The sequence below is a fragment of the Arachis hypogaea genome, chromosome 6, assembly GCF_003086295.3.
Source record: "Arachis hypogaea cultivar Tifrunner chromosome 6, arahy.Tifrunner.gnm2.J5K5, whole genome shotgun sequence".
Lineage (NCBI taxonomy): Eukaryota > Viridiplantae > Streptophyta > Magnoliopsida > Fabales > Fabaceae > Arachis > Arachis hypogaea.
The window spans coordinates 12,570,560-12,713,580 of NC_092041.1; the positions used below are offsets into that span (position 1 = coordinate 12,570,560).

The 143,021-nt window shown below is 33.6% G+C and overlaps 19 protein-coding genes and 1 pseudogene across 20 annotated transcripts in view; 16 read left to right on the forward strand and 4 right to left on the reverse strand.

Moving 5' to 3' along the window:
- Nucleotides 1–14,271: 14,271 nt before the first annotated feature.
- On the forward strand, nucleotides 14,272–18,649 carry LOC112696078 (transcription factor bHLH130). 2 transcript variants are annotated; one of them, XR_003150658.3, is made up of 6 exons: nucleotides 14,272–14,909; nucleotides 15,498–15,757; nucleotides 16,032–16,218; nucleotides 16,903–16,968; nucleotides 17,102–17,170; nucleotides 18,381–18,649. XR_003150658.3 is itself a non-coding variant. In XM_025748675.3 (6 exons), the coding sequence occupies exons 1-6, from the start codon at nucleotides 14,546–14,548 to the stop codon at nucleotides 18,450–18,452; spliced, it is 1,014 nt and encodes a 337-aa protein (XP_025604460.1). In that variant the 5' UTR covers nucleotides 14,272–14,545; the 3' UTR covers nucleotides 18,453–18,649. The 2 variants fall into 2 exon arrangements, 1 of the variants encoding a protein (XP_025604460.1); XM_025748675.3 differs by having other exon boundaries at nucleotides 16,032–16,214.
- Nucleotides 18,650–29,143: 10,494 nt separating this feature from the next.
- Nucleotides 29,144–30,884, forward strand: LOC112696079 (ras-related protein RABA4d). Its single transcript, XM_025748676.2, has 2 exons — nucleotides 29,144–29,610; nucleotides 30,358–30,884. The coding sequence occupies exons 1-2, from the start codon at nucleotides 29,408–29,410 to the stop codon at nucleotides 30,782–30,784; spliced, it is 630 nt and encodes a 209-aa protein (XP_025604461.1). The 5' UTR covers nucleotides 29,144–29,407; the 3' UTR covers nucleotides 30,785–30,884.
- A 1,368-nt stretch (nucleotides 30,885–32,252) lies between these two features.
- LOC112696080 (protein POLYCHOME) lies at nucleotides 32,253–34,345 on the forward strand. The gene is made up of 3 exons (XM_025748677.3): nucleotides 32,253–32,371; nucleotides 32,460–32,824; nucleotides 33,533–34,345. Exons 2-3 carry the CDS (start codon nucleotides 32,462–32,464, stop codon nucleotides 33,902–33,904), a joined length of 735 nt encoding a protein of 244 aa, XP_025604462.1. The 5' UTR covers nucleotides 32,253–32,371; nucleotides 32,460–32,461; the 3' UTR covers nucleotides 33,905–34,345.
- A 4,838-nt stretch (nucleotides 34,346–39,183) lies between these two features.
- On the forward strand, nucleotides 39,184–43,366 carry LOC112696081 (3,9-dihydroxypterocarpan 6A-monooxygenase-like). Its single transcript, XM_072196730.1, has 3 exons — nucleotides 39,184–40,117; nucleotides 42,015–42,421; nucleotides 43,064–43,366. The coding sequence occupies exons 1-3, from the start codon at nucleotides 39,197–39,199 to the stop codon at nucleotides 43,272–43,274; spliced, it is 1,539 nt and encodes a 512-aa protein (XP_072052831.1). The 5' UTR covers nucleotides 39,184–39,196; the 3' UTR covers nucleotides 43,275–43,366.
- A 1,439-nt stretch (nucleotides 43,367–44,805) lies between these two features.
- Nucleotides 44,806–46,155, forward strand: LOC140173600 (uncharacterized). The gene is made up of 2 exons (XM_072198086.1): nucleotides 44,806–45,598; nucleotides 45,845–46,155. The coding sequence occupies exons 1-2, from the start codon at nucleotides 44,806–44,808 to the stop codon at nucleotides 46,153–46,155; spliced, it is 1,104 nt and encodes a 367-aa protein (XP_072054187.1).
- A 253-nt stretch (nucleotides 46,156–46,408) lies between these two features.
- LOC112805327 (uncharacterized) lies at nucleotides 46,409–47,680 on the reverse strand. Its single transcript, XM_025847720.1, has 2 exons — nucleotides 47,545–47,680; nucleotides 46,409–47,253 (listed from the first exon to the last, which is right to left on the reverse strand). Exons 1-2 carry the CDS (start codon nucleotides 47,678–47,680, stop codon nucleotides 46,409–46,411), a joined length of 981 nt encoding a protein of 326 aa, XP_025703505.1.
- A 12,583-nt stretch (nucleotides 47,681–60,263) lies between these two features.
- LOC112696082 (3,9-dihydroxypterocarpan 6A-monooxygenase) lies at nucleotides 60,264–63,789 on the forward strand. Its single transcript, XM_025748679.3, has 2 exons — nucleotides 60,264–61,264; nucleotides 62,891–63,789. The coding sequence occupies exons 1-2, from the start codon at nucleotides 60,338–60,340 to the stop codon at nucleotides 63,548–63,550; spliced, it is 1,587 nt and encodes a 528-aa protein (XP_025604464.1). The 5' UTR covers nucleotides 60,264–60,337; the 3' UTR covers nucleotides 63,551–63,789.
- LOC112696084 (cytochrome P450 93A2) lies at nucleotides 63,708–66,155 on the forward strand. The gene is made up of 2 exons (XM_025748680.3): nucleotides 63,708–65,210; nucleotides 65,299–66,155. Exons 1-2 carry the CDS (start codon nucleotides 64,245–64,247, stop codon nucleotides 65,935–65,937), a joined length of 1,605 nt encoding a protein of 534 aa, XP_025604465.1. The 5' UTR covers nucleotides 63,708–64,244; the 3' UTR covers nucleotides 65,938–66,155.
- Nucleotides 66,156–66,252: 97 nt separating this feature from the next.
- On the forward strand, nucleotides 66,253–69,326 carry LOC112696085 (cytochrome P450 93A3). The gene is made up of 2 exons (XM_025748681.3): nucleotides 66,253–68,054; nucleotides 68,491–69,326. The coding sequence occupies exons 1-2, from the start codon at nucleotides 67,140–67,142 to the stop codon at nucleotides 69,121–69,123; spliced, it is 1,548 nt and encodes a 515-aa protein (XP_025604466.1). The 5' UTR covers nucleotides 66,253–67,139; the 3' UTR covers nucleotides 69,124–69,326.
- A 6,597-nt stretch (nucleotides 69,327–75,923) lies between these two features.
- On the reverse strand, nucleotides 75,924–77,953 carry LOC140173601 (uncharacterized). Its single transcript, XM_072198087.1, has 5 exons — nucleotides 77,107–77,953; nucleotides 76,700–77,035; nucleotides 76,401–76,605; nucleotides 76,159–76,298; nucleotides 75,924–76,075 (listed from the first exon to the last, which is right to left on the reverse strand). Exons 1-5 carry the CDS (start codon nucleotides 77,951–77,953, stop codon nucleotides 75,924–75,926), a joined length of 1,680 nt encoding a protein of 559 aa, XP_072054188.1.
- A 3,289-nt stretch (nucleotides 77,954–81,242) lies between these two features.
- On the forward strand, nucleotides 81,243–86,147 carry LOC140173602 (uncharacterized). The gene is made up of 10 exons (XM_072198088.1): nucleotides 81,243–81,396; nucleotides 81,506–81,608; nucleotides 81,700–81,872; nucleotides 81,983–82,178; nucleotides 82,265–82,957; nucleotides 83,000–83,142; nucleotides 83,272–84,162; nucleotides 84,863–85,164; nucleotides 85,620–85,746; nucleotides 85,843–86,147. The coding sequence occupies exons 1-10, from the start codon at nucleotides 81,243–81,245 to the stop codon at nucleotides 86,145–86,147; spliced, it is 3,087 nt and encodes a 1,028-aa protein (XP_072054189.1).
- A 2,032-nt stretch (nucleotides 86,148–88,179) lies between these two features.
- LOC112700657 (small nucleolar RNA U3) lies at nucleotides 88,180–88,389 on the forward strand (annotated as a pseudogene).
- Nucleotides 88,390–89,391: 1,002 nt separating this feature from the next.
- Nucleotides 89,392–89,914, forward strand: LOC140173603 (cytochrome P450 93A3-like). Its single transcript, XM_072198089.1, has 2 exons — nucleotides 89,392–89,594; nucleotides 89,626–89,914. Exons 1-2 carry the CDS (start codon nucleotides 89,392–89,394, stop codon nucleotides 89,912–89,914), a joined length of 492 nt encoding a protein of 163 aa, XP_072054190.1.
- A 629-nt stretch (nucleotides 89,915–90,543) lies between these two features.
- On the forward strand, nucleotides 90,544–92,641 carry LOC112696086 (cytochrome P450 93A3). The gene is made up of 3 exons (XM_025748682.3): nucleotides 90,544–90,715; nucleotides 90,814–91,748; nucleotides 91,874–92,641. The coding sequence occupies exons 1-3, from the start codon at nucleotides 90,694–90,696 to the stop codon at nucleotides 92,516–92,518; spliced, it is 1,602 nt and encodes a 533-aa protein (XP_025604467.1). The 5' UTR covers nucleotides 90,544–90,693; the 3' UTR covers nucleotides 92,519–92,641.
- A 1,386-nt stretch (nucleotides 92,642–94,027) lies between these two features.
- Nucleotides 94,028–97,081, forward strand: LOC140172905 (uncharacterized). Its single transcript, XM_025748684.3, has 5 exons — nucleotides 94,028–94,825; nucleotides 95,523–95,607; nucleotides 95,692–95,861; nucleotides 96,135–96,409; nucleotides 96,645–97,081. The coding sequence occupies exons 1-5, from the start codon at nucleotides 94,450–94,452 to the stop codon at nucleotides 96,816–96,818; spliced, it is 1,080 nt and encodes a 359-aa protein (XP_025604469.1). The 5' UTR covers nucleotides 94,028–94,449; the 3' UTR covers nucleotides 96,819–97,081.
- A 152-nt stretch (nucleotides 97,082–97,233) lies between these two features.
- On the forward strand, nucleotides 97,234–102,149 carry LOC112696087 (uncharacterized). Its single transcript, XM_072196736.1, has 6 exons — nucleotides 97,234–97,893; nucleotides 98,022–98,883; nucleotides 98,979–100,041; nucleotides 100,140–101,033; nucleotides 101,129–101,314; nucleotides 101,391–102,149. Exons 2-3 carry the CDS (start codon nucleotides 98,022–98,024, stop codon nucleotides 99,698–99,700), a joined length of 1,584 nt encoding a protein of 527 aa, XP_072052837.1. The 5' UTR covers nucleotides 97,234–97,893; the 3' UTR covers nucleotides 99,701–100,041; nucleotides 100,140–101,033; nucleotides 101,129–101,314; nucleotides 101,391–102,149.
- A 4,692-nt stretch (nucleotides 102,150–106,841) lies between these two features.
- LOC112696089 (small ribosomal subunit protein uS10y) lies at nucleotides 106,842–108,347 on the forward strand. Its single transcript, XM_025748686.2, has 3 exons — nucleotides 106,842–107,082; nucleotides 107,210–107,323; nucleotides 107,997–108,347. Exons 1-3 carry the CDS (start codon nucleotides 106,971–106,973, stop codon nucleotides 108,137–108,139), a joined length of 369 nt encoding a protein of 122 aa, XP_025604471.1. The 5' UTR covers nucleotides 106,842–106,970; the 3' UTR covers nucleotides 108,140–108,347.
- Nucleotides 108,262–109,410, reverse strand: LOC112696088 (polygalacturonase inhibitor). The gene has a single exon (XM_025748685.3). It carries the CDS (start codon nucleotides 109,408–109,410, stop codon nucleotides 108,412–108,414), a length of 999 nt encoding a protein of 332 aa, XP_025604470.1. The 3' UTR covers nucleotides 108,262–108,411.
- A 2,719-nt stretch (nucleotides 109,411–112,129) lies between these two features.
- Nucleotides 112,130–113,723, forward strand: LOC112696090 (polygalacturonase inhibitor). Its single transcript, XM_025748687.3, has one exon. It carries the CDS (start codon nucleotides 112,509–112,511, stop codon nucleotides 113,514–113,516), a length of 1,008 nt encoding a protein of 335 aa, XP_025604472.1. The 5' UTR covers nucleotides 112,130–112,508; the 3' UTR covers nucleotides 113,517–113,723.
- Nucleotides 113,724–142,633: 28,910 nt separating this feature from the next.
- The window catches only part of LOC140173604 (uncharacterized), a 2,254-nt gene continuing 1,866 nt past the window's right edge, over nucleotides 142,634–143,021 (reverse strand). Inside the window, exon 3 of the mRNA XM_072198090.1 lies at nucleotides 142,634–143,021. This exon is cut by the window's right edge and continues 125 nt beyond it. Coding sequence (XP_072054191.1) covers nucleotides 142,634–143,021 — 388 coding nt within the window.

Sequence of the window (143,021 nt, forward strand, 5' to 3'; positions counted from 1 at the left end):
TAGTGATGAATATGTCTTTTCATTCCATTTCTTGGACTTGTCCGAATTGATTTTTTAAGTTTTTTTTCACCCATTCCCTCTAATTAAGCACAAAAAAATTTAGAGATTTCACTAGTGTTAAGAAAGTTTATCAAAATTGTAGAGGCCTTTGGACAATTCCTCAAGACATGTATCAGCTCCTCCAGAGTTCCTTGACAATAGTTGCAGTCTCCATTTCCTCCAAAAATTCTCGCCCTCCTCTGGTTTGTTAGCGTCTTCCCATGCATTTCAATCCATAAAAAGGTTTTTACTCTTTGGGGATCCTTCCAGTCCCACAGATGCATCCACAGGTTCTTGGTTGACTTAGTCTAATTGTTCAGCGCCTTATATATTGATGCCACTAAAAAATCACCATCTACAGTGTGTTTCCAACTTCCTCTATCATCTTCTTTGTCCTGAGCATGAGGTAGTATAGTTGTGATTTTCTGAACAGTGCTCTTTGGGAAGTTTCTTTTGAGTTTATCAGTGTTTCATCCTCCTCTATTATTTGTCCACTCCCAAACAAGGCTATTAATATCTATATCTGGCTCTAGAGCTAACTGGCGCAACACTCCTTCCCTTTCCACCCAGTTATCATTTCAAAAATTTGTTGTCAATCCATTACCAATATGTTGTATTGTGTTCGCTCCTTCCACAAATCAGAATCCCCCTTTTTAGCCTGTATAATATCTATATGACTTCCTTCGCAATATTTGTTCAGCAGTACTTTAAAAGATTACACGTTATTCTCTAAAATTAAATTTAAAATTTAGAAGATTTATATCCAAGCTAACTATATGATTTTCAGTTTTTGACCGCACTAACATAAGAAAAGGCGTAGCAACTGCATCCTTTCAGAAAAGTACAAAAGTATTTATTATTTTTTATTCGAGTAATTACCTAAATCAGTCCTCAAAAATTTTTAAATTGGACACTTCCAAGAAAAATTAATACACAGATCAATCTCTAAGGTTTTACTCCGGCAAACAAATCAGTTCCCAGTTCATTTTTTGGTAGAGTAATTACCTAGATCAGTCCCTAAAGATTTTAAAAACGGACATTTTAGTCCCTCAAAAAAAATTAATGTACAAATCAATCCCTAACATTTTTTCTATTAGACATAATAGTCATTCGTCCAAAAATAAAATAAAATAAAATAATTATTATTAATTGCACAATAATATTGTACTATATTCTTTGTATTTTCTGGACACTCAATAATAATAATAATAATAATAATAATAATAATAATAATAATAATAATAATAATTTTATAAGAAATTCAAGGTTAAAACTATTTGATATTTTTGTATTTAATATAATCAAAAGATGTCCTATGTAAAAATCAAAATATATGTTTGTATTAAAAATTATGTATTAAAAGAAAAGATTTTAATTTGGATTTATATTAAATACAGTTTTTTAATACAAACATATTATTTTAAAATAGTACATTTTTTATTATATTAAATACAAAAATATCAAATGATTTTAATCTTAAATTTTTTGTGAAATAATCTTTAATAATTTTATTGATTATTATTATTATTATTATTATTATTATTATTATTATTATTATTATTATTATTATTATTATTATTATTATTATTATTATTATTAATTACATAATAATATTGTACCATAATTTTTCTTGTATTTTTTAGATAAAAATAATGATAAATTTATTCATTAAATTCGTGTATATATATACACTCAATAATAATAATAATCATATAATAATAATCAATAAAATTATTAGAGATTCTTTTACAATAAATTCAAGGTTAAAATTATTTAATATTTTGTATTTAATATAATCAAAAGATGTACTATTTTTAAAAATATGTTTGTATTAAAAAATATGTATTTAATATAAATTTAAATTAAAATATTTTTTTAATACATATTTTTTAATACAAACATTTTTTTTTACATAGCACATCTTTTAATTATATTAAAATACAAAAATATCAAATAGTTTTAACCTTAAATTTTTTGTAGAATAATCTCTAATAATTTTATTATTATTATTATTATTATTATTATTATTATTATTATTATTATTATTGGACAGAAGACTGTTATATCTAACAGAGAGAAACGTTGGTAATTAATTTGTATATTAATTTTTTTGGAGACTCAAATATCTATTTTTAAAATCTTTGGAGACTAATTTGGATAATTATTTTGCCGTAAGGGTCTGATTTATCTGTCAGAATAAAATCTTAGGAATTGATTTATGTATTAATTTTTTTTAGAGATTAAAATATTTAATTTTAAAATCTTTGGAGTGATTTGGTAATTACTCTTTTTATTCGTTTGGACTTGGGAACATTTTTTGTAGCTCAACTTAGTTATAAATAGTTAAATACTAAAGGCTTTGTTTTTTGTCTTGAAAATACTAAAGGCTTAATTATTGGAATTTTTTACTGTTAAAGATTCATCACGTGACCGATGTAAGTTGGCACAGATGGATGAGAGGATGAGAGTCTGTGTCTCTTAATCATTTTTTTTGAGTTTGATACTTACTAAAAGATGGGAATGGAGTTTACTTGTTTGGAAGGGTATCTATTTTATGTGTCTCTACAGTACTTGAGGGATTAATCATTGGGCTTCTGGCTGATGAATACCCTGTACAAACCAAAAATAAAAAGATCCATCACGTGGAGCCAATCATAACCTAATTTCTCTCTTAATTGGACATTCTGCAATCATATTCAGGCCGGCCCATTTATCTAATTTTATAAGCACCGTTAGACTCCTCCCAATAATTCTTTATTTTAAGTTTTCCTAACTTTTCTAAAACAAAAACCATGGTATTTTACTATTGAAAAACTTTTAAGTATACTAATATATTATTAAAAAATATATGTAATATATATCATTAAAATTTATTAAAATACTAATGTATCGATATACTTGAAAATTTTTTTTTTGTTATTTTCATCCTTCTAAGTTCTAACCAGGTTGTTCTTTGCCACACCCAACAAAAAAAAAAACAGGTTTTTCTACTTTTTATTTTATGTAATATTTAAAGGTATAAAATGTTGTAAAGAATTTATATTATTACTCGTCTTTAGATGGAGTGGATAAGGAATTTCATTAAAATTTAGGAAAGTAACTTATCCTTCTCGATCATTATTGTACACATTCTCCTAATTACAAGATGGAGAAAATGGTGATTATTTCTTAAAATCTTTAAGACAGTAGATATATCTAGATACATCAACTATATAAAAAATTGTAATTTTTTTAAAGAATAATGATAATAATAAAATATTATTTTAATTTTTAATATTTGAATTAAAATTTAATTTCATGCTTAACATTTAAATTTTTTATTTTTGTCTGAAAGATTTTATTTTATCGTATTTTTTATTTTTGGTCAAAATTAATTTTATTTTCAATATATATATATATATATATTATTATTTTCACTACTAAATCATTATGATTACCAACTTGTCATTGCTATGTAGAAAAAATAATTTAAAAAAAAGTAAATTTCGGAAAAATAAATTAAATTTAAAGTATAAAATAAATGATATAACAAAATAAGTTGTTTGACACAAAAATAAAACACTTTAAATATTAAAATTAAAATTAGGATTTAATCAAAGTTTTAAAAATTAAATTAATATTAAAACGAGTGTTTGGAGTCAGAAATTATTTTTAATATAGAATTAGAGATAATATTTTATTTAAATATTAATATTTAAAATGTATTATATTATTGTAAAAATATTTAACATATTTTTTCTACGTATTTCAATACGTCCCTACATATTAGTTGAAATATTATCACGTGTTATAATATCTTTCACTTATATATTAATTTCTCACCTATAAAATTTACTCATCTGTAATTTAATAATCTTTTTTTTAACAAAAATACTAATATTTTCTTTATATAAAAAAAAATTAGTTATTTGGAGATTGGACTTGAGTTCAGAGCGTGGATTGTGACTAGTGGCAAAGTAGTAAATACGATGAAAAAATAAGGGCTAAGATAAGGAGATGATATTTATGGAAAGTAAGGGGGCGGCGTTGTTGGATGGTAAGGACGCAGTAGACTTGTCTTGAAAATAGAAAAATGGAGAATGCAAATATGCCATGCAATTGCAATTTTCATATCCTATGAATCTCAAAAACAAATGACGAAGCAGCTTCATTTAATAAGCTCTCATCAACAAATATCTTTTTGTTAATGTATATGTGTATTTATATGCATAGTTATTGATACAAGGCGGATGTTAATTTTGGGCAAACATTTTTGATAAAAAATATAAAAGATAGTTAATTATCTAACATCTTTCTGTTAAATTCTTCAATATATGAATTTAAGTTTTCTTATATTCCACAAATAAGATATATTTTACTCGTATATAGAAAAGTGTGTGAAATTAAATTTAAAAGATCCATGCACAGTTAAGGTTCTTTTTTCCTACCTAATTCAATTTTGTTTTCAAAATATACGATACATAATATTTCCATCACTCTCTTTCCCTTTTCCGTCACTCTCTTTTTTTTTCCCGACCTTTTTTTTTTCCATTCTCTCTTCTTTTTCTTTTTCACTTTCCTCTTTTCATTCCCTCTGTTCTTCCTTGCCCGGTCTTCTCTCTTGTATTTACTTTTCAATAACTTTTTGTGGTGTTTTTTTGGTGGTGGTCTTATTTTATCTCTTATAAATTATTTGAACATAGTGATTTATTAGATCTGGAAGAAGGATACAGTGAATTAGTTGTCTTTTGTTTGTAAAAATATTTTCAGAGTAGAAAAATGGTCAAATTTATATGAAGAACAACGAGAATATTTTAGAATATTGTAATACTTTTTCAAAACTAAAAAGATTTAGATTTATTTTTGTTTTTACCTGTTAAGATTTTTTGTAAACAAATATTAAACTCACTTTTAATTTACAATTGAAAATAAATAAATAATATCTAATATTTTTTTAAATTTAGATCTACTTTAGTTTGAGGGGGATGCTCCTACTTATAAAGACGTTTACATTTTGTATTATTATTGAACGTATTAATGAATTAGTCATTTTAAATTTCATAACAAATTAAAATAAAATCAATTTTTTATAACAATAACGATAAATCTATTTTTTTAGAGATTTAATTGTATTTTTTAATTTTTAGAGATTTAAATGTCCATAAAATAAAAAATCATGGATATATTTGTCTTTTTATCAAAAAATTTAAAGATATTTAGTTTAGATTGTGTAATTCGATTTGATCAAATCGGGTCTAATAATTATAATGCAAATAATCGGGTTTATTATTATTGCTATAATAAACCGATTTTATTCTGGTTTATTAAAAAATAAATTATTAATCAGTTTAACAAAAATGTCCAATAATAACATAACATATGTAAACGTCTTAAAAAAAAGATATTTTTAATATCTTTATTAAAGTCGTCTCCTTAATTCTATTATCGGTAAGTATTATGTCTATTTTTATGAATGACAATATTTTTTTGAGAAATTCTCTACATACAAGCATTTTTTCATACAAGTTTTTACAAGTCATTTATATTAATGCGTACTGTACGTTTTCACTGCACCTTCTTCTTCTTCTTGCTACACGTTCTTCTTCCTCTTCCTCTTCCTCTTCCTCTTCCTCTTCTTTTTCTTTTCTTTCATTTCTTGCCTTATCTTTCTCCTTCTTCAACCATTACTGCACGTTTTCACTGCACCTTCTTCTTCTTCTTGCTGCACGTTCTTCTTCCTCTTCTTTTTCTTTTTTTCTTTCCTTTCTTGCCTTCTCTTTCTCCTTCTTCATTTACGTGCTTTTCTCTCTATTTTCTTTCTTCGTTATTCTCGATTTTCATTATTTTTTTACATCAAGCTCTGAAATCATTTTTGAAGAAGAAAAAGCAGCAAAAGATGAGAAGGAGAATGAGAAAGAGTTCTGAATTATGTATAAGGTGTACTTCAACGAATTTTGGGTGTATTTCTTAAATCTTTTGGGTGTAGTTTTGTAATCCTTTGAGTGTATTTCTGTAATCCTTTGGGTGAATTTCTATAACCGTTTGGGTGTATTTTTGTAATCGTTTGGGTGTATTTCTGAAAGTTTCATTATCTTCAAATTTGGCAAGAAACTCATTTTCATGAAGGAAGAAGAAGAAGAGGAGTCGTTCATAATGCATGGTGAGTAGCGCGCTTTGGAAACAGGAAGTGATTGAATAACGTGCGTTTATTTACTCTTGAATGTGAGAGTGTAATGCATGTGTTTTGTTGGGTTTGTGTCAACTTGTAAGACTTATAAGCCAAAAAGACTTATATATGTGTAAAAGACCTCTATTTTTTTGGTATAAAAAATTTGTTGATAAACATTAAACAAGAAACGTATAATATGATATTTAATGAATATATTCATGTATAAATGTGATAACTAAATTTTTGTTCATTAAAGCGAATATAAAGCATTTGATGATATCGTTGAATAATGTTCTATCGATAAAACTTTTTTACTGGTTTCTCTTTTTCGTAGAAGATGCTTAATGAAAGTCAAGATTGAGCAAGTTGTGTGAGTTTTTTTAAAAGAGATATATTACTTTCTGGCCCTGCCAATTGCCTTAAGAATACGATACTTAAATGAGTTATTTGCAGAGACTACACGATTTTTTTATCTGTGTCTGCAAGCAGAAAAGGCTTTAACTTATTGGGCGAACGTTAATAACGTATATTGAATACATAGATATATAGTTTGAAACTTTGAATCATATCGTCATTTAAAAAATTTGTGGTGAAAAGAAAATTTGTTTTGCTATGTATTCTAAATAAAAAAGAAACATTTAAATTCTTTAATATATATCTGCATAATAAGGTTTCTTTCCTTAATTTATATCTTTTAATTTAACAATATATATATATATATATATATATATATATATATATATATATATATATATATATATATATATATAGGACACATTTTGAATACGCATCTGACATGTTTGTGTTTAATTATTTTTTAATAAAAAAAATTTAAATACACTTGATATAGACACCTCTAAAAATAAATTTAAAAATAATATATATTATTATTTATTAAAATAAAAAATATTTTAAATATTTTATATAATTAAGATAAAATATTAAAAATAATTAAAAAATAATGTATATTTTAATATCAATAAAATATTAAAATATTATTATGATTTATCTAAAAAATATTTTATATTTTATATATGCTTATGCTTATGTTTTATAAAATTTTAATATTTATGTGTCAACATATCTCGTATCGTATCGTATCTTATATCTGTATCAGTATCCGAAGTATTATTTGTTCTTAAAAGATATACTTGTTACAAAACAAAAAAAATGTCTAGAAAAAATTAAAACATAAAATTAAAGCTTTCCATTCAATACATTTAAAAAAAATAATTTTTAAACCCTTAACGAATACTACTATACTAGTAGATGCATTGTTTTATCGGAAACCCTGTATCTACATATAGATACAATAGGTATAATACATGTTAAAAAATAGAAATTGGAAATAGTACAAAATAAGAGAAAAGGACAAATAGGTCCCTGATCTTTTGTCCCGTGGATATTTTCGTCCCTGATCATTTGAAAATACATTTAAACCCCCGACCTTAGCAAATCTTGGACGGATGAGTCCCTCCGTCGAATTGCCACCGCCGGACCCGTCGGAGAAGTCTGATCTGGCTCCCCTGAGAATGACGTGGCACGCCTGGCTGACAGCTGGACTGCTGAGTGGAAAGGTCCGTTCGAAGAATTGGACATTTAAGTCCCTGCACCACAATGCGATGTCGTTTTGAGTTTCCACCCTAATTCTTAAATTGATTGCTCTTCGTTGTCGAGGCCAGAGGTGAGGAGCTCAACGTTCATCAGCCATGGCTGCGAATGCGAATGGAGCATCAGCAACCTCGAGAAGAAGCCACAGAGGAGTAAGAGAGGAAGATTCTGCCTCAAGCTCAGATCCTTATGTTCTCTACGACGGAGACCTGAAGGACGATATCGCCCGGAGATGCTTCTGTGGAGTTTATGCGATAATGTATATGTCGAGGACGAGTAGGAACCCAAAGAGAGTCTTCATGGGTTGCCCATTCTATAAGGTTAGATAAGAAATCTGTGAATTTTGTTATGTTGGATTGGTTCTGGGTGGTGATTTATTTTTGGGGTTTTGTCAGGGAAATCAACCGCACTGCAAGTTTTTTCTTTGGGTGGATGAACATCTGGCTAGAATTGGAAGCAGTGGTTGCGTGTTGGATAAAACACCTCTGGTTGAGAAAAAGGCAGAGAAGGAGGCAAAAGTTGTTGAAGAGTGTGAGGGATTCCAGCATAGGATTGCTATTCTAGAGGAAAAGGTTACTGTGCTAGAGAAGAAAAGAAACCCCTTAGCTTGTTGTGTTGTTATTGTTGTATGTGCTGTTATGGCTGCATTTTATGTATGTAGTGACTGAGAAATGAATTTTAGAACGTATAGTTGAAAAATGTATTGAACCTGTTTTCTGTTGTGTATTGAAACATGGTCTTTAGGAAAGATTTGTATCCTATTATCTATCTAAATGCAGTTCAGGTTATGATATGAATATGATGTTGAAATGATGTTGTCAATATGTGAAGAAGCCTTGAATGATTGAGAAAAGTAGGCATATAAGTTGTATCATTAACCACAAAACATGTATTGGAAGTTACTCAAAAGGAACAAATCTGCTCAAGTGTATAGTATTATGAAGCTTAACATCACAAAAGTAAGCCTCAAACACGTAACATTAATGCAACAGTTTATAAAAGCCTAAGAGCTTCGTCAAAAAGCCACTATTTCTCCAAAAAAAAAGAAACATTGTTATCACATTCAACTTTCCTAAATGCTATTACAAGGCATAGTGGCCTGCCCAAGATGCCGAAGATGTCACATTTCTTCATTTGTTTGGATTGATGGATGGTGGATTAGGAATGAATTTGAACAGTCTTGTTGTTGCTGTGCTTGCTGCTGCCAGTGTCTCCTTGGAAGCAACTGTACTCGGTCCTGGCCTGACTTGAGTTGGTTGAGGCTGTGGGGGTACAGGCTGAGTTGGAGGCGAGAGTGAAGTTGGGCAAAGTGGGACAGGTGGCCTGAATATCTTCTGTTTAGGCCTGATCTTTGAAGTTTTTGGATGACATGTTTGGTGAGCTGTGGATGGAACTTGGAGTGGAGGCCTAAAAGGTGTACCTCTAGTCACACGACCTGGCTGGGGTTGGTCTGCCACGGGAGATGGTGTTACAGGATTTGGTGTTGCTGGCACAGGACTTGGAACCTGGTTGTGATAAATCAGATAGTATTCATGAGACTTAGGATAAATAACAGTGTAGAGGCTCAACATATCACAATTATATATTATACTTACATCTGGAGCCCGGGTAGATGTAGCTTGGGTAGATGCAGCTTGGGTAGTAGCTGCCTGGCTAGATGGAGCACTTTGGCTGTTAGGGGCATCCTGTAAATTTAAGTTGATAACTGTTATGCATTACTATATGAATACTGAAATATGCAGTAATATACACCAAATATAGCAGATTATTAAGAATAAAAACATTACTAACATCAACCTGTGGTGCTGACTGTGATAGCGGAAGGACAACTAGTGACTGACTTGTCCCACCTTTCTTGGACTTCTTGGTCTTAGGTTTCCAATTGGGGTTAGAAGGAGCACCCTTGCAAGTCTTGTAGTTATGTCCCTCTAACCCACATTTACTACAAGTTACCTTAAACGACCTCCTAAGCTTGGCACCTTGCTGCATCATTGGTTCAGCCAGATCTTTTTGTCTGTTGTGGACCTTTGGTCTCCCGATTGGTCTCTTTATGATTGGAGGATCTGGTCTCGAAAACTCACTCCGTGTCCAAAATTCCTGACTAGGCACTGGCTGAATAGAATATGCATATGTCTTATGGATTGATTCCATGCATAACCATGGGTGCACATATTCTTCTGCTTGATCATGTCTTTTCCTGATAGCTGCCACTGCATGAATACATGGCATACCTATAACAGAGCAACATCATAGTAATTATCTTTAATGAAACCAGAAAATTGAGAACAGTAATTGAAGTAAATCAGACAGTTTTAACAATGCTATTAAAAATTACCAGTCAGCTGCCATTTATTGCAGGAGTATTCAACATCACTTAATCAATGCATTCATAGTAACATCACTTAATCAAAGTAGTATTCAACAATATATTACCTAACACAGCAGCAGTGCATTCAACAATATATTACCTAACACAGCAGCAGTGCATTCATAGTAACTAAAGCAGTAGTGCATTCATAGTAAAAAAGCAGTAGTGCATTCATAGTAACTAAACCAGCACTAACTCTTATTAACTAAAACAGCAGCAACTCATACTTAGATATGCACAAGTACTGCATTCATACTAAATCAGCAGCTACTCATACTTAAATATGCAGCAGTAGTACATTCACACTAAACCAGCACTAAGTCATATAAACTAAATCAGCAGCTACTCATACTTAAATATGCAGCAGTAGTACATTCACACTAAACCAGCACTAAGTCATATAAACTTTATAATGTATTTTTAGTTTACATGTAGAATGAAGTCATTGTTTATGATTTCGGGCTAACAAGTTCTGCTGCATATTATATCAAGTTATCAACTGAACATAAAAACAAATCAAAGATATTATCTATTTTACCATTAAATATTAAATACATATATGTATCCATCACAGATCCCAAAGACACCTTGTGACTTCACTATATGCTAAAATTATATGCTGTTTTTCTTCTCATATTATATTGAAAAAGACTCCCTTACATATTCAAACAATATATAAATACCGTAGTGAAAACTGAAAGCAATTCAATATATATATATATACTTTATCAATGCTTATTATTAATTAATTAATAACTACTTCTAATATGTCTAAAATATTAATTAATTAATAATCAAATGAAAGACTGCATCATCACCCTGCCATCAACTATAATATTTTCACTTCTCATGAGTACACTAGTATCTAATATTATAATGTTATAATAGTTTAAAGAGAAACTCTTGAGTCTATGGCTAATAACTTCATAAACTAACTCATGATACCAGGTAACCAACCAGTCATGATACCATCCTTGTTAATGAAACCAGTCTTCAACAATATATTAAATATAACAGCAGTAGTTGACTCAAAGTAACAGAGCAGTACTGGATTCATAGTAAAAAACAAATAGTGCATTCATAGTAACAGAAACAGAGCTGCATTCGTAGTGTAAAAGTAATAGTGCATTCATAGTAACAGAAACAGAGCTGCATTCATAATAACAGAAACACCAATGCATTCATAGTAACAGAAACAGAGCTGCATCTATAATAACAGAAACAGCAATGCATTCATAGTCAAAAAGGCAGTTGTGCATTCATATTAACACAGCAATAGTGCATTCATATTAACAGCACTAATTCTTGTTAACTAAAACATCATGAACTCATACATAGATATGCAGCAGTACTAGTCTACATACTAATCTCACTAAGTCATTTTAACTGAAACAGCAGCAAGTCATACTTAGAAGTATAGCAGTAGTACATTCATACTAACATCAATAATTCATACTACCTAAAGCTGCATGTGGATAGATGTATTAAGAAATAATATAGTCTAAATCATAACTAATTAATGCATCAAGTTTACCTTTTGTTGGTCCGACATAAAGTTCCATCCATGAGTCTGCACATCCCCCAAATCCTCTTCGAGAAGAGTCAAGAACCACTTCCAGGATTCCTTAGTTTCAGACCTAGCTACTGCATAGGCAACCACGTAAAATTGGTTATTGGCATCCTGGGCAACTGCTGTGAGAAGCTGTCCACCATAGTAAGTCTTCAGAAAACAGCCATCAAGATGTATCAATGGCCTACATCCACTCTTGAACCCCAGTTTGCATGCTTCTAAGCATATGTAAACCTTATCAAAAATAGGGGGGATTGAGGTATAGGAGTGACACACAACTCTGCCCTGGATCCAGGATTGCTTCTTAATATCTCTAACAAATAATCTCTAACATTACTATACTGCTCCCTCTCATTACCCATGATTCGCTCTCTTGCCTCTCTAACTGCTCTGTAAACCATTTTTGGATGTGCAGTGAGTGAGAATTCTTCTCTCAGAAAGTCAATAGCCTCATTTGTCCTCATGTGAGGCTGTGTATTCATTCTCTTCTCAACCTTTAAGCTAATCCAATGTTGATCAGCCGCATTACTTCCCATGTCCCTTGCACATGTATGGTTATTTTTGTAAGTCTTAACCTGGTAGCATTGCAAAGACTTGTTGTATGATAAATGAACCAGCCATGGACACTCATCATCCATGCATCCCACCCTCACTCTCTCTTTGTCATTCTTAATCCACCTAAGCTCCCTGCCCTCAGCAATGAATGAGTCTTTTACAACTTCCTTAAATCTGTCAACGGTGGCAAACCTTGTACCTAACTCAAACCTCCCCTCTCCATGTTGATAATCCTCATCAAACTCAGGGAATTTATGCTTGCTAGATTCATCATCTGATGAAATAGGTGTATGTAAAGTCTCAGATTCATATTCATATACTGGGTCATCATCATCATCTTGCATCAAACTCACATAGAACCTAACATCTTGGTCCATGTTGGGTTGTGGGCCTATGTTGGGCTGCACATTAGGATCAGGCCCAACATTATTTCTGGTCTGCTGCTTATTGGGTCCACTGCTTTGTGCCATCTTCTTCCACGTCTTCCTCTTTCGTTTAGCCCCTGTCCTGTTTGCAGTTGTCTTCTTTGGAGACACAGCTTTCTTCTTTCCCTTCTTTTCTTTCTGCCGTTTACTACCCTCATCATCAGCACTTGTTTCATCATCATCACTGTCACTTTCTAACCCGGGAGGTGGAGGTTTGTAGGGCTCATCCTCCGTGCTCTCATACCCATCATCAGATGACAAACTCTGCTCATCCACCAAAACCTCTCCCTCATCAGAACTTTTTCTTTGCTTTCCAGCATCCTCCACAATCTCAGGTTCATCAACAGGGTGGTCAAAGTATAGGTAAAACTCGTCACTCTCTGTATTCTTCATTTTGTTCTCTCGCATTTCGTTAATCCCAGCATCCCCTGTCAGAATATGCAGCCCAGACTCAATATCAGGACTCATTGGATCATACCAATAAACACTCTTGTATGATTGGTACCCCAACCCCTTGAACAGTGTGATCAAGTCTCCAAAATTAACGAAGTCAAGGTCCATTTCTGGAAACTTCTCCACCTTCCCATTTTTGTAAACCAGACAACCATTACTCTCTCTCACAAAATTACCTCCATGATGGAACACAGGCACTACAAACACATCAACCATCTGAGACAACAAAAATGAAAAACTGTAAACAATGAACAGTAATTACACTTTTCACACATTAAACAGCAAGAACATTCAACCGAAATAAAACGATAAAATTTTTTTGGCCCTAACAGTAATTTAATCTCAGCCGAAAAATCCTAAAACTTTTGTCACAAATTCTATCAACATGCACGATCAACACTTACAAATCAAACTTCAAACTTGCATACATATGTAACCTCACAATCCACTAACTACACTAATGTAAAGACTTCTTACCTTGGCTGACCAAGACAGCAACTCAGACAACAATGGACGCCTCTTCGACAGCCACTACACACGGGTGAACGTCTAAGCCTCTTCGACAGCCACTACACACGGGTGAACGTCTAAGCCTGGGTCGTGATCTTTTTGGAGGGAGAAACAGAGTATGATGATCGTTGCTATTCCTTAGGGTTTTTGGTAATTCAGAAAGGGAGGTATGGGTGTAATGGGTATTGTAACGGACCTTGTAAGGGTGGAAACTCAAAACGACATCGCATTGTGGTGTAGGGACTTAAATGTCCAATTTTTCGAACGGACCTTTCCACTCAGCAGTCCAGCTGTCAGCCAGGCGTGCCACATCATTCTCAGGGGAGCCAGATCAGACTTCTCCGACGGGTCCGGCGGTGGCAATTCGACGGAGGGACTCATCTGTCCAAGATTTGATAAGGTCAGGGGTTTAAATGTATTTTCAAATGCTCAGGGACAAAAATGTCCACGGGACAAAAGGTCAGGGACCTATTTGTCCTTTTCTCACAAAATAATAATAAAAAAAGGTTACTATTTTGGGAATCATGAAGCTATATATATAATCCAAGTGGAAAAATAAAATAAAAGAAAAATTAGTCCCCTGACTTTGGTTGTTGCGTTTTCGTGGTCTTTCATTGGCCGAACATGCTCAGGCCCCAACCATTAACATTCATTGTCATATCTCTCTCTCTCTCTCTCTCTCTCTCTCTCTCTCTCTCTCTCTCTCATGCTTCTTGCTTTCCAACCCAGTCATCTATTACTTATTATTACAAATAATTTGAATTTTGACTTTGTGGAACCAAAAGCCCTTTTTATTTGCTTAAACGTTACTTGCTTCATTCTCATTACAATTAATTAATTAAGCTGAAGAACCCTAGCTAGCTATAATGGATTCCAGTTCCCGTTATCACCAACAGCAGCTAAACTCATCGTCGTCATCAGCATCAGGATTGCTTCGATTTCGCTCTGCTCCTCCTTCAGTCCTCGAACAGTTACAGGTTGTTGAAGGTTCTTGTTCATCTGAACAGGAGAGGTCGTCGTCGTCGTCGTTCTTGAGATTCTTCAGTTCCAACAAAAATAAGCCTTCTTCAACAACAAAACCGCCATCACTTTCTTTGATGAATTCGAATCATCGCTTCACCAGACTGCACAACTCGTCAACTGCACCTTCCGCTTCCACTTCCTCTGGAACGGATCTACCAAGGCAGAGCACTTTTCCAGCTTCGCATTTCTCCTTCCACGATAATAACGGTTCGTCTTCTCTATCTTCTCATTCATTACTCTTTTTTCGCGTCCTTGTTTTATTTTTAATTAGCATATTAATTAAGAATAAGGAATAAAATTAGAAAAAGTAGTGCTGTTGATGAAGGTATTTTTACACACACTTTTTGTTCTTGCTGCTTATGTTATTAGCTTTGGAATCTCATGATTCAAGTTTTCTATGTGTTCTTCTTCATGAGGCTATAATTTCAGGTAACTTTTTTTATATAATAATCTTTAAAAAAAATGAACATATATATACTATAAAAGATTCTTCAGAGACTGAAATTTAATTTACCTACCAATAGTGTGCCGTTTCTAGAAGACACAAGATTGGAAAATTTGGTAATTAACTTCATTTTGAAGGTCTAGAAACTAATTAACTATGTGCAAGTGACATCTTGAAATGATGTATGGGAGTGTCTGATTTATATAAAATATATATTAAAAATAAATTAAACTACGTATATATTTATACATAAATATATGATAATTAATTTTAGTGTATAAATAATATTTTTGTTAAAATATATATATGTATACATGTGTTACGTTGTGATGAATAATTATTTTTTGCAGGGTATGATACTAATGCAAATACTATGACGAAAGGTGTTGGAAACTACAGCGGCAGTGATGAACTTAGTCTATCCACAATGAACAGATTCAATAACCAAATTAGCTTCTCATCATCAAGAAGCCCTTCTTCTTCAGCAACAGCAACTAATAGTAACCGTAATGGTGGATTATTCTTCCCTAATTATGGTTCTTGGAATGAGACATCATACAAGAGGGACGACCGAAATAGGATTCATAAGTTAATTTTTGATGCTAATCAGGTACTACATTTTATTCAAATTTTCTTGTTTTAGTTTCTCCATCAAATCAAAGGGGCACTCTACTATACACATTGAGTGGTATAGAGAGAAAAAATAAATTCCTTTTATAGTTATTTTTGATTATTTTATTGTTATTCAAAGTGTGGGTTCTACCTTTTTCAATCTCTCCTTCATTCCATAAAAAAAAAAATCTGTAAACTTACATCTTTACCATATAATTCACCGAAATCAAATACACAATTTATAATTAATTACATATGCTGATGATCATTAGAATGAAGAGTTTGGGAATAATAAAGTAGTTGATACACTATCGCATCAACTAAGTTTTCCAAAAGCGGAACCGGAGATGTTTGCAATGGAGAATATGATTCACTTCCCATTATCAGATTCTGTTCCATGTAAAATTAGAGCCAAAAGAGGATGTGCTACTCATCCCAGAAGCATTGCCGAAAGGGTATGTACGTACCACTTTTTTCTTTTTTCCAAACTATATATATATTTGACCCAAATTAAGGGTAGTCTTTTCATATATAGTTGCAGTGTAATATAATTCACATTTACTTATTTAAGTAAGAATTAGTACATATACCGTGTGTGAATAGTATAATGAATGATATCAACTATGACATAATTGTACTAAAATTATAGGTCAAATTAGTCATTTGTATATAATATATATTAAAATAAAAAATATATATACATTAAAAATATATAAAATAACATATGTATTATTTATTAAATATATAATAATTAATTTAATAACTGAATTAGTAGTTGATTTTTTATGTATCAAGTATTTTTGTAACGTTATAGTATATATTATAATTTTTTATTTTAAAAGTATCATTTGAAAATACTAAATAAATTAAAAAGTAGAAGAGATTTTCAATATTTTAATTTGGAATTTTAAAAACAGAATATTCATTATTTTCATTTAATTGATAATTGAAAGCATGTATAAAAATATCTTTTAGAATAATTAACTATTTCTCCTGTGGTAGATATATAATACATGATACATATCATTTTGGCAAACAAACTTGACTTAGTTTCCAACAGCTTTCATCAAATTCATGGACCTAAATAATTAATTTGTAAATTAATGATTGTGATGGTGATAATAAGTATGTAGTTATTTTCAGGTGAGAAGGACTCGGATCAGTGAACGAATGAAAAAATTACAAGAGCTTGTTCCGAACATGGACAAGGTAAGATTGTTAATCATGATTATATTCTTCATCAAACATGCATGGAGGAATATATGGAGTGGCGTGGTTTTTGAATTTGCATTGGAAAAGTCAACATATAAATTGACTTGTATGCATGTACATTGTTGAGCAGCAAGCCAGCACAGCAGACATGTTGGACATGGCTGTAGGATACATAAAAGATCTTCAGAAACAATTTAAGGTGCGTAACTGACAATTGTATGACTATAAGGATAGCTAGCTAGATACATTGCAAGTTTAATTTGTTTAATTTGAGAATTATATAATGAAATGTCCTTACTCGTCTCCATACAATTAATCACTAGCTAACTCATATAAAGCTATGTACTATCATTTTTGCACTGTCTATCTGACATATATGTAAAACATGCCCTTTTTATTTTTTAATATTGGAGTTGTAGTAGTATTTCTTAATAATGTGAAAATTTAGTTTTGTTTTTTGTTTGAATAGATACCACAAAATTGAGAATTAGATTTGTGGTTTTTAATTTTTTTTTTATGAACCACAAATCACAAATTTAAAAGTCAGATTTTGTGTTTTTTATTTTTTTAATGCAAATCTAAGGATCATATTTGTATTGTATTATTAAAAAAAATTAAACATACTAATTATTGGATCTTTTAATTTGTTTGAGAACGAAAAAAAATTTACCTCGCCATAAATCTTGTTATTTAAATTAAAAAATAAATTTATATAAAAAATACATCAATTAACTATAGTACTGAATTACGCACCATTTTTATTTCTAAAAAGGTTAGCCGTAAAACATGCATCTAAATTAATAAAAAAAATCAATCACTAGATCATATATATATATATATATATATATATATATATATATATATAGATATTTTTAATATAGTTTTCAATAAACACATAACATAATTATTGTTGAAATTACTGCTTAATTATGAGCCTTCAGGTACTAGCTAGTTTCTTATTTTTTTATAAGGATCCAAATTTGATCCTCAATTGTCTCATGGCATATATATGTATCGTTAATTAATTAAACTCGTGCATTATTGAGGTGGATTTATAACTGTTTGATAATTTCTCACTGTACCATCCATTTGAGTTGTTTTTGGATTTAGATTAGATGTTTTGTTTAATTTTTAATACATGGGTGTAAAATTTTTCTTATCCTAATAAAAACAAAATATAACGCGTTTTTCTCTTTCATATTTTACGAATCTATAAAAATATTCTCTTTAATTAGATTCTTCCAGTCACCAAAAAAAAAAAGACTCTTTTAACTTCACAATAGTAGATTAATTTATCTAAGCTAGTACTTTAATTTATACTATATATATCAGTTTTATTAGTTATTCATCATATCTTTGACATGCCTGCATATACTGATTAACATTTTAAATTACTTTAATTTGTGCAGAATCTAAGTGACAGACGGGCTAAATGCAAGTGTATAAGGATGCAGAAATCAGATTCTTCAAAAAAATTTTGACTTTCTTCCGGCGCTGAAAAGTGATAACTAGTTATCTAGAACGTAAAGCTAATATATCAGAGACCGTTGTATGTTGCATGTCTATTATTGCTTGGATATATCACAGTCATTGAATCAAATATTTCATTTTCTAATTCTGTATAGAAGATTTTCTTATAATATATATTGTATTCATTTTAATGTTATGTTATTTAATTTGGAGTTGTTATAACGAGGATGAAACTATATAGAAGACTACTAGCTACTTACTACTATTCAAGTAGAGCATTTCAATTGCACATTATATTGTTTAGCTACTTTTCCAAACGAATGTAATGATGATAAGGTCTACCTTAAGGACAACTTCATAAAAGAGGCATCAATATTATTGACCTTTTTTAAAAAATAAAAATAATATACAAGCTCTAAAAATGTGTATTATGTTCATATACACCTAACAATTTATTAATCCTAAGAAATTACCATTTAATAGCTATTTATTATTATATGTAAATAATTAAATAGTTGTATAAATATCATTTTAACTTATATATGTCATGAAATTGCTTATTTCTCACATATATTTTAGGTAAGAAATTACTTTTTAGGTTTGCATAAATTTTACATATAAATTTTTTCTTTCGTTCATATTTGTAGTATGTTAAAAAAAGAAATTGGATTAAAAAATTAAATTTTAAATCTTTATATCACAAACAATTGTTTATACAATGTTAAAAAATTATTTATCCTAAAAAAGGTAAACTCATAAAAAGGCAATATGATTATTTCGAGCAACATATATTGGCATATTGCAACTATATATTACATATATTCTAAAATTATCATGACTGACAATGTTTGAAGAATATAATCTATAGTTTCGATCAGATAATTTAATATGTATTTTAAATGTTTGTGATATAAAAAATTTAAATATTATTTAAAGTTATACATTATTTTATATTTTTATAATATTTAATTTAATTTAGTATATTTTTATTTTACTTATTTAATTATTAAATTAAACTTTATATTAGTAGATTAAGAGTTTTAATTATTTAATCTAATAAGAGATTATAAATATTCCTTAAATTATTGTACTCGTAATATAAAGTGATTTAGAAATTTAAAAATTCTTTTGGTTTTATGATGAAAATTATGGTGTGAAAAAATAAAGATGAATGAGTTTTTTCGATTTAATTTTTAAATTATGGTGTAAATAAGTTAAGTTGAGGAGTTACCTTTTTGTTGCATCAACAAAATAAAATTGAATAAAAAGTAGAGTAATTCTCTTTATATTCAATTTCAATCTATCATTTTATTTTTTATTTTATATTTTCAATTTCAATTCATATTTTTCTGTTCAATTTCAGTCCTTGCTTTTTTGTTTATCCTTTGAATTCTTTATCATTTAGTAATAAATTTTAGGTATTAAATTAATCGTTATTAATTTATATTTGTTCTTTTTGTGTCTTTAAAAGAAAGTTTTAATGTCTCGCGTCATTTTTTATATTCTTATTGTCCTTGTCTTTTATGTTTGTATTTTATTGTTGTTTTATAGTTTTTGTTGATTTCATTATTTTAAAAAACATAAAAAAAGCATGTAGTACAAAAAAAAGTTTCTTTTTTATATTTGTCATTTTTATACATTATTTTTTTCACTACAAAATTCGAAGACGAATCTTTTTTAAAGAGGAGGAGAATGATACGTGTTTTAAATATTTGTGATATGAAGAGTTCAAATATTATTTAAAAGTTATTAGTTTATATTTTTAGAATGTTCAATTTAATTTGATATATTATGATTTTGTTTATTTAATTATTAGATTGGGCTTTATATTAGTAGACTTCGATTTTTTTTTTAACCTAATAAGAGGTTATAAATACCTCCTGTTTCTGTGTGGTAGGTCGGGCTTGAAGTATAACTCGTCATGTTCAGGAATTGGGCATGCCTTCGTTTAAAACGGATGAGGTATACATCGGATTTAAGAGAAACGACAACAGCGGATACCTGCAAAGACACTTCGACGTTCAAATAAAAAAAATGTAAGATGGTGAGATATATTGTATTCAGAATAATAGCATATCTTTCACATAAATAGGAGTTTTGTATTTATAAAGTTGTGCTATAGGCAATTATTAGTATTTGCGGAACCGTTGAGGATATTAGTATGATTTTGTGGTAACTGCATCTTGGTGATATTTGACTTTATACAAAAAGTCTATGAGAAAAAGAAACGTTCTTTTCTTTTGACACGTGTTTATGTATTTTATTCAATTTTTTTGATATATAAGTATAATTAGATCGGATTATAGCTAATAGATCACCTCCTAAATTATTATAGACGTAATATAAAATGATTTAGAGGTTTAATAATTTTTTTTTTGTTTTGTGATGAAATTATAGTATGAAATGAAGTTAAGTGAATTTTTTTTCTTTTTTAAATTATATAATAAATTAAGTTGAGGAGTCTTTTTTTATTATATTAATAAATTAAATTAAATAAAAAATAAAATAAAATTTTTTATATTTAATTTTAATTTATTTTTTATTTTTATTTCAATTTAAATATATTTTTTTATTCAATTTCAATTATGAGTTCATATCTATCCTTTTATTTTCCTGATCATAATTGTTATCAAACTAACTCGCATAAACCTGAGGACCGAGGTTATAAACTTATAATACTAATGTAAAAAATATTTCATTCATCAAATAAGAATACTATATATACTTTCAAAACACTTGAGAATTTCTCTTCTTTATTTAATTGAATCCACTGCTATGCAGTTACGAAGTTCTGAGAAGAGACATTTTTTTCCGTGGCAAAAGGAGCTTATGCATCGGATTTAATTTGTTATATGCATAGCGTTCTAAAAATTCCCTACTTTAAGTTAATTACACAATTGCGTGGCCTTAATTAGTTAATTAATTTGATTTCATTTTATTGTAGTTAAAAATAGAATTATTTATATGTTTTTTTATTAATTTAAAATTTTAAAATAATTTTATAATATAATATCAAATTTTTTGTAAAAGAAATATTTAAAATTCGATCATTATTATTAAATCTCAAAAGAAAAAAAATTGTAGTATAAAGCAAAAAAAAAATCTATTATGCCAGATTTTTTTTACGTAAATCAAAAAAATTTTTGGTGAGAAGAATGTTAAGACAATAAAAAATTAATTAAATAGTCTATAAAATTATTTTATTGAATATTTATTAATTATTGTTAGAATATTTATATAATTTTAGATATAATAAATATACAATTATGAATGTTATTTATATAAATTTATAGATATTATATTAAATAAAATAACTTTAAATATTATTTTTTAATATTATTGTAAAAATATAATTATTTATTGTTTTTTATTAATTTAAGTTTTTATAAAAAATATATTATTATCAATTATTTATATAACTATCTTTGGTGTATATTATAAAAATCAATCATTAAATTATTTATTCGTATAAAATATATATTAAAATATAAAATATATAATAAAAATAAGTTAAATATAATATATAGGACAATTTACCTAATTAAATAAATAACATGAAATCTTTATCTATATACACAAAATACAAACTTGTTACGTGTATATGCAATTTATATTATTAGGTAAATCGTGGGAGCCAACTATGGTTTTTACTCTCTACATAAACCGTGACTAGCATAGACGGATTACTCTTGAAAGAGAATTATCATAAACCGTGGCAAGCTACCACAGTTTATTGAGGGACGAAAATGTGCATAAAACCTTGCTACCAGCAACGGTTTATAAAGGACTTAGAATGGCCATGTTTAATTGAATCACTTTGGGGTGTTTGGAAAACACGTTGGAAGAGAAGAAGCAAGTTTAGATTTCTTGAAAGTTTTTTATCTTTGGTTTTGCAAATTTTTTTTCATAAACGCAGAAGTGATTCAACGGGCTTTTAGCTACCAACATTCAATCTTTATTTACATTTTACCAACTTTATTCTTTATGCATGTTATCATTGTATTATTTATGAAATTCTTAGTATTTCTTTTTCTATTATTTATTATTTATATTTTTTGTTAATTATTTGTTTGACATTATACATTTTTATAATGGTGTTTTTTGTATTATTTTTTTATTATCTTTTTATAATATAAATTATTGATCCTATTAGATAAAGTAAATTAAATAAAAAATTAATTGTAAATAATAATAAAAAATTATAACATACTAAAAAAGAGTACTAAGAGTACTAAAAATATACTATATAAAAAATATCATAAAATTTTGTTGATTTATTTCAATCACTACTAAGGTAAATATTTAATTTTTTTATTATTCTTAGTACTATCTAAAATTTATATTTTGTTAGTTTTAATTAAAAATATATTTTGTCAATTTTTATGTTATTTTTATTTTAGTATATAAATATTAATTTTATTATAAAATTAATTAATAAGATCTATTCAAATAGGTGAATTACAATGATAAGATAATATACAAAAATTATTTAAGTTGATGTTTATTTTAGTAATTTTTTATCTAAAAGTGATTTTGAGTAATGTAATCCAAAAATTATGTATTTACACTACTAAAAACGTAAACCGTAAAAAGTAAAGAGGTTATCTTTAAATGCCTCCTCTTCATAAACCGTGATAAGTAACCACGATTTATGGCTATCATTTTCTCTTTAAATTTCATGGAATTCAGCCACGGTTTAAGACTAACTTTTTTTATCAAAACTATGGTTGGGTCCTACAATTTACCTAATAATATAAATTGCACATGCATGTAATAAATTTGTATTTTGTGTATATGAATAAAGGATTCATATGATTTATTTAATTAGGTAAATTGTCCTAATATATATATATATATATATATATATATATATATATATATATATATATATATATATATATATAATGATGAACCGTATGATGGAATGAAAGAGAGTGTTTTACTTAGACTATCAATCAGTTCAAAAATAGTAAGTAGTGGACTAATATAGGAATGAAAAGCAACAGAAAATCCGGGGTGCAAGTAACTAATGATTTTACTGTAGGCCCCTCTTGGATAATGAGTGGTTACCATTACATCAAATTGAAAAAAAAAATAAAAAAAAAAAGAGAGAAGGAAGAAGAAGACTTTATTAGAAGCTGTCGTAGTTAATTATTACGTGTCTGAATATATGCAAGTTGATGGTGAACTGTGAAGCTCGTGCACCTTAAATCAAACAATCCATCTCTCCAACTTTTGGCTGATGATGACATTCTATGACTAATTAAGGATCGGAAATTACATTATTATAGAAAGTGAAAAATAACAAAAACATTTTGTGCATTTGAATCAAGTGGTAATTAATAATAACGTAATTATAAAAAGATGTGTGTATAATTAAGGATATGTACATATATTAGCACCAAAGTTTCATTATTTCATAAAACTTAGCCATAAAGTTTCTTCTGCCTAGGTTTTGTATGTGCTGCTTAAGTAGGTAATATTGGGAAGCTAATTAAATCAGCAAATGACACTAACAAGGCGATACTTGTCTGCATTGCCGGAAACAAATTAATTAATATATCTATATCTAAATGGAGTAATAAGTGATATAACTCATAAAAAAATATTATATCGCTACCAAAGTCTAGCTATTTTTGTGGTAGCTAGTGTATCGAAATTTTTTTAGATTTAATTATTCAGTGAGTTTCTATAATTTTATTAAAATTTTAATTAAATTTTTATATTTTTTTAAATTAAATTTTTATACTATATTAAATTTTGTAACTAAAGTTCTATCATAAAACAATCAAGTGTTAGACATATTCGTTTTATTTAACGAAATATTCTGTTAATTTTAATGTTTTTGTCATAACAATAACTTAATTATAAAATCTAATACGATAGAGAGACTCAATTGAAAAGAAAAAAAGATATAAAAATTTAATAAAACTATAGAGATCAATAGAATAATTAAACATTTTTTTATTATTTTGTACATTTTGAGAGGAAATTAATTAATTAAATTAATTTTATCTAGAATTGACTCAGCACCCCTTGTATAGTTTTGAAATGTAATTAAAGAAATTAACTAATTATACGACATGATATTACTTAACATATGTTTTTGTCTTTTTGTCCCGTGGGTTCCACGAGCCTAGCACACTAGAGTGAATATAAAAACAATAGATTTTGGCCATGTCACTTCTCCAAAGTAGAAACATTGCATTTTGCTGTGTTTGTGAATGGTGTCATAATAGTTAATGGATGATGGGGAACAATTCCAACTATGTCACATTTGGTTTTATTATTATTGGTTACTTCATTACTTGTACTGCATTCTATTATGGCGGCCATTTGCTTTGTACTGCAATTTGCTTGCAATTTGCAATTTTAAAATGACCCATGCAAGTACAATTATTACGAGTGGTTTGCAAATGTGACACGTATTTTTATTACTTGTTAATTAACACTTTTTAATTGCAAAATTTTCCTAATTATAAACGCCCATTGTATTGTGGAAATGACTTGACTTTGGAGGAAGTGACTTGAATAGACAATTTTAACACATGCGCCCATCGAATAACCCAAACCACCCCCCCAAAATAGAAAGTCAGATACGAATAAATATTTAAATCCAACGAAACATGTCCGAACTCTAAAAAGTATTTTAAGTATTTAACTTCATCTGATCAATTCAGCATTTTTTAAGAAAAAATCTTACATGTCTTCGGAGTAATTCATAACTGATCTTGCTTTCATCAGTTAATTGTGATTTATTATTATGTTTAGTTTAAATTTTAAAAATACTAATAAAATAATTTTTACTAAATCTTAAACTTAAAACTCTAAATTCTAAAATCTTAAATTCTAATTAGAATAAAATATTCATTTGCTCTCAAAATATACAAGAAGATTTCATTTTTTAATTAAGTACTTAGTCATGTTACGCAATTATAATACCCAAAGAGGCTGCCTTTAATTTAAAAGGGTGCCATTCTTTTTTAGCTGCAATCATAATTTTCACTTTATAAGTTATATATATTTTTTATAAAACTTTATAAGTTATAATTTGGTTTGGCTATTATTGTCTAGTATAGGTTTTTGTTAAATTTAGTAGCCTTCTATTGATGATCTACATTTTCTTTACATTTTTAACATAACTTTTTATTTTTTTATAATTTTAAATAATAATTCCACGTGGAAATTATTAATTACAAACGATGACATCTAATTGAGTTGATTTGGATTAAAACGAATAACAATTATTGATGAAACTGTTTGCAAATCAATTTCAATGTTAACTCAGAGTCAATTTAAAATGTGGATTTTACATAACGCAAGTGGCATAATATACTTAATATTTTATCCTAGAGAGAAAACCTTAATGATAAGATCTTAGAGTGGATATTTACAACGACCCTGATAGTAGTTTGTTTAGATGATAGGATCCGAAGAAAGAAATTAAGAAAAAGAATAAATCAAGAAAAAAAAGTATATTTTTTTGTCATTACCTCAATAAAGATAAATTAGAGAGATTTTTTTTTGTAGTATTTTTTTTTTCTTGGTTGAAGATAAGTGTGAAAAAATTATATTAAATTCTTGTTAATTTATCTCAAAAAGACTACTTGTATATTTTTTTTTTGAAACAAATGAAAATCGGCACATGAGAGTTGAGCATAAAATAGACAAATACAAAAGTAAATCTAAACATAAGGTTAACAATCTTATGTCATCTTTTGTATTGCCATCAACAACCAATAGGATCAATACCAGTCCACTCCTTGTAACTCAAAAACATCATGTTCTGTATAACATCAACAGTTATCTCTTTATTGTTGAAAATCCTGTTATTGCGTTCCAACTAGACGTTCCAAATAACCGCAAAGAATCCAGTCAGCCACCTCTTCTGCTCCTCTTTTTTATTAGGTGTTCCATTCCAACTCTCAAACAAGCCTTTAATGCTTCCTGCGACAGCCCAATCTCTATGAAAACATCTCAACCAGACGCACCACACCTGCCACGTAAACTCACATAACACAAACAAATGATGAACACATTCAATCTCCTTTTTACACAAGACACAAATACTATCATGCTGGCGAGTTATGCCTAATCTACTCAACCTTTCTTTAGTATTCACTCTACCTACTAAAACAAACCAACCAAACAGTTCAATTCTAGACGAAACCAACCCTTTCCAGATCGAACTTGTGAAGCTGTAACTCGTAATCTCCTCCGAAAGAGTCTCCGATTGCAACACCTATAGAAAAGAGTTAGTAGAAAAAATACCTTTATTATCAAATTTTCAAACAAAATTATCTTCTCTATCAGCTGATAGCTTCACTGGTCTTAACATATCATGAAGTTGGTGAACTAGTTCAAACTCCCATTGAAACAGCTCCCTCCTCTAATGAAAATTCCAAATCCACTCTAACCCATCCCAGAACCCACAATCTCCTATCACAGATCCTTGCTGGTTTGAAACAGAGAAGAGTCTTGGAAAACGCGCTTTCAAAGGACCACCCTGGACCCAATTATCTTTCCAAAACAATGTCCTTCGTCCATCACCAACTTCCATTGTCAGCCCACTAATAACTTTTTCTTTTACCTGTTGTGCTTTTATAGCCAACTGACAGATCTCTTTTCAGGGGCCATCCTTCACTGGTAAAGTCTGACTAGAAAGCATAACCTTGGGATTCAAATTGTTACATGAACAGACAATCTTCTTCCATAATGGACAATCTTCATTAGAAAACCGCCACCACCACTTAAACAGCAATGCTGTGTTCCTGAGCACTGCATCCCCCGACCCCCAACCCCCTAGCCTTTTTAGGTGTCTGAACTACTTTTCACTTCACTAGAGGTATACCATTGTTATCATCCTCCTTACACCACAGGAACCTTCTCTGTAAGGCAATCAACTTATCAGCCACTGCCTTCAACATTTTGTATAGGCTAAGGTAGTATACCGGCAGACTATTCAACACCGATTTAATAAGAACTAGCTTGCCTGCTTTGTTTAGAACATTCGCTTTCCATAAACTGAACTTCTCTTCCACCTTATCTATGACCGGTTTCCAAGTCTTCACCAAACGCGGATTTGCTCATAGAGAAATTCCGAGATACCTGACAGGTAAAACAGCTTGCTTGCACTCTAGGAGGCCACACACATACTCCACCCACTCCTGCTCACAGTTAACTGAGATCATATTCGACTTATCAAAGTTGATACTCAAACCCGACATCAGTTCAAAACAGCGCAACAACCTCTTATAATTCACAATTGTCTTAGTCTCCAGAGGACAAAACAAAATATTAAACTACATATTATGTAAAAATACATGTATTATTTAATTTATTTTTAATATATTATAACTTATATTTTATATTAATAACCTCATATAACGTTATTCACTTTATCGGTTTATCCATATTGCAAAATACCATATAGATAAGAAACTAATACATTAGGAAAAAAAAATTGCTAAAAGGATTTGGTGAGTTTCAGATCCGTTTTCTTCTGTGTTTTATATTTTCTGTTGCTTCACATCAAATTCAAACGATGAAAACTACCAAAATCACCCCCATCCTTTTCTGGTCCTCTTCTTTTTTTCTTTTTTTTTCCTCTCTTTAAACGAGCAAAGAATTAAGGATTTGTTCAGTTTGTAAAAATATTTTGTATTAAAAAAAATATCTTAATGGATTTAAAATTCTTTTTAAAAAAATTATAAAAATAAGATTGAGAATATATTAAAATTAAATTATATTATAAAATATAAAAATTCTTACAAACTAATAAAATTTATTAATAAATTATGTTGGTCTCTAAATTTTGCTAAATTTGTAATTAGATCTTTATAATTTTTTTTTCAATTGAATTCTTATACTATTTTTAATTTTATAATTAAATCATTTTCATGTCAAAAACGTTGAAATAACGGAATATTTCTCCCAAAAAATATATAATTAAAGTTTTAATTAATTTTTTAATTGTGAGTATTTTCAATTTGCGAAAAAATATTTCGTTAATTCTAATATTTTTTACATAGACAAGGATTTAATTTCAAAATTAAAAGTAGTGTAGGAACCGATTAAAAAAGAATAAATATTAAATTTTAATTACGAATTTAGTAAAATTATAGAAATTAACAGCATAATTAAACCACAAACTAATTAAAAAAGTCTAATATTTTTTTTCTTGTCTACGATATTCTCAAGCAGGCCAAGGACTAATCCACTGTAGATTAAAATTCTATTTAAAAATTTGTGGCTAATAATGAGTTAATGGGTAGGATTGAAATTCAACCTCTTAAGCGATTTTTTTTTATTTATTTAAAAAGTGGATTTAATATTATGTGGACAATCTGACATTCTGCCCAATAAGCAGGGCTCCCATGCGGGTTGGTGTATCTTGGGCTTTATAACCTTATGGCCCCAACTGTTGGATACTAGATAGTTGTGGAAATCCATTTCTAACCTTAAGAGGACCCAGGAAAACCAAAAAATTTTGTAACCTTAATATATATATATATATATATATATATATATATATATATTTTAATTTATTTATTATTTATTTTATTGGTTATACATGCATATATGTGATTCACAACAGCATGATATAAAAGTGAATAAAAACTAAAAGCTAAATAAAAAAAATCAACGTAATATTTTAATACGAAATATAGCTATAATAATAAGATAAAAAAAAATCAACGATAGCTTAGCTTGATATGAAAAATTAAAGATAATAATGAATGAGAAATTGAGAGCAATAGGTTAGAAAGAAGGAAATGTTTGGCTTCCTTTATTTTTTGAAATTATTTGTGTAGAGTAATTTGCTTGATCTTCTTCCCTCGCAAGCATCTTTGTTGTTGGTATCATGTGAAGAAAGGTTTAACATTGTGGAATACGTAGGTAGCGGTATAGGTATAGGTATACGTATGAGGCGATGTACGTAGGAATATATATATAGGGTTTGAGGATGACGAAGATTGATTACGTGTTCAAGGTGGTTTTGATCGGTGACTCCTCTGTTGGCAAAACGCAACTTCTTGCGCGTTTCGCCAGGAATGAATTCAGTGCCGATTCTAAAGCAACAATTGGTGTTGAATTTCAGACCAAAACTCTCATCATTGATACCAAGACCATCAAGGCTCAGATATGGGATACCGCTGGCCAAGAAAGGTTTTCATTTTGCTTTCTCTCCTAACATTTTCATTTTTTTATTTACCTTTTTATGTGTTTAGAATTATAACTTGTATCAAATAAGAAGATGTTGAGAAGAGAGGGGGACATATATAGTTTATAGAGAACAATTTGTTTTTGTTTTCATCAAAGCAATGGGATTCTTTGTTAACAAGACTATGCAGCTGCATGAGTGCTATCTAAGTTGGGTTAGAGTCATATAACAAATGGAGGTACTAGTGTTTTGGTATAGAGCATTTTTGTTGTAATTTATTCTATGTTACTTGGTAAGAATGTTGTAGTTTTTAAGAAAAATCATCTCAGATTGAAGAAGTCATTTACAAAAATAGAGATTATGTAATGTTATGGAGTTAAGAGTAGTAGTTTATGTCATTTAGTACGAGTGAGTTTGTTGATGACATCGTAGAAGGTGAATGAAAATGGTGTTATGGAACATTCGATAGATACAAGAGTCTGTAGAATCTAAGATGAGTGCCTAGTCTAGTACATAAATTGATATTCATAAGTAGTTTTATCTTGCTTGATATTTTTATTGCTATGGAAGTTTGTGTTGATTGAGCCTTATTCTACAACTTATTTTTATCAAACCTTTGGGCAAATTTGTTTAGCTATCCAAGAAAACTGTAACGGTAAAGATAATTCAACTAGTGTAGTGTTAAAATACAAGTATCCTAAGAAAAATTCTGGTTGAGAACTCTGTAATTAGCATTCTCGTTGAAATTTCAGGTACCGAGCAGTTACTAGTGCATACTATCGAGGTGCTCTTGGAGCAATGATAGTTTATGACATGGCTAAGAGACAATCGTTCGAACACATGGCTAAGTGGTTACAAGAACTGAGGGACCACGCTGACAAGAACATTGTTGTGATGCTTATTGGAAACAAGTGTGATCTTGCAGGACTCAGAGCGGTTCCAACTGAAGATGCAGAGGATTTTGCACACAGGGAGAACCTCTTCTTCATGGAGACATCAGCTCTTGATTCCACTAATGTTGAAACTTGCTTTATCACCATTCTAACTGAGATATACAAAATTAATGCCAAGAAACCACTTTCTGGTGCTGATGATCTCAATGGTACTAGTCTCAGGGGAACCACCATAATTATTAATAACCATGATGATGATGCTGGAAAAGGTTGCTGTTTGTCCTAGCTTTTATTTTCTTTCTTTCTCCCTTTATGGGTGTTTATACAGAGATTGAGATTGGTGACTATCTCATAAATCATAATCAAGCATTAACCAAATTCAAACTGTGTATTTATTAGTCATCCATCACCTTCCTTGCTTTTCTCAATTTATAGGTTTAAATTTGTTAACACAAAACTTCCCACTTTTCCATCACATTGGTTAGACTGTGGTTGCAACAAGTTAGTATCAGAGGGGTTCTATTCTATACACTCATCATGTTTCCTAAAGAGCTTTATTTTTAACCACGAGACCTAATGTACTATCAGCTTAATACACAATTACACATGCTACTATCAGTTAATTAACTTTTAACTAATAACTTGCTATATCAGCAAAGTTTCTAACTGACTCTAACAACCTAACCATACATGCATAAATCAATCTAGCTCAAGTTAGTTCTTTAACTACCATTGAGTAAGTATACTAGCTGACCATAGTCTCAAGTAAGAGTAATGCTAGAAAGCCATCAAAATTTATTATTTTTAGTCATCATAAAGTACGGGATAAAAGTATGTTATTAGATTATTAGACTAAAGGAACTACACTAAAGAAATCGAGTTGATGGTTAGGTGATGGTCAAAAATAATAAATTCTGACAGTTCTTAACATTTCTCCTCAATTAATATAACTTGAAAAAATCAGTCATTATTGACAGTAAATATTGTACAATTTAATGAATAAAATTTTGAATTTGCATTTATGTATAGAAAAAATGAAAAGAAACACAACCAGAATCACACTTTTGATCATGGAATGAGATTTATGAAATTAGGTCTATCAATACTTTCAATATTGTTTGCCTATTTAGTATGTCTATATGCTCAAAAGAAATGCACTTAAAAAAAAAAGGAGTATAAGCTTTATATTTGCACTCTCCATCTCTAATTAGCTTGAGCTGAAGCTAAATTGTTTTTGATGAAAGGATATTTAGTTATTTACATTTTGCTAGAGAGTTTCCCATTTTAATTAATAATCAACCAACAAATAAGTGGATGAGCAGAAGTTTTTGTTTTTGGACATGATGAGCAAAAGTTAAAAGAAAAACTCGAACACTATGTTTTTTTGTGAGTCCATTATGAATCAGAGACAATAAAGTTAGTTTTTTTGAATTAGTTGTTTGAGCTAGTTATAGCCCCGAAATTGAGTGGTGCTATTGGTAAGGCCCAAAACAAGAGCAGCAGACAGAAAAGTAGAAAGTTAAACAAGTCAGACCCAAAAAAGGTTATAAAAAAATAAGAAAGACAGAGAAGCAGAAAAAATCCCGCCCAAAGGAGGATTTGAAATTCAAAAGAAGCCGTTTGGCTAAGAGAGTGGGAGATTGCGCCACGTGGTGAAACTGAAATGAAATTCCCCCAAGATGCAGAGTGAGCAGCAGAGCAGGGTGATTTGATTTTCACAAGAATAGAGGAGAGTGCTATAAGTGCGCCTTTTTTTCACATTTTGAAAACTTGCCATTTCGGTCTTCTTTCCAGCACTTGCTTCTCCCTCCGTTATTACTACTACTACTCCTGCTCAACACAGAGAGAGAAACAAACAAAACCCTAGGGTACGGTGAGGTGCACAATACGCTACGCTACACCTCCTTCTTCTTCTTCTTATTATTATTCTTACTCTGCTATTTGTTTTGCTTCCATTTCAGCCATGCCGGAAGCAAGAGATCGTCGTTCCACTGCCGTCGACATCGCCGCTCTATTTGCACGCCGGCGAGCTTTACTCCACGGCGTACTCTTGGACGACGAACTTGACTCCAGCGTCTTCGGATCCGCTCGGAGGCAACCGGTAACGACTACATCCGGGTCGGGTCTTGCTCGTGGAGGGTTCAGAACACCAAGAACCGGTGCGGTTGGGGCGCTTGCTGGTGCAGAGAACAATAGCCCGTCGAGAAGTGGTGGAAGGCGAGTAGTGGGAAGGGGTCGTGGTCGTGGTCGCGGTATTTCTTCCCGGAGCGTGCTACCTTCTTGGTACCCTAGAACCCCTCTTAGGGACATTTCTTCTGTTGTGCGCGTAAGTCCTACAAAACGATGCCGTTTAACTCTCTTTCTTTCTTCAATTATTCATTTCTGTTCTTTTCCGTATGTATAATTCATTTTCATTTTTGTTTGCTTGCGAATTTGCTTTTTTCTTTTCGTATTTGCTTTATCTTTTTGAAATTAATAATTGGAGACACAAAGTAGTTGTGTTTTGCTCGTCTAATTATTATAGGGTTAGCTAGCTTCAATAATTGTGTAATCAAATCTCAGTTAAGAACCATTTCTAATCTGAAGGTGCACCTACGGGAGTTTCAAATTTAAATTGGGGATCATGGCCAAATTTGAAATTCTTTTCGTTCGTGTTTCTGCAATCATGCATGTCACTGCCCTTCTTCATCAACATTGCAAGAATCTAATTACTGTGTAAGCAGTTTCGGTTGTGTCTGAATGCTGCTTGAGACTGAAGTGTTTAATTGAATTGACGAGTGTTAATAGTTTTTTCCCTTTGTTAAATATCGCAATCATTGTTCCTTTATATGTTAAACTGGTTTCCCAATGGCTGCGCAAGTTAAATAGTTGGTCTTGTGCTAATGATATTTTTGGGGTTGCAAATAGAAATCCATAATGGCAAACACACTATATGTGTTCTGTTATTTGCAAAGCACTAAACTGATTGCAGCATATGATTGTGGTCATGGTAGCTTATATTTTGAGTCTAAGTTTGAAATTGGACTCTGTTTAGGCAATTGAAAGGAGGAGAGCTCGGCTGGGAGAAATCGATGGCCAGCAAACTGGGAATCCATTTCCGGCGGATCAGCTGTTTCCTGATCCTTCTGTGTCCTCAGATAATGCTCAACTCTCTGAGATCACCCCAAAGCCGGCATCAGGTGTTAAGCTCCGAACACCCAGCGGCAAGGTTCCGAAAATTCTGCTCGACATTGCCAATCAGACCGAAGGGGAGCAGTCAGAGTTAACTCCACAGATGAAGCTGCTCAATTCAATTGATAGTGTTGAGAAAGTGGTGAAGGAGGAGCTGCAGAGACTTAAGAGAACACCAAGCGCCAAGAAAGCCGAAAGAGAAAAACGAGTTCGTACGTTGATGTCCATGAGGTGATCATTTTCAGACAGTTAGTAGATATTCATATCGATTCCAAACAGAGATCAATTTGGATTTGACACACACACATAAGCAGGAGAAGAGGGAAGAACTTTTGTTGCAAAATCATCGTCTGATGATATTTTACACCCAGCTGATTCAGCAGATATTTTCTCATTCCCAGTTTGCTTCATTCATATCTTCAAACTCCAAATTGAAGGTGATAAGATTGATGGTAATTTTTTGCTACAATTCTTGTTCTAACATCTTAGTAGGCTTGCACTCTTGTTCTTTCCATCATCCTTTGATGGTTTTGGGTAGGTATTGTAGGGTCAGGGAATATTTCAGTCCCTTGTATATAATTTTCGTTTTTCATTTTGCGTCCAAGTACTTTTGGAGTTTACTTTTGTACCATTACTTACAATGTATGACAATAATATTTCCTCAGATTTGTGCACAGATTTCTTTCAAGTTCATATTTTTTTTTCCGTTCATATAATTCAGTGTCCTTGTCCCACACGAATGGCGGCTTTATACTTTAGAATTCTGGTCTTAGATATCCGTTGAGATTTAAGAACATTTAAACGATTTGGCATCGTATCATTCGTATGCATGAAAAAAAAGGGGTTTTTTCATTGTTCGTTGGTAAAATAATTCAACTAAAAATTGTGAAAATGTGAAATGCCAAGTGCCATTTTCTCTAGATGAACTTTATAATTTGATATATTAGAATATTAGATAGTGTGATAATGATAACACGTTTGTGGGCATTATTTTAGTTTAGTTCTTTTAAATTCCAAGGTGGTATGTCCCTCTTTTTCACACATGCACTCTCAGAATTAGTATCGTGCTTCACGTGGAACCCAACAGTTCTTCATTATATATTTAGAGAAAGTCTAGGACCAGATTTAACCATTAAAAGGAAAATAAATAATCTTATATTATTAAAGATGATTAATTGATGACTACACATCACAAATTCTACCTGGCTTCCTAGCACTCCTCATATATTTATGTTTGAGATTAGTTATAAGTTATAATACACACTAACACGGATATGTGATATGAAATATGCAAATACACAAATTTTACGAGACATAAAGACATAATATATATAAAGTTCTACAATTAAATGATTTGTCTAATCAAGTTCAATTTTTCTGCAGATTTTATTTTATTTTCTGTATTTTCTACCAATTTTATTTTCTTTTGGGATTACTGTGCATGTTTTGTAATTTTTTTTCTTTTTCTATAAAATTTTACTTTTAGGATGAATGTTGTTTAATTTGAATTCGTTTTCGATAAATCAGGCAAATCAAGCATTGAAATCAAATTCATATAGGTTTTTCGTGTTAAAAAATAATGAATGATGCAAGTTTAGATAAGTTGAATGAGGGCGAATTGGATTATTGTTCTAAATCGAATTAAGTGGACGAAGTATGGTTTGTTCTTAGTTAATGTAGTCCGTTAGTAATTGATGCTCGTGTAGTTATTTTGTCTACGAGATGAATAATCCTTTTTTTTTGTAAAAATCAGTGTTCATTGTTGAAGGTTTGAATTTGAATGGAATATAGGAATTTTGAATTGTTTTTTGATGAATCTATTTATGTTACATGTAATGGTAGTTTTGATGCATTTTAAAACACGATTTTGTGTAATATAGAATTGTTTTCGGTGTCGTGCTTCTAAATTTTCGGTATTTTTTCAGTTTGTGTCTATTTGTCTGAAAAGTTATGATGACTTTAACACACTTGAAGAATAAGCTACTCTATGCTGCTTTTTCTTGTCTTTCTCTTTTTTCCTCGTTATTCTGTTTCTTTATCGTTATTGTCATCATCGTTGTCTTCTTTTTATATGTACAACAGTTTAAATCCAAAATGTACCGAAATTTTTTAATGATGACGAAATACAAATAAATTCAGTTCAGAATAAGTTTAAACCAAAAGTGCACCTTATTTAAATCTAAAATATACTGAAATTCAAATTCAGATGCGTCGAAATTACTTAATGATGAAAACACACAAACAAGTCAATTAAAAACGAGCACATACCAGAAGTTCACCTTATTTAAATTAAGCATGCACCAAAATTAGTTAATGATAACTCAAAACTCCTCCTCTTCTTTATTCCTCCTCTTCTTCATCATTATCATCTTCTTCTTTTCTTGTTTATTTTCTCTTTTACCTTCTCATTATTCTTCTGGTTTTACTCTCTTAATAAGAATAAAAATAAGAAAAATAAACAAAAAAAAAGAAAAAACATATAAGGCTGCAAAATCACTAAAAAGAGAAAGAGGAAAAGGAAAAACGCAACAACAATAGCAATAAAAGAACGACAATGAAAAGGAAACACGTAAAGAAGAACAAGGAACGCGAAGAAAAACAATAAGGAGGAGAAACACGTAGAGCATGTATTCACGTTCTCACTGATGAAATTGATTTTTGTTAGGATTGGACCAACTTGGTTGGATTTAGTTGCTAAAAAGACTTGAATATGTAATATGACTGATATATAAAATATAAATTTTTTTAACTGTCTTTAATATCTTCTTATAGTTATACAAAGTATTTAAAATATTTTTTATTTTAATAAATAATAATACATATTATTTCTAAATTCATTTTAAGAATACATGTTAAGGATAAGGTTTTAGACACGTTGATACGTTACATATGATGATATTTAGGTGTGTTCAAATGTGTTCAATTTTTTTTCATTATGACCTGATTGGACACAACAAATACTTGTATCGTGTCCAAAATATATTCGACACGCAAACATAATAATCTAACAAAATGTTTGTATTTTATAGATTATAAGAGTAGTCTATCTTATTTTTAGTAATAAAAGTTCGTTTTTTAATATTAAAATAGTTTCTACATACAAGTAGAATTTTATAAACTAGCGGGGTTATAACTTGATAAATTTTAATTATAGATCTCTATTTATTAAATAATTTCGCTTGCACTCGAGCTGTCGAAAGGTGACCAAGATGTTCTTAGAATAGGACTCAGTTCATGACTATGTCGATACAAAAATGTTCAAATATATGGGTGAATATTTTCATTAAACTATTTTTATGTGAAGTTGGTAATTAAAAATTATTAAATAATAATTTAATATATATATATATATATATATATATATAGATTTTTAATAATAATAATTTTTAATTATCAACTTCAAACCTTTTATTTATATATATATATATATATATATATATATATATATATATATATATATATATATATAATAGAAACATCACAAGTTCCATAGTGTTGGTTCTTTTATAACCATTTTGAAGGTTCCTCTGCGGACCTAATAATTATGGGAACAAAATAAGGTTGGGTCACAAACAGTGTGATACATAGTCACTGAATCAGTGTTAGTTTTGTTCAAACTGTTCTTACCAGAATCAGTGTTTTGTTTTGAAATGAAATGGAATATATATAAATATCATCTTTGATATCTCAAAAAATAATCATAATGTATCCGTATTGAACAAATTTATAACATATACACACATCCCATTATTATTATATTGGTTTGCCATACAACCATGCGTAGAGGAGAAAAAATGAAACTGAAGTATACAAATACAACTGCAAAAAAATTAAACTAAAGAAGCCTCCAATAACAACCATGATGATGAGTGCTTGAAATCTTGATAAATGCTCCACGTACAAATACAATATAATACCTCTCTGATCTTCATGATGATGAAGCCATTATGAATGAGAAGCAAGAGCAATGATCTGTGTTGTAGGCAAATTAGCACATAAACTAACAAGAGGGATGATTACTATGGGGTTAAATTGATCCCAACATTGTGCTAGTGAAGTAGACATTGGTCTATACACATCAACGTTGCAAATGTTATTATACAATAGGAATAATATTTGCTTACGAAGATGATTAGTGTGAATATCTAGAAAGAAGGTGACACTAGAGATTAACCAAAGAAGGAACAAAAGATAGTAATATTGGCAACCGATCAAGGTTGCCATGGTTGGAGACTTGGAGTTGAAGGCAGATTCTTTCATCTATCGGCATTAGTGTGTGTGTTTCTTATAATAACGCTCTCAAATTGTTATTAACAAAATGGGAAACACGCTTTGCAAATGTGTGTTATTTTTTTATTTGATGCGTGGAACGCGAGGCTTTATAAGGAAGCATATTTTGGTGATCTGGTCACCTAGTTGACAAGGCCATTTTTTACATCGGTGTGGTGGGAGGGGGAAAAGAAATGCTTTTGGTAAATAGAATAAATAATGAATTATTGTTGGCGTTAATTGTAGAATGAATGATTGTAACACTTCATGTGAAGTTGATACTTGAGAGCTGTTAGATGATTTGACTGATTTGACTAAATTTTCATCTAACAATTTTTAAATATTAACTTCAGGTAAAGTCGACTTCAACTGAGTTTTCATCTTGTAACTTAGGCTACACTGCCTCGCCAGACCATTTATTCGTTAAAATTTATGACAAAAATGTTTAATAACAAATTTTTTTTGCGAAAAACAGTTAAAATTTATCTTATTTAATATTTATTAATTTTAATAACAATTAATAAATAGTAAATAAAATAAATTCTGATTTTTTTAATCTTTCTAACATTATCGAATTTTTAATCACTTATTTTTTTAATCAATTCAATATTTTTTGGCAATGATCATTGAGTTTTCTCGTATCAATTTTGTCATATCAATCAATAATCAATATTATTAGGGACAGAGTGGGTACGACAGTTATATTATTGTGAATTGAAAAGAGTCCCATTACATTTAAAGAAAAATTTGCAACTTGCAAGAGAGAATACTGAATACCATCAGCCAAAAAAAAAAAAATTTGAATTGCACAAAAGATGAATTACTAATAAATGGTATAATATCATAACACAAAAAAACCAATAATGAAGTTTCTATTATGTAATTCCAATTATACATAACAAATACACAATAATTCTATGGTCAACCTTTTGAGCAAAAGAGCAATGATGCAAAATATCATATACACTATAGATTTTGTTGCTGATTATCTTGTCATTCTAGCTGCTGTATCTTGCTAATGCATTCAATTGATTAATGTAAAAAGGACACCAAGAAAGAAACGAATATATATCATTCTTCATTAATTAGTTTATATATATTCCTTAATACGAGGACCACTTTTAATAATTGAGGAGGATTAGGACCATCTGACGTTTGTCTTTTGTTCATTATGCTAACTTCTTCCAATTTTCTGTATTTCGCTATCTTATTAATTAACATTCTGTGTCCCCGAAACTAATTAAACTGCTATAGTGCTATGGATTATTCTTTCTACGTGTTCTCCTCCTCTTTATTTTTCTTCATTCTAACTCTACTTATCATCAAGTTCCGAAGCAAAATAAGAACCTCGAATTCCAGCAGCGATGAAATTCGACAGCTACCATCTCCACCATCACTTCCAATAATTGGACACCTTCATCTTCTAGGCTCAGTGATACCAAAGTCATTTCAAGCCTTGGCCAAACTCTATGGCCCTCTGATTCAGCTTCTTTTAGGTGCCTCAACTTGTATGCTTGTTTCCAATGCCCAAGTTGCAAGAGAAGTAATGAAAACCCATGAACTCAACTTTTGTTACCGCCCAAACTTCGGTTCCTCTGAGTATTTTCTTTATAAAGGGTCTTATTTTATTGCCGCACCATATGGGCCTTATTGGAGGTTCATGAAGAAGCTATGCGTGACTCAACTTCTCTCGAGTTCTCAGCTTGGGAGATTCATGCACGTGAGGGAACAAGAGATTAAGAAGCTCTTGAAATCACTTATGGTTTGTTCTAGTGAGGGCAGAGAGTGTGATTTGGGTTTTGAGCTTACTACTTTGACCAACAATATCCTATGTAGGATGGCCATGAGCACTACTTGTTTCGACAATGATGATGATGCTGTGGAGATTCATGGTTTGGTTAAGGAGTTTTTGGAGGTTGGTGCTAAGTTGAGCATTGGCGAGGTTCTTGGGCCTTTGGGGAAGTTTGATTTGTTTGGGTATGGGAAGAAGCTTGTGAAAATAGTGGCCAAATTTGACCGCATCTTGGAGCGGATCATGGAGGAACATGAACATGAACATGATGGTGGTGATGATGAGGGAGAAACCACCTTGGACATGATGGATATTCTCTTAAGAGTTTATAGAGATCCAAACGCTCAGGTCAAGTTAACAAGGAATGACATCAAGGCTTTCTTCCTAGTAAGTTATTCTGTATTTGGTAAATGCTACTGTGTCTATCATTTTTGTACTTAAATTACTAACAAAAAATAAGTAAAATAATATTTAATAAATTTTACATGATTTATTTTTTATTTTAAATATTTTATTTTTTATTTTAAAAAAAAAGTTAGGTAATTTAGGCACCATAACAAAGGCACTATAAAATTCACATTCTTTATTATACATGGATCAATGACCACCTTTTATGTTAGGGAGCCACTTAAATAAAGATGTCAAAAATATCTTTTTTTTAAGATATTTTTTAAAAATTAAAATTTAATACATATAATTAATTAAACTATATTATTTTTATTAAAATTAGACCGACAAATTAATTTAAAAAAATTAATAAATTCAATTTTAAACCGGTATAAATTAATATTTTTTATAAAAACGACTACAATATCTCTATTATAAAAAATAATTAAAATACTCATATATATATATATATATATATATATATATATATATATATATATATATATTTAAAAACTCTAAATCCTTACACTATGACGACGGAAAAGACAAAAATTAAAATTTAGAATTCTCAAAATTAATATATATAATAAGAGTATTTTAGTCATTTTCTATAATAGGAATATTGTAGTCATTTTTTATAAAAAATAATACTAATTTAGATCGATTCAAAATTTAATTCACCATTTTTTGGTCAAATTAATTTGTTTGGCCTAATTTTGACAAAAATAATACGATTTAATCAATTATATGTGTTAAATTTTAACTATAAAAAATATTTTAAAAAAGAATATTTTAGACGTCTTTATCAGAGTACCTCATTATGTTAAATAAATTAAATTATCTAATAATTTATAATAATTATTTTTATGTGAAGATATTTGTGTGGTTATTCATATATAAGAATTTTGATGTGAGGCCATAGTTAAAATGTTAACACTTATTATATTAAATAATTTAATTAAATATATTAAATATTTAATGATTTTCAATAATTATCTTTTAGATTTTGTTTGGAATTTTACTAGGGAGTTAATAGAATATCTGTAAAATATGTATAATGAACTATCTATTTAGTCTAATATAAGTTAAAAAATAAACATTTAGGATAAAATACTACTAATTTTTCAAACACAATATATATATACTATCCAAAATAATCATTCAAATACTAAGAATAATAAACATCTAATATACTATTGAATCTAACATCTCTAACCTTCCATTGTATACATTATACATATACCCATTAACTCCCTATACTTCCTCTTTTGTTAAATCTATACTAAAAATTAGATTACTAAATAAAAGATAATTATATACGCACTTCTGTAGTTTATGATTACCATTTGAGACAAATGATTAAAAAATAATATTTGTATAAAAATTTGGTATTCAAAAATATAAATCACGTTTAATCTCTCTAGAAGTAACATGTGATAAATTCGTTAACTATAAAAAAATAGATAAAAGTGTAAATCTTTCTCTCATAACATTATATATGTAATTATTAGGATTTAACAATTAAAGACTTTATATTTACACTATTATTTTTTTTATTTTATAAGAGAACTAATCGGGTCAAATAAGAGACTATAAGACAGAAATTAAATAGAAAATTTTAATTATTTTATTATATAGATACACTAGTTATTAGATTTTAAAATTCAATAATATATAATGATATTTAAAAACTAAAATAAATCACTCAATTATTTGATAGGTTTAGAGGACTATTAGGCTTAAAAATTTAACCTATTTTTATAAAGATAAAAATCAATAATTAATAGAAGCCCGTCACAAAATATTCGTGTAAAAATATAGATATATTTAAGTGAGTAGGCACTAAAAGTGTTCAAAAGCAATTGTTAATGGTTTGTTCCATGTGTGGAAACGCAAGGATATTTTTCTTGCGGGAACAGATACGTCTTCTGTGGCATTGCAATGGAGCATGGCAGAGTTACTAAACCACCCAATAATACTGAAGAAGCTGAGGGCAGATATTGCTGCAGTGGTGGGGTCAACCAGGATGGTCAACGAATCGGACGTTCCAAATCTACCTTACCTCCAAGCTATTGTGAAGGAAGTGCTAAGGCTCCATCCAACGGCACCGTTTGCTCTTCGACAATCTGCTCAAGATTGCATCATCAATGGTTATCAAGTAAAGTCTCAAACAAGAACACTCATCAATGTCTATGCCATCATGAGAGACCCTCAATCTTGGGACAATCCTGAAAACTTTATACCCGAACGGTTCTTGGAAACCACACATAATGACATTATCAAAATGAGTGTTAATGATTTTAGGTACTTTTTTATATGCTAATAGTACCCATTATTAGTAGGGGTGGCAATATGTACTCTACCCGTGAGTATCTAATCCAATCTTATCCGATCGAGTAGGATGCGGGTAGTGTTCTCGTACAGATAGAATAGGGTGCAGATTGAACTTCAATCCTATCCGATCAACACACAGACAACCTATACTCTATATATGCATATGTTATATATTTATATAAAATTATGTTTTAAGTGAATGTTGAACAAAAAATCTCTCACTAAATACAAAAGATTCTTAGCCACTAAAAAAAATCATTAATTGATAATTTAATATATATATATATATATATATATATATATATATATATATTTCATAAAAATCAGTTTTATTTTGAATTATCCTCAAGTTATATAATAATAGTGTATTTTTTTGTAACCCGTGGATAGAGTCGGATACCCGCGGATTAAGAACAGGTAGGGTTAGGGTTGAGATATTCTCAACTCGCGAATAGAGTAGGGTTGAATTTATATAAAAATTTTAACTCGCGGATAAAGTTAAGGTTGAATCCAAACCGTACCCTATCCTACCCATTGCCACCCCTAATTATTAGTAGTGTATATCATATTAGTATATATGATTCATGTAGATTGAATAATTTCAAATTTCAGGTACATTCCATTTGGGTTCGGGAGGAGAGGATGCCCTGGATCTTCTCTTGCTTTAACGGTAATACAAGCAACCATTGCAGCGTTGATCCAATGTTTTGATTGGAAAATCAAAGGGGGAGACAGGGTTAACATGGAAGAAGGGTCATCATTCTCTGCAGGGTTGGCTAAGCCACTACTTTGTTACCCTATCTTATGTTATAATCCCTTTTGAGGTTCCTATACTATATATTACTCTACTTCCCCAAAACATTATGCTGTCAACAAAATCTAGAATGTCATGATGAGATGATATGTAACAAAGTACATTGTCCTTGTTGTGTTGTATATATTAAATAACTGGCAGATTTTATCTCCGTTATGAAAATGTGTGATAACAAAAAAAAAATAATAAAAAATAATTAAAATTTAATTTATTTATTATTGATTAATTATTATAATAATTAATAAATATTATATAAATTAAGTGTCAATTGAAAAAAAATGCCAAACTGGATCACTCTGAAATTTGAAGCTTCACCGTACCAAAATAATATATATACTCAAAATTGAAATGTATGTATTTATTAACCTAAACAAAATTATATGCTCAAAATCAAAATTTATGTATGTTAACCTAAACAAAGTTATATCACTATTTTTTTTTCTACTACATATTTTTTTTTCCATTACGGTATTACTTATATATAGGATGTAATGGTAGTGATACTTAGAGTCAAAATTCAAGAAGATCCACAAATTTTGACTCTAAGTATTACTATCATTACATTCTATACGTAGGTAATACCGTAATGGGCAAAAAAAAGATGTAGTAGAAAAAAAAATAGTGGTATAACTTTGTTTAGCTTAACATACATAAATTTTGATTTCGAGCATATAACTTTGTTTACGTTAATAAATACATACATTTCAATTTTGAATATATATATATATATATATATATATATATATATATATATATATATATATATATATATATAAAATGTAAGAAAAATGTTTTAAAATAGAAAAGAATAAGAGAGATTTTGAGAAGAATTAAAGGAGAGAGATACTTTTATTGAAAAAAATTTTAAGAAGAAAAGATACAATTACTAATGTTTTGTTTGTCAATTACGTTTCTATTAAAAATAGTAGTATCAAAAAATATTTCAAATTTAATATTATGAGAAAAAAATAAAAAAATTATATAAGGACTAGTTTGACTAATTTTTAAAATTTGAGGGATGAAAATGACTTACGTCTAAACTTTTAAAGACTATTTTGACAATAAAAATCTTTTTTACATGTCAAGTGACACGTGGCATGTCACGTGTATGCCACGTGTCACTAACCTGCCACGCGATAGTGACCTGCCACGTGGCGTGCCACGTGGTACTGTCCTATCACGTGGCGTGCCACATCATCATGCCATATGGCACTTAACGTGCCACGTCATCGTCCAACTGATATAAGGACTACTTTGACTTATTTTTTATCTTTTAGAAACTAATTTGATTAAAAAAATCATTCGAAGACGAAAATAAAGATCACGTAATTTTTCAATGACGAATTTGAGTATTAACCTATATATATATATATGGATCATTCACGAAGTGAAACCACTATCCGATGAATCCCTAGTTGGTATATATATATATATATATATATATATATATATATATATATGGATCATTCACGAAGTGAAACCACTATCCGATGAATCCCTAGTTGGCTAGTTTTGCTACCGTTTCTTAATTCTTCTGCAAATGTCGCACCAACAAACCATACTATCCAATGCATCCATACTCAGGGATTGGTCGGTTTCAGGAGAACGAGCATCTATCCTCGGCAGCATATGGCTAAGAAGAATAATTTTGGGTGACCACCCTTTGTCTAAAACAAAGGACATTCCATTTTTAATAGTCGATTATTGTGTTAATGCCATCTTCGATAGACCTTCCTTAAATGCCTTTGGAGCCATTGTATCTACGGTTCACTTATGTGTTAAATTTCAAACACATGACAACCAGATAGCTACAGTCCACTCTGATAAGATCAAAACTCATAAGTGTTACAATGAAAGCCTGAAAACAAGGCCGATCAGTAACCACATGCCCAATACACAGACAAAAAGCTTCGAAGTGAACAACATATCAGATGACGTCGACCTCGACCCAAGAGAAGATCTACGAGACGGACCCTCACCAATAGATGAACTCGAACAAGTAACGCTAAACGATAACAGCAAACATTTTACTTACATTAGCTATTTTCTTCCCACAGGAGCAAAACATCACATCGTGAGCATACTACAAAGGAACGCCGACCTCTTCACATGGACGTCGGCATATATGCCAGGCATCGACCTAAACTTCATATCCCACAAGCTACAGCTTGACCCAAATGTCCGACCTATAGCACAAAAGAAACGCAATATGGGTGAGGAAAAGAAATTGACATGCCTAGAACAAACTCAGAAATTCCTAAATGCAGGATTCATAAGAGAACTACGCTTCACAACATGGCTCTCCAACGTAGTAATGGTAAGGAAACCCTCAGGTAAATGGCAAATGTGCGTAGATTTCACTAATTTAAACAAAGCATGTCCGAAGGATGTGTACCCCCTCCCCTGCATAGACAAACTAGTAGACATTGCATCAGGTTACAAAATTTTAAGTTTTTTAGATGCATATTTAGGGTACAATCAAATTTTAATGCACCCTAAAGACAAGGACAAAACGGCATTTATCACTGAATTAGGGAATTATTGTTATAAAGTTATGCCATTTGGACTAAAAAATGCAGGTGCCACTTACCAGCGCTTAATGGATAAGATCTTCAGCAAACAGATGGGGAAAAACCTAGAGGTGTATGTCGATGACATGGTCGTCAAAACAACACACAACCAAGACCATGGTGCCGACCTCGAGGAAATATTTGGCCCAATCAAGAAACATAACATGAGGCTCAATTTCGAGAAGTGTGCTTTTAGGGTGACAGGAGGAAAATTTCTCGGATTTATGTTGACTGCAAGAGGAATTGAGGCCAATCTCGAGAAATGCGAGGCAATCATAAAGATGAAGAGTCCCCAAACAATAAAAGAGGTCAACAATTAAACGGAAGGCTGGCGGCACTCTCCCGATTCTTACCAACCGTATCCAACCATTCACAATACTTCTTCAACGTTCTAAAGAAGCAGTCGACCTTCAAATGGACCACGGAATGCGAAATAGCTTTCCAAAAGTTAAAAACAATACTATCATCACCCCCGATCTTACAACGGTCGAGCCCAGGTAAGCCTCTAATCCTATACATGTCCATTTCTACTAATGCAATCAATTCTGTCCTTGTCACAATACTATCATCACACTATCTGGTCTTGTGGACCACCGGCATTTTTCGTGCCAAGGTTGTGTGTCCGCCCCCGGCGAATCCTCCTAAGATACCATTTATAACTTCTCTTGTTGATGGTGGCTGGTGCTTTGTTTTCTCCGGGGTGTTCGACTCTTTCTCTGATCGGGAATCATTTGTGCCTCGCTGGTTTTGTTGCATTCTTCCAGTTATGTACTTATCTAAGTGGCCTTGCCTGGCCAGTATTTCTAAGAGGTCTTTTGCGGTCACACATTCGTCGGTTGTGTGGCCGTACTTCTGGTGAAACGCGCAGTGCTTTGTTTTGTCGACATATTTCTGATCTTGGTACGAGCTTGCTCTGCTAGGTGGTTTGATAATTTTTGCATTTAAAATTTCTTTGATGATGTCTTCTCTCCTGGTATTGAATTGTGTATAGGCGTCATATTTTGGTGTCAATTTGAAGGGCTTCTTATTGTCCTTGTGGCTTGTTGCCTTCAGGTGCTTTTCCTCATCTCGTCGGGGTTGTTGTTTGTCCATTCGCCGAGCTTCTCTAAGCTCCTCAATTTCCATATGCCCAACTGCTTTTTTGTAGAACTCTTCTAGTGTTCTGGGCTTGGTGACTGCTATGGTCTCCTGGAACTTGCCTGGTTTCAAACCGCTTTTTAGTGCGTGAAGGTGCACCTTGGGGTCGGGGTCGGGTATTTCCATGGTGGCCTTGGCAAACCTGGTTATGTAATCCTTTAAGCTTTCATGTGGGCCCTGCTTAATGGTGTTGAGATAATCTGACCCGTGGACGTATATCCTCGAAGCTGCAAAATAGTTGATAAAAGACCTTGCTAAATCCTCGAAGCAAGAAATGGAACCTGCGGGAATTTTAGAAAAACAAAGTAAAGCAGCACCATCTAAATAAATTGGAAAGGAACGACAGAGTATAGGGTTAGAGACACCGTTAAAGAACATCATTGATTGGAATTTTCTGATGTGGACGCGAGGGTCGCCGAACCCTTCGTATAACTTTAGCCTAGTGGGTAACACGAAATTTGTCGGCATTTGGAAGCTCATGACATTCTCGAAAAAAGGGTTGTCAAGTGTGAGCTTTTTCTTTGGTGGCACAACCTCTTATGCTTCTATTTCTCTGGCATGGGCATTATTACCTCCACGGCTGTTGGTGTCGTCACCGTTCCGGTCCTTCGACGATTGTTCAGCCATTTTCCGAACTTCAGCCTGAAGTTCTATCATCATCGTCATCAGTTCGGCTGGTGTGGGCTGCTGAACCTCGTTGTCAGCCATGCAGTGATCCTGGAGAAAAAGAAGCAAGAAATGGTAGAAAAACGTGGGTTAAATAAGTTTCGGGCCCCACAGTGGGCGCCAAATGTTCTATTGAAGGATACTCTTCCGGGTTGTAGCTCGGCGCTCGTTCCTTAGTGGATCTTGCTCGGAAGGGAAATCCTCGAACGCAGGGTCCTGGTGTGAAACCTGCAAAAGAGACTCCGACGCTCAAGTTAGTCGATGTGTATATCAAGTGGGAAAAAATAATAACAATAATACTTTTAGTACGGAGGGGATAGCTTTCTTATGTGAATATTGCCTATTTTTCTTGTGTCCTCTACAAAGTTGCTATGCTTCTTTTTATAGATACGAGATGGAGCTCGTCTTCTCAACGTTCGGTAAGCTCTGTAACGTTTAGTAGGTTTGTTTGGGTCGGAAATCTCGGATTTGGTTATGCGTCCAAAGATTTCGAGCTTAGTACGTAAGTTATTTGGTTTGAAACCGAGGTTTTACTGATATAGTCCACCTGTCATATAGGCTGACTTTTATATAAAATTATTTTGTATTCATTTAGAACAGTGAAACTAACATTAATCAAAATCATTTTTTATAGACACAAAAAAAATCATTTTTTATGATTAATTATTTGAGATAATTTAATAAAATCTTCTTTTAACTTTTGTGAATTCATATTGATATATATATTTCTTATAATTCTAGCCACAATTTTTAAAATATTGTTAAAATTATATCTTATATTTTTAGTACGGTTTGAATCTGGTCTAGACGCTAATTCAAATTATTTAAAGTAATAAAAGTGGTATATCGATGAAAAAATTAAAATTAATTTTAATTTGTTTACGAGTTAAAAATACTGATACAAGTCTATAAATATAAATATTATTAAAAGGATCAATATCCTTTAAAGTTAAAAAATTGATAAAATGATAAAGTGATGAGTTAATTGAGTTAATGGTCAAATTGATCTCCAAAAAATTGTCCGATTGTTATTTTTATTTTTGAATAATTTTTTAATCAAATTAGTCCGCTAAATATTTAACATCAATCTCATTTGTCCTTCTGCCAAATATTTAACCCATTTCATTAACGATTTTTCACGTGTAGCATTAAGTGACAACTCAGCGTGATAAATATAATGTTGTTTTGTAGTTTAGGACATTTTGATAAAAAAAATTGTCGTTTCCTATTTTCTTTTATCTCCCCATTACTCACCACTCTTCTCCTCTCACTCAAAACAAACGAAACACCGAAGAGAAGAAATCATCGGCGACACATAACAGATCGCGACTGCGCTTAGTCGTCTTAGTATCTAGGGCACCATTGCACCATTTTGATCTTCTCTTTTCACTCAAAAGAAACAAAAAGTCACCAAACACAACGAGAAGACGAAGAAGATCCAATCACTGAAAGCGCAGAGGAAGCAATCATCGGCAACGCTACATAGAGTCCGACTGTTCTTGTTGGTCTGGGTTTCTAGGCCACCATTGTGTCGCCGTGGTATGCATTGTCTTTGGGTGAAAGTTACGAACCCTTATTGCGTTGATTTTTCTGTGTTAGAATATAATTAGGATCAATTAGTATTATTTAGTATATCTGAATATTTATTATAGGAGATTATATCTTTATTATTACGATTCTTTTAGCACCTATAAATACCCTTTATATTGTATCATTCTAGACAACTTGAATAGACAACTTGAATACACTCAATAATATACAAATCCGTTCTCCTGTTTAGTCTCTTGTTTCTAACATGGTATCAGAGCCATGGTATCCTCCTTGAAGAAGATATATTATTTTTCTTTTGGTGAAATCACCGTATTTTTCACACTTTTCTTATATTCTATTTTTCTTGTCTTTTGTCACTTCTTTGATGCTTTTTCACCTCATCGACTAGCCTATTCTTTCCGTCAAACACCAATGCCATGCACTGTTTACCTATTCTTATGGAGAAATCATATAGTTTTCGCTCTCTTTCGGCAGTTCCATCTACGTTCCCTCGTGGGAGTTCCGTCTACGTTCCCTCGTGACAGTTCCATCTGCGTTCTCTCGTGCAGTTCCATCTGGGTTCTCTCGTGACAGTTCTATCTGCATTCTCTCATGACAGTTTCATCTGTGTTCTATCGTGGCAGTTTTGTTTGTGTTCTCTCGTGGCAGTTCCGTCTGCACTTCCTTCAGACAAGTGGCAGTTCCGTCTGCGCTTCCTTCAGACAAGCGGCAGTTCCGTCTGCGCTTCCTTCCGGCAGTTCCGTCTGCACCCGTTTTATCAGTTTATGTAGTTTTTTTCTCTTTATTTCGTTGTTTTAAATAAGTTTCAAACTCAAGTTGTCACTTGAGTTTGAGGGAGGATGTTAGAATATAATTAGGATCAATTAGTATTATTTAGTATATCTGAATATTTATTATAGGAGATTACATCTTTATTATTACGATTCTTTTAGCACCTATAAATACCCTTTATATTGTATCATTCTAGACAACTTGAATACACTCAATAATATACAAATTCTTTCTCCTGTTTAGTCTCTTGTTTCTAACATTCTGGTATGAATGTGTAGTTGTTGGGGTTAAGGTTGAATGTTGGTTAATTTTGGGATAGGATTTTTGTGCTGGAGGTAGTTGCAGCTAGGGTTTTGCAAGGATTCGCACTTTTTTTTTGGTTGAAAAATCCAGATGTTCTGTTTTGACATGATCGAATGCAATTTTAAAAGGATAGATAGAATTGTTGTTTTGTTTAGTTCATCTAAAGGAAGGGTTTGTTGAGACGGTGTTTTTTGTAGATTAAGACGGTCATTGGGGTTTTGGGATTTTGTTGCTAAATTATAAATAAATTGTTATAGAAATAAAAGTAACGAAAAATAGAGTATATTGTGTAATTGACTATTATCGTCGTTTTTTATTTGTAGATGAAAGATTATCCGATAACATTTATTTTCCATTATGGTAGTTCAAAAATGGTGATAGCAGGTCAAAAATTTATGAATCGGACAATAAAGAGGTATTAATGTATGGGGTTGGGGTATATTTTGCACCACTGTAACACCATTCAACAAGATGGGTTACTGTCTCTATAGTTTTTGGGATTATGATTTATACAAATGAGACCAAGGACTATTTTGACGTAATATAGTAAATATATCTTATCAGTTTCTATCTGGACGACACATGCACAGCTGTCAACATACGTGTCGATTAACACCTTACGTGTATAATCGTTAACAAAAACTGTTAGTCCAGAAACGAAAAGGCAAATGAGATTGATGTTAAATATTTAAGGATATAATTTGATTAAAAAAAATATTTGGAGACGAAAATGACGATAATAAAATCTTTCAGTGACCAATTTAATCATTAATCCTGAGTTAATCACTCTCAAATTAAGATAGTAAAAAATATATTTTATGAAAGTTACAAAATTAATGGTAGTTAATTTTTTATTTTATTATTTTATTAATTTTTTTTATTTCAGAGGATCTAAATTCTTACTTAAAAATATATTAGTTATAAAGTTTGATTAATTTAAAGGTAAAAAAAAAATTGGCCAAAGATTGTTTCAACTTGAAAGTTATATATCAATTTAAAATTGACAAAGATGTAAGTTGACAATATCACAAGTTGACATATTTGTAATAATGTAGTTTCACTATGACACAATCTATATATGAATTAGTATAAATAAATGACTTTGTTAGCTTATGTTTGATGTGATAGAAGTTAAATAATATCGGTAATGTTAAATAATTATTAGGTTTTTCTTTGTGTTTTGTGTATTGTGTTTCGCCGTTTATTTTGTATCTCAAATTATTATTTACTCTTTTGGATAGAGAAGATTTGTCTTGTATTTAATTTTGGGTAGAGCATTACAAATTATCATTTTTTATTTGTATCTCTATATATTAGGAATTCAATTTAGGTAGAGTTATTACTCATTTAAGATCTCTTTAAAAAAATTTGTTAAGGTGGAGTAGTGTCACTAATTACTGCTTCGTATCTCATTAGAATAGTCAAGATAAAATAATTACTAATTGTTAATATCTAAATTTGTTCAAATAGTTACATATTATTATTATTATTATTATTATTATTATTATTATTATTATTATTATTATTATTATTATTATTATCCTTTTTTAGAAAAAATTGCATAAATTACAAAAAAAAATTATTTCAATATATATATATATATATATATATATATATATATATATATATATATATTACATCGATATCCAAAAAAAAAAGAAAAAATAAAAAAAGCATTAGTAAGGTCAGAAATAGAATTTTTGTTACAAAAAAAATAAAAAAACAACATGAAGATTTTGAAATTTTGGCTGGATATGTTATCAATTTAAAAATTTCAGCTAAGAGACATGTTATTAGGAGGTGAATTTTTTGCTTCCGATCACCTTGATTAAGCTATGCTTTTTCTATAAATATCAAGATGGATAAATAAAAAGGGGAACTAAAAAAAAACTTGTGGAGAAAATTACAAAAAATAATTTAGAGAAATCATTATTAATTGTTAGTAGAAATTTTAAAAATAATATTTTAAAATTTCAATACATAGAAGGTTTTTTTCAATAGGACAAAAAAAAAAAAGAAATAGTGAGAAAAAAATTTGAGAAGAAGAGAGATTTCAAAAAGAGAATAACAAAATAGAAAAATATAAAAAAGAGAGTTGAAAGATTATCACTACTAAAATAATTTGTAAAAAAATCCAAAAATTCTAGCACAATTTTTTTTACTTAAAAGCATTTCAAAAATCAGTGTATTTAAGCCTTTTTGATAAATTACTATTTTGTATTTTATTTATTTATTTTATGCAAAATGTATGTAAATTAAATATTATTATAATTATACAAATATTTTTCATCGATATGAATTTGATATATATTAATTCAGTCTACTAAAAATATAATTAAAATAAAAAATAAGTAAAACTTACTCTTCAATGATAATTAGAGTAGATGTTACAAAGCATGATGCATTTATAATTGCTGCCGTATATATGCCGCAGCTGAATTCAAAGTGGTCTAAAATTATGAGTTGAAGACTTGATGTTGAAAGCTTACGTGAAATAAGTTGGAGTGAAAGTTACAAAAAGGCTACGAAAATGTGAAATAAGTTGGAGCAAAAGTTACAAAGGCTACGAAAATGTAATGAATGATGTGTTTGTGTATTGGGCATTTTACGTAAAGTCATATTAAAAAGTTTAGGAAGTCAATATTTTTATTAAAATTTGGTTAATATTTAACCATCAAAAAAAAAATAATTTTATATTATTAGATAAAATTACACGCTATTAAAAATATCAATAATGACTAATTAATAATTATAAATCACAAAATTTATTAATCCTTTATTAGCATTTTTCTTTCTCTTATTTCAATCATGTACGACACCAGCATTTCAACCTTTTATTTCAATCATGTACGTAAAGTCATAGTTTTTCTCTTCTTTCTTTTCGTTGTGTGTTGGCAACCTTTTTTTCTTTTTTTCTTTTTAATATAATGACATCGGTATGTAGTGTCAATAAAAAAAGACAAAAAACTTTGCATATTTCAAGGTTTAAACACACAATTTTGGGAAAAAAAAAATCAACTACTCAATTATCACCAGGCTGTCAAGTTCTTTACTACTCTAGCACAACTCAATTATTTTTAATTAAAAATAATGAAATTCTTCATTCGTGTTAGCAATTAATTACTCCGTCACTTTTTTTTTATCATATTTAACGCTTACAAATATGATACATGTCATGTAATTTAATTTTTTCTATTTTTTTATTTAAGTTTTTTTATTTAATTAATATTCTTATATATCTTATAATACCATTCTAACGATAAATATATATTATTGCAATTTAATATATTTTATAACTTTTCAAATAACAGATTATGAAAATTAAAAAACAAAAATTGAAAATTCTTCCTTTCTAAGATTTCTAATAAAATTATATACTAAGTTTAATCATGAACGTTGATTAAATTTAATTTTCTTGACAAAAATGATAATAATATAAAATAAATCTTTTTTTAATAAAATTGTTAGAATATGATATATCACTTCTCATCAGTTATTAATATATTTTTTATTCTTAAAATTTAACAAAAAATTTAAAAATATCCTAAATTTTATTTTATTTTAATTTTATCCCAAAAATTTTTAATTTACATCAAACATATTACTCACCACCAATTTTTCAAATATATTATTTTATCATAACGCTCATTAAAAAACTCATAAAATATATTATTTTTATTGGGTTAATACTCAAATTAGTCCCTGAAAGATCACGTGATCTTCATTTTCGTCCCTGAATGTTTTTTTTTAATCAAAATAGTCCCCAAAAGATTTATTTTAAACCACGTTCGTCCTTCCGTTAAGTCAGTGACGTCGCCGTTAGAAATGTGCTGACGTGCTAGTCTACATAATCCTCTCCCATTGTCTGTTTCTCCACCACCAAAGCGATCGAATGAAGCCACTGAATCAACACCAGTTTGATTCACTGCTTTAATTTCAATTTCATTTCACAACAACTGTCTAGTTTCTTAGTTTGGTGTTTACTATGTCATGCAGACTAAAATGATGGGAAGACCACCAAAGCTTCAAGTTTGTAAGGGAAAAGGGAAAAGAGCTCCCTCTCCCCAACCTGCTCCACCAAGAGCAACAACTCCAATTTCTGCTGGAACAATCAGAGGATCTAGTGCTGCGACAACCAAGAAGCTTGCAAGTTTTATGACCTTCGTCCCGACTCCAGGGTTCAAACGGCCTAGGAAGAAAGACGACGCCATCTGAAGCACAAAAGTTCAAACATATGCAACTTTTTTTTTTGGTTTTAGTCTGAATGTTTTGTACTGCCTCTAAACAGTATCTAGTCTGAATGTTTTGTACTTCCTCTATTTTGGGTGCATATTATGCCTTGGTATGAAGTGTTTTTGTTGAATCACTTTTAGGAACTCTACTACCTTTTGTTATGACATTATATATTAAGAAAATTAAGGAACTTTATTATCTTGTTATGCGTCTGGTTTGCCATTTTCTTCTTTATATTTTATATTTTCATCACAGGTGTATCCAAAATCTAAATTGCCATTCATATACTCTTGTTTCAGATTACAATACTTTAGCCAGGGTACTGGAAACAACGAAACCAATCCTACTTGTACATATATGACATGCAAAGTAAAACTCCTACTAAGATGACTAGCATAGCAATAGTGAACATGAAGCATAATAACATTCTATGTACTCTGACTTCTGCTTCTAAACTACCTATTATCCATGCTAACTTAACCTTCCAATCTTCATAGTCAATGTCCAGTTCTCCTTCCATTTCTGGGACACCCTACGAACCTTCTGCAACAGCTACATTTTCATTTTCTTCCACCCACTTAAAAAAATTGCAATGGTTCCCTTTCTGAAAATATTGAACAACAGTGTAAACCCCAGAACAAGAGTAAAAGCCAACATCATGCTATCATTCATACAAAATTAAACTCACCCGATATCTTGCACAAGTATGAAACAACCAATTTGGGTTCTTTGATGTCCCTGATTTCTTAATCAACGTTTTTAAACCGCAGAAACAGGTTTCCTCATGCTTTTGTCTTCTTCTTCGCATTGACGAGCTCGACGTATAACTACTCTGTGAGTGCGATGGAAACCCACCACCGGCCCCTCCACTTCCGCTTCCCATCATTGCGCTGAGATCAACTTCCTCCTGCAAGAACAACACTTGGGTCTGCGACACCGCTCAACCAACGCAACCGTGTTCTTCGAAGGTTGGAAATTAGGGTTTTTAAATTCACACTTGGGGACCAAATTGAAGCAACACACTAAACATATCTGGTCAGCAATACACACACCATGCCAGGTGTTACGGTGGGCAGCCAAATCACCGTCCACGTTAGCACATTTCTAACGGCGACGTCACTGACTTAACGGAAGGACAAACGTAGTTTAAAATAAATCTTTCGAGGACTATTTTGATTAAAAAAAATATTCGGGGACGAAAATGAATATCACGTGATCTTTCAGAGACTAATTTGAGTATTAACCCTATTTTTATTCCTTTACTCTAGAGTGTCTTCCTAAATATATAACTATATAATACATGACAGATGTGCCTTGTGACATGTATGTATACACACATAAATTATCTTTTTAAGGGATTTTTTTAGAATAAAATATAAAAAATAATTAATTTCTGAAACAAGATATTTAAACTTTAATTTTTAGAATGCGATTTTTTTTGGAATTAAGGGCAAGTTCGCCACACCTCCGATAAACTCTTTATAAATTATGGAGTTCGTCGCACTCTCAGTGAACTCTATGTTGGATTTGGCATAGTATATAAAGGTGGTGGAATCATTTTTATTTGTCCCTTTCCTTCAAATTCACTTTATTCCTCCTTTCTATCTTTTGACGTCCGTGAAGTTCGTTATCCATGACATCCTCAGTTTCAGATCAGTAAATAATATGTTAGTTAGAGTTACTGTTTTCAGGTTAGTTAGAGTTACTATTTACATGTTAGTTAAAGTTACTGGTTAGTGATTCCATGTTAGATAGAGTTACAGTTTTATTGTTTACATGTTAGTTAGAGTATACTATGTAAATATTATTTAAAGTTACTGTGTACTATTTACATGTTAGTTAGAGTATATATCATGTTAGTTCGATTTTTTATGTTATTGTTTTCAAGTACAGTTGCTGTTTATTATTTATAACATGTTAATCAGTATAAGTTGTTAGTCAATTCTTAGTTAGTTTAGTCAGAATAGTTAGTTTAAGTTGTGAATTATAAGGTAATTAGTGGAATAATTAGTTAGGTTAGGCTAGATTAGAAAGAAACATGATTATGATTCAGTTATTTATTGATTAGGATTGTTTAGGATGTTAGTTGACGACCTTATGTAGTTGGGTTAAACTTTAATTAGTAAGTTTATAAACTGATTAAGAAGTAAGGTAGATAATTAGTAGGTTTAAATATGTTTTTTAATTAAGAAGTTAGTTAATGTGAAAGGAACTGAGTTCAGTATATGTTATTTTATTACTAGAGTGTGGTTAGATAGAGCAGCAGTTATTAAGCTACGAGAATATATTTTACAGATTGGATCAGGCTGAGCACATTGCTAGCAGACTTGATCGAGTGGTACACTTTTATCACTGTTGTTTATTTTATTGTAATTAATAAACAGTGAACTTGTTATTTTATGTGTTCGCCGTCTTTTTTTATTTTTTGTTTCTGTTTGGTAGACGTCTCGGATCTTGCGTACCAGGCGGAATTTGATGACACGGCCGCCGGAGTAGATTATGCCATATCTCAAATGAGCCGGGTTTGAGTATGTGGCCTATATGGTTGAGTTCGAGCACAACTGGCCACTTTTCTTGGCGTTGATAGAGAGGTGGAGATTTGAGTCCCACACGTTTCATCTACCTTGCATGTGGGGAGATGACTATCACCCTGCAGGACGTGGCCTATCAACTAGGACTCAAGATCGAAGGTGATCCTATGAGTAGATACATAGGTGGTTGGGAGCAACACCATCAAGAACAGACCATTGAGAACTTATGTCAACAGCTACTGTGTGCTGTGTCCGGCCCAGATGACAGATAGTCACAGACCAAGTGGACTGTGAAGCTCACATGGTTCCACAACACGGTATGTGAGAATCCTTCATCACAGCGTTAATGCACTTAGAGATATTCATCGTCATGTGACCAAATCGACGAACCTCATCTGCATACTGCGCCTACTGTGGCCGTGACATTTCTTCAAGCCAGTTTGTGATTTCTACATTTTTGCTCTTCAGACGGTCAAAATAATGAGCGAACTCACGCTGCAACTTCAAATATGCTGCGTTAATCAGAACCTTCTTCAAGTCCTTGTTCTTGAAGTGAGTCATGAAGTTGGCAGCAATGTGTCTTGTACAAAATACCTGGAAGGCATGAGGTGATTTTCATAAACTTCTCTCGGCGTTCAATGTACCATTAATTGATTTGTGTCTGTCTGAAATCACTAAGACACCGAGTTGTAGTGTCACATGTTGTCGCAGATACAAAAAAAAAAAAAGAACGACCATAACTCCTTCGTCTCACCCTCAACAACGGAAAATGTAATAGGCAAAATATTTGCGTTGCCATCTTAAGCTATGGCCATCAACAACATCCCACCATATTTACTATATAAGTGGGTGCCATCAATGGAAATAAGTGGCTTTCAAGTGCAATGCTTGAAAGCCATAACACACGGTGAAAACATCCAAAAAATCCGATGAAACATGACTATGTCGACGGAAGCAGGCCAAGGCTGTGTCACAAGTTGCACCCAAGTACCTAAAGACCCATTTTCAGTTAGCATATTATAGATGGTGTATTTTTTAATAGCGAATAACTATAATGAAATAAATCTTACCGGGAAAGTACATCCACATAGCGAATAACCAACAAGAAAACTCGTCGTATGACTCCTCTCAATCGCCATATATTCTAGCAATGACTCTCTGTTTCGCAAGTCAAACCTTTCTGTAGGACGCCTTGTAACTGAAGTGATTTTTCACATCTCCTTGCAGAACCCTGATGCTGATTGTTGGATCCCCTTAGACCATTGTGAAAATGTGTTGAGCAATCACATTCGAATCCAACCTACGATGGTCTTGCTCCATCGAAGTTTGCATGTAAATACGAGGACTAGTGTATCTCATAACCTCCCACTTTTCTTGCTTTCGGCAATATGATATGAGTATGCTCCAAGTACAACTGGGCCCGAATTGGATACACTGTGCATTATACCTCAACTGGTCACTCTTTACTATTTTGTATTCCGCAGTCCTCCTGATGCTGTACCTCTTAACTGCCAACGTGATTTCTTCCTTGTTCTGAAATTATTGTCCAACCTTAAACTCATTGCTTGGCTTCGAGGCCTCCCTGGTAAACGACCAATCCGAAGTCATTGCATCGAGATTCAACCTAGAGAGGTGATCCGGCAGGTCATATGGTCGAGAAATGGCAGACTGTGTCAGAGCGATTTGTGTGTCACCGTAGTAGTTCATCTATTCTTCTTCGTCACCATCATTAGGAATTCCGGGTGGTTCATCATCAGCATCGTCTCCGTCATCGGGGTTAACTTCATACTGATCCATCATCGGATCCGTGATAGCAAAACGCTTGTTACTTTCAACATTGTCATCCATCAAGTTAGCATTGCGAACTTTAACATTAAACCCCTCTTGACTACTTTCAGATGGCATATTTAGATCCACCATCATCCTTCTGATATTTCATCTAACAGCTCCACTCAATGGACTATCATCGACAGTATCTGCAGATGATCATCGGCCACCCAACTCAACGAGGAACACGAATAATTCCAACAGATGAACATTTGTCCATCAGTTGTGCACGACCTTATAAGATGTACGTCCTCATCGTCACATAAATGATACCTAATTCAAAGTAACAGAAATATTTCTCACAACCGTGGTCTAATAAATATACTATCAACAGAGACAAGACAACTGTGATATACCTTTTAAAAAATAAACTTCCATATACTTCGGTCGAATATCTGTAGTAAATTTTTTTCACTCTTTTTGTCTCTTGCTGCTCGATGGAATGCAATATCAGATTCTTCAACGCTATTAGACTGTTGACTTCCGGTGTCAAAAAATGATAGAACCTTTTTCATCATATACCATTTTACCATCGTAATGAATGGATAAATGGGTTCCTTGACATTGTAGAGAAAAATGTCAACAATGAAAATGAAAGTGGAGAATGAAACTGTGGTTCTCAACTCTGCTATCCAACATGCACACTTTTATTTTGGAAACCCACCTTAAAGTTTGTCGGAGATGCAACGAACTTGCCTTTAATTCCAAAAAAAAAAATCGCATTCTGAAAATTAAAGTTCAAATATGTTGTTTCGAAAATTAATTTTTTTTATATTTTATTCTAAAAAAAATCCTCTTTTTAAGTGTATAAAATAATTTTAATTTCTTAAAATACATAAAATATCCCTCCTATTTTGCAGGTTTTAGGTCATCTAATATTTTAATAAGAGTATGAACATATGATCTAAAGCATTAAAATGTCTTTTGTTATGCTTGATATTTTGTAAAATTTTGGTATCTTATCATGTTTCGAGCATCATACTTCACATATCGAAAAAAATGTAATAATAAGTACAATATTCTTGATTTAGCATAGAGTGTTTAAGTAAAAGTCTTATCTTTATTATTTATTTAATTAACCTGTTTCATTTTAGATTGAATTCTTTCTAAGTAAAAAAAAAAAAAGTAATATATAATATAATATTAAAAAAATTTTCAAGTATATTCATACACGATATTTTAATAATTTTTAATGGTTGATTTTAATTATAAAAAATATATATAATATATATAATTAAAATTAACTATTAAAATTTATTGAAACACTTATTAATGGATATACTTAAAAGTTTTTCTATAATATAATACAATGCTATGTCTTGTAAGACGTGTATTATTAATTTTTTAAGTATATAAGATAATTTTAAAAATTTCATCCAACCCCCAAGAAATCCTCATTAATTTGCAATTGCATGTTCTGAAGTCCAAGATAAAGAAGCAGCAATATCTATATATATCAGTCCCAAAAGTCCAAAACTGAACCATGGCTGCTACAAGTGCTAGCATGGTGTTTTACATCTTCTCATGGTTAAGTCTTGTTGTTTTGACTTCACTCCTCAAGTACCTAATTAACAAAACAAGAACAAATCCCAGAATTCAAACACCACCATCACCACCATCACTACCAATAATCGGACACCTTCACCTTATAGGCTCATCAGTAATACCAAAGTCATTCCAAGCCTTGGCTAAACTCTATGGCCCTCTGATTCAGCTTCGTTTAGGTGCCTCAACTTTCATACTTGTCTCCAACGCACAAGTTGCAAAACAAGTGTTGAAAACCAATGAAATCAATTTCATTAACAGGCCTCACATTGGGTCCACCTCTGAGTACAACCTCTATGAAGGGTGTGATTTTGTTTTTGCACCTTATGGGCCTTATTGGAGGTTCATGAAGAAGCTATGCATGAATGAACTTCTCTCGAGTTCTCAGCTTGGGAGATTCATGCACGTAAGGGAACAAGAGATTAAGAAGCTCTTGAAATCACTTATGGTTTGTTCTAGTGAGGGCAGAGAGTGTGATTTGGGTTTTGAGCTTACTACTTTGACCAACAATATCCTATGTAGGACGGCCATGAGCACTACATGTGTGGACAAAGATAAGAATAGCAATGATGATGCTGTGGAGATTCATGGTTTGGTGAAGGAGTTTCTTGAACTTGGTGCCAAATTTAGCATTGGTGATGTTCTTGGGCCTTTGGGTAAACTGGACTTATTTGGGTATGGGAAAAGACTTTTGAAAACACTCACTAGATTTGACCAGATCGTGGAGAGGATCATGGAGGAACATGAGAAGAAGAACGATAATGAAGGAGAAACATGGGACATGATGGACGTTTTGTTGCAAGTCTATAGAGATCCAAATGCTCAAGTGAGATTAACAAGGAATCATATCAAGGCCTTCTTCCGAGTAAGTTCTTTTTTTTCTTCTTGCCATGCATTTCATTGTAATTAATTACCCAAGGGTAAACTAACAATACTCTCCAAAGATTTAACTATCCCTAATAGATTTAAGTAACTATTTCTAAAACCGGTGAATTTGGTACAGTAATAGTTTAATGATTAGAATTGGTGAGAATCGTTCAAAATCCATAAAAATCGATCCAATTGAATCACTTTAAAAAAAATTCTAAAATTGTTAAACATATAATTTAAACTTAAATCCTCCTTGTTATTACATATTCTCTTTGCCATTAAATTATATTATTTTTTATTATTCTATATACTGATTATTAATTATATAATAAAAAATATATAATAATTTTGTTAATATTATTTTAATTTTATATTCACTTATATTTAAATTAATTATATTTTTTATTATTTATAATTATTAATATAAATATTATTAAATATATAAAAATAAAAATATCAAATATTTTTATTAATTACAATATCATTACTCTTTTTATGATTTCATAATATTTATTAAATATTATTTTTTAATAAAAATAATATAATATATATAAAATAATTAGTTAGTTATTAAAATAAAAAATAGTTATTGTATTGTAAAAATAAAATTAAAAAAATTTTATTATAAAAAGATACTAAAATTGTATATATTTATTTAATGATAACTGTATTATAGCTTATTAATTATAATTTGTTAAAGTTTGATTATTTTTAAATTATTAATAAAAATATTTATTTTAAATTTTAATTTTAAAATTTTAATTATTTTATATATTTTATTTATGTAAAATTAATTTTATCAGTTCAATTAATAATTTATGGATTAAATTAATAAATTAATAACTTGATTGATTTGATTATGAATTCGATTCTTAAACAAATTCAAACCAAATACAAATCAGATATGAAAGTAGATCGAATTTTTTCTTTACATCCTACTTTTGTCAAATACAAAATTACTTGTCAAATATAAAAGTATTTTGTTATTTATAGAAAATAAACCTTTTGGTTATATTTTAAAAACGAGTTTATCGTGTAAGAAAGTAAATCTTTTGAAACATTTTTAGTGGTTTACTCAAATCAATAAAGAAGTCTAATGCACTCACAACTTGAAGCCCCTTAGAGATGAAGATTTAATATTTTTAATCTATTCATAAATTTATAGTTTTATACTTTGCCGTTGACGTGGAGAAGATTATTTTTGCCGACCCTACATTGGAAATTTTTTTAATCATCCTTGGTTCAAAAAAAAGTTAAGTATTTTTTATTAGTGTTAGCAAAATGTACATTTTATTTTTATTTAAAATTAATAACTAATAATTATTATACAATAATTTAATCAAATTATAAATTATTTAGTAATTTTTTACAATTACTTTACACGAAAATAATTATATAAACTAGTATGTAAAAATTCTAATACAATTAACTTTACATAAAATTAATAACTAATAGCTGTTAGATAAAAATTTAATCAAATTGATCAAATTATTTATAATCTTATATAAATGGAGTGCATCTGGATCTTCACCAGACTAGTATGCTGAGTTTTCACCAAATTTGAATGCAAAGGAGAACTTTTGATGACTAAACTTGTTTGTGGTGTGTGGAATAATGCAAGGATATTTTCCTTGCGGGAACGGACTCCAGTTCAGTGTCAGTGCAATGGACCATGGCAGAGATCTTAAACCACCCAACAGTATTGAAGAGGTTGAGGGCAGAGATTGACGCAGTGGTGGGGTCAACCAGGCTGGTCAACGAATCCGACTTTCCAAATCTTCCTTACCTCCAAGCTGTTGTAAAGGAAGCTATGAGGCTCCATCCAACGGCACCGTTATCTTTGAGAGAGGCTGCAGAAGATTTCAGCATCAATGGCTACAATGTGAAGAGCCAAACAAGAACAATTATCAATATCTACGCCATTATGCGGGACCCAGAAGCATGGCCCAACCCGGAAGATTTTATCCCTGAGAGATTCTTGGATGATACCACTAACGATGGGGTCTATGGTGATCACTATAATTTAAAGGAACGTTTCATTAAAATGAGTGTTAACGATTTCAGGTATATTCCGTTTGGGTTTGGTAAGAGGGGGTGCCCTGGAGCTTCTCTTGCTTTGACGGTCATAAATCTGACGGTTGCTGCGTTGATCCAATGCTTTGATTGGAGAATCAAAGGTGGAGATAGGGTTAACATGGAAGAAGGCTCCTCTTTTTCTATGGGATTGGCACAACCACTTGTTTGTTACCCTGTTACACGTTTTAATCCCTTTCCTCTGTAGGCTTAAATGTCTAAAATTACACATAAAAATATTTTTATGTAAAAATAAATAATAAAAATATTTTTATGTGACAAGTATGTAAATAGAATGTGTCTTTATTTGTTGTACCAACTACCAAGTTTTCATCAATGAAGTTGAAAATAAAATTCTTGTAAGAATTGTATCTTATTTTCATTGATTCATTTTGGGACCCTTTACAAAATATATGACTTCAATTTATGTGATAAAGTCTACCTTAGCTTTCTCTTCTCTTATTCCCATTCAAACAATAAAACAATCCTATATCCGGCAATTATTTAGATTAATATGTATGGATCTTTCTCCAAGGAGAAGGACTAAAACTTAAAACAATAGTTCTAGTTTGGCCATTACTTGTGATTTTACAAATAACAACATGTAGAGGAGATTAATAAAAAATAAAACACTTTAATAGATTAATTGTAAACTACTTCAAACTCATTTCTATATATAACAATAACAGAGCTTTCTTTGCATATGAGGACAACAACAGATGAAGGTCAAAATTTTATTTGAGTTGGATTTGGTCACAAGATACCTCAATAATTGCCGGCCTTCACAAAAAAAAAAAAAAGTTAGAGCAAAGTACATACAAAACATATCAAACATAACCTATATACTAGTAAATTAACCAAGTCTATCACCTTTCTAATTATATAAGATAAGATAGAACCACATGATAACCTATATACACAACTTCAAGAAGAGGAAGTTTCATAACATGGCTAGTAGTTATGATTACAAAGATTATATTCAACTTTTCATGATATGGTTAATCTCCACAATCATAGTTAGAGTCATACTCAACAGAAAACAGAACAAGTCACATAAGAAACCGCCAAGTCCACTGTCCCTTCCTATAATTGGACACCTTCATCTTCTTGCTCCAATTCCTCACCAAGCTCTTCACAAACTCTCAATCCGCTATGGACCTATAATGCACATTAAACTTGGTTCTGTCCCTTGTGTAGTAGCTTCCACACCAGAATCTGCAAAAGAATTCCTCAAGACTCATGAATCTTCCTTCTCAAACCGGCCTCGAAATCTCGCTGTTGATTATCTTACATATGGTTCTCAAGACTTCTCCTTTGCCCCATATGGACCTTACTGGAAGTTTATGAAGAAGATTTGCATGTCTGAACTTCTCGGAGGTGACACGCTAAACCAGCTTTTACCATTGAGGAGGCAAGAGACAGAGAGATTCTTGAGGTCATTGCTTAAGAGAGGGATGGCTGGTGAGGCTGTTGATGTTGGAGGAGAACTCTTGAGGCTTTCGAATAACGTTATCTCGAGGATGATCATGAGCAAGACGCATATGGAAGATGATGGTGAGGCTGAGGAGGTGCGGAAGCTGGTGCAGGACACAGCAGAACTTACTGGGAAGTTTAATGCTTCGGATTTCATTTGGTTCCTCAAGAACTGGGACTTGCAGGGTTTCAGAAAAAGGGTTGAGGAGATTCGGAACAGGTTTGATTCCATGATGGAGAGAGTGATCAAGGAACATCAAGAGGAAAGGATGAAGAGGAAGAAGGAAGGAGAAGATGGTGAAATCAAAGACCTACTTGATATATTATTGGACATACATGAAGATGATAATTCTGAGATACGTTTGACTAGAGAGAACATCAAGGCCTTCATCTTGGTAAATTTCAGATTCGTATATATATATAAATTATATCTAGAAGCATTAATTTTTAAACTTACCAATTTCATTTTTGTCAATATTGCAGGACATATTTATAGCAGGAACAGACACTTCAGCATTAACTATAGAATGGAGTCTAGCTGAGTTGATAAATCACCCTCAAGTGATGGAGAGAGCAAGGCAAGAGATCAAAACCGTGGTTGGAAATAATAGGATAGTAGAAGAATCAGACATTGTCAACCTTCCTTATCTTCAAGCTATAGTCAAAGAAACACTGAGAATTCACCCAACAGGTCCAATGACAGTTAGAGAATCATCTGAGGATTGCACCATATGGGGCTACGAGATTCCGGCAAAGACACAATTGTTTGTTAATATTTGGGCTATTGGAAGGGACCCAAATTACTGGGAAAACCCACTGGAGTTCAAGCCAGAGAGGTTTCTTGTTGAAGAAGAAAGTGGGAAGAGGCAGTTAGATGTTAGGGGGCAACACTTGCATATGATTCCATTTGGGAGTGGTAGAAGAGGATGCCCTGGAACCTCACTAGCCTTACAAGTAGTGGAGGCCAACCTTGGTGCAATGGTGCAGTGCTTTGAATGGAAGGTTAGTGGCGGTAGCAGTGAGATTGTTGATATGGAAGAGAAACCAGGGTTGACTCTTTCCAGGGCTTGTCCCATGATTTGTGTCCCTCTGCCTAGGCTTAGTCCCTTTCCATCCATGTGAAATAATATGGCGGCTACAAATCTTAATTTCCATGTCAGTGGCCGCTTATCCATAAATACGCCTTCTTATGAATGTGATGGGGCATTAGCTAGGGGAGGTTGGATCCAAAGTCAATAAATAAATGGTTTGAATTCGAGAGATTGGTTGCATACAGAGGAATTGGATCCGAAATTCACGGATAATAAATAAATAAATAAATAAAAACATATTGGATATTATTCGTTTTAATGTATCTTATTATATCTGCAGATTTAATTTGGTAGGTTTGATAATAAATAAATAAATAAAAATATATCATTTATTAAAATTTTAAATTTTTTTTAAATTTTGATTTTTTTATTGCTAATGAATTATAGATAAAATAACATAATCTCTCCATACTCACCCAAAAAATCGCGGATTCGAGTTTTTTTATTTTGTTAAAAAAATTGATTTTTTTATTTTTATTATTTAAAAAATTAACGTTGAATAATTTTTTGAAGTAAAACATGTCAAAAAGAGGGGAAAAAAAGTTAGAAGCAATTTTTTTTTAATTTGAAATATTTTATATCTATGTATTCAATTTGATTCAATCAATAAATTATTAAATTGGATCAATGAGTAAAAAATATTAATTATGCTGCTAAGTGTATATTAATTAAAATTATTCACTAAAATCAACTATCAGTATATAATACATTTTAAAATATAAAATAAACATTAAAAATAAATTAAATTACACATATATTCGTACATAAATATATGATAATAAATTTTAATGTACAAATATTATTTTAAAAAAACAAAACATATATATCTAATTTAATATGAACTAATTTAATTTTTGAAAATCTAAAATAGTTTAAAAAAATTTTATTTCGTATTCTTTTATTATTAGTAAAATAAATGAATAAGTTTATACACAATAAATATATAATTATACATAATATATATAATTTTAAATAATAAATTAAATAAAATAATTTCAAATGATTTTCTCTCTCAAATTATTTTTAATTTTTTAATAATGCTAATGCCTAATGAACTTGATATTTTGGCTACATCCCATCTGATTTCGTCTCTATGTGAGAGCTTACTTTAGAAATCTGTTTTCTAAGAAAATTTAATGGAAATGTAAACGGTCTAGACGAGCTATTCAAGTGAATGATTCAATGCAAGTTATATATAAGATGATATCATATATGGAAACTCTTTAAAAAAATATGGCAGACTTACAATCCTACATTCAAGTGTTGTTAATTTGCGCAGTTTCTACCATCTTCATTGGATCCATAATACTAAGAAAAAGAAAGCAAAACCATTCTACTCTGCCGCTTCCGCCGGGTCCAAAAGCCCTACCAATCATTGGCCACCTCCACCTCCTCTCATCAACACCACATCAAGATTTCTGCAAGTTCTCAACCCGCTATGGGCCCATCATTCACCTCTACCTCGGCTCCGCCCCTTGCGTCGTGGTGTCCACCGCCGAGGCAGCTAAGGAATTCCTTAAAACACACGAAAACTCTTTCTCCGACCGCCCCGCGCAGACCGTGGCCATAGAGGCCCTAACTTACGGCTTCAAGGACTTTTTGTTTGCCCCGTACGGACCTTACTGGAAATTCATGAAGAAGGTGTGCATGTCGGAGCTCCTCGGCGGCAAAATGCTCCATCAGCTCCTCCACGTGAGGCAGCAAGAGACAAGGAGGTTCCTTAGCGTGTTGGTGAAGAAAGGGGTGGCTGGTGAGGCCGTGGATGTCGGGGGACAACTTATGACTATCTCCAACAACATTGTTTCGAGGATGATTATGAGGCAGACGAGTTGTGGGGACGGAGAGATTGATGAGGAGGTGGTGAGGAAGCTGGTGGCGGACACGGCGGAGCTGACGGGGAAGTTCAACTTGTCGGACTTCTTGTGGTTCTTGAAGGATCTTGATGTCCAGGGATTCAAGAAGAAACTCAAGGAGATTCGGGTAAGATTCGATGGCCTGCTGGACAGAGCGATTGAGGAACATAAAGATGAAAGTAAAAAGAACAAGGGTGAGGGTGCAAGGGATATACTTGATGTTCTTCTTCACATATCTGAAGATGAAACCGCTGATATCAAATTGGATACCGAAAACATCAAGGCCTTCATAATGGTATGTCCATCCAATATCCATATATGTGCAACTAGCTAAAATTTTGTTTAATTATTTTCATATGATTGGGACTTATCATGGTCATGAATAGTGAGAAATTGGAAGAATGAATCTGATTACTCTGTATTGAGATTTGATAGTTACTAGCTTGGACAAAACTGACTAATTGACTCGTACATGTAACTAATTTGATAAGTACATTTTTACTACTAGCACCACAAACACTAATAGTTTTCTTCATGTAGTTTAAATACCAAAAAAAGAAGCTCAAATATTTAACATTAAGTGTCACTGGAAGTTGCTAACGATAGTCGTTAGATGATTTGACTAAATTTTCATTTAATGACTCTCAACTATCAATGTGAAGTCGACTATATTTGAGTTTTCACCTTAACATTAATATTGTTAACAGTAGTAATTAATGTGAACTTTGTAGGACATACTTGTGGCAGGGACAGATACAACGGCTGTGACAATGGAATGGGCGATGGCAGAGTTAATGAAGAATCCAGAAGTTATGGAGAAAGCGCGTCAAGAGGTGGATTCGGTGGTTGGAAAGAAGAGAATTGTTGAAGAATCGGACATTCCCAACCTTGTTTACATTCAAGCCATTGTGAAAGAAACACTAAGGCTTCACCCTGCAGGCCCATTGCTATTCAGGCAGTGTTCTAGAAGGGCCATAGTAAACGGTTACGAGATTCCAGCAAAGTGTCGGTTGTTCGTGAATGTGTGGGCCATTGGTAGGGATCCTAACCACTGGGAGAATCCGTTGAAGTTCAGGCCCGAGAGATTCATGGGGAAACAGATGGATGTAAGAGGACAGCAATATGAGTTGATTCCATTTGGGAGTGGAAGAAGAATGTGCCCTGGAATCTCTCTGGCTTTGCAAATTGCGCATGTCACTCTCGCTGCCATGATTCAGTGCTTTGAATGGAAGCTTCATGATGATGAGAAGATCCTTGACATGGAAGAGAAGCCTGCTGGGATTGTTAATCCAAGGGCTCACCCTCTCATTGCTCTCCCGCTTCCAAGGCTTAATCCTTTTCCTTCTATATCACAAGATATATAATCATAACGAAGAATGTTTGGGCAGCAGAATTTATGATATGTAGCCATCAATCAGCCATTATCAATATTTATAATGGTGTGAGATAAAATTTAATGATGTATAATTATTATTTATATAATACATTTAAATATCTAATAATGGTGTATAATTACTCATTTATATAATATTTTTAAACAATAAATATATTTATATATAAATAGGTCGTAATTGTTTTAGCTACTAATTTTTGTAATATAATACATTTGTTGCATGTTATAATCAGTCAAAGTGAAAGCCCATACACATGTTTTCAGCTAAATTATACTATATTAGCCTTTAATTTCATGTTGTTGATCAAAGCTGTGTAACAGTTTAAGAAGAATAATCTTATATGATCAAATAAAATTTTCCATTTAGTTAATACTTGATAAACAAATATATTTTAGAAGAATGTTAGAAAGTAAACAAAATTTATTATTTTTAGTTAATAATTAATAATTAATAATTAAAAATGTAAGTTAAAAATATATTATTAAATTATTAGACTAAAAAAAATTAAATTAATGATTAAAAATAATAACTAAAAATAATAAATTTTACTAACTTTTAAGTATTTTTTCTATTTTTATATGCATATTCAAAAAATATGTTAGTCAAATCTTAAACTCTGAATATTAATAATATAAAAATACATACATAATTAAAATATTAATTAATATTAATAAAAAATATTTCTACTAAATATTTCTCATAATTTATTTATTTGTCTTAAATGCAATTTGTGTCGATTAGCCACTAAGATTTCTTTTCCTAATAAACTCGTGTTGTTCCATTTTGGTGATCAAGTTATAATTTTTTGATAATATATTTTAATTCGATAAATTAAAAATTAATCTAATATTTATTTAAATAATCGAATAAACTAATTATTTGATCAACTTAAATTAATTAATCATAACTTTTTTTTAATCGGTGAACATAAGAGATATTTAAAAAAAAATGCTAATAATTGAGATGATGATAAGATTTTTCCTTTTTGTTTTGAAGTAATGGGAGAAAAAAAAAAAAAGAAGATTCAAGACAAAGCTACCGGCTACCGTGGTTCCACGAATTAAATTTCACTGGAGAATTGATGATAAGGCAACTTCTTCGACTATGCTATTTACATTAAAATTAATTATTATAAAAAATATATAATAAATTATTTTAATATATAAATAATATTTGTAAGGCCATTTATTTATCAACTTACGACGATAAAAAAAATAATGACCATGATAGTTGGTCAACATTTTATAAGAGAGAGATTATATTTATTATTTTATTATATTTTTTTTAATTTTATCAATACTGCTATCTCTAGATTTTATCATAAATTTTTTGAAAATGACATTGAGTCATAATTGAAAAAGTCAAAGACAATCTCCTGTGCTGATTATACTATTGTTTTGGAGGCAATGGACGAATTGACCAAATTTTTAAAAAATATGCCTTAAAAAGAGTTTGGTCAAATTAAGTGTGATGAGTTTGGAAAATTCTAAATTAACATTTGTGATGACTAAACATTATTAATGTGATTAATTACAAAAATATTAAATCATATGTTTTGAATAAATTAATTTTTGCAATGCAGGTTTTATTTGGGCCGAAACATAAAAGAAATATTGTAAGTCCAAATCAAAACCAACATTCAGCCTTGGTGTATGTTTTCTATAATATGTGACTGAAGTAATTTGTGATTAATTGGGCCAGAACTCAAACATTGCCATAAGCCCAATTAGTTTGGATGAATCAAAATTTTATTGGGCCAGATTAAATGTTGTTGCTACTAAGCCCAATTTTAATTTTGATGAATGTTCCTCATGCTTGATCTGAAATCAAGAGAAGAAGAAAGCGAAAATTGTTTCCAACGAATCCAAGTATTTTACCATGTGATGGATTCCAAATTTTATTAAATTGTAATTTATTGCATGAAAAATATGAGAGAGAAACTTGCAATTGAGTTGATTGATTGCCATAGTGCTGCACGCTACCAATAGCAAAGAAAGGGAAGTAAATTAATTCATTTTAGTTTTAATTATTCAAAAACACTTGATTGCTTCTCTTTCTACATTTTCTATTCTCTCATCTCTCTCTTCTTTTCGGACAATACACAGCAAACCATGGAAGCAACTTTGAGTCACCGAAAAGAATGAAAAGCAAGTCACAAGACCATCATAATGATGGCACGAAAAAGAAAATATAAAGTATGTTGTGGCTGAGATTCTTATCACTTGTGGAAAGATTTGGTGATGAGATCTTAGCTTCTTCATACCAAAAAAATGGAAGAAAAGATCACGGCCAGCAAGGTGAAGATTCTTGAAGAGTTGGCTTGTCTCTAATTCTGCTCAACCACCACAGACGGTAGCTAGGGTGGCTACGTGATGGAAGAGGCAGAGATTGGAGCAGATGAAGCTATCATCATCATCATGAAGCATCAAGGGCCAGAATTTTATCTTGGAAAACAAGTCAAGGATGGAGCGCTCGAATTGATGAAGGATGATGACCAAGGAAGAACTAGAGGTATTTGCATGTTGGGTTTTGCATGGATTACCTCTTCTCTCTTTCTGGCCGAACCGGTTATGTTTGAAGGAAAAGAAGTTAAGCTTGGTTTTTGTTTCAACTATGGAGGCTTCCCCTTTCTATAAAAAGGGTGAACAGTCACGGTTTGATTCAAGGAGTTAGAAGTAAGCAGTGAGAGTGCAAGGCACAGAATTCTCAGAGCTACCTAAGCGTACAGATTTTCTTCTCCTTCAATGTTTTCTGTTTTGTAATTTTTCTGTTTAATTTTGTCATGTCTTAAGTCTCATGAAAAAGACAAACAGTGAGGTTTGTATGAAAAAGCCATAGAGCGAAAAAAGGTAGAGAGTGCAAAATTAAAAGAAAAAGCCATAGATGTCCTTAGAGTTCCTTTGTTCATCTATGTTGTATTTCATGATTCTGTGAGAATTCTCTTGTAAGTTGGGTTAGCACTTTACAGTCTGTAATCAAGAAGATTATAGTTGAAATTCCATCATTGTTGTGATGGAGACTGGATGTAGGCTGCACTGCACTTAGCAGCTGAACCAGGATATATCTGGGTGTAATTTTCTCTCTCTTCTACTCCATTTCTGTTTCTACTGCATAGGAGCTAAAACTGGAAAAATGTCTCGTGTCAAGTGACGAGACAAAAATAAAAGTCTCGTGGCTAGGGACGAGACAAAAATCAAAAGGTCTCCTCAAAAGATCAGCAAGTGTAATCAAACAAAAAGGGGGCTAAGATTCAACCTCCCTTCTCTTAGCCACTGAAAACCATCAAAGTGATTTCCCTTCATGAAGCGGAGCAACCAAAGGAAGAAAGAGTTTTGACATCTGAACGCTTCGAGAACAAAAAATTATTGCATTCAACCAATAAAACAAAAAAGCTATATGCTCATTATCTGTAACATCAGTGCCTTCTTCACCCATGTTGTGAGCAATGAAGTCATTATAAGAATTAGTTAAGACAACACTATATTGGCGCTCAGGCTGCATGTCAGGAGTACAATCTGGAGAGTTTATCGGAAGTCTTGTGATAGCAACTATGTCTAAAAGAGACATTTCGATCATTCCACAAGGGAGGTGGAAGTTGTTGGTTGTCTTGTTCTAGAAATAGGTCACAACGCCTATTATCCAAGAGAGCATTGCAAGTGAGAAATGGGAGAGTCTTAGTAGTTTCTGTATTCCTAAAGCTCCACAGTCAGCATTCTTTGTGGGTTCAAGACGTTGATACCAGACCGTGAAGTCGAATCCTTGAGAATTAATCTTTGGATTATTCCTAAAGGGTTTTTGATTAATGAAGAAGGAGATCGATATTGAAGGCCTGGTTAATCAACAGATCTTCTCCCTCAGTACTAGGGAAAAAAGGAAGCTTTTTGTTTGTCCTCTCTAGGGATTCAATCGGCCCGAAGAAACAATGAGTATCTGCGTCTACTGTGAAAGGGATTAGGATTTTAGTATCATTAATTTGAAGTTGAGGATTGTCAATGACTTCATCATAGACTTGGTTCAGTATAGTAAGAGCTGGTGGAACTGGCGGTGCTACTGCATGACCTTTACCTTTGTCTTGAGCAACAGCGTGAGAGAAAGTAGTAGCCATTGCAAAACAGGAAAAAGGAAGTTTTGAAAGGTTGAAGGTTATGCGATCTTAAGACAAGAGAAGTTTAGAGAGCAAGGGTTCGAAAAAAAAATTGAACAAGGACGAGAATGATGAATTTAAAGTATTATTGTAGCCGTTATTACGGAGGGAATGCGAAAAGAGGTAACTTCGTGAAGAAGGCAAAATGGTGGAAAGAGAAAGCGTAAGTCTCGAAAAACGTGTCGAGTGGATCAGTATTAATGGGGAATTAAATGGTAGTTATTACTAATTTGAGAGATCGAAATTTGAATTTGGATTAAGTATTTCATCTTTCAATAGTGTTATCGAAGGCAAACACGTTAATTCAAGGGGGCAGTTTATTGATCAAAAAATATTTTCGATGAAGGCAGGTTGGTTCGAAGTAGTAAAGTGGTCGAAAACTTAAGCAGTTTTTGAAAAGATACACGTGTAAGTATTAGATGGATGTACTCGACACAGATTCGATCTTAAGGCCCTTTATTAAATTGAACAAGTCCAATCGAATAAGGTACTCGAGTCAGGTAATCGAATAAGTTATTTGAATAAGTGGATCGAGCAGTTATGGTAGTGGGAAATTAAAAGCTCCCATCACGCGAAAAAATCATGGGAAACGTTTATAGCCAAAAGGCGGAACGGTTACCAAGGAGTATGCATTCAAGACTGTGATTTTGTAATTAATTATAATTAATTGTCAGTTACCAAAAGTAGATTATAAATACTAAGAAGTTTTAGAGAATAAGGGTTGGAACTTTAACTCAGAAAAATACTCAAGAACACTTATATTCCAGAGAATCTCTGAGTCTGCGACCGAGTAACTTTTCTATAGAGTTCCTTCCATGTTTTCATTCTTTTAATTTACTTTCCTGTAAACTTTATTTTTCTTCAAGTAAATTTATCCTTCAAGTATCCTTTATCTTCAATGTCCAATTTATATTTCTGCATTTTAATATTTTTTATGTCAGAGTTCTTTAACCCATTCGAAGGCATTTTATTACTTTCTTTACATTTCAAAGCAAACCTTTTTGTTTGTTCCTTCTATTGATTTATAAATTTTAAATTATTTTTATCTCTAATACCCGTCTAATCGAAGACACTTTGATGCACTTTTAAAAACTAGTCTATTCTATTATATAAAAATCGGATATCTACACTTAATGATGAAACTGATGTGGCATGCTTCGAAGAGTGTTTCCCAATTTAATTGTTTTAACTCATTCAATATAATTTATTGCACTGACTTAATTATATCAACTAATTGATTTGACTAGATATTTAAATTTTAATATAATTTATTATAATTTATATTACTTAATTAATTATACTAATTAATTATAATTCGTTATATTAGTGAATTAGTTTTTTCATTTATAAAGTCTAAAATAAAATAAATAAATTGTTATTTATTCTAATTAAATTTATTTATATACTATGTATGAATTAACATTAATTTATAAAACATAGAACTTGTGGATTGTGATAAAAATGCAAATCAGAAAAAAACGCATACAATTATAGAAGAATTAAATCTATCCTCTTTATTTATTTTTAACCATCATTTAGATTTTAATTTTTTTAAAACCAGTGATAGTGAAATTTTATTGATGCTAAATAAAATTATAGAAGAATCTATAAAGCAGTATAAATTGTTGCTCTTTTAATCAAATCATACCGTATACAAAAATAAATTAAATTAAATAAATTGAATTCGCATTTCTATATAAATCGAATTGAATAAATTCGATTTAGGTAAATACACAGTAAATTGAATTCATAAGGTTTGAATTATATGCAACTTTTAAATAATTATAATGATATGGGTATTTTATATAAAAGTTAATACAAAAATAATTTAAATTCCGTACAATATTTTTTTGTATTTATGAGCTATTAAAAATGAACGAAAAAATATTGTATGAAATTTGAATTTTTTTTATATGGACTGTTATATAAAATACTAATATTATTATAATTATTTATTTTGAAACTGAATACAACTAAGATTTTACTAACAATTTTAAATAAAATTTTTTTATAAAATTTTAAAATTTTTTTATTATGAGCACATTTTGTAATTATTATAAATAATTTTATAAAATTTAAAAATAGTTTAAAAGATGTTATGAGTAAACCGTTAGACAAAAAAACTGATTGCAAAAGTGGTCGAATATGTGATTAATCGATGAACTGTTAAAATTGGTCAGTTTTTTTAAAAAAATTTCAGTTTATTAATAACTCCTCCAAACAATACCGTTTTGACTTAAAAAAAACTGAATTCCCAATGATTTTTTATGTAAATTTCATTTTCTTTTATCAGATAGATTAAAGTTTGTTAATTTGGATACTAATTTTTATCAAGGTTCAGAAAACCGGACCGGTCATCAAACCGCTCTAGTCACTGGTTCACTGGTTCATTGGTCTAACCGGTTCAACCGATGGTTCAACCGAAAAAACCGTTTTAGAGTAAAATAATAAATAAACATCCTAAAATATAATTATAGTCTGATACAAATCTTAAAATATCTTCGAAATTAAAAACAGTACATAAAATATCATCAACCAAATGCATATGATCTTATCAAAATCCAAACTCAAAAGTTAAATAGTAATAAAAGCATATGTAAATATTAAATCCCAACATCATGGTTTATCAATTATCAAAATCCGCAAGAACTTGTTGCAAATCTGCTTTGGTGGGATGATCTTCACCTTCATTCCCATCTTGATCAGCAGAAGAAAGAGATGCAGCATAAAGACCACTACTGCCACCGCCACTTTGATATAAATCAGCATCAATTTCACCTAATAAAATAGAAATGTTATCATTATATTATAAACTAACAACATTCTAATAAATCATTAGAAACTAAATATACTATACTCACGCAATAAGTCATCCACATTACTAGGAAGATCAGGCTCTTTCTCTACAACCTCTTCAGTCACCCAGAAGTCAACTTGACTGATACTTTCATAATCAATTGGATCATGTTGTGTCTTTTGCTTTCTTTTTTCTTTTTCCTTCCTAAAAAGTTAAATACAATATATGGAGATTTAATAATTTACAAATTTATTATGATAAAGATTACAAATGAAACAATATAGTATTTCATGAAACATATATTACCTGGATTTAAGACGCAAATTATAGGTAACATAAACAATGTCATTCAGTCTATCATGCTCCAATCTATTTCTTCTTTTTGTATGAATCTGGTCAAAAAGGCTCAAATTTCTCTCACACCCAGAAGAAGCAGATGCTTGGCTAAGAATGCGAACAACTATCTTTTGTAGACATGGAGCAGAGCCTCCGAATAACCTCCACCATTCATCTACCAATTATAAAACCATAACATATTATAAGATATTAATTAAGAACATAGGAGAATAAAACAAGTTAAAACAAATATTCAACCATATTCTTACCAGGCTTAAGTTCAGATGCAGCTGGAATAACTTCTTGTCTATCAAAACTTTCCTTCCGATCTCTATATAAATGTATTTCTTTCATTGCCTGAACTGAATCCAAATTGTTACACTTGCAATACAAGGTAACAAGATCAAGCAAACCTCGCATAACATCAGGTGCTTCTTTATAATTTTCATTAAAAAAGAATTTAGGATTCAAAAAGTAAGCTGCCGCATGAAGATCTTTCTTCAAATGCTTGTCCCATCTTGAGTTGATAATATCTGTGTACGGCTGATATGCAGTCTTGGATTGCCTAAACATCTCCTTAATTGCATCTTCTGCCCTTAGCATTCCTTCATAAACATACCCCAAAGATGGTACACCAAGAAATTGATTAACGTTCTTTGTCTTTGATCTGTCCAACCATCAGCCATGAGGGTACATCCAGTTTCCTTCCATGCACTCCTATAACTATCAACTAGCATTTGACTTTCTCTTTTAAGATCAGCCAACAAATGAACCCTTAACTTATCATAAGAAGGCCCCTTGTAACCAGGTCCAATACCAGCAACACCATCTAACATATCTTGGAAATATGGCGACATCACAGCATTAAATGGAATTTTACAATCCAAAAGCCACCGAGCAAATCGTTTATCAACCTCGTGTATCGCCTCTTTGTTTTGCATAACACTTTTAATACTTGGTTGAGCTCCTGGAGTTGTTCTTGGTGCAAACATAGGAGGAATGACTTTGGCTTTTTTCTTTGGATCGCCTCCAACTCCTTGCTGACTCGAGGTACACTGCTGTTCCTGTTCTTCTTGAGCTATTGCCTCATCAATTGCATCCTCTACCTCATCACCACCCTCTTCACCAAAACTTACTTTTCTTTTCTTTTTGCTGGCCTGAATATCTTTCAACAAACTTTCCATCTGTTTTTCCACATCATATGGAACTTTAAGACATTTTTTCACGTCTCCAGTAATCTTTGCTAGATGTTTCTTCATCCTGTGAATTCCACCTCCATTGAAAACTTGTAGACAAAATAAACATTGATATTGTGGTTTTCCATTCACGTGTTGTAGAGCAACATATTTCCAAGCTAAATCTGTTTTTTCCCTAAGGTTAGAAGAACCTTGTGAATGACTATCGTTAGCACTACGGGAATTAGGATTAGCAGCATCATTCGGAATAGGAGTATCGGCAGGCATGTTATTATTCACAGAAGCATTGTTATCAGCAGTTGCTTCTTGATTAATACTATCTTCCATAACTGAAATTAATAAAACATGTATGAAATTAAACAACACAACACAATGAACAAACACAGCCACTTACTTTTCAGATTATTAATTTCTTATGCTAATTGCTAAGTTCACAGAAAATGCATCAAGGTTTAATTATTCACAATGCCTTGATGAGATCTATCATCTCTCCAATTTATTATTCACAATGCTAATTGCTAACCAACAAACAGTCAAATAGAAATTGAGCAGAGGAACGAAGTTCACAGAAAATGCACAGTTCACAAAGAGCAAGTTCACAGGAATTGAAATCAGGAAATGCACAGTTCAGTTCATAAAATAGAGCAGAAAATAGACAGAGGACCAAACACAAATTGACCAACAAATAGAAATTGTGTAACAAAGAGGAATTAAGCTGCAAAATAGAGCAGAAAATGCACAGTTCAGTTCACAAAATAGAGTAGAAAATGCACAGTTCAGTTCAGTTCACAGAAAATGCACAGTTCACAAAGAGCAAGTTCACAGGAATTGAAATCAAAAATTGAAATCAGAAAATGCACAGAGCAAGTTCACCGAACACAAATTGAGCAGGAAATGCACAGTTCAGTTCAGAAAATAGAGCAGAAAATAGAGCAGAGGACCAAACACAAATTGACCAACAAATAGAAATTGTGCAACAAAGAGGAATTAAGCTGCAAAATAGAGCAGAAAATGCACAGTTCAGTTCAGTTCACAGAAAATGCACAGTTCACAAAGAGCAAGTTCACACTTCTTGAAATCAGAAATTGAAATCAGAAAATGCACAGAGCAAGTTCACCGAACACAAATTGAGCAGGAAATGCACAGTTTAGTTCACAAAATAGAGCAGAAAATAGAGCAGAAGACCAAACACAAATTGACCAACAAATAGAAATTGTGCAACAAAGAGGAATTAAGCTGCAAAATAGAGCAGAAAATGCACAGTTTAGTTCACAAAATAGAGCAAAAAATGCTCAGTTCACAGAAAATGCACAGTTCACAAAGAGCAAGTTCACAGGAATTGAAATCGGAAATTGAAATCAGAAAATTAAGCCGAGGTCTAAGTTCAGTTCACAGTGAGGACAAAGAGAAAGAGAACATGAGCAGAGGTCTAAGTTCAGTTCAGTTTACAGAGGACGAGGCGAAGGACAAAGAGAAATGAGCAGAGGACGAGTCACTCACCTGGGGTCGATGGAGGGCTACCGGTGTTGACTGTTGCAGACCGCCGATGAGAGGCTACTGCGTGCTGGTGTTGAGACTTGAGAAGATGAAGACGATCGAAATTGAGGGCTACTGGGCAGGAACCAGGCGACGATGGAGATTGGAGGGTTGCTGGAGCTGAGCTGGAGCTGAGGATGGCGACACCACGGGGGCGAGGGATGGCGACAGGGCTTCAGGCAGCGCCGCTAGGGTTCTTCTTCTCCATTGGAGATGATTCAGATGATGATTGATGAATGAATGGGGTCGGGGCTCGGGGGAAGAAAGGGGGTGGGGTCAGGTGCTCCACGGGCGGGTCGGGTCGGGTTTGTTTTTTTTATTTTTTTTAAAAACGTAAAACGGCGTCGTTTAGTAAAAGATGCGTAACCGGCCGGTCACCGGTTTGGTCCAACCGGCCGGTTTTTGACCGGTTCGCCGGTTCTTGAGCGGTTCTTCTCTCCGCGGTTTTTAGATAAGGACCGGACCGCTTGCAGCGCCGGTTCGCAGTTAAACCGGTCGAACCGGCCGGTCCGGTCCGATTTTCAGAACATTGATTTTTATTATTCACTTAATCTAATTATCTAAAAAAATTATTTTATTATTTATAAAATAAATTTAAAATAACATATCACGGAAAACATGCAGTACTACCTTTTAAAAGTATATTATTATTATTATTATTATTATTATTGAAACATACCACAAAATTGTATTTAATTTTTAATACGTAATTCAATTTTTAATATTTAAATTTTAAATGACTAAAATTATTATATGTTGAATATTTTGTTCTTAACTAATTTTTTTGTTATACATTGATTTAAAAAATGTCTTCTAAATTCAAATTAAAAAATTGTTATGCATGAGTGTGTATTTTTAATTAATTATTTAATAATATATAATATAAAAATTAGTTTGCTTAATTAGATTATTAATTTATGATAATATATTTTTATATATTTAAATTTTTTTTTACTTTTTAAGTAAAAAATGATACCTTATAAATAAATCAATAAATAATCAGTATTGTAAGTTACTGGATATTTAAAATTTAACTTCAAGATAAGTATTAAAATTTGAAAATTTATATTCGTAGCTTATTGTTGCGGGAGAAGTACATTATAGATAAGTGACTTAACAACGATAATGTATCCCACTTCAGTCACACAATCCAAAGGGTAAGTGTTCTTGTGAAACTTTTTTAATTTTTTTTGTAAGAAATACAGTTTAAACTATCATCATTGTTGAGAATATTAACAAAATATTTGTACTATACATAATCTTTTAATTATTTTAATTTAGTGATTGAAAAATTGTAAATAACTATTCATCTTTATATATTTTTTTAAAAATTCATATTTAATAAACTATAAATTACATAAAAACTATGCAATTTTTAAATGTTCATGTACTATTTAGGTTAATTAATTATTTAATATTATTTAAGATATATTTTGTCATAATTTAAAATAATATATTATTTAATCTAAATTAATACATAAAACTCTATACTAATTGGGAAAATATAAAATTTGATGCTTTTGTGTAGATCTATTTAACTCGATTTAAATAAATTAAAATTTTAAAATTATATTTAAATTTAGAGTTTTATTTATTATTTAAATTGAATTGTATTTATTTTTAAGTCATGACTGGGTATATTTTAAATAATATGATATAGATACTCATTGATTTAGTTTAATAATTTAAAAAATAATTCAATAAAACTAAACCAATACAAAAAAAATTAACTACGAAAGTATACTACTAAAATTGTATAAAATCAAATATGAGATTAGTTAATTGAATAATTATTATTTGTGTTTCATTTATTTTTCTTGACTTAACAGTGTCGAAGAACAACAATAATACAAATTTTGACGTACATAAAAATGTGCATCATATTACTACAAGTCAAAGAACAGTGTGTCGAGAAATTGGTACCTCATCTAATATTCTCAGTTTACAATCCAGTGAAGATAAAGGTGACATTTTTCTCACTGTAATTGATTCATATTTATCTAAATTTAATTTATATCAGTTTAATGATGAAAATTTTCTATATATTTCTCATTACTCATTCATAAGGAAGCAACTATCTATGTATGGTGTACACTGTGTCTCGCATAGAATTGGACAGGAAAATACTCCTCCTAATAATGTAAGACTTTCTACATCAGAGATAAGATCTAAATCTTTAACTCTACGGACGGATCCCTCATTGACAAGAACTCCACTGTCCGTGTTAACAAATAGTACGTATAATTAATGATTGCCAAATAATTCATACACCAATATTATATTTAACAAAAAGTATACTTCATCGGAAATCATTTATATAACAAAGATTTATTACAATTCTAGCATACTCCAGTGTACAAGGACCCGCCAATAATATAACAGAAGTCGTTCCGCAAAATCAGCTTCCATCACACTGCGGTTCCCACAGATCGTACCTAACAGAAAAGTAATTTAGAAAAGATGATCATCATTATTATATTCTTTTCTTTCTTATAGTGTCTAACTTTTAATTGAATAAAATTGAACATTTTGTAAAGAAGTTCTACTATAATTGGGGTGCAAAAAAGACAATCTTCCTCTGTTGTTGCTTCGGTGCCTATTAATTTGGCACAACTTTATGAAGATGTAAATTTATTGACTGTTAAGACGCACCCACCAAATGGTGACACACAAAGTGGCCTAAATGTTGACTCTTTTGTTGATGATGAAGGTAATTTCTCATTATATCAAGAATTTAAGTTTGTAGTTTGCAAGAGATATGAATTATTAGTAATACATCAACATATATGTGCATTTTTTATAATTTTTTATTTATTATAGTTTTGAATGGTTATGATGATTCAATGTTAGATGGGATATGGAAGATAATTTTATACCATCCTCAGAAACTTTACAACATATATATTTATCATAGCATTGGTAGCTTACTTCCTTCTGATAGTTTGCGACCAATATTTGCCCAACTATATATCTATAACATAGAAAATGAGATTGATAATCGAATAGGCACACTTCGGTAATTTTTATGTAACCAGTCAAACTTTTTAGTTATTTCTTATCTGTGAGAGAAAATAACATAAATTTTATTATTTTTTTTCGCAGTTCCAATGAAGTTATAAATGAGCGGGATAGAAAAATTGTGGTAATATTAAGAAACATGCTAGACAAATATAATAGTTTGGCAAAGAGTTTTCGCTATGCAAGAGATAGGTACCAACAGGAAAATTGCACAAACATAAAGCTTAAGTTGATTAGTAAAAGGACTACAGATGGCAGGACATACAACTTGCCATCTGCATCTGAAATGGCTGCGTTGATTGTTGGCGAAGTCGAACAACTTAGCAAAGATAGAGATATTATTATAGAGAGTCAATCTAGAAAGCTCCAGTGGATTGATATTTTTCATCCATCTTATTTAGCCTTGCAATATCCATTGTTGTTTCCGTATGGAGAGGATGTATTTCGTTTGGGTATTGCAACATCAGATTCTATCTCTGCTAGGCCTACAAAGAAAAACAAAACAATCAATTTGCGACAATTCTTTGCTTTTCGACTACAGAAAAGGACGGGTGAATCTCCGTTAATTCTGAGATCAAAGAGATTATTCCAACAATTTCTGGTAGATGCCTACACAATGGTGGAATTAGAGAGGTTAAAATTCTTTAGGTGTAAACAACCACAGTTGAGGGTTGACAAATACAAATGTCTGCATGAAAGTCTTATAAACGGGGATGTAGATGTTTCAAGGCTTGGCAAAAGAATCATTCTTTCCAATACTTTTACCGGTGGACCTAGGTATATGATGAATGATTGTAAAGATACATTTGCAATTTGTAGATATGCAGGATATCCTAGCTATTTTATCACCATGACCTGTAACCCTGAATGGGATGAGATAAAAAGAGAAGTGACTCCCATTGGATTGAAGGCAGAAGACCGTCCTGATATATTATGTCGAGTTTTCAAGATCAAGTTTGATGGTTTGATTGATGACCTAAAAGATGGAAAAATCTTTGGCAAAATTTTGGGATATAAGTCCGTGTTTATGCAACGCTTTATTAAAATCTTATGTTGTAATGCTTTGCTCATTTGTCTTTTTCAATTTTCAGACGTTTGCACTGTAGAGTTTCAAAAGAGAGGGCTTTCGCATGCACATATTCTTTTATTCATGAGTAACGAGTTCAAGCCACAAACACCAGATGACATAGACAAACATATAACAGCTGAGATTCCTGATGAAAATGAAAGGCCAAATCTACATGGAGCTTTTCAAAATTACATGGTACATGATCCATGTGATCCGTACAACAAGAATTCACCTTGCATGAAGAATGGATCCTGTTCAAAGTTCTATCCTAAAGAGTTTAGACAACAAACACTCATTGATGAGGCCGGATTTCCCAAATATAGGCATACTGATAACGGTCGAACAGTGAAAAAAAGGGAATGTGTACTAGACAATAAGTTCATTGTTTCGTATAATCCAGAATTGTTGCTTAAGTTCGGGTGCCACATAAATGTGGAATACACATGCCAAACAAGTTCTATTAAGTATCTATTTAAGTATGTACACAAGGGTAATGACCGCGTAACAGCTACTCTATACAATGTTGGTGATTCGTCAAAAGCCGCACAAGTTGTTGATAAAATTATGAATTACTATAATTTTAGGTACATTTTGGCATGTGAGGCAGTCTGGCGTCTATTTGGATACGAAATCCAAGAGAAAGAACTATTTGTGATTAGACTTTCATTCCATTTGGAGGATAAGCAACTTGTGGTTTATGGTGAAAAATCTAATGTGAATGATATCATCGAAAGAACAATATCTCATAAGTCCATGTTTTTGGGATGGATGGCGGCGAACATGTCATATCCCTATGCTCGAAGTCTGACTTATGCTGAGTTTCCAACCAAGTTTGTTTGGAAGGACGATTCTTCAAAGTGGTTTTCTCGAAAGAAAAGCTTCACAATTGGAAGGTTGACTCATGTACCTGCAGGTAATGACGAGTTTATACTCAGTTTTGATCTTACTTATTTAATGATTTAAATTTAAAATCTTAACAGCCTGTATCACACGTTCATTTTATTCAATTTATCTACACTAGAAAATAAATGTTCAAATAACTTTCAACAATTATAATTTGTAGATTATACAATTTTTTATTTTTCTATATTTTTTAAGAAAATTATTCTTATGCGGATGTGTAGCTATAATAATTAAAATAGCATAGCTTAATCCATTTAACAACTTAAAAGTAGGATTTTAACCAAGTTTTTTGCAGCAAATACCAAAGAATATTACCAACGACTTCTCTTGAATACTCAAAGAGGATGTACGATTTTTCGAGATATAAGAACAATAGGAGGAACAATTTATGCTACATATAGAGATGCATGTTTTGCCCTTGGATTCTTGCAAGATGACAAAGAATTTATTGATGCAATTAAGGAAGCAAGCTCATGGGCCTCAGGATCATATGTTAGGAGGTTATTTGTCATTCTATTAACATCCAACAATATCTCAAGACCAGAACATGTCTGGAATAGATGTTGGCATGAACTTTCAGATGATATTTTGTATCGACAGAGAGCCGTGATGACATGAGGGGTGAGTTTTTATTAATTACAATGATAAAAGTTCTTTCTTATTGATCGTTTTTAGTTTGATTGAATTTTACAGTATCGTATAATATGCAGAATTAACAATGTCAGATGATGAGATTAAGCAATTGTGCTTAATGGATATAGACAAGATCTTACATTCCTATGGTAAAACATTGACAGACTATCCTCCTATGCCTTTAGCAATTGAAGTTGATAGTTCTTTGTTAACCGAAAGGATTATTAGGGAAGAGCTAAACTTTAACAGGGATGATTTAAAGAAAAATGCCTCAGACATGTTAGCCATTGCAACACCTGAGCAGAGATATGCATTCGATAAAATTGTTACAGCTGTGTATTGTGATGAAGGGGGTTTTTTCTTTGTATATGGTCATGGGGTACTGAAAAAACATTTCTTTGGAACCTTATGTCTGCTGAGATTCGCTCAAGGGGTGATATAATATTAAACGTTGCTTCGAGTGGTATTGCATCTTTACTTCTTTCCAATGGAAGAATGGCACACTCAAGGTTCAAAATACCGCTGAATATAATTAAGGATTCTGTATGTAACATCAAACCTGGTTCCCCTCAAGCAATGTTGCTATTGAAAGCCAAACTTATAATTTGGGATAAGGCCCCAATGGTTAGTAGGTACTGCTATGAAGCGCTTGATAAATGCTTGGGTGATATAATGAGGTGTTCTCCAACATATAGCAAAGATTTGCCCTTTTGAGGAAAAGTGGTTGTACTAGGTGGAGACTTTAGACAAATTCTTCCTGTCATTCCACGAGGATCGAGACAAGATATCGTTCATTCAACCGTGAATTCGTCTTACCTTTGGTAATTTTGTCAGGTGCTCAAACTAACAAAAAACATGAGACTCTCTGTAGGGACGACTGCTTCAGATCAAGATGAGACAGAGCAATTTGGTGAGTGGTTATTGAAAGTTGGTGATGGTCTAATAGGTGACAATATGGATGGTGAATCTGAGATATGTCTTCCAGGAGATATTGTTATTCCTTCTTCGGATCAGGCATTTGATGAGTTGGTTCATTTTTCTTATCCAAATATTTTAGAAAATATGTCCTCAAAGAATTTTTTCAAAGCAAGAACTATACTGGCTTCCACGCTAGATATCGTTGAAGAGATCAACAACCATCTAATGGCTATCATTCCTGGAGGGAAAAAATTATATCTTAGTTCGGATTCCATTCGTATGGATGAAGGGAATATGGAGAGTCAACTAGATCTCTATGGTCCTGAATTACTGAATAGCATAAATTGCTCTGGTTTGCCTCCACATAAATTAATACTTAAGGTTGGTGTTCTGGTGATGTTACTGAGAAATATTGACCAATCCAATGGTCAGGCTACAAGTTAGGAAGCTTGAAAATCATGTCATAGAATGTGAAGTCTTAACAGGTAACAATGTTGGTCATATTGCTTTGATTCCAAGAATGAATATGGTACCAACAAATGAAACCATCCCAGTTAGATTCCAACGAAGACAGTTTCCTATAATAGTATCGTTTGTGATGACAATTAATAAGTCTCAGGGACAAATTTTATCTCATGCTGGATTGTACTTGCCCAAACCAGTTTTTACACATGGCCAACTATATGTGACACTTTCAAGAGTTAAGAGTAAGAGAGGTTTAAAAATTTTACTTATGAATTACGTAAGAATGTCTGCAAATTTAACCATCAATATTGTTTATAGAAAAATCTCTGAAAAAATAATATTCTAATATAAATATTTTAATTTTATTCTAAATTCTGTATCAATAGATAATTAATTTACCTTAAAAAATATAAAATAATTATTACTCACTTTTTTAAGTTAAACTTTGATTTTAATAATTATTTTGTATTTTTGTTTTAAATATCAAAACATATATATATATATATATATATATATATATATATATATATATATATTACTTTTATAAATTTTTTCGTGCTAAATACAGGCTCATACACTGGTATCTGCAAAAAAGAATAAATTTTATTCTCAAATCACTAAATATTGAACTAGCGTGATTTACTAAAAATCGATAAAATAATACCGCACGAACAAAATAGAAAAGAGATAATCGTGGAATGAGGTCTAATGCTAGCTTGCATATTGCGACATACATTATGGATTTTTGACAGTTTAAGTTAAAGGAGGATGTTTTATAAGGACGTTTGTTTGTAAGGATATTTATGTGCTGTATTATTATTGAGCATATTAATAAATTAATTATTTTTTAATTTTTTAATAAATTAGAATAAAATCGATTTTTTTATAACAATAACAATAAATCTCGTTGTTATTAGATCCGGTCGAATTGATCAATTTACATAACTTATTGGATTATGATTTTTTTATTTTTTTTTTAAAATAAAAATCAGGGATATATTTATTCTTTTATCAAAAAATTTTAACATAATTCGGTTTAAATTATGTAAATTGATCGAATCAAATTGGGTTTAATAATTATAATATGATCAATTGAATTTATTATTGTTGCTATAATAAATCGATTTGTTCTGATTTATTAAAAAATAAATTATTAATCGGTTTAATAAAGATATCCAATAATATTATAACACATGTAAATGTTTTTAAAATTAAAAAACATTTTTGGTGTTTTTATAGAAGTGGTCTCCAAAATTAAAAACAATACATCACATTTCTGTAAAGAATCAATTAGCTCTCCATCTGTGCCTCTATTCAAGTGTCACTTAGTCTATATCAGCATAAATGATATTTAATTTGCCACACTAGTTTTCTTTTCCTGTGGTTAATTCATTCATAAATTATCCTCCAAAATAATCCTATATAATTAGCATAATTCAAGTTCACGACATTAAACTAGATTTTAAATATAGTTATCATGATAAAATATTTCATTTTTAAAACTTTTATATTCTTTTGTAGAGTGCACAATAACTAAGTAAAACTAAAACTTAAATTGATTTAACTTCATCTTATTATTTTACCGTTTATATATATATATGGTAAATTCTAGCCTACTCTTTCTATAATAACATGTAATTTACCATCTGTGACATGTTATTTTTTAATTGGTTGCTATGTTAACTATGGTTAAATTATTAGTAATTAAATTATAGTCCAAAGTGGGTGATTATGTAATTAAATACCTCCAAATTTAATTTCAATGCCATCCAGAAATCCCATATCATCATTACCATCACTATCATTATCATCATCATCATCGTTATTTTCATCTTCTTTTTCGTCTTCCCCTTCTACACTATCATCATAAAAAGCCATCATAATCGATTTCACGTTCTTAAATTTTAAGATTTTCTGAATTTCGCAAATGTAAACTTAGTCTCACCTGGACTAGGTTCACAAAACAAAAGCAGTTTTTATAACTAAACACAAAGAACACAAAACACAGAACACGACCTTACTTGAACAGGATCTGTTCTATAGACTCGTACATCTGTATCCTTGAGTTCTAAGAAGACAGGAACCAAAGTCTGGCCGATGAACTATGACCGTGAGGTCAGAGTGTGATTAATTGTTCCAAAGCGCATGCCATCTGAACGGTGGAGGATCGTTCGCGCTACAACCTTGTGGTCGAGATGGTCTCACGGTGTTCTGACAGACTCAAATCTTTTTTCCCTAGCCAGTTAATTAGTTATTTTCTCTAAATACTTATTTCCTGGTTCATCAAAATATGGAACACCCGATAAGTTGATTTCTTCTTTCAATTTCAGAGAGAAATGGGACCGGGGTAAATTGAATTTCTACACAATAATAAAAATATAACTTTATTTTTTAATGTTTATAGAAATTATATATTTATCCCTCTTATAAAAATATTTAATTACAAAATTACCCTACTTTAGTTAACATATTAACTCTTATTGAGTTAAATTAATTCAAACTAAAACTAAGCATCCAATTAAAGTATGTCACGTTATGAGGGGTAATTTACATGTTGAAATAGAAGGGGTCAGGTAGAACTCACCTCTATATATATATATATATATATATATATATATATATATATATATATATATATATATATATATATATATATATATATATATATATCTTTCTTTGTCCTACCTTTTCTCCTTCACCTAAAATCCCAAGCTAATTCCTATAAAAAAAATATTTCAAAGTCAAACAAAAATGTTTTAATTAATAATAACTTATACTAATTACACAATCCCAGTCCTACTCCAACACCATAAACGAAAAGAAAATATGGGCAACCAATATTTATAGTGTACGAAAGTGGATAATTGAATCATCGTAGTTCAAATGTAAAATAAAAATAAAAAATGTAATCTGTTTTTTTCTTTTGGCTACACATTGAGATTCGCTTACATCTAAGTTATATATGAGTTGACAATACTTGGAAGACATGGCCGATTTCCAAAGCTACCTTCAACTCTTCCTGATTTTTGCAGTGTCCACCATCTTCCTTCAATCCATAATACAAGTAAGAAGAAGAAGAAAACAAAACCAGATTATTCACCTTCCACCGACTCCACCATCCCTACCCATAATTGGACACCTTCATCTTCTGTCTCCACCATCCCTATATATATGAACTTGGTAGGACATACTAGTGACAGGGACGGACACAACCGCTCTGACAATGGAATGGGCAATGGCAGAGTTAATCAACAACCCACGTGTCATGGAGAAAGCACGTCAAGAGCTTGATGCAGTGATGCTTGGAAAGAACAGAATAGTTGATGAATCAGATATTGTCAACCTTCCTTACATTCAGGCCATTGTGAGAGAAACTTCTAGAAGGGTGGTAGTTGATGGTTATGACATTCCGGCAAAAACTCGCTTGTTTGTTAATGCATGGTCCATTGGAATTAAGGGACCCAAACCACTGGGAGAATCCCCTTGACTTCAGGCCTGAGAGGTTCATTGATGAAGATGGGGAATATTGTGAGCCATTTGGATTTGGGAGTGGAAGAAAAATGGGCCCTGGAATCTCTCTTGCCTTGCCGCTTCTCCATGCGACCCTAGCTGCTATGGCTCAGTGCTTTGAATTGAAGCTTGATGGGATCCTTGACATGGAAGAGAAGCCCGGGCTTGTTGTTCCTAGAGCTCACTCTGTGACTTGTGTCCCTCTTCCTAGGATTCATCCATTTCCTTCTATATGACCCATTTTTTTATTTAATATTCTACATCTTGTAGAAGTTATCAGTTGTTAATTAATGTAAATTAAAACCGTGTGAAGATATGTCCTATATATTAGATCAACTTTTTTGGTGTACCTATATTAGATCGATTTATGTATAAACTATGTGCATTTTGGCAATGTATATATTATTATTATATCTATAATAAATGGCCCATGATAAATTTGTAATATTTCAAATATATATATATATATATATATATATATATATATATATATATATATATATATCTTAAAGTATTATCTTTCTTTCATAGATAAGTAGGTTTTACAAGTTAGAATCTATAAAAAAAAATTTTGTATGAACAGCAATATTATAAAATTAGTACAATTTATTTTTTTCCCGCATTTAATAATTAATGTATTTTTATAAGTTAATGTTAAAAAAATTTAAATACACTAATAAAATGTGTACTAATTAAAATTATTGGTCAATATAAAAAAAATACTAGCCTTTGAACTTTTTTCTTTATATGAATTTTACACTACAAAAAACTTTTTTGTTCTTGTCCTAAATTCCAGCCTTACAAACAAAAGTAATCGCCATAATGTTGACTAACTTATACATGAGACGAAAAAGTAATGATGAATAGCAAAAAGCAGTTTGAAAAATGAAAACAAAGTGGCTTTGTTTTTGAAGACCCAAGCAGGCGTACCTGGGGTCATTTGTGAACTGTTAAGTCGTCTAAGCCTTTAATTTATGGTTTACCAAACATGTGAGATTTATACGGTGACTGCTGCATGATGAAGATGATGTTTTCAGGTGAACATGTGTTTAAGTAGATTTCAAATTGTTTAACAATTCTTAATTATTATATATAAATGACCATCTAAGTTATTATTATTTGTGATACTTTATAGACATGGCTGATTTACAAGACTACACTGCAAAAGTGTTGCTAATAATATCCACCATGTTGGTTGTATCCATAATAATAAGGAGAAGAAGAAAACAAAATCAAATAAAGCTTCCACCGAGCCCACCATCCCTACCCATCATTGGACACCTCCACCTTCTCTCTCCATTACCGCACCAAGATTTCCACAAGCTCTCAACCACCTATGGACCCATCATCCACCTCTGCCTCGGCTCTGCCACTTGCGTGGTGGCTTCCACCGCTGAAGCCGCCAAAGAGTTCCTCAAAATCCACGAAACCTCCTTCTCCGACCGCCCCACAAAAACCGTAGCCGTGGAGAGCCTGTCCTATGGATTCAAAGACTTCGTGTTTGCCCCGTACGGACCCTATTGGAAGTTCATGAAGAAGGTGTGTATGTCGGAGCTCCTGGGCGGAAAAATGCTCCACCAGCTCCTCCACGTGAGGCAGCAAGAGAGGAAGAGGTTCCTTAGCGGTTTGGCAAAGAAAGGGTTGGCCGGTGAGGCTGTAGATGTTGGGGCAGAACTCATGATGCTGACCAACAACGTGATATCGATGATGACGATGAGGCAGAAGAGTTGTTCTGAGGGGAGAGGAGAAGCGGAGGCGCTGAGAAAGGTGGTGGAGGACACGGTGGAGCTGAGCGGGAAGTTCAACGTGTCGGATTTCTTGTGGTTCATGAAGAGTGTTGATGTTCAGGGATTCAAGAAGAGGCTGAAGGAGATTCGGGTAAGGTTCGATGCCTTGCTGGACAGAGTGATTGAGGAGCATCAACGTGAAAGAAGAAAGAAGAAGGAAGAGGGTTCGACGACCGGTGATGACGATGATGTTAAGGATATACTTGATGTCCTTCTTGACATATCCGAAGATGAAACTGCTGAAATCAAATTGGATACAGACAACATCAAAGCCTTCATCATGGTCTGTTCATCCTGTGTCTTTAAATAATTTGACTCTTAACTATCAATTTTATTGTGAAGTTCTGCATCTGAATTTCATTGAGTACATATATAATCACTCCTTAATTTAAACATGGTAACTTGTAGGACATACTGGTTGGGGGGACTGACACAACCGCTGTGACAATGGAGTGGGCGATGGCTGAATTAATCAACAATCCTGGCGTTATGGAGAAAGCGCGTGAAGAGATCGATGCAGTTGTTGGAAATAAGAACAGGATCGTTGAAGAATGTGACATTCCCAACCTCCCTTACATACAAGCCATTGTGAAAGAAACACTAAGGCTTCACCCTCCAGGTGCATTGATCGTGAGGGAATGTTCTAGAACTGCCACGGTTGATGGCTATCACATTCCAGCAAGGACTCGTTTGTTTATCAATGCATGGTCCATTGGAAGGGACCCAAACCATTGGGAGAATCCCCTTGACTTCAGGCCTGAGAGGTTCATCGATCAAAATGGGAGTGCGTTGACTCATTTGGATGTTAGGGGTCAACACTTTGAGTTGATTCCGTTCGGAAGTGGAAGAAGAATGTGCCCTGGAATTTCTCTGGCTTTGCCGCTTGCATATGTGACACTGGCTTCGATGCTTCAGTGTTTTGAATGGAAGCTTGTCAATGGTGGTGGTGATGGGATCGTTGACATGGAAGAGAAGGCTGGCCTTGTTGTTCCCAGGGCTCACCCTGTTATATGTGTCCCTCTTCCTAGGCTTTATCCGTTTCCATCTATATGATATCAAATACAGACTCATATCTTGGTCCTTGTAGTGATTTATAAGTTATAACTTGTGATAATTTTATTCTGTATGATTTATTGGAATTATAATGATGTCTATGATAAATTAAAAATTTTGGCCGCACATATTTCTTACATTCAATCTCTTCAAAACATTGGCATTGCTCTCTTAATACTTTGATAAAGATGCCTAAATTAATTTTTTAAAAAAATATTTTTAATAATTAAAACTTAATATATATAATCAATTAAATTATATTATTTTTGTTAAAATTAGGTCAAATAAATTAATTTAATCAAAAGATAATGAATCAAATTTTAAATTGATCTAAATTAATATTATTTTGTATAAAAAAATAACTATAATATTTTTATTATAAAAAATAACTAAAATATTTTTATTATATATATTAATTTTAAAAATTATAAATTCTAGTCTTTCTTTTCGTTAGAATTTAGAGTTTTTAATATATATATATATATATATATATATATATATAAAATAAGAATATTTTAATTATTTTTTATAATAAAAAAATTATAGTTATTTTTTATAAAAAAATATTAATTTATATCAGTTCAAAATTTAATTTATTAATTTGTTGGTTAAACTAATTTGTCCAGTCTAATTTTAATAAAAATAATACATTTTAATTGATTATATATATTAAATTTTAATTTTTAAAAAATATCTAAAAAAATATTTTTAACATTTTTATCTTCTCACGTGGAGTTTCTTCTTTAAATGCTTAGTCATCATTGTTAGAAACTGGCAACGTTAAGAAATTATTTAATTTCTTAATTTATTTGTAGGTAATATATATATTAATTATAATTATAAATTATATTATTTTAAATTAAATAATTTATATAATATTAATTTTATTTATTGTTATAAATGTTAAATTAAATAAATTATAATTATTTTTAATTTAGAATTAAATAAAAATAAAATCAGATATTTTTTTGAATTTTATATATGTTATCTTTTGAATTTTAGATATATTATTTTTTAGACTTTAGATATTATTTTTATTTAAATTTTAAGATTTAATGGATATCATGTTCAAATATAAATAATGTTTTCAGGGTTTGATCTCTAATATACCAAAATTATCTCAGCAATTTTTTTATTAAAAAAGTTATAATTCAGCCATCATATTAAAGATACAGAAGATTTTGATTAAAGAAGATAAACTATTCTTCCATTGATTTTTAATTGCTATAAATAAAAGTATGTTTTCATATTATGATATATTTTTAGTAATTTAATATGAATGATATGAATTAATAAAATAATTTATTTAAACAGGCAATTCTTTTTTCGTCTTTCTTAGACAGTGATGATACTAAATTATTGATCATCTAACAATGAGATTAGAGAAAAAAATAATTTTGAAAGAATTCCAATATTAATAATGATTTTAATATTGAATTCAAATATTAGTACCAAAACATTATTCGAAAACGTCATAACATAACAAACTGAAGTGAGGTGTAGGGGTGGCCCCCATCCAGCGTGTCATTAACCAATTTATTCTCCGCCCATTGTTTTTGTGTTCTTCAGTTCTTGTTGCTTGCAACTTGGATCCCCCTTTTTTCTCTCTCCCTTCGGTCTCATCCATTTCCATTTTCTTATTATTCTCTCTCTATTTTTAGATCTCCCTCAAAACAACAACCTAACCTATCCAATCCTTCAAAATCACACTCTTTTTCTCTCCAATCACATACTCTTGTTCTTTCCCTTATCAATGTCTTTCTTTTTTGTAGACATCTATAATCGGTTGAGTACCAAACGTTGTATTTGATTGAGAGTTTGAGATCCATCTTGTTTATATCAATCGTCATCGTCATAGCATCACTACCACAGCACTACCTGGTTGATTATATTTATTTAATTATTGTTGGAAGAGTAAGAGGAGGATAGTAATGGTGACGGTGAATCTGGGGATGCTTCATTATGTGTTGGACCACGTGTATGGTGCATTCATGCACCGTACAAAGATGAGCACGCCATTCTTCTCGAGAGGATGGGGTGGCACGAAGCTGGAGATGCTGGAGAGGATGATAAAGCAGTTGTTCCCTGAAGTTGCCGGCCAGAACTGGCCACCCACCGTGATTCAGCCACTTTGGAAGACCGTTTGGGAGACAAGAACGGCTTCCTTGAGAGAAGGTGTCTTCAGGACCCCATGCGAGGACCAGCTTCTCAATGCTTTGCCCCCTGAAAGCCACAATGCTCGGGTTGCTTTCCTCATGCCCAAGAATGTCCCACCTCATGCAATGTCTTGTGTTGTTCATCTTGCAGGTATTCTGTTAATGCTAATTATTTGCTATCTTCTTTCTTTTGTTTCAATCATTTAAAAAAAGTTTGAATTTTGAGTTATGATATGTTTTCGGACATGGATTGAAATCTAAGTAACTGTTACATTGTTATCGTTGTTTGTGATGATTGCAAAGACATGCTTTATGGAAGTGTGGATTGTTGTGGGAAAAATGACAGAAAGAGTGGTGTTTTTTGATTGGTTGACCAGAGTAGTTTGACATTGTTTTTATTACCTTATACTTCAAGGGAAATCCTAAGAGATGAAAGTAGAATGGTTACCTATCTTATTTTAGTCCCTTTTTGTTTTTTGCTTTCATTTTCCATCTGGACAAACTAATCTATTTTGGGCATGGTAACATATTCTGTTCCCAGAATTTATCTTTTCTAAAGAGTTATAGGTCAAACAGAAGATAAAACAATGATTGCAAGAGAACTATGGAGTAACCGCTGCTTTGTTATCTTAGTTTTATTATTATGATTTTGGTTCCTATATTGTTGACTCTTCGCATTGAAGACATGGACAATTGGAAAAAATAATTATGTTAAAAGCTTGAAAAGGTTACATAACTAAGCAGACACATATTACAGAGAAACCCAGAAGACTAAACTTTTTTTCTGTTGTGACTATGTATTTAAGACCTTTACTTGTTATGTAAACTTTTTCTTTCGCCTTGTGTAGGAACTGGGGACCATACATTTGAAAGAAGATTGCGTCTTGGTGGCCCATTGGTGAAGGAAAATATTGCAACCATGGTACTTGAGAGGTTATGGTTAAATTTTGTGCTTATTTTTGTTATATTGGCTTAATTTAAGTTCTGTATTCATTATGTATATATGTGCAAATGCAGTCCTTTCTATGGACAAAGACGTCCAATGCTGCAGCGTGGGGCAAAACTTTTGTGTGTTAGTGACTTGCTTTTATTAGGAAGAGCAACCATTGAAGAGGCACGCAGTCTCTTACACTGGTTGGACTCTGAGGCTGGTTTTGGCAAGATGGGTGTTTGTGGACTTAGTATGGGTAAGACTCATCCCATACTAAAGCTCACACAGTTTCACTTCTTTTGTTCTCAGTCATGTTTAACTTTTCATCAATCTACAATTGTTATTCTTTTTACTTTCCCTCACACTCTGCCACCCAAATTATAGATAGAGAAATGAGGAATAAACCAGTGTCATTATCTGTACTAAGTGTCCTTTTAGATGTAAACAACATAGTGGAAACTTTTAACTAGTAGAATCTTGTGGATTGTTTTTTGATATAATTATTGTGATTTTTTTTTATGGACTCTAGGAGGAGTGCATGCTGCAATGGTTGGATCACTTCACCCTACACCTGTTGCCACACTCCCTTTTCTCTCACCACATTCTGCCGTTGTCGCATTCTGCGAGGGGATTTTAAAGCATGGTACTGCCTGGGAGGCACTGAGAGAAGATCTTGCAACTGAGAAGGTTGCGATGACTCTTGAGGAGGTGAGGGAACGAATGCGAAATGTGCTGTCTCTCACAGATGTCACACGCTTTCCAATTCCTCAAAACCCCAATGCTGTAATCTTTGTTGCTGCTACAGTAAGTTCCAGATCTTTAAACATCACCTTACGAACAAGTCTAGTGAAAATCAGGAGAACCATACATCTGATATTCATGGTTCATTTGTTTAAATAGCTTTTCCATGTGTCAAAGGACACGTCTTTTATGATCATGTGTTGTTAAACGTATATGATCCGTAAGATAAATGAGTTTCCATTTCCTTGAATGTGTCCTTGAATTTCTGATTTTGACTATCACTTGCATTGTTTTGCAGGATGACGGATATATCCCGAGACACTCAGTCCTGGAACTTCAGAAAGCTTGGCCAGGTTCTGAGGTGAGATGGGTCACAGGTGGGCATGTCTCGTCCTTCCTTCTCCACAATGGTGAGTTCCGAAGGGCCATTGTTGACAGTCTTAATAGATTGCCATGGAAAGGGTCATCATAGCGAACCATGTAAGTAAAAACAGAGGAAGGGAAATTACATTGTTGATTTATCAAAGTGATTCGTTTCTACCTCTAATGCTCACCTAAAGTTGTAACATTCATAGTTGATTGTGGATATTCCTCCCCCCATTTGAAGTTGGGAGGGGTTGTTGTAACTTGTAAATAATCATCAGGAAAATGTACATTGGTTTAGAATAATGGGGAGGCAAGTTATTAAAAAAAATAAGAAAAAGGTGACTATTAAAATTGTTGATTGATATTTAACTGCTCTGGTTTCTGTTTGAAGTTGTGAATTGTGATATCATTTGGTTATAGCTCGATGCTATTTGCTATTTTTTGGATAATTTGTGTTGTAGTCTTTAGTTGGCTCTGTTGTGAAGAAGCTGAAGTAATGGAACATGGCTATCATATTTTTAACTCTGGCCAATTCTTTAGTGTCTATTACTTCTATAGTGTCTATTACTTGGTATTTAATTTTTGTTTAACTTATTTTTTATAGTAATTTTAAATATTTAAAAAATGATTTTTTTAAAAATTAAATATTAATTTTTAGACAGAGGTAATGACCAAATCAGTACCCGAAAGATTGAAACGCTGACATTTCGGTACTTGACTATTGTAATTGACAAAAAGGTACCCAAAAAATTTTAAAAACTGACAAGCGTGTCCATGTGCTTGCCGGACCAAAGCTCCGGTGAGGACAATGTTGACCTGGAGGCCGGATTTTGCTGACAAAATATGTTTTATTTGAGTTGTAATTTTCAATTAACAAATTTGTTAGCCTAGGTGGAAATTAAATTAATTGAAATTGATTTGGCCCCCAAATCAGAGGTCTTTACCCTAATCCCCAATTAACAAGTGCTGTAACTAGTTGGTTATATACTGTGACTTAGTGTTTCACTAGGAGTAAAATTGAAAGGTCAAGTAAAGAGGGAGAGACGTTGCTCTGTGATCTTGGCGCGAAGAAGAAGGAAAACGAGGTGAGAGACATTGTCGAAATCCGAGCGTCAAGTGTGAGGGTTTGCTAGTGGCATCATCGCGACTCCATTCTTCGTTAGGAAGAAACCTACGAGGAGGTAAGTTTGCCTTCATTCCATCCTCTCATTTACGTGGCTTTTGTGGACAGCATTATGATTATTTTGATTGTTTTAGTAGTGAGCCATGTTTGTTGTTTGTTTTCTGTGCTTGTAAATCTTTTTTTTAGATGGATCGTCTAGTTATGTTTGTTTATCATCACATGGGTGCCTTGAAAAGGGGTGGGGACGGTAGTGTGATATACGATGAAGGTTTGGTAACTGAGATACACAAGGTGAATGTGGAGATATGTAATTTATTTTTTATTGAGGGATTATTTCTAGACTTGGGTTACCCTGGATATAATGAGGTGTACTGGCTAGAACCTGGTTTAGACTTAGGTAAGGGTCTTAGAGTGCTTAGGATAGATGCTGAAGTGATGAGGATGTGTGAGAGTGCGATAAAAAATGACAACACTGTACACCTATATTTTGATCACCCCATTGATGTGAACCCTAAAATCATTGATGAAGAAGTCGTGTCTGATGGTAGCAGTGATAGTGTGGTTGAAGTCAATCCAGGTGGTGATAATGTGAACGAGGTTAATGAGAAGGAGAATGAAGGTGTGAATGAGACCAGAGCTGAGACTAATGAATTGAATATGGCTTTGAGTGTTGTTGTGAAGGAGACTGTGAAGGAGGTTGTAAATGAGGCCACTGGTGATGTAAACGAGTCGAACAAAGGTGAGAATGGTGCACGGGAAGAAGCTGCGAATGATGAGAAAGGAACTGAAGGAGCATCAGCTCCACAAATGGGTGTTAGGAAGGTTAGAAAGAGGCATCCAAGACCACCATCTAGTGGTTTATCCCAAGAAAGAAGAGCTGCCGAAAATGAGGTTCCTGAGAGTGATCCTCGAGAAGCTGAAGCGGTAAATGAACCCACATACGAGACCAATGCTGATGATGTTAATGATTCGAATGAAGATTCTGATTTTGGAGAACTAGTTGTGGGTGAGTTGAGGCCAGAGGAACCAGTTATAGAAAATCCAACAGGTAAAGTTCTTTCTTGTTTTTTTCTTTTTTGTATTAGAGGCTATGTGAATAAGCATTGCATCAATTCTCATGTATCTCAAATGATTCTGCAATAGATAATGTAACACAAACAACTGGGAGAACCAACACAAGGAGAAATCATCCAAGGCCTCAACCGTCTGGGCAAAGAATTGTACCTGGAAAGGAGGATCAAGCACCAAGGGTAGAGGTGCCTAACCCGAATAGAGAAGATGGCAAAAGTGAACATGAGATGTACCAATATGAGTCTGAAGAACTCTGTAGCCCTCCTGCATCTGACGATGAAGAGGAACCTGTATTTCCTCAACATAATTCCAACACGCCATATGGAAAAATAACTCTGGAGTTGAATATGGAGTTCGAGACCATGGACCAATTCAAAGCAGCAGTGCAGAAGTATAACATACAAATTGGGAGACAGATATTCTATCTGAGGAATGAAAAGAAGAGGTGTAGGGTGATTTGTTATGACCCCAACTGCCCTTGGTTGTGCTACTGTGCCAGGACCAACTACCCAGCATCCTTTCAGATAAAGACATTTGTAGACGAACATACGTGTCCCAGAAGCAACAAGAGTAAGTTAGTTAGTTGTTCTTGGGTTGCTGAGGAACTGGTGCCAAAGCTCATAATCCATCCCAATATGCTGCAGAGGGAGGCACAGGAGTGGTTTAAAGTGGAGTATGACATATCAGTTAATGAGAGGATGATGTATAGGGCTATGGACAAGGCCAAAGAAGTTATTGAGGGAACAGAGAAAGATCAATACCTAAGGTTTAGAGACTATCTGAACAAATCATGAAGGCTAATCCTGGTTCAAGAGCCAACATCGGGACTACTCCACAGCCAGATGGGTTGCCTAGTTTTAGAAACTTGTACATCTGTTTTGCTGCTTGCAAGAATGGATTTAAAGCAGGGTGTAGACCCTTTATTGTTTTGGATGGGACGTTTTTGAAAGGCTACTTTGGAGGGCAATTACTAACTGCCGTTGGTCAGGACGCGAACAATCAACTTTTTTCAATATCGTATGGGGTTGTTGATGCAGAAACTAGGAAAAATTGGAGATTCTTTTTAGAGGAGTTGCACACTGACATAGGGGGCTATAATAAGAATGGCTGGGTTTTTATGTCGGACCAACAAAAGGTGATGTGCACTATGACTATTGTATTTGAATTCTTATGTGTTTCTAGAAGTAACTTCTCGAATGTCTCCTAATTAATTGTGGTTACCATTCAATGCAGGGATTAATACTAGCATTGTAGGACGTGATGCCGGGGGTCAAGCACAGATTTTGTTGTATGCATATGTGGAGAAATCTAAACAAGAGATGGAATGATAAGGAACTTAAGGCAGCATTTTGGCAATGTGCAAAAGCAACTACTGATCAAGAGTTCAATGATGCAATGGGAACTGTAAAACGAATCAACAAACAAGCATGGGAGTATTTGTCCAAATTTGAACAAGAACGGTGGTCAAGATCTAGGTTTTTAGAATGGCCAAAGGTAGATAGTTTGACAAGCAATAACTGTGAGTCATTTAATTCAACAATTGTGGGTCTGCAGGGGAAGAGCATTTTGACAATGCTTGAAGAGCTTAGGTTCTATATCATGAAGACAATGGCAACTCACAAGGACTCACTAATGGCTTACACTGGACAGATAGCCCCTGTACAAGTCAGTAGGCTAGAGAAAGAGAAAAGACAAGCTAACTATTGGGAAGCACAATGGTGTGGTGATGATGAGCACAACCAATTTGAGGTAACAAAGTAGCAACATAAAGTGAGAGTCAATACACGAGAAAGGACATGCTCATGTAGAAAATGGCAGCTGACTGGACTACCATGCTGTCATGGTATTGCAGCAATCCAGAGAAAGAATGAGAAGCCTGAAAACTATGTCCATCACAAGCTCACCATCGAGGCATATAATAGGACTTACCAATTTCACATTAGCAGCATACCGAGTCAAGAGTACTGGGAACATCACGAAGGGCTGCCATGTCTGCCCCCTCCATACAAGAGGCCTATTGGCAGACCTACCAAGAAGAGGAAAAAGGATAACACTGAGCAAAGCTTTGGAAGCCAATACAAGGCCAAGAGAAGATACGGACAGATAACATGCCAAATCTGCAAGAGGGTCAGTAATATTAATGTCTATTTACTTTACATTTTATTTGCCATTTGTAAATTTGATGAATGCTAATTTACCTTACTTATGTGCTCTTTGTAAAGCTGGACATAATAGCAGAACTTGTCCTGAGAAAGGAACTGGAAGAGGAGCTGAAGAACCAGATCTTGATGAGGAAGAAGCTAGGGAGCAAGAAGCTAACTGGGAGGAGACCATGGAAGCTGCACACGCTGCACATTGCAGATGAGGAAGACCTCACTCAAAACCATCCACAAAGTCAGCCTGATGAGGTAGACAATGTGATTTATGTTACCTTGTTGTTCCAAACTCTTGGATCTGTTTTCATGAATGGACAAATTGATGCAGAATGACTTGGTTAGTCCAATACATGCTGGAACACTACAGCAAATGCTGCACCTCTTAATGTAGTCACTATACCAGCAGCAACCAACTTGGCCCCTCCAACAGTTACTTCAAAACCAGCACCAACACCAAAGAGGAGGGGCAGACCATCTTTTGTAAGGGGCAACCCAGTTCCACCAAGAGGAAGGGGCAGCACCACTCCAAGATAAAATACAGCAGCTGCACCATCACCCCCTACTCAACCTAGGGTTGTCAGGCCTGATCTTGGGTCTAGCTCCCAAATTTCTGCATCTCCATCCAATGCTGCAGTCCCATGTAGTGGGTCTGGATCGATGTCACAGGGTCCATTAGTTAGGCCCAATCTTCAGGCCCAACGTACAGCACCATTTAGGCCACCAACTGTGACTAGGGAGACCATGACAGCAGCAAGCCCAGCCACACAGAGCAGGTTCACTGGCTTCATGCCCACCCCATCCTTGAAGAAGAAAAAGCCATCCGGACCACCACCATCAAAGCCATCAACAAATGACAAGAACTGAATTGATTTTGATCTTGGGTTTTTTAGTTTGTTGTTAGCTCCTGTTTGGAACATAAACCCAAGTGCCATTATGGCATGTAAGTGCAAACCAAGTCTTTTTGTGTTTTGTTAATGTCATTTTGGGTCTGTTACAGCTACTATGAACATAAGTGTCTTTTTGCTAGTCTTATTTTGGGGTCTGAACTTTGTTAGTCTGAATAGTTAATGGTTATAACTTCATTTTATATCTCCTGGTGTTTTATTGAGGTTCTGTTCACAAATCTATTTTACATGGCTTACTATTAATCTGTATAGCTTGCTCACATCAGGACAATAATAATTTCTTCACAAATCTGTTCACAGCATATATTAAATCATCTCAAATACAATGAGGAGAAGATTACAAAATTTCAAAGTGTCATTGTTATACAATTATACCGTGCACTGTCTACCTACTTAGCCAAACTAAACATAATCAAAGCCACATTTAACCCAACCAATATACACACAAAAATTAGGCACAACTCAACCCTCTTTAGATGCTCCTTCATGTCATTCACCACAGATAGTACCATCATCATCATATCAATTTTATGGCCATCCCCACAGTTGACATTGATTCTGCTTTTCTTTTTTGGTTCTGATTTGCCCAGCATATTACTATTCTTTGAAGAAACTTCTCCTTCCACACATTCCTCTTGTATTCCATTCAACCATTGAAAATATCTGCAACGCATTTGTGTGTTCTAGCACAACACAAAAATTTCAAAGATCAGACAATAATCGAAAACTGCAACTGAATAAGCACAGACGACAGACTAAGAAGGGATATTGCATTAATTCCTCACATATTCATCAAAATTCCAAGCTTACCTTCCACATAGGGCAGCGTAGAAACCATCTATCAGGGTTGCTACTTGTCTTCGACTTCAACGGAACCACCAGAAGGGGACAAAAGCAACAACCATCGTAAGTTTTGCTCACAATACTGGAAGCACCATCCACGTTGAAGGCTTGCATCGATGACTGCCTTCTCACCGTTGCAGCTTTTCCACGAGCCCTTACTATATGCATCTTCCAATTTTGGCTCCCCTCCCGCGAGTTAACAAAGAGAGTAGTATTGGGAATTAGGGCAAAGACCTCTGATTTGGGGGCCAAATCAATTTCAATTAATTTAATTTTCACCTAGGCTAACAAATTAGTTAATTGAAAATTATAACTCAAATAAAACATATTTTGTCAGCAAAATCCGGTGTCCAGGTCAGCATTGTCCTCACCGGAGCTTTGGTCCGGCAAGCACATGGACACGCTTGTCAATTTTTAAAATTTTTTGGGTACCTTTTTGTCAATTACAATAGTAAGGTACCAAAATGTCAACATTTCAATCTTTTAGGTACTGATTTGGTTATTACCTCTTTTTAGACATTATAGCAATCATCTTATAATTATTATTGAGAATTTGATTGTTTGTTTCTGAGTTAATTTTAGAAGAAAATGGAGGAAAATAGGTTTGTAGTATAAAACTTACACCCTAAATGGATGCATCTTGTGGGCATGAAGGAGTAAGAGTGTAAAATTCCTAAAATACCCTTACTTCTCTTTTTTTTTTCCAAATCAGAAACCCTAGTTCTCAAATTGGGAAACCCTAACCCTGAAACCCTTTATCCAGCCACACCCACGGAAGAGAGAGACGAGAGATTCAAAGAGTGGGGGAGCTGCGAAGGAAGAAGAGGAAGTAGGGAGAGACCGGACCGCGCCCAGTCGTCACCACCGTGCTGCATCCCGCTGTCGCTGCCGTCGCGCTTGGTGCTACACGTCGAGCTCGTTCCTTCATCGTCAATGCTGCCACAGAGGAGAGAAGAGGGCGACATGATGCAAGCCAAGGCCGAGAGGAAGGGGACGCCGCCGTGCCTCCATCACGATTGATCCGCCGCCATTGCTATTGGGTCCACCGTGGGAAGCAACGCGATGGTGGAGAAAGAATCTGTCACTGCTGCTGAGCTCTGCCCCTGTTTTTGGTTTGTCTTTCTAAAGCCGCTGTTGTCATTGGAATTACATGATTGGAGGAAAGATGGAACTGCTGCTGCTATGGCCGCCGCGCCTCTACCGCCAAGAAATGCCTAGCCGCCGCCGTCGAAGCCAGCCTCGCCGCCGTTGTAATAGTTGCATATTTGGAGCTTCGAAGAGAGAGGAGTTCCCGGAGAGAGAGAAACGCCAAGGAGGAGGGACCGTCCGCTGCTGCGCTGCTCCTGTCGCCGTTCGGATGTATCAGCCATCGTCCTTGCCGCTGGAGTTGTTGGTGCTACTAAAGCTGAACTGCTCCTGTCATTATCCCGGTCCAGCCTTTTTCCTTGATTCTGCTCTAGCTTTCATGTCACTATTATGCCACCATTTAATCTATCCTGTCCTTGTTTTAATTCGATTTTAGTTTTGCCTGTTTTAGATTCCCAGAACTATCGCCAGCTCCATCTTTTGTCACTACTCCGGTCCAAATTTTTGCGCTCATTCATTTTATTCTACTTCAATCCTCTTCACCTTGAATTTGGCACTCCGGGTTTGATATCTTCGGTCCCTTAGGACCACATTGTGAGTAGGCTTTACATTTATAATTTTTTGACTGTGCATCTATAATTATTTTGACATATATCTATTATGATCTTTGAATTATACTCACTATATTTGCCTTGAATGGTTTTAAATTGATTAGAATAATTGATTTATTAAAATTAAATAATTCATTTTTATGAAGTTTATACTTTCGGAACTATACATGAGACCATATATATTTTTGATGAAGTTTTGCATTATTTTAAAACGTTTGATTTTATTTGAATATCTATTTTTGAAGCATTGAAGTATTTGTTGGTATTCACTTAGTTTAAAGATTGTGAAATATGTTTGAAATGTTTTATGATTGAAAAAGTATGATTGGAAAAGATTCTGATGAGAAAGTATAATATGATTTGATTTGATTCAATACCTTATATACTTGAAAGATCAAAGATTTGTTGTATTTGAAATTATATGTTTTGAATTGGTTTAGGAGGCTCGTATTAGAAAACCGTAGTTAACGCGGTTATGACGTTAACTTAGATGCATCTAACTCAAACTCTAGCTAGCAGAAGTGTTGCTAGCCTAACGTGTAGGCCACACGTTAGATCTGTTATTCTGTTAGGACACACAAGAGGAAAGGGCTACCCATAGAGGTGGAGTCGCCCAGGTGTGAACTTTTGATTTGATTTCTGTATGAGAACTTCCTTATTGATTCACTTATTATTATTAATTATTATTTTCTAATTAAAATTACTTTGATAATAATGTTTATATGATCTCATGTCGATTATAGATGTATTGTCTAGTCACTAAGTTATAAAACTCACCCCATTTTTCTAAAACTATTTTTCAGGAACAAATACTTGACTATGTGAGACTTTCTATTCAATAGTAACAATCTGCAATGAGTATCTATTCTTTATCGGATTTCTAGGTGTATATGCTCCATATCTCACAGGCAGGATCTAATTATTCTTAATTATTTTAATTTTTGTTAAAAATGTATAACTATTTATTTTGGAACTTGTAAAATATTTGTAAATTTCGTATTCAACTTATATTTGCATATGTTAGGCTTGCTTGAGGATTATTTTCCTGAGCGCCTATCATGCCGTGACAAAGAGTGTGTTGTAATTTGCAATGGTTTGAATAGCAAGTCTAATAATTATGAAAATATTTATAAAAGTATTAAAAAGTATAGGAAAAATTTCAAGTGTATTGAAAATACCGATATTTCAATTGTTTTAACTGTTGATTTTAATTAATATATATTATATATATTTTTTATAATTCAAATCAACGGTTAAAATAATTGGAATATTGGTGTTCTCAGTATACTTAAAACTCTTCCAAAAGTATATATTTATAGATTCACTACGGTAAAAGTATTAAAAATGAAATATCTTAGTGAATGATAATGTACAAGTACACATTAATACACCAAATTAACCTCTTTAGTTGAATATTTTTTTTTAAGTTAAGAATGAGATTTGAATTTAAGACTTTTAAATAAAGACGAAGAAACTATGTCATTTGAATTATAGTTTATTGGACCATAATTTATATATAGTTAAATTCACCAACTATTTAGTGCAATGGAACATTCACTTTGAATAGGAAACCTTCTTCAATTATATATATTATTTTTATTTTTTATTTTTTATTTTTAAAAAAGGTTAGAAGGATCTAATAACCTACATTCAGCAAACCAAACTTGAATCCTATTGCAGAAGTCACCAAATTGATTTTAAAGGTTTATGCATCAAATTTGTTAATGAAAAAAAAAAGAAATCCCTAAGTTTTTATTATTGTTTACTTAATGGAAAAACATAAGTAATAACAAAAACTAGATTTCTGATTTCTTTTGACACTGAATGCATATTGTAAAATACAAACAATGGTACTTGACATAATAATAATGATATACCATAATTCAAAGAAAAAAAAAACACATTTTATTCTTAAAAGGAATGCATATCGAAATAACGAACTTGAATAAGCTTGTAAATGTTTCAAATGCTAATAATAATAATATGAATAAATGATAAAAAAATTCTAAACTACTCTTTAGTCTTAAAATAAGTATGAAGTAAAAACAATCATAAATAAATAAAGAATAATATCACATGATAAATAAAATTTATTATTTTTTATTAATATTTAACTAATTATAAATATTAAAGACTAAAATTTAAATTTCAATAATATAAAATTAAGATATTGACCTAAAATATTAACTAATATTAATAAAAAATATTAATCCTCTACTATTTCTCATAAATAAATAAACCAAAATCAAATATAAACACATGATATTGATTTTTTTTTCTTTACAAATATTAAAAATATTTTTAATAAATCTGTCTAATAATAGTAATATCCCCAGTATTTATTAATTATTATAAGTAGCAATTTTGTTTTTGTGTTTTAGGTTTGCAGGTTCAGTGTAGCACTACGCCGCAACTCTCCCCTTCTTAGCGAGCTCATCTCTCTGTTTCGGCGAGCACTCGACAATGGCGTACGCAGCCATGAAGCCCACCAAACCCGGCTTGGAGGAGTCACAAGATCAGATCCACAAGATCAGAATCACCCTCTCCTCCAAGCACGTCAAAAATCTCGAGAAGGGTATCAGTTTCTTCTCATAAAAAAAGTAGTTTTTTTTTTTTTGTTGCATGCTTTTGTTTTTGCTCTTGTTGCAGTGGCTAATAGCGTGATGGCTTTTCATTGTGGTGCTGTTTCTTTTTCTTTTCAGTTTGCTCTGACTTGGTTCGTGGTGCCAAGGACAAGCGCCTCAGGGTGAAGGGACCCGTGAGGATGCCCACTAAGGTTCTTCACATCACTACTAGGAAATCCCCTTGTGGTGAAGGTAAATTCTTCACTTCCCCTTCCACAATTTTTTTTTTATCATCCTGCGACTGTTTTGTAATTTGTGTTTTTATGCTTCTAACTGGTTGTTTTTGAGAGGTGGTGATAGTTTAGACTTTTTTTTTCTTATCAAATTGAATCTGTCTCTCATATTTGAATGTCATTCATTGTAGAATGTTAAGGGTTTTGGGGTTGGAAAGGTTATGTATTTCACTGCTTGAGTATTTAGATAATAATTCTTCTGAAATTTATACAAATGATGCTACTGTTACTGTTGCTTGAGTATTTGATGCAAGTTATTTGTTAGAATTTTGAGTTTCAGTGGCCTTATAGTTAGTTTTATATTGTGGTCAGTTCACACTATGCTTGTGGTTTTCTGTGTTGTTTCTTTGGATTGTCCATGGAACATATTCCAAGATGGCAATTGATCCGGGGTACATTGCAGATGATATATGTGGCACATTTTTCTTAGTCTAGACTAGCTTTTGTTGTTGCATTAAATTAAGCATTGTTTGGCGCAAAATGGCAATCATAGATTTGATCAATGTTGTGATCTTCTAGTCTTAGTCTGGGTATGCTGGCTCCAGTGTTTCAAGAATTCATGTGTTGTGTTGCATTCTGATTGTTGTTTCTTTTTGAACGAGTGATATTCATTGTTGTCCCTCTTGTTCTAGGAACCAACACCTGGGACAGATTTGAGTTACGCGTGCACAAGAGGGTAATCGACCTTTACAGTTCTCCAGATGTTGTTAAGCAGATTACCTCTATCACAATTGAGCCTGGTGTCGAGGTTGAGGTGACAATTGCAGATGCTTAATCACAGGCTTGAACATTAAAGAGATTAATTTTGTTGTGTTTGCTTAGTTATTTTATTTTTGTGAACTGAGTTGGTTTTGGACATCGGTGAATGCTTAATATGGTTTAGGGTTACATACATTGTTTTGTACTCGACTTGTAATCGATACTGCTTTTTCATGTCCAGCAAATTCTTAATCTTACAACGTTTACAGGAGTTCTTATTCAAATATCAGAAAGAACGAAAAACTAGGATATGTTGATATTATGCAATTCCATTTGAGTTTGCTTTGATCATTTGCAGCTTGGAAGTGGTGATCCACACAAACACTTGTTGTGAAAATACGTAGTATTATCAAACCTCTGCAATCTTCCACCTTGTGGTATCTCACCACACAACCGATTATAGCTCACATTGAAAATCTGCAAAAAGTCCACTTGTATTATCTGCTGCGGAATGCTGCCATAGATCTGGTTGTGGTTCAGGTCCACCATTATCAAGTTGCTTGTTGGGAACTCCACTTTGGACAGATCAAACGAGAACATGTTCCTTGAAATGTCAATTTGTTGGGTCGATTTGTTGGCTCCAAAAAGCATGTATGCATCTCCTATAAGCTTGTTCCTTGAGAGAAATATCCTCTCAGGCTCCAACCGGGCTAAGGAAGCTGGAATGGGACCTGAAAGCTGGTTGTGGGATAGGTCAAGTCCAATTCCCTTCTGCTTAAAGTACCCGAACGAGTCCGGGATTGGGCCGGTGAGCCTGTTCCGGTCCAAACGAAGGGACTGTAGGTTAGGAATTTGGGAGAGTGAGCTAGGTATGCGGCCAGAGAGGTTATTGAAAGAAAGGTCTAGAAACTCGAGGCTCGTGAGTTGGGGAAAGAAATCTGGTACAGATCCTGAGAGATTGTTCCAGCTAAGATAGAGCTCCTTTAGATTGGTGAGCTTTGTGATTGCTGGCGGAATTGGACCGGTGAGTTTGGGTAGCTTGTGGAATTCGAGAGTTTGAAGGTAAGGAAGGTCACCCACGGCGGGTGGTATTTGTCCCGACAAACTATCATCGGTTATGATTGTGAGGGAGATAACACGGTTGGTGTTGGAGTCGCACTCGATGCCATTCCAGTCGCAGCAATCAATGGCTAGGTTCCAGGAGGGGAACACCGCGGCATTAGGGTTGTTGAAGTCCTTCTTGATTTGGAGCAGCGCTTTCTTGTCACTTGGGTTGCATAGTTCGGAGAATGCAAATGGAGAGAGTAATAGTAGTGAAAGGAAGCATAACTTGAGCATGGTTTCCATTTATGGAGGTGTTGGAATTGCAATGAGTTGCAGGAAGTGGAGATTGTAGAATCTATATATAGGACCCATTGGGAAACATAATTGTATGTCAATTTATATGTTGTGGGGATAGTCCTTGACTAGATACAGCTCATTGCCTCGTTGATAATATTATAATATAGGCACCATTATGTGCTTCTAAACTTTAGTAACAAGAAGGGAAGGAGGTTAAGCTGAGAAGATATGCTCGGTCAAGAAAGAACAAAGAAGAAAGGAACATGGTGGTGTTTCACTCTATGCCTTATCTATATCGCAATGAATAACAAAATTGGATTGGGAAGGAGCGCAGCCGCGGCCCGCCACTAAAGTTGAAAAAGACATCAAAATCACAAAGCCTTGTTCTTCAAAGTCAAATTGACAACTTATGTAGTTTCTGCATCACGCAATAACATCAAACAATCGCTCACCATGACAAGTGTTGTTGGCCAATGAACCCCTTCCATGACCTTTCTAGACGGTTTTTTTTTTTGGCGGCATAAAAGGACCTTATAGTTAATTTAGTCCTAATTTTTCCTTTTATTGGGATTTCATGATAGAAATACTAAAAACGCAAAGCAATTAAACAAAACGTGTGTGAATTTGGTTAGTTGATAAATTGGTAGCTAGATGAGCTAAGAAACTAAATTAACCTATATGCGTGACTACGGGAAAATAACATTACCACGGTTCATCATCTTTTTGAATCAAGTTTCACGGAGTCTCACTTGTCTATTGATTTACCATATGAAAAAGCTTAAGCAACCCAACTAATGGTTTCTTTCTTAAGTCTTAACCAACGTATAACTAATATCCTAATTAATTTCACAATTGTTATTAATATTACTGGTTAGAGTATTGCGATTTGGGCATCTTAGCTACCATTTCTGCAACTTCCCACCCTGTGGTATCTCACCACACAAACGATTGTAGCGATCCCCTGCGGTCAATCCCGCCGGAATACTATCGTAGATCTGGTTGTGATTCAGATCCAACAATATCAAGCTCCTTGGGAACTCTGCCTTGGATAGATTCAAGTATTAAACGCCAACCATCTGCGTCGTTTTGTTCGGCCCGAATAGCACTGAACCATCATCTGCCTTACAGCTTGTTCCTCCGCAAATCTATCCTCTGTGGGTCCAGTTGGCCCAACGAAACCGGAATGGGCCCAGACAGCTCATTGTGAGAACGGATGATACCCGAGCCGGGCTTGGGCAACTGGGAGAGCGTTCTTGGTATTGGACCAGAATGGTTGTCAAAGAAAGGTCGATGAACTGGAGGTTCTTTTTTTTTTATCAGGTACTCGAGGTTCTTGAATTGGGAAAAGAAGTCAGTTACTAGGCCTGAGATATTGGTCTAACTAATATAAAGGATTTTCTTGAGAATAGTGGGCTGAATTGGGCCCATGTATTTTGGTAACTTTTGGAATTGGAGAGAGTGTTTTCAAGTATGGGTTGTTAAAGATATTTTCTGTTGCCAAGTCCAAAAAAAAAAAAAAAGATATTTCCTGTGGGTTACACCGTTCGGAAAGTGCAAATGTGTAACACGTTGTTCCCAAACTTCCCATTTTTGATAGTGATATCGAAGAGGAATGGGGAGAGAGTGGGAATTTATAGAACATCATATCATAATGTATGCTATGTTTTGATGATGTCTGTACTCTATAGTGAGTGATCGAAGGGCCTACATAGAGGCATACAGCTAAGGTGTTGAACAAGATAAGATATCAATGGGAGCATGTAGGGGTGGCAAGATATACCCTACTCGCGGGTATCTAATTAATTGATTTTACTTGGTGGAATAGAGTTAGGGTCGTCAAAATGGGCTAAACCCATTGGGCCAGCCCGTTTATCCGTTTAAATGGGCGGACTTTACCTCTAATATTAAGTCCGTTTAAATTTTGGGTTAAACGGGCTGAGCCCAATTAACCAAAAAAATGACAGGTTAAACGGGCTAGTCCGCAGGTTAAATGGGTGGCCCGTTTAATTTTTTTATATTTTTTAAAAAAATAGCACTTTTAGCTAATATTTCTCCTGACCCGATCCGAAAATCCGGCCCATCAGTTAAAAAAAAATGTTTTTTAATGGTTTTTGACCTAAAAATAGTATTTTTTGTCAAAAATATTTTTCAAAAAATAAAATAAAATGATAAACGGACTGGCCCGTTTAACCCATTAGGCTTACCATAAATGGTTCGGACTAGAAAATTCTGACCCGTGAATATAGCGGGCTTAAATGGGCCAGCTCGTTTAACCTATGGGCTTAACGGGCCGGGCCTAAATGGGTCGGACTAGTCCGTTTGACAGCCCTAAATAGAGTTGCCAACTCGATCTGCAGTGGGTAAGGTAGGGTGTGGGTAGAATTCTCGTGTGGGTCGGATAGGATGTACGTTGAGCCTCAACTCTATCCGACCAACCCGCATTCTATACATGTATGTGTTATATATTTATATAAAAATATGTTTTAAGTATATGTTAAACCAAAGACCTCTCACTAAATGATAAATGCAAAAGATCCTTAGTCATTAAAAAAAAATTATTAATTCATAATTTAATATTTTTTTACATAAAAATCAGTTCTATTTTAAATTATCATCAAGTTATATAATAATATTGCATTTTTTTGTAACTCGCCGATAAAGTCGGATACCTATGAGTTAAGAGCGAATAGAATAAGAGTTAAAATATTTTTAACCGGCAGAAAGATTAGAATTGGCTCCAAATTTCATCTTACCCTACCCATTGACAGTTTGACACCGCAAGAGCATGTGCCACACTTTTGATTTTTTCTGTCCTCATCTGCTTTGCAAGAATAAGAATGGAATACAATAATTCAAAAAGAGTGCGCCAGACACGCAGCCGCCTAAATTGATCCATCACTAGAACACTAATGAAGGAATGTGGTGTGTATTAGTAATTAGTTATCACCTAGCTGTATGTAATTATTGAAGGCCGCCTGTGTGCACGTGAATATTATAATCTTATTAGTAAAAGCAAGTAGCTTAAAATATCAATATCAAATGTTTACTAGCCTATAAATAAATAAGCACTTGACGATCCTGGTTGAAAATAAAATCAAAAGAAAATGGCATCAGAGAAGAGTTTTCTTCTTGTTGTGGCTGTGCTGCTTCTGCTCTCGCCTGCACTGGGAGCAAAGGAGCGGTGCAACCCACAGGACAAGAAAGCTCTCCTTCAGATAAAAAAGGACTTCAACAACCCTTACGTGCTGACTTCATGGAAGCCCGAAGAGGATTGCTGCACCTGGTACTGCGTAGAGTGCGACCGGAAAACCAACCGCATTGTCACCATCAACATTTACCTTTCTGTCCCTGAGACTAATTTCTCCGCCAAAATCCCAGACTCCATCGGCCTCCTCCCTTACCTCCAGACCCTCACACTCCACCACCTCCCCTACCTCACCGGCCCAATCAACCCCGCCATCGCCAAGCTCACCAACCTCAACTTCCTCCAAATTAGCCGCACCAACATCTCCGGCCCGGTACCTGCCTTCCTGGCCCAGCTCAAAAAACTCACGTATATTGACCTCTCCTTCAACAACTTATCAGGCTCTATACCCCCCGAGTTAGGCCAGCTGCCCAAGCTTGAGGCCCTGCATCTCGACCGGAACCACTTGACCGGGCCCATCCCTGCCTCCTTCGGCTCTTTGAAGTCCAACCCGGACATATACCTCTCCCACAACAACCTCTCCGGGCCCATCCCTCCCTCGTTCTTCAGACTCAACTTGACGCGGTTGGATCTGTCGAGGAACAAGCTCGTGGGCGATGCGTCTGGGCTTTTCGGGGCCACCAAGGCGACGCAGACGATAGACCTTTCGAGAAACCAGTTTGCATTCGACCTGAGCAAGGTCAAGTTCTCAAAGACTATAATTTCATTGGATTTGAACCACAACAAGTTGTACGGTGCGCTACCCGCGAGCCTGACCGCACTAGACAATCTACAGCTCTTCAATGTGAGCTACAACAGGCTTTGCGGGAAGATCCCTGTGGGTGGGAATCTTCAGAAGAACGATGTTTACTCATATTTTCATAACAAGTGTTTGTGTGGTTCTCCACTCCCCAAATGCAGCAACTGATTACTGAATGCATGTTAATTAATAATGTGCTAAGTCCCAAACTTGTTTGTTAAATCCCGATCATTTGTCTTGATGTATCATATCATGTGTGGATGATATAGTTTGAAGAGTGAAGACTAATGTATCCTTTATCATTTGTCGTTATCATCTTAAAACTAAGGCTCATTAATTAAAATATGGGAAATATTTTGGTGTATTGGGAGAAAATGGATTTATTTTGTGTATTACAAATAGATGGACGTGTCAGATGAAGGGGTAACACGCAGGGGGCGTGGTGCCTTCAACACGCAGGGGGCGTGGAGGCTAGGTGGCACGCTCTGGTTGAAACACGTAAGCAGCACGCAGGGGGCGTGCTGACGTGGCGGAATGTCGATGCAGCACGTGGCAGCACGCAAGAGGCGTGGTGAGTCAGCACGTGGGGGGCGTGCTGACGTGGCGACGAGTGATTGGCCAGGAAGTGCAGCACGTGGGGGGCGTGATGAGTCAGCACGCAGGGGCGTTCTGACACGTGTCAAAGCGTGATTGGTTGAGACAGGCAGCACTGTACTATATAAAGAAGAGCTCGAGAGTGTTTTCCATAGTGAGTGAGATTTGAGTGTGTTGTGAGGATTCTTTGAGGTGGTGTAATGGAGGGAACTGCAAATTTGGTGGTGTATCGCAACGGGGAGATAATACGTAATACTCATGAGGGAGTGAGGTTTGTGTGCCAGAATCCGTTTTCGTTTGTGGTTCCCTGCACGATGACATTAATGGAGCTGCAGAACGGCCTCTGTCAAAGCATGGAGAATGGTACGTTAATGAGAGTGAGCAAAATTCTGTACCGAAATCCGGTTGTGGTTTTTGGTGGTCTAATACAGTTTGATGCCATGCCGATCACTGATGAAGCGAGTATGCAGAAGATGTTTCAAATTCACCAGCAGACTCAGATGCGACATGATGGTTTCAGTGGCTAAGAGAAGGGGGGGTTGAATCTTAGCCCCTTTTTCAAAAGCTAACACTTGCTGATTCTTGAAAGAGACTTTTCTGTTTTTGCTCGTCACTTGACACGAGCAACTTTGTTTTGTCTCGTCCCTTGCCACGAGACTTTTTGTTTTGTCTCGTCACTTGGCACGAGAAAATTCTGTCTTTTGCTCGTGTGTGATAGAAAACAGAAATGGAGTAGAAAGAGAAGAAGATTGCACCCAGATATATCCTGGTTCGGCTGCTAAGTGCAGTGCAGCCTACATCCAGTCTCCATCACAAACATGATGGAATTTCACTATAACCAATCTGATTACAACTTGTAAAGTGCTAACCCAACTTACAAGGGGATTCCCACAGAATCATGATACACAACAAAGATGTACAAAGGAACTCTAAGACATCTATGGCTTTTTCTTTTAATTTTGCACTCTCTGCCTTTTTCCGCTCTATGGCTTTTTCATTACAAACCTCACTTGTTTGCCTTTTACCATGAGACTCAAGACATGACAAAATTAAACAGAAAAATATAAAACAGAGAACATTGAAGGAGAAGAGAAATCTGTTAGCTCAGGTAGCTCTGAGAACTCTGTGCCTTGCACTCTCAAACTTTCTCCTTGCTTCAAACAGTGGTTGTTCCCCCTTTTTAAAAGAAAAAGGAAACCCTCCACACTTGAAGCCAAAACCGAACCAACTTTCTTCCTCCTTCAACAAACCGGTTCGGCCTCACAAAGAGAGAAGAGATAACCATGCATTAACCAACATGCAATTACCTCTAGTCCTTTCTTGATCATCAACCTTCATCAATCCGGGCTCTCCATCCTTGGCTTGCTCTCCAAGATGGATTTCTGGCCCTTGATGCCTCATGATGATGATGACTTCATCTGCTTCAAACTCTGCCTCCAACCATCACTTCGCCACTCTAGCTACTCCCTGTGGTGGTTGGTCAGATTTGAAGACAAGCCATGCTTCAAGAATCTCCCTCTTGGCCGAATCTTCTTCTTCCATTTTGAGCATGAAAGGCTCAAGATTGCTTCACCAAATCTAACCACATTTGGTAAGTATCTTAGCCACAGCTCATCTTTCTTTCGGTATGTTTTCTTGCCATCATTAGCTTGATGGTCTTGATGCATGCTTCTCTTTCCTTTTCTTCGTTGATGAGCTCGGCGTCCATTGTTTCCTGGACAAGGACCGAATAGAGAAGAAGAAAGAGATGAGAGAGAATTAAAGAATCTGAAAGAAAAGCAACACAAAGTGGTTGATCAAATTAATTAGGCTTAGCTTGCTTTTACTTCCCTATTGAGTGGCGTGTAAGACATCATAGCTATCAATCACTTCAGCTGAATTTTTCTCTCTCATGTTCCCCATGCATTAATTAACAATGTAATAGATTTTGAAATCCATCACATGGTTAAAGACTTGGTTTCGTTGGAAGCACTATGCTTTCCTTTTTCTTTTGTTTCGGACCAAGCATGAAAAACATTCATCATTTGTGAGACTTGGGCTTGTAGTGTTGAAATTAAAAGCTGGCCCATTTGGTAAGCATTTGCTTTCCTGATAAGTTGTGTAGCGGATCAAGCATAGGAAGCAAACAAGAAAACATTTGTTTGGGCTTGCAACATTAACATTTATTCTGGCCCAATTATATAAAATTTCAGCCTCATTATAAAACATGTAACAAGGCTAATTGTTGGGCTTAAGTCAGAAACTTATTCCTCGGCCCATCATTAAACCTGCAACAAAATTATTAATCAAAATATGTTAAATGAAAATCAGATTAATAATTTTGTAATTAATTATTTTAACAATGTTTAGTCATCACAAGTATTAATTTAGAGTTTTCCAAACTCATCAATCTCCCCCTTGATGACAAACATTATTAAAATTGAAATGGAAAGAAATTAAAAGATTGAGTAAGTAATACTCCCTTTGATTTGAATTTCTCCCCCTTTCAAAATGTCACAAGGCTCCGCCTTAATATATGCTATTTTATCAAGGGAAGCATAAACCTGTAACATTTAAATCAAGCTTCAAGTAACAATGTTATTTAGCAGATTTTACAATGCTAAATTGCTTGATTTATGAGCAGTTTTAATTGATAATCAAAACTCATTTGATATCATAACTGATTTACTGCTCAAACTCAAAAGATATCCAAATATTTTTCAAACATTTTCCTGTTTAGGATATCAGAGCAAATCAACATGATGAAAAATATTTGAAGAACAAAACAAGGCAGTTTTTATACTTTGCACAATTTTAAAGGAACTGCCAAAAATAAAGTCAAAACAGTAATCATTATATCAAGGTACAACAAATGCTTCATAATTACAATCAACAATCAACCAAGCATTTTACCAAGATAAACATTACACAATCAGCAGCAATAATGATAAAACAAGTGCATTATCAAGCAAGCATAAACAAGAGTGATCATGAATTCTCAAAAGAGTTTCATCCCCTATTTTCCATTTTCAATTTTCAGCTATTTTCTCCCCCTTTTGGCATCAAGGGGCACTGCAAAATAAATGAAATCAACATACCAAACAGCAGAATATTTGTTTTTCACCAAAACACAATGGTCCAGAGTATCCAAGTACAATACCTAAAACAAGACAGCAAAAACTGTGTACAAACTCTAAATGATTCCTAAAAGATGAAAATTTTCAAACACCTTAATAAAATTCCATATCACACATGCATTTGAGCAAATAAATTTATCAATGATAATCAAAGCTCAAGTCAAAATTAATCCATAAAGTGCTCAAAACAGAGCCAGATCAGAGCATAAAACAGAGCGAAGCAGGTCTGCAAAATAGTGCAACAAATCAATGAAACATAACAGTTTCAATTCAGCCTTTTTTCTCTTTTCCTCCCCCTTTTGTCATCAAGGAGGGACCCTGCAAAGCAATGCAATCCATAATAATTCAAGCATAAAACAAAACAGCATCGAGTTAAGTTTGGTACAGTCATGAAAATAGTTTCCTTGAGTCAAATACACATGGAGCAAAATAACAAAGCATTCAGCAGCAGCAACAGGTAACCAAAACTCAACATGTTCAAAAAATATTTCCTGCCAAACAATTCAATCAAGCAAAAATATCCAGCAACATAAAGTTCAACCAACATATCAGATCAAATAAAATTGGCAGGCAATAAACATCAAAAAATTCAGAGTATCATTAGATCAGTCACTCCCTATTTCTACTATCCTCCCCTCTTAAGATATGATGTGATAAGACCACAAAAAAATGATGAACTAACAAAACGGTCAGTAGTGGGGTCAAAGAGATTCAGTGGGGCCCATAGGAATTAAATTCTGCGTTGCCTCCCCCTTGACCACAGCTCATCCATTATGCCATTTATTTTCATCTCGTCCAAACCTACGAGCAAAACAGAACAGAGTCATATATTCACAGATTTTCAATGAAGCTTAAATCACACATTCCCAAACTTTTTCTCAATGTACAGAATCTGTCTTCACAGAGAGGTTTTGTAAAAATATCAGCAATTTGGTCTTCAGATTTTACAAATTGAATATCAATAGTACCCTTTTGCACATGTTCCCTAATAAAATGATATTTTATCTCAATGTGCTTAGTTCTTGAGTGCAGAACAGGATTTTTTGAAATGTCTATAGCACTCATATTATCACAAAATAAGGGTATACTATTGATCTTTAATTTGTAATCTTCCAATTGTGTTTTCAACCAAATTAATTGTGAACAACAAGCAGATGCGGAAACATATTCGGCTTCAGCAGTGGATAGAGCCACTGTGGCTTGTTTCTTGCTTGACCACATGTTGAGTGAGCTTCCAAGGAAGCAACACATGCCGGAGGTGCTCCTCCTATCCACTCGATCACCCGCATAATCTGCATCACAAAAACCTACTGCACAAAAGTCATCAGATTTAGGATACCATAATCCATAATTACAAGTTCCCTTAATGTATCTAATGATGCGTTTAACGGCTGTGAGGTGGGATTCTTTTGGATGAGATTGAAATCTTGAACAAACACCCACACTTTGGACTATATCCGGTCTAGAGGATGTAAGGTACATGAGTGAACCTATCATTCCTCTATACCTTGTTTCGTCCACATCTTGGCCATCATCATCCTTTTCAAGTTTAGTATTGGGATGCATAGGAGTGCCCATTGATTTGGAATTTTCTAGGCCAAACTTTTTGATAAGTTCTTTTGCATATTTTCCTTGGTGAATAAAAGTACCACTAGGAGTTTGCTTAATTTGGAGGCCAAGAAAGAAAGAAAGCTCTCCCATTAAACTCATCTCAAACTCACTAGTCATGAGTTTTCCAAACTCTTCACACAAGGAGATATTGGCCGAACCAAATACAATGTCATCAACATAAACTTGAACAAGAAGGATATCATCATTAGATGTCTTAATGAATAAGGTAGTGTCGGTGGTTCCCCTTTGAAAATGATTTTCCAACAAAAAGGCACTAAGCCTCTCATACCAAGCTCTTGGAGCTTGTCTAAGACCATAAAGAGCCTTAGTTAATTTAAAGACATGATTTGGAAATTTTTTATGTTCAAAACCGGGGGGTTGAGCCACATACACTTCCCTATCAATAAAACCATTAAGGAATGCACACTTAACATCCATTTGAAACATTTTGAAACCCTTATGGGCAGCATAGGCAAGAAGCAACCTAATTGCTTCCATTCTAGCTACCGGAGCAAAAGACTCATCAAAATCAATACCCTCTTCTTGATCGTAACCTTGGGCCACTAATCTAGCCTTGTTACGAACAACTTGTCCATCCTCACCAAGTTTATTCTTAAAAACCCACTTAGTACCCGTTACCTTCTTACCATCCGGATAAGGTACTAGTGTCCAAACCTTATTCTTGTCAAATTGAGCAAGCTCCTCTTGCATTGCTTTGACCCATGATGGATCCTCAAGAGCTTGTTTGACATTGTTGGGCTCTATTTGTGACAAGAGAGCAAGATTGCTAGGTTCGGTTGGCCTTTTGGTGGATGATCTTGTTGTTACACCTTGAGAGGGATCACCAATGATGAAGTCATGAGGATAGCCCTTCATAGACTTCCATTCTCTAGGCTTTCGGACAGGTGTTGAGCTTTGATGAACTTCTGGTGGTCTCACTGTTTCAGTTTCTCGTCCCTGCTCAGGAGACAAATCGGAAGTTTCTCCTTCAATCTGACGAGACAAAACTGGACTGACAGATTCTTCATTCTGGACAGATTTGGGATTTTCTTTGCTTATTTCAGCTCCTTCTCCATCTGAATCATTATCTATCACAGTACTGGGAATTAAGTTAGAATCACAAAAAGTAACATGTATGGATTCCTCTATTATCCTATGTTCCTTGAGATAAATTCTATAAGCCTTGCTTGTGGTGGAATATCCAACAAACATTCCTTCATAGGATTTTGGATCAAACTTTCCAAGATTTTCTTTATTGTTAAGCACAAAGCATTTACATCCAAAAACATGAAAATACTTAAGATTTGGAGGGGTTCCTTTCCATAGCTCATAAGGAGTTTTCTTTAACCCTTTTCTAATGATTGTTCTATTCAAAATATAACATGCAGTGTTCACAGCTTCAGCCCATAAAAATTTAGGAATTTCATTCTCACATAGCATGGCCCTAGTCATTTCTTGAAGGCTTCGATTCCTTCTTTCAACCACCCCATTTTGTTGGGGTGTTCTAGGGCATGAGAAATTATGAGAAATCCCTAAGTCATCACAGAATTTTTCAAAATCTTGATTTTCAAATTCTCTTCCATGATCACTTCTTAAATGGGCAATTTTCAAATCCTTTTCATTTTGAATTTTCTTACAAAGGGTGGAAAAAGCATAAAACGCATCATTCTTATGAGCAAGGAAAAGTACCCAACCGAATCTAGAGTAATCATCAACCACAACAAGGCCATAATGTTTACCTCCCAAACTTTGAGTTCTAGTAGGACCAAAAAGATCAATATGTAACATTTCCAATGGCCTTTTGGTTGAGATTCCATCTTTTAATTTAAAAGAAGATTTTACTTGTTTGCCCAATTGGCAAGCATCACAAGTAAGATCCTTATCAAACTTGATGTTTGGAATTCCTCTAACCAAATTCCTTTTGACTAGCTTGGAAATTTGGTACATGCTAGCATGTCCCAACTTTCTATGCCAAAGCCATTTTTCAGATTCAAGTGAGGTAAAGCATGTTACATTTTGTTCCTTTAAATCCTCAAGAGTTAATCCATACACATTATTGCATCTTTTAGCTTCAAATAAAACATCCCCAGTTTTCTCACAAACAACCAAGCAAACAAACTTCTTAAAGATAACATCAAAACCTAAATCACACAATTGACTAACACTAAGTAAGTTATGTTTCAAACCATTTACAAGAAGCACATCATTTATACAAGAAGAAAAGTTTTTACCAACTTTCCCAACAGCCACTATTTTTCCTTTTGCATCATCACCAAAGGTAACAAGTCCTCCATCATATTCATCAAGCTTTATGAAGAAGGTTGTCTTTCCGGTCATATGCCTAGAGCATCCGCTATCCATGTACCACATATTTTCCTTTTTCTTGGATGCTAGGCAAACCTACAAAATAAACTCAAGTGACCTTAGGTATCCAAATTTTCTTGGATCCTTTCACGTTAAACCATCTCTTGTGTCCCAAATCATTGTAATCAAAAACAACTTTGTAAACTTTGTCACCAATCATTCTTTCACCAAAGAAGCATTGAACTGGAAAATGACCACTTCGGTTGCACATTCTACAAAATCTAGGAGTTGCAGTTTTGTTAAAGTGAGTTGGGTTTTGATATGTTATATCATTTGAAGATGAGGCAATATTTTCAAAATGTGATTTTTCAGATTTATAAAATCCCAACCCAGCTTTATCATAAAGAGGTTTTTGACTAGCCAAGATTTGATTTAAATTTTCAGAACCTTGGGTGAACTTGGCTAAGTCATCTTTAAGTCTTTTAACCTCTTTGAGCAACTCTTCATTTTGCTTAAAACAGTTTACATATGCAAGAACAGAATGATCACTTTCACAGCTTTTAACTTGGGCTTTTAACTGCTTGTTTTCTTCTACAAGATCACAAGCATTTTCGGCCTCTCTTAATTTTTCTTTGAGGAAATCATTTTCAGCTTTAAGAATGAAATTTTGCTGTTCAAGATTTTGATTTTCAGTTAGGAAACATCTTATTTTTTCAGAAAGATGATCTATCATGAGATGAAGGTCTTCAGTGTTAGAGTCTTGAAATGATACCTGATCTATCTCATTTGCCATGAGACAGTGCTGTGATTTAGTCTCAGACTCTTCATCATCATCGTCTGAGTCATTTTCCAAATCTTCCCATGTGGCCATCAGTCCTTTCTTCTTCACCTTTTTCGGCTTTTCTTCCTTTTTCAACTTGGGACAATCAGATTTGAAATGACCCATTTCCTTGCAGTTGTAACAAGTTACTTTGCTAAGGTCTTTCTTCATCCTCCTTGAGCTGCTGCCTTTGCCTTTGAGCTTTGCCATTTTCCTGAATTTTTTTGCAAACAACACAAACTCATTTTCAGAAGAGTTATCACTGGATTCATCATCCAGAGGGTTAGTCACAGAAGAAAAAGCAATTCCTTTCTTTTTTGAATCTTTTTTCAAATAGGAGTTTTCAAAAGCAAGAAGATTTCCTCTCAAATCATCAAGTGTCATGGAATCTAAGTTGCTACTCTCAGAAATAATTAAGGCTTTTGTTTCCCACTCTTTTGTGAGACATCTCAACACTCTTCTCACTAGCACAGATTCTGAATGTGTGATTCCAAGAGCATCTAAGCCAACAGTAATGATATTGAACCGTTCGAACAGTTCATCAACGGACTCTCCTTCCTTCATTGCAAACATCTCATATTCTCTATTTAACATGTCTGTCCGAGACTTCTTCACAATGGTAGTTCCTTCATGAGTGATTTGCAATTTGTCCCAGATTTCCTTTGCCGTTGTGCATCGTGATACTCGTCGGTATTCCTCAAAGCTGATAGCACAGTTGAGCAGATTGGTTGCCTTGGCATTCAACTCCACCGTCTTCCTATCTTCCTCGGTCCATCTTGCTTCTGGTTTAAGAGAGACTACCCCTTGAGCATCTGTGGTAGTTGGAAATTTAGGACCTTCCAAGATGATCTTCCAAAGTCTATAATCCACGGCTTGTACAAATATCTTCATCCTCTCCTTCCAATAGGTATAATTTTTCCCATTGAAGAGGGGAGGTCTGTTGCTTGATTGACCTTCAGCCAGATTGTATGATAACACATTTGTGCCACTGTTTTCCGCCATGAGGATCTTTACTCCAAGCTGCAAAGCTTGATCTCTTTGAGACCAAGCTCTGATACCAATTGATGGTTTCAGTGGCTAAGAGAAGGGGGGGTTGAATCTTAGCCCCTTTTTCAAAAGCTAACACTTGCTGATTCTTGAAAGAGACTTTTCTGTTTTTGCTCGTCACTTGACACGAGCAACTTTGTTTTGTCTCGTCCCTTGCCACGAGACTTTTTGTTTTGTCTCGTCACTTGGCACGAGAAAATTCTGTCTTTTGCTCGTGTGTGATAGAAAACAGAAATGGAGTAGAAAGAGAAGAAGATTGCACCCAGATATATCCTGGTTCGGCTGCTAAGTGCAGTGCAGCCTACATCCAGTCTCCATCACAAACATGATGGAATTTCACTATAACCAATCTGATTACAACTTGTAAAGTGCTAACCCAACTTACAAGGGGATTCCCACAGAATCATGATACACAACAAAGATGTACAAAGGAACTCTAAGACATCTATGGCTTTTTCTTTTAATTTTGCACTCTCTGCCTTTTTCCGCTCTATGGCTTTTTCATTACAAACCTCACTTGTTTGCCTTTTACCATGAGACTCAAGACATGACAAAATTAAACAGAAAAATATAAAACAGAGAACATTGAAGGAGAAAAGAAATCTGTTAGCTCAGGTAGCTCTGAGAACTCTGTGCCTTGCACTCTCAAACTTTCTCCTTGCTTCAAACAGTGGTTGTTCCCCCTTTTTAAAAGAAAAAGGAAACCCTCCACACTTGAAGCCAAAACCGAACCAACTTTCTTCCTCCTTCAACAAACCGGTTCGGCCTCACAAAGAGAGAAGAGATAACCATGCATTAACCAACATGCAATTACCTCTAGTCCTTTCTTGATCATCAACCTTCATCAATCCGGGCTCTCCATCCTTGGCTTGCTCTCCAAGATGGATTTCTGGCCCTTGATGCCTCATGATGATGATGACTTCATCTGCTTCAAACTCTGCCTCCAACCATCACTTCGCCACTCTAGCTACTCCCTGTGGTGGTTGGTCAGATTTGAAGACAAGCCATGCTTCAAGAATCTCCCTCTTGGCCGAATCTTCTTCTTCCATTTTGAGCATGAAAGGCTCAAGATTGCTTCACCAAATCTAACCACATTTGGTAAGTATCTTAGCCACAGCTCATCTTTCTTTCGGTATGTTTTCTTGCCATCATTAGCTTGATGGTCTTGATGCATGCTTCTCTTTCCTTTTCTTCGTTGATGAGCTCGGCGTCCATTGTTTCCTGGACAAGGACCGAATAGAGAAGAAGAAAGAGATGAGAGAGAATTAAAGAATCTGAAAGAAAAGCAACACAAAGTGGTTGATCAAATTAATTAGGCTTAGCTTGCTTTTACTTCCCTATTGAGTGGCGTGTAAGACATCATAGCTATCAATCACTTCAGCTGAATTTTTCTCTCTCATGTTCCCCATGCATTAATTAACAATGTAATAGATTTTGAAATCCATCACATGGTTAAAGACTTGGTTTCGTTGGAAGCACTATGCTTTCCTTTTTCTTTTGTTTCGGACCAAGCATGAAAAACATTCATCATTTGTGAGACTTGGGCTTGTAGTGTTGAAATTAAAAGCTGGCCCATTTGGTAAGCATTTGCTTTCCTGATAAGTTGTGTAGCGGATCAAGCATAGGAAGCAAACAAGAAAACATTTGTTTGGGCTTGCAACATTAACATTTATTCTGGCCCAATTATATAAAATTTCAGCCTCATTATAAAACATGTAACAAGGCTAATTGTTGGGCTTAAGTCATAAACTTATTCCTCGGCCCATCATTAAACCTGCAACAAAATTATTAATCAAAATATGTTAAATGAAAATCAGATTAATAATTTTGTAATTAATTATTTTAACAATGTTTAGTCATCACAAGTATTAATTTAGAGTTTTCCAAACTCATCACGACACCCACAGATTGAGGTGTACGTTGATTTTGAAACTGTAGAGGCAGTGGCGGTTCAGAATGATATAGATATACATGATGATAGAGATGCAGTGTACCAAGGAATGAATAGTGACAGCGAAGATGATTTCGAAGCCACTTATGAGGCCGGCGACGAAGATGAGGATGGTAATGTGGGAGTTGAGGCAGCAGCAGAGAATGTAGTGGTAGGTTCGTCGAGCAGTCAACCGATGGACGTTCCACCTTTTATGCGTGAGTTGGATCTCGAGGCCATGCATGCCCACGAGTTTCCGGAATATACAAACATAGGTACGTGGTCACTAAAGAATAATTTTTTGTTAGTTTATACGTTCGATTGAGTAAAAAACAGTGTTGTGTTAACCGGACCGGACCGGACTGAACCGGCCAGTTCGACCGGAAAATTGGTGAACCAAATATTAAACCGGTCCGGTCTGTTAATTAAACCGAATAAGGAAACGAACCAGTATGAATGGGTGAAATCGGAAATGAACCGATGAAAACCAATCAATCTCGGTAAAATAGTTGAATATTCTTAAAATGTTAGTAAAGATATGTATTTTATATTTTAACTTGAATTTTTTTTACTATTTCTTAATTTTGTTGACATAGGCGTTGCCGATGGTGAGGACGGGGAGTCCGGATTGGAATGGAATACAGTTCTAGAAAGTCGGTCGTCGCAGCAATTAGAAGTTTCACTATTGGTAAAGGAGTTGACTATGAGGTGTATGAGTCTGGGCCACAGACGTTCTATGCAAAATGCAAGATGTACGGGCGCGGATGTGACTGGCTTATCCGAGCTAGCTTGATACGGAAAAAAGGTTGTTGGGAGATACGAAGATACAACGGTAGCCACACGTGCACGATCGGAACAATTTCACAAGATCATTCGAAGTTGGACTCAGATACAGTTGCTGATGCTATAAGGCCATTGGTCGAGACGGACCCGTCCATCAAGGTGAAATCTATAATTGCGGAAGTCCAGTCAAGATTCAACTATACCATTAGTTACCGAAAGGCTTGGTTGGCAAAGCAGAAGTCCATAGCCAACGTTTTCGGTGGTTGGGAGGATTCTTACCAAGCCTTGCCATGGTGGCTATCGGTCATGGTGCAGAGGATGCCCGGTTCAGTTGTCCAAATAGAAACACGACCACTGTACAACGGGAATGAGGAGGCGCAAGGTGTAAAAATACTTCATCGTGTATTTTGGAGTTTCAATCCATGCATTAGGGCATTCAGGCATTGCAAGCCCCTGGTTCAGGTTGACGGCACACACCTATACGGAAAATACAAAGGTACACTTCTAGTCGTTGTTGCACAAGATGGGAACCATAATATTGTGCCTATCGCCTTTGCCTTGGTGGAAGGGGAGACAGCTGATGCGTGGCACTTCTTTCTCAGGAATCTGCGAATGTATGTTGTTAGAAAAGATGGCGTGGGTATGATCTCAGACCGACATGAGTCAATACAGGCAGCAGTAAATCGTTCCGGTGGCGACTGGCAACCTCCAAGAGCATGGTGGATGTTTTGTATAAGACACATCGGCAGTAACTTCTTAAGGGCATTCAAGGTCCCTCACTTGCAAAAGCTTGTTGTCAACATAGGGTATTCAAGAACGGTGGAGGAGTACAATATCAACTATAAGAGGTTAGAAGAGCGAGGCGAGGCATATGCCAGGTGGTGCGATGCCATTGGACTCAGACATTGGGTATTGGCATTCGACGAAGGACATCGATGGGGTCATATGACAACGAACCTTGTCGAGTGCATTAACTCAGTCTTGAAGGGTGCCCGTAATCTACCTGTGTTGGCGCTGGTCCGAGCAACATATTATAGGTTAAATGAACTTTTTACGCGGAAGAGTGCCGAGACTCACGAACGCAAGCGTGCTGGATATACGTACTCTGCATTTGCACAACAGCGGATAGAAGCAAGTATGCAACAGGCTGGGAATATAGTTGTGCACCGCTTTGATAGACGAAATGAGGTGTTTGAGGTGCGCGAAATGACTACTGGAAAGGTGCTAGTTGTTGATCTTGCACGACGGACGTGTGATTGTGGGCACTTTCAGGTTGAACGAATACCATGTCGCCATGTTATTGCTTGTTGTGCTAACCAGCGTCTCGATTGGCAGTTGTATGTGCATGATGTGTACAAGATGACAGAGATTCGTAAAGTATATAAGTTTGAGTTCACACCATTAGGTGATCCCGATACATGGCCCCCTTATGAGGGACCCACATTGGTTGCTAATCCCGCGCAGAGGCGAACGTCTAAAGGCAGGCCCAAACTGACCCGATACTTGAATGAAATGGACTCACGGGACATGCGTGGTCCTCGGATATGCCGTCTCTGTGGTGCTCAGGGTCATAGTCAGAGTAGGTGTCCTCAGCGTGCTGGATCGAGTGGTGCTGCTTCGTAGTTTAATATTGTCATGGTTGTATTTTTTATTTGTATTTTGTTAGTCGATGATTTTGAAATTAGACTTGTTTGTATTTTTCAATTGAAGTCTATCCATTGATATAAAAATTGTCGCTTAACAGTGTCATTAACTGATTACATAAGTTAACAAAACAAACATTAAACACGACCTACATATGTTAACAAAACAAACATCAACTAATTACGTAAGTTAATTAAGTAAACATTAAAAACGATTTACATAGGTAAACAAAACAAACATTAACTGATTACATATGTTAAACAAACAAACATCAACCGATTACATTAGTTAATTAAACAAACAGTAAACACAATTTACATTAAGTTAATGACCAAAGCTCACTTCTTTCCAACGAACCAGTGCAGTCCCTTACGCATAATGCCCGTCCCTAACCGCGATGGAGTATACCTATCAGGTAGATTTCTCTCCGTCCGTAGGTCATATGGGTGACCTCGAACTGACCCTCCTGCATCTATCGGAGCGGCCGACCCGCCTGCCTCTGTCGGAGCGGCCGACCCGCCTGCCTCAGCTGGAGCAGATGGACCGGGGATGAACGTGTCAACAACTGCGTATCTCCGCTGACGCTGAGTAAAACCACTATCACATGACGCAATCTCTGACGTGTGGTCAGAAGTACGACCCCGCAAAGCATGTCCCATATCTACTGATGCCCTACGTGGATCAGCCGGCACTGACGGTGAAGGGATACTACTAAAATCTGACCAGCCACCTAAACCAGCGTCAATCCAATCCTGTTGTAGCTGATCTCCGGCTCCGTCGCTGGAGACGTCAAACCAATCATGACCGGAAGGAATGGTAAGTATGGGATCATGATGCTGAGAGTGGTGGCTGTGCTGGGACTGCTGAGAGTGGTGGCTGTGCGGGGACTGATGAGACTCGTGGCTGTGCTGGGACTGTTGAGTCTGATGGCTACCATGACTGTAGGCTGGTGGCTGTGGTATATAATAAGGAAACGGCTCAAACACTGCATACTGAGGTGGCTGAGGGGGAGGTGGCTGTGGGGCAGGTGGCTGTGGATGATGAGGAACGTACCCTGTCAATCTCAACAGATGTCCGTAGGAGCGCATGTACCAATCCCGGTACTCAACCGTCGGTAAAAAATCCCAGGTCGGTAGGGGGTGCAGGTCTCGTAGTCGGCTGTGTCGCCTGTTGGCCCACTCCACTATCCATGGCCCACGCAAAACTGTCCAGTCATGAAGCTGCACTCTGCGTAGAACGATGCAATGATGGTCAACTGGAATATCCCTTGGTATCCCCGGAGGAGGTTGTACATATCCAAACTGACGCATCACTCGGTCCGCAGGGTGCCACTCAACACACTCGAACGACAACAATGGAGCAACGATGTCACACACCTCAAGATGGGGATGCAAGTCATCGGGGACGATCAACCCGTCATACGGCCACCACTCAAACTGCCACAGTATTATTGGTATATTAGAACCCTAATAATAATGGTTCAAAAAACGGATTAGAAGAGCCATAACTACTTACCTCCTGCATGTAATCTATATCGTGCCTGAATGTCTCCACCGTCTTCGATGACCACGCTGTGGTCCGTTCCGAATGACTCCACCTGAAACATTGTTAATTGAAAAAAATTAAATAAGTCATCATATGTCATATATGCATCATGAATATAACACATAACTAAAATAAGTCTTATTACCTCATGGCAACTGGTATCTCGGCCGGTGGAAGCGTTTGTCTCGGTACGGGAGCAAGACACGGCATTCGCTCCCATGCCCAAACAAACAAGAGATTTAGAGGGTCATCCATCTCCTTTGTATCATATCGTGATGCACGGCATAGTGCTCTATAAAGATGTGCGAGACAAGCTGACCCCCAACTATAAGTATGGATCCGCTCGAAATCACGAAGCAACGGTAGATATTTCGCATGGGTATATGCAGTCGACTTGTCTGTGAATAAGGTCGACCCTAACAAACAGAAGATATGACATCTGACGTATCTCCTGATAGACTCGTCAGTGTCCAACTGCTCTGCGTCTCTAATACGTCGAACCCATCCAAGCTTTATATAAGACTTCGCATTACCACTGACTGATGGCTCACGACCAAATATCTCTATGCCCTGACTCTGAACGAACTCGGCACTACTATCTGTCCATCCACTGACAGCCTCTCCATCGATGGGTAGTCCGAATATATGAGCCACATCCTCTAATGTCACTGTAACCTCACCGATCGGTAATACAAAGGTGTGAGTTTCAGGCCTCCACCTTTCAACCAGAGCCGCTAACATGGGGTGAAATCCTCTTATGACTCCAATTCTAGACACATGGTAGAATCCCGTGGCGCATAAGTAGTTCTCCACTATCGGATTCCACGTCTGTGGCGGATCCAGTTTACGCACCAACAAATTCCGGTTAGGCTGCATCAACAAAGATATCTGTTACATTATTTAAATAATAATCCTTATAAATATATTAATAAACATTCACATATTTATTTTAATATCTTATTTATTAAAATATTCAACATAGCTTATTTATTTATTTATTTATTTTTAAAAAATTTAAATTCCTTATTTATTATAATATTTATTTTTTAATTTTTTATAATATTATTTATTAATTAACATACGCATATTTATGTTAAAAATTTCAAAATTTATACTACTTCAAAAATTTATGCCTATATTTATTAGTATGCAAACCGTAAATATATATGTATATATTATTATATTATATTGTTACTATTTGTATATTATTATTATTATCATTATTATTATATTTTTAAATTGATATAAATGGACGATTTTTTTTTACTCATGCATGAAAAACTAATATTTTTCTACTTTTTTGCAACATACATTTTTTTGTTTATTAACAGAACATATATTTATTTTACTATAGCATTTTAATATTTTATTATAAAAAATATATATTTTATTATAAAATTTTTATTACATTACATAATATACAGTTTATTATATTATAGTTTTTTTATAACATAAAATTAATATCAAAATAAAATATATATATATACGTTACTATATTAAATAAAAAAAATAGAAAATTAAAACACAATAAAAATATAATATACCAACTTACATAAATTGGATGATCCAAATAATTTATAATATATTTTTCCGGAGCACAGTAATTACGAACCATCTTTTAAAATAAAGACAAAAAAATTTTTTCCTCCTATTTTCCAATGTTCCTCTTTTTGTCACTGCAACCTTTCTTCTCCTCTTTCTTGATCCCTAATCTCTCTTGTAATCTTCAACACACTCTCTCTTCAGCAACCTTCTCCTACTCTCAAACAATATTACGCCTACAATGACAATGATCAACAGGCTCCTTATATAGAGCCCTTTCTCTGCTTGTTGCTTCCCGGAGCGGAGATTGTCTCCTGCATGGAAGACCGCCTTGGAAATCTGCGCTGCCACCTCCACCACGCCCCCCCGGTGGTGTCAGCTTTTTGCATGGCTGCCATGTCACCACGCCCCCGGCGTGGTGCTTGGGCAATGACACGCGGCCACAGCACGCCCCTTGCGTGGTGCTCCGGTGATGACACGCGGCTTGGCTGCTTGGACAGCACGCCCCCTGCGTGGTGGCTGCTACCTCCACCCCACGGTAAATCACCCCACTTCCCAATAATCTCCCAAAACACCAACCACTTCTCCATATGAAAAATAATTTCCGTAAAACTAATGCGAGTCACAATTAGTATAAATTTTAGAAATTAAATTAAAATTTAAATTAAACCTTGCGTATTAACTCGGTTGCGACTTGCGACATCTAATTTGGTAGAATTGAAACAGAGTCCATAAGTGGTTCTGAGGATTCTGACATCATTGTCAGAGCTAGCATCACATTATAATGTTAGATTAAATTTAAAATTTAAATCTTTTAAATTTTAAATTTTTATTTAAAAAGATAAATTATAATCTTTCGTTCTTAAATAAAAAATTTTATATTTTTTTTAGTTTCATTCATAAAATAAATAATGAGAGATCATATTTTATTTTTTAAAATAAAATTTAAAATTTAAAAAATCAAAATTCTCAAATTTAGAACACAACACAATTGATATGATAATGTGTTGGGTTGTGTCAATGTCAAATCTTTGGCGCCTCTTCCACGATATTGAATTATTGATGATTCTCCCTCGACTAAAATGTGGGGGTATCCAATGTTACTTTCTCACACTATTACCTGTTGGTCCTTATTCTGACACAAAAAAAATTAAGAGAAATAGAAGGAATGTAAAATCTTCATCATGCTCCTTCCTATTTTATTTTTCTTATTCTGTATTTTATATATATTATATTTAAATTTAAATATGTACGTGAGTGGAGATTTTTTTTGTTTGTCTAAAATTAACAAAAACAAATGAAAAATACAGAAAATTAATTTTTAATTAATCAATAATGAATATTAACTTATTTTAAAATTTGAGATTTATAATGTACGTGATGATAGTTTGAAAGTAAATTCCTAAAATGCATTGCATATAGTTTCCACTGGCTACTCATAGTGCATGTATCAAATTTAGTAAATAATTAACTATTAACGAGATTGAATATAATGGCACAATGCGTGCATCTATTTGTGCACGTGTGGCACGAACAGGAAATGGTTGTGTATCTAATTTAGTAGAATTGAAATAAAGCCAATAAGTATAAGGTGGTCTTTGAGGATTCTCACGTTATTGTAATGTTAGAAAACAACAGAATTGATATGATTATGTGATAGGTTGTGTCCATGTCAAATCTTTGGCGCCTCTACCCCACCACGATATTAACAAGATGAATATAATGAGTAAAAAAAAGTCAATGTTATTTTTTTTTGTACAGGGACTAATTAGTCTCAAAAAAAAAAATCAAGAATTGGGTTTGGTGGTTTTTTTTGGAAAATCTCGTTGTCCTTTTGAGATAATTGTCAGGGATCGGGTGGAGTATGCACTCTTGATTCTAATTATACTCTAATATTTGCTTTCAAATTTAAGTGATAACTTGAGTTTGAAACTAACCAATTTGGGTTGGTCGAGTGGTTAGTTTACTCTCGTCCGCTAAAACAAGTGTCAGGAGTTCGAATTCCGCCTTATGCATGCAGCAATCCATTAGTCCTTGCCTGTCGGGTTGGGGGATACCGTTGGCAACAAAAAAAAAACTTGAGTTTGAAACTGATTTAAAACAACAAAATAAAAAAAAATACATAAACTGATAGAATGGACGCAGACGGAACTGCCTGAAAACATTACAAGAAACACCGTTAAAAACGACGGCAAAATCAATGGTGGATGAAGTCGCTATTAAACTTGTCGATTTTTCAAAATTCTAATAAAATCGACGGCTTACCAGACCGTCGATAATAATTCATTAAAATCGACAATCTTTCCATCTATAATATGAGTTTGTGAATTTTCCATACTTAATAAAATCGATAGTTTTGCCATCGATATTATTATACAAAGTTGACACCATTTCCGTCGATATTTGATTCAATAAAATCGACAAAAGAGTCGTCGATATTATTATACAAAATCGACACCGTTTCCATCAATATTTGATTCAATAAAATCGACAAAAGAACCATCGAGTTAATTATTAAAATACCGACAAATTTGTTGTCTATATTTTGTTTTCTTTTGTCTATTTTAAATTTAAAAAATGACAATTTTATTGTCGATTTTAATAGCCACATTTTTTAATTATTTTTTCTATTTGAAAAATAATAGACAATTAATACAAATAAAATTTTAAAGATCAAAATAATATTTATACAAAATATTAGATAACAAGACGAATAGACTCTTAAATATAATTTATATTAAATATTAGATAATGAATTTACAAACTTATCAAAATAATAAATAATCTTCTAACATAAAGACTCAAGACAAGATAAATTACTAAACTTAGACTTATATTCGTTTAAATTGTAATTCACTAATAATACAAAATATTCAAAGCAAAATAAATAACCCTACTCATATTCGTCTAAATAATCATTTGAATCATCAAGATCGTCAGAATCATTCTCCCTTATAGAATAATCACTATTTATGACATATAATTTCATAAATATTGACATACAAAGATCGCCTTTGTATACTTCTAAGTATCCGTCTCTCCCGGCCAAATTATCTATACATGAATGAGAAAAAAGAATGAGAACTGTGATTATATATGATTACAACATCACATAATGTTTCTAAGGCTATGTAGTATGTACCATGGTGGAATTCATTAGTAGCATTGGCTATCTGCTCATAGCTAAAGCACTTCAACAAGGGCCGAGCCTTTTCATTCTTGGACATGCTATGTTTTTTTTTTAGAATGGTGATCTGAGGAAGGAGGCTATGCGCTTCAAGGGAGATTGAGGCTTTGATCTTTTCTTAGGCGTGTCTGTGGTGCAGGTGCTTGAGACCATAGTACTATATTTCTGATGGGTAGAATAAAGGATCAAATTGGTAAAGCAAACAGAGGTTATCATAGTGTCATACTCTTGATTTATTTAAAAAAAATTCTTGCATAAACAAAAATGGCGTGATACAAAGAACAGGCCTGCAAATTTATGATGTAAAATTTTGAAGTTGAATACAAACAGTGAGGGATTCTAATGCTAGCATTTTTCTCAAGCACAAAACAACCAAATGCCAACCTCAAAATCTAAAAACATAACGAAATTCATCTTTGTAATTCTGCTAATAACAGCTACAACCCGCAAAGGATAAGATAGTATAAAACTAATACCTTTTCGCGCCTCATAACTAAGTCATCAAATAAATACACACATGAGCTAATTAAGCAACATAATGTTGCTAAGAAACTAGACAAGTTACCAGAAACAATGATCAATAGTAATGCTTGTTCTTGAATAATGTTAAATAACAAAGAGAGTAAAGAAATTTGAAGGTAAAATGAGTATGTGACTATGTGTAACCTAAGAAGTGAAGTTAGAGGCAGTAAAAATAAAAGAAGAGGTAAGACTCTTAGTGACAATGGAGTGTTCTTCAAGCTTACGAAGGTACCAACCCACAAACTCACCAATTTGTGAGATATCACTCAATTTTGATTTCTTCCAACACAAGAGAATAAAACAAAACGGTCATATGAATAGGAGAAAGAAATGTTTAAAAACTGTGATTAATCACATGCGGAGAAAGCCTTCAATAATTAATTCACAATAAACTAAAAACATGAAAAAGAATCATTACAATTTACAGATTTAAAAAAAATCTATTTAGTTGTGAGGATTGAAATACAACTTTACATGATGTAATATAAAACTAATAAAATCAGGATGACTTGCTATTTTGGCAAAGTTTTAAAAAGCATTCATGATATCTTCATTCGCCTTTAATAAGCATTTTAAAATGGTCTAAGCAGAATAATTTGTTGAGTGAAAGTTTAAATGAGCTATTAACTGTAAAGAAATTGCTTTCATCTAAAATAAATAAAATTTGAACAAAACAAAATATGCATGAGAATTATCTCAAAACAATACTTGCTAATTTACTAAAAATAAACATCAATTAAGACCTGCAACATAGTCCATTATTGTGTATAACACTAGGATGAAACAAAACCACATGGATCTCAATTATCACACACAGCACAATACATGACTTAAGAGATGCATTCATAACCTGTACAACTGAATTAGCATTTGTTGCTATATAAAACCATATCATCAAAATTCATGTGAATTGAGGGGGGGATGAATTGAGTTTTATCAATGTTACTTGGCACTGTTATGTGTAAAAAAATAATAGAAAAGAGGACACACTAGATAATAAACCTATTAACCTAATAATGTTTTCTGAAAATGAGAGGGTGAGAGAGATCAGCACTTCTGGTGCTTATAGTGCAACATCTCAATCAAATTTAATGCCTTCTTCTAAGCAAACAATAAAATTTAATGCTAGAGTATTGGTGCTTAATTAGTTCACCAACTTGAGTTATACATATTAACCTTAAAGTTTACGGAAATTAATTTGGTTATGAAGAGAATAATGGTGATAACGTCGAATATGGATGCATGGTGAGTTTTATACCAATGTAGACCTGCATTGCTCAAACACCTGCAAAATACAGGTAACGTTTTGCAGGCATTAAAAACAATAATCTGCAGCTCCTGCAAAACACAGGCTGCAATTGGACTAGAGAACGAAATCAGGTTGCGAAACGTGGCCTGCATACTAAGAGGGACAGTGTTGATCAGCATAGGGCTAAGCAAAACGCAGGTTGCGTTTGTCAGCCCTGCACAGCCAAACGTAGGTTGCGTTTTGCAGCGTTCCTAGCTGCATGCGCGCCACGTGTCATAGAGGGTGTTTACAAACGTCTTTAAAAACCAAAACACAGATGACTAGGGGAGAAAAGTAAAAAACGAAGTTACGCTGAGAAAGAGTTGAACTTGAGTGAGGAAGATAGAGTGAAGAGGGTTAAGAGTGAAAAAGAAAGGTGTGGAAGAAGAAGAAGCATACAGTGTAGTAAAGAAAAATGGTGCGAGATTTTACCAAGTCGGAAGAATATATTATTGAGTTTTTGGATCATCCTTAATTGGTATGTAATTTTTTTTAATATTTAACGATGAATATATACATATTTATTCAAATTTTATTTATTTGTATTGTAGGTAGTACTATTGTGGTTATTAATATTATTATTACTAATTATTATTTATCTCTCGTTACGGTTTATTGTTATTATTATTATTATTATTATTATTATTATTATTATTATTATTATTATTATTATTATTATCGTCGTTTGTTTTTATAGTAGTGGGTATCATAATGAGAATAATTTATTAATATTTTTTAATAATAATACTGTGTAATAATAATAATACTGTTTAACAAACGGGATTTTTTAATAATGTTTAATTTAAAATAAAAAATTATTTTTTTAATAATTTATTAATATTTTCTAATAATAAATAATACTGTTTATTAATAAAATACCGTTTTAAGATAATGATAATATAATTAATGGTTATTATTATTGTTATTATTGTTATATTATATTTGAGTAATTATTATGATAATTTATTAATATTTTTTAATAATAATACTGTGTAATAATAATAATACTGTTTAGCAAACGAGATTTTTTAACAATTTTTAATTTTAAAAAAATTATTATTTTTAATAATTTATTAATATTTTCTAATAATAAGTAATACTATTTATTAATGAAATACCATTTAAGATAATGATAATATAATTAATGGTTATTATTATTGTTATTATTGTTATATTATATTTGAGTAATTATTATGATAGTGATAATAAGTTATTTTTATAATAGTAGTGTGTAAGACAATAATAATAAAGTAACATATAATTGTGAAGTAGGTCATAACAAAGTTACATTGAAAACCTTAACCACTAATCACCTTCAGGGGAGCATGGACTTGCGTGCTGAGGACATCGGCTGCGGCTATGTCCCTCGCGTCCACATATAGTGCACCGGCAAGGACCACATATATCCCGTGAATCCATCTCATTCAAGTATCGGGTTGACTTCGGTCTTCCTTTTATCGCGCGCCTCAATGTCTAGTTGGCGATCACCTTCGCTCCTTCGTATCTATCCCACGTAGATGGGTCACCCATCGGAACAAACTTGCCTCTGTACACCTTGCAAATTTCAGACATCTTCTACACATCGTGCACGTATACTTGCCAATCAAGACGCTGGTTGGCGCAACATGCAAGCACGTGGCGACATGGAAGTCGCTTGACCTGGAAATGGCCACAGTCGCAGTGTTGTTGCACAAGGTTAACAGTGTAAATGGTACCATCTTTTATTTCGTAAACCTCAAACATCTCGTTGCGCCTGTCGAACCAGTTGACCACAATGTTTCCTGCACGTCGGAAGCTTTCTTCAACTCTCTTCGTTGCAAATTCTGAATTCGTGAATCCGTTGCAGAGACGCTCATGAGCCTCGGTACTCTTCCGAGTGAACAACTCATACAGCCGGTAGAAAGTTGACCGGACAAGGACAGTCACAGGAAGGTTGCGTGCACCCTTCAGGACAGAATTTATGCACTCTACCACGTTTGTTGTCATATGTCCCCAACGATAACCACCATCGAATGCCAACACCCATCTCTCAACACCGATCTCACCGAACCATTGAGTATATGCCTCACCCCGCTCTTTAAGCCATTGGTAGTTTTTGTTGTACTCCAGCTCCGTCCTAGAATAGCTTATTGAACAAACCATTTCATCATAAGCAGATGCCACAAATTTACTATGAATAGAACCATAACAGCGAGTTGAAATACCTATGTTCACCACGAGATTATTCAAATATGGAGCCTTAAACCTCCTTAAGAAGTTGGACCTGATGTGTCTGATGCAGTACATGTGCCACACCCTTGGTGGTGACCATGCACCATTACTGCGAGTTATTGCAGCGTCGATGGAGGTATAGCGGTCAGAAATAATACCCACACCATCAATGGTAACTACATATCTCTGCAAATTAGTTAGGAAAAACTCACATGCGTCTGTTGTCTCGCCCTTGACAATCGCAAATGCAATAGGCACAATGTTTTGATTCCCATCTTGTGCAACCGCTACCAGAAGTGCACCTTTATGTTTTCCGTACAGGTGCATGCCATCAACTTGCACCAATGGCTTGCAGTGTCTGAATGCTACAATACACGGATAGAAGCTCCAAAAAACGCTTGCAGAACTCTTACACCTTGAACCTCCTCACTCTCACGGTAAACGGGGAGCGTTTTAATTTGAACACGAGACCTTGGTATCTTCAACGTCATTGATTTCAACCATACTGGCAGAGTCTGGTAAGAAACTTCCCAATCACCGAAAACTTTTGCGACAGCTTTCTATTTTGCCAACCAAGCCTTGTGGTAACTCACAAGTGTAGTTGAACCTTCCTTGAACCTCTGCAATAATAGACTTCACCTTTATCAAGGGGTCTGCTTCGACCAACAGCCTAATGACATCTGCAATTATGTCTGAGTCCAACTGAGCATGATCTTGTGAAACCGTGCCTATCGTGCACGTTTTCTTGCCATTATGTTCTGTGGGTTATCTGAAACGTTGAGGTCAGTCTCGGATGAGATCTTCTGGTATGATCGGATCTGCCGTGTCCGACTTGTTGGATCTTGAGGTGCTGCTGGTCCTTGATCACCGGGGGGTGGTGGTACCTGCAAGAGACTACGAAGCTTAAGTCAGCACGGGCTTTAAGCAGGTTTTTTTGTAGAATTCGAGTATGAGTTATACCTGGGTGCTCCAGTGTATTTATAGTAGTGTATGATGATCTTCCTTTTGAGATAAGTTGGTTATCTTATCTTTATCTTTTTGTGGGTGAGATCATTATCTTTGGCCAACCGCCTTCTAATAGGTGGTGGTTCTTTAACTTTGGGCCTTCTTGGGCCTCTTGTGGCTTTTATTCGAGCTCTTTGTGAAGAGGTCGGCGGCGGGCCAACCTTTCGTGAGGTCAGTACCTTTGTCTTCAGCCAACTCGACCCTATAGCTCGGACCGGTGTATGAATACATTGTATCTCCTGATTTTTTCAACAAGATTTTTTTCGAATCAAGCTAGCTCGGATAAGTCAGTCGCACCTTGCACCGTACCCCTTGCATTTTGCATAGAATGTCTGCAGCTCAGACTCATACACAGTGTAATCAACTCCTCTAGAGATGGTGTAGCTTTTGATTGCAGACATCACCAAATCTCTTGAACCAAATTCCATTCCGACACTAAACTCGCCATCTTCTGCCGCAACGTTGCCTTCACCTACGACATGCGCACCACCATCAGTCAGACAAGACAAATAAAATAAGCAGTATAGGAAACTTGAGTTAATGATCATAACATACCCATATTCACATACTCAGGAAATTCTAGGGCATGCATGGCTTCGAGATCTAGAGTCCGCATAAAAGACGGAACACTAAACGGGTGTTGGCTTACAATCGCATTTGCTTCATTTTGTCCCGCCGGATTACCTGCCAAGTCTCCGTCATCGTTTTCGTCATCGACTTCATAGTTAGCTTCAAATTCCTCTTCGATATCATTATTATCTTCTTCCCAATATATATCCTCGAGCTCATCAACATTGACCTCGTCGCCGACTGTACCCATCCCTGACTGCTGTTCAAACTCAACGTACAACTCTATCATCGGCACGTGAGATCGGGTTTGTTAATAAATATACAACATCTACTGCACATCGGCATCGTCAATGATGGGCATTATTTGAAATTGTATTAGCCCACCAAATGCTTGCACAGGACTTCTGTATAAAAGATTGCTCACCCTTTTCAAAATGTTGCTTTGAATGTTATTACAAAGACCATTTTGCAACTCGACAAAACTCATGGTACATGGAATAGCAAATGACAATGGACATTCACAAACAAAAGTCACTCCTTCATGTGTGTTTGGTATAACCTCACCGTTATAATATACTTGCAAATTTGTAACACCTTCCATAACTTCAGCCTCAACTAACTCTATTTTTTTTACACAGTTATCTGCCAAAAAAACACACCACTAAGGACTTTATGCAAGAAAGAGTAAGAGGAGAAGTGAAGATGAAGATGAATGAAACTGGACTTCGTATTTATAGGCAAACCTGTGGATTTAAATATTAATTTGTGTACAAAACGCAACCTGCGTTTTGGGGCTTCCAAGAAAAAGTTTCTGACACTAACAAAACGCAACTTGCGTTTTATGGGCTTTAAAAAAATTGAATTTTCTGGCTTAAAAAAACGCAACCTGCGTTTAGCCTAAAACGAAATAAAAAAAATGAAAATGCCAAAACGTAACCTACGTTTAGTGTATTTCAAACTTAAAAAAATTATATATAAAAAGTACAAAACGCACCTTGCGTTTTATATCTGACCCATAGCAGTGCAATTTTTTTATTCCCTCCATTTCATGGTGTTACACGTTAACACTTTCCATAATGAAAAAAAATAGCATAAAGTTTATCTTTTAAATATTAAGACGATGAATTTTGAATTTCAATCATAGAAAAGCTGAGATGACACCTATAGCCCCCTGATCATAATGAAAAAAGCTGATCAATCTATTGTCCTGTTTCAGTTTTATTTGCTTAGGAGAATAGATAGGGACACAGACATCACATGCAAACCCATTTATTGAGCCAATAATTTATAAAATAGTATTTTTATATTGTGGTATTCAAATATAATTGATAGAATAATAGTACTTTTAATGAAAAAAGACATCGCTGAAAAATAATTTTTCGAAACAAGCCCAAATTCACTATAAAGCATTGGCATCATGCTTTCCATAATCAATCTATCTAATCATGAAACGAAATAGAATAAAAAACCTTACCTAACTAAGCAATCTATAAGTGCAACAGCTTGCAAGTTTAACGTTGTCGACTCATCCTCAGCATCTAATGAAACCTTCGATCCAAATCTCCTGAATAAAAATAGTTAGCCTCAATTAAGAAAACAAATAAAGAAACCAGCATACATCATTATAAGGAATTGTTATAAACATCAGACAAGGAGTCTTGGTTTGAAAACCACAACAAAAAGGGAGCATACAACAGCCCACAAAAATTTTCTAGTCCTCCCATAACTAACAAAAGTATCTCCTAGAAAAGCAAGCTCACAAAACCCAACCAGAAACAAGCTAAAAGCTTTCCTATATTCCATGAAGATGAGTTTCGCACTCAAAGAACATAATCAGCTAGAGCCCAAATAGCTAGAGCCTTAGCTATTTATCACTAAATTAAAACATATCATCATATAGATTTGATTCTTTAAGAAGTATTTTTTTCTATATTTTTAAGTACAGGTGTTGCATATAAAAGGTGAAAAAGTAAATGCACATAAACCACTATCACCACCACAAAATCTTCAATCTTAATATATTTATCTCTAGTGTAAACAAAAAAGTCAAAGTTAAAAATTATATAAAAACTATCATCTAACAACTAGGAACCCTCACCAGTTTTTGGTGATGATTTAATGCTTGCAGCTTGTGCCTTTTAAACTCGTTTTTCCTTCCTTCGTTCCTTAACTATTTCAAAAAACATATAACCAATAAAGGCTATAGAGAATAATGCAGTGCAGACAGGTAAATCATGTTGGGAAGTGTTAGATTCATCATGATCAGCTATCATACTAGCACAGGACACAAGTCCAGCTAAGCATGGCCATCCTTATATAGAGCTAAGCCTCAGAGTGGACCCTGAAGTTACACTCGTGCTTCATAGTAGTCCCTGAATTTAATAATTACCCAAATTGGTCCCTGAAATTACACTCTGGGACTCAGTGTCGTCCTTCCGGCATATTTCTTCCAGCTGGCGTGATCGAAAAGCTGATCTGGCTAACGTGCTGACACGTTGGCAACGCTAAAACGACATCGTGTTGTGGGTGGCGCGTAAATGCCCTAAAACGACGTCGTTTCACTCCAAAGTTGGTTTTGAAGAATCCCCCACCAAACGTTAACGTAACGCATTGTCTCCCCCCTCTCAAAATACAACAGAAATAGAGTCTTTCTTCCTCCCCTATACTCATCAATGGCGGTGGTGTGATTGCTGTGACTACTGCGATTTTGTCGGAACACGACTCTTTGGAGGATCGGTTTTCGTCATCTGTCTCAAACGAAGATTGTATCGAAGGCTGGTTTCTTTGAAGGAGGTAAGGGAAAAAAGAAAAAATATAATGAGATATAAGGAATGCTCTGTTTTACTGCTTAAACAAGAATTAGGCTATCTGATTCTATAATAGTCTTTTCAAGCATTAAGTTTTTGGCCATAATGATAGCTTCCCTGAGTATAGTTGCCTCTGCTATTAGGCTTGACTTGGGTTTGAAACTTGATGCAGATCCTGTAATGATACTTTCCATGTTATCTCTGATTATTACAGCTGAAGCTGCTTCCCCCGTTTCTCTACAAAAGGATGCATCTACATTTATTTTTAGCCAATCTTTCGGTGGAGGCCTCCAGGTAACTTGGTTTTCTCTTCTATTGTTCTTGTGTTGTTGTATTTCTTGCTGTGTATCTCTGGCTTGTTTGAAGTCTGCCTCCATTCTCTTTGCCATGATTATAGTTGCTTTAGGATTGACTTCATTGTTTTGAAAGACAAAGTGGTTTCTGGATTTCCATACAGCCCAACATAAGAAACCTAAACTGGATATTTCATCCTCTGCCTGCCTTTCACCTCCAACTCTAAGTTTTTAAATCATCCTTAGGAACCATTCTCCAAAAGAGGACACCGAGATTGGTGTTGGTATGCATTGGATTTGTGAGCTGAACCAAATTGCTTTGGTCCTAAGGCACAATAAAAGAGCATGCTCCACTGTCTCTTCTGCCTCTAAACATATCTTACAGTTAGGATTTTTTGCAATCTTTTTTTAGTCATATTGGAATTAACTGCTATTATGTTTTGTGCTGCCTTTCAGAGAAAATATTTTACTTTTTGTTGAACTTGCATTCTCCAAATCTCTTTCTAAAGAGCTTTAAGATCTGTGCTTGTTGATGCATTCTCTCCCTCTTCCTTCCTTTTTTTTCCTCTTTTGCTGCATAATACCCTATCTTGACTGTGTAATCTCCATCCATCTTATATGGCCAAATTAAAGTATCATTCTTATCCACTAAGCTGACAGGTGTTCTTAGTATTCTTTCAGACAAGTAAATCGGAAAAAGGGTGTGAACTTTATTAGCATCCCATCCTTGTCCTTCAACTAACAACTCTTTAACTTTCATTCTTCTCGCATTCTCTGGTGCTTCCAATCTGTGTTTTTCTTCAACCCAATTGTCCCCCCAAACCTCTACTTCAGATCTATTTCCAATGCTCCAG

Coding starts and splice junctions, on each gene's coding strand:
- LOC112696078 (XM_025748675.3), top strand. CDS start 14,546: ATGGATTCCAGTTCCCGTTATCACCAACAGCAGCTAAACTCATCGTCG. Junction 15,758..16,031: donor TAATTTTTGATGCTAATCAG/GTACTACATTTT, acceptor GATGATCATTAG/AATGAAGAGTTTGGGAATAA. Junction 16,215..16,902: donor CCAGAAGCATTGCCGAAAGG/GTATGTACGTAC, acceptor AGTTATTTTCAG/GTGAGAAGGACTCGGATCAG.
- LOC112696079 (XM_025748676.2), top strand. CDS start 29,408: ATGACGAAGATTGATTACGTGTTCAAGGTGGTTTTGATCGGTGACTCC. Junction 29,611..30,357: donor GATACCGCTGGCCAAGAAAG/GTTTTCATTTTG, acceptor TTGAAATTTCAG/GTACCGAGCAGTTACTAGTG.
- LOC112696080 (XM_025748677.3), top strand. CDS start 32,462: ATGCCGGAAGCAAGAGATCGTCGTTCCACTGCCGTCGACATCGCCGCT. Junction 32,825..33,532: donor ACATTTCTTCTGTTGTGCGC/GTAAGTCCTACA, acceptor GACTCTGTTTAG/GCAATTGAAAGGAGGAGAGC.
- LOC112696081 (XM_072196730.1), top strand. CDS start 39,197: ATGGATTATTCTTTCTACGTGTTCTCCTCCTCTTTATTTTTCTTCATT. Junction 40,118..42,014: donor ACATCAAGGCTTTCTTCCTA/GTAAGTTATTCT, acceptor TGGAAACGCAAG/GATATTTTTCTTGCGGGAAC. Junction 42,422..43,063: donor ATGAGTGTTAATGATTTTAG/GTACTTTTTTAT, acceptor TTCAAATTTCAG/GTACATTCCATTTGGGTTCG.
- LOC140173600 (XM_072198086.1), top strand. CDS start 44,806: ATGTCGCACCAACAAACCATACTATCCAATGCATCCATACTCAGGGAT. Junction 45,599..45,844: donor AATGGTAAGGAAACCCTCAG/GTAAATGGCAAA, acceptor TAAAAAATGCAG/GTGCCACTTACCAGCGCTTA.
- LOC112805327 (XM_025847720.1), bottom strand. CDS start 47,680: ATGGCTGACAACGAGGTTCAGCAGCCCACACCAGCCGAACTGATGACG. Junction 47,254..47,544: donor CGACACCAACAGCCGTGGAG/GTAATAATGCCC, acceptor AAATTCCCGCAG/GTTCCATTTCTTGCTTCGAG.
- LOC112696082 (XM_025748679.3), top strand. CDS start 60,338: ATGGCTGCTACAAGTGCTAGCATGGTGTTTTACATCTTCTCATGGTTA. Junction 61,265..62,890: donor ATATCAAGGCCTTCTTCCGA/GTAAGTTCTTTT, acceptor GAATAATGCAAG/GATATTTTCCTTGCGGGAAC.
- LOC112696084 (XM_025748680.3), top strand. CDS start 64,245: ATGATAACCTATATACACAACTTCAAGAAGAGGAAGTTTCATAACATG. Junction 65,211..65,298: donor ACATCAAGGCCTTCATCTTG/GTAAATTTCAGA, acceptor TCAATATTGCAG/GACATATTTATAGCAGGAAC.
- LOC112696085 (XM_025748681.3), top strand. CDS start 67,140: ATGGCAGACTTACAATCCTACATTCAAGTGTTGTTAATTTGCGCAGTT. Junction 68,055..68,490: donor ACATCAAGGCCTTCATAATG/GTATGTCCATCC, acceptor TGAACTTTGTAG/GACATACTTGTGGCAGGGAC.
- LOC140173601 (XM_072198087.1), bottom strand. CDS start 77,953: ATGGAAGATAGTATTAATCAAGAAGCAACTGCTGATAACAATGCTTCT. Junction 77,036..77,106: donor ATGTACCCTCATGGCTGATG/GTTGGACAGATC, acceptor ATGTTTATGAAG/GAATGCTAAGGGCAGAAGAT. Junction 76,299..76,400: donor AATTTGCGTCTTAAATCCAG/GTAATATATGTT, acceptor TTAACTTTTTAG/GAAGGAAAAAGAAAAAAGAA.
- LOC140173602 (XM_072198088.1), top strand. CDS start 81,243: ATGTATGGTGTACACTGTGTCTCGCATAGAATTGGACAGGAAAATACT. Junction 81,397..81,505: donor ACTGTCCGTGTTAACAAATA/GTACGTATAATT, acceptor TTACAATTCTAG/CATACTCCAGTGTACAAGGA. Junction 85,165..85,619: donor TCTTTGTATATGGTCATGGG/GTACTGAAAAAA, acceptor TAATTTTGTCAG/GTGCTCAAACTAACAAAAAA.
- LOC140173603 (XM_072198089.1), top strand. CDS start 89,392: ATGGAATGGGCAATGGCAGAGTTAATCAACAACCCACGTGTCATGGAG. Junction 89,595..89,625: donor ATTCCGGCAAAAACTCGCTT/GTTTGTTAATGC, acceptor ATTGGAATTAAG/GGACCCAAACCACTGGGAGA.
- LOC112696086 (XM_025748682.3), top strand. CDS start 90,694: ATGATGAAGATGATGTTTTCAG. Junction 90,716..90,813: donor GATGAAGATGATGTTTTCAG/GTGAACATGTGT, acceptor GATACTTTATAG/ACATGGCTGATTTACAAGAC. Junction 91,749..91,873: donor ACATCAAAGCCTTCATCATG/GTCTGTTCATCC, acceptor GGTAACTTGTAG/GACATACTGGTTGGGGGGAC.
- LOC140172905 (XM_025748684.3), top strand. CDS start 94,450: ATGGTGACGGTGAATCTGGGGATGCTTCATTATGTGTTGGACCACGTG. Junction 95,608..95,691: donor GCAACCATGGTACTTGAGAG/GTTATGGTTAAA, acceptor GTGCAAATGCAG/TCCTTTCTATGGACAAAGAC. Junction 95,862..96,134: donor TGTTTGTGGACTTAGTATGG/GTAAGACTCATC, acceptor TATGGACTCTAG/GAGGAGTGCATGCTGCAATG.
- LOC112696087 (XM_072196736.1), top strand. CDS start 98,022: ATGGATCGTCTAGTTATGTTTGTTTATCATCACATGGGTGCCTTGAAA. Junction 98,884..98,978: donor AGTTATAGAAAATCCAACAG/GTAAAGTTCTTT, acceptor ATTCTGCAATAG/ATAATGTAACACAAACAACT.
- LOC112696089 (XM_025748686.2), top strand. CDS start 106,971: ATGGCGTACGCAGCCATGAAGCCCACCAAACCCGGCTTGGAGGAGTCA. Junction 107,083..107,209: donor CGTCAAAAATCTCGAGAAGG/GTATCAGTTTCT, acceptor TTTTCTTTTCAG/TTTGCTCTGACTTGGTTCGT. Junction 107,324..107,996: donor GAAATCCCCTTGTGGTGAAG/GTAAATTCTTCA, acceptor CTCTTGTTCTAG/GAACCAACACCTGGGACAGA.
- LOC112696088 (XM_025748685.3), bottom strand. CDS start 109,410: ATGGAAACCATGCTCAAGTTATGCTTCCTTTCACTACTATTACTCTCT.
- LOC112696090 (XM_025748687.3), top strand. CDS start 112,509: ATGGCATCAGAGAAGAGTTTTCTTCTTGTTGTGGCTGTGCTGCTTCTG.